The sequence below is a fragment of the Struthio camelus genome, chromosome 6 (assembly GCF_040807025.1).
Source record: "Struthio camelus isolate bStrCam1 chromosome 6, bStrCam1.hap1, whole genome shotgun sequence".
NCBI lineage: Eukaryota > Metazoa > Chordata > Aves > Struthioniformes > Struthionidae > Struthio > Struthio camelus.
The window spans coordinates 18,699,729-18,843,907 of NC_090947.1; the positions used below are offsets into that span (position 1 = coordinate 18,699,729).

The 144,179-nt window shown below is 37.8% G+C and overlaps 1 long non-coding RNA gene across 3 annotated transcripts; it reads right to left on the reverse strand.

Moving 5' to 3' along the window:
* Window positions 1-48,266: 48,266 nt before the first annotated feature.
* Window positions 48,267-88,737, reverse strand: LOC138067638 (uncharacterized). Of its 3 annotated transcripts, XR_011141888.1 has the most exons (4): window positions 88,415-88,737; window positions 69,372-69,462; window positions 68,389-68,541; window positions 48,267-53,571 (listed from the first exon to the last, which is right to left on the reverse strand). It is a non-coding gene; the product is annotated as an uncharacterized lncRNA (long non-coding RNA). The 3 variants fall into 3 exon arrangements; XR_011141886.1 differs by lacking the exon at window positions 69,372-69,462; XR_011141887.1 differs by lacking the exons at window positions 48,267-53,571; window positions 69,372-69,462 and adding an exon at window positions 59,918-65,603.
* Window positions 88,738-144,179: the final 55,442 nt, after the last annotated feature.

The window sequence follows — 144,179 nt, forward strand, 5'->3', positions numbered from 1 at the left end:
AGGACAGAAAACGTTGCGGCTGATCCCATATCTCCTCAATTATTTGTAACAATTTTCTCTTTCCGTGAGCACAATACAGTAGCATTAGATGGAAAAAGGACTAAAGGACACACAGGAAGATTTTTCATCTGCAAATAAATTATTAGCTAGAAGATAATACATACGTTACTCATAGAAGATATTTGTAATTAAATATGTTTAATTTCTTGCTTGCTGTAATAGTTGTCTTATTAAGTCAAATAACAGTTTTGTAACAATGAAACATTCATGAGAACAAACAGCATGAACATTTTTAGAAAGTTGTTTGGTTAAATATTTATTAAAATGGACACATTGGATAGCTGCTGTATTAAATTAAGTTACCACCATTTGTGATAAATAGAACATACATTATGTAATAACGTGATTTTAAATAGTTTACATAATCCAGATAAAGGTGAGACCCTGGAGTTTTCCCATTGACTTCAAAAGAGACTAGGCTGTTGCTGACAAAGCTTAATTTAGTATATCAGTATCCATGACACGAACGTGGAAAGGGATGTAATATTAAACTACTGCTGTTGTGAGAGTAATTTTACTGTGATATAAAGAAGAACTTAATGAAAAAAGGAATTCAGAAGACACATGGAAAAGCTAGAAAGAAAATTGTCCCAGTAGCAAGCAGAAATTACTGGATCTGGTCAGAAATTTTCCATCAGAATCCTTTTCTGCTGGAAAGTGCAGCTTTGTTTCAGTCAAACTGGTTGAAAATTCTGTTATTAATGATTATTTTCATTGGGGTAATCAAAATGAGAGATTTTACTCCTTTGACTTGTGAATCCTTGGGTCAGTTCACCTGCTGAGTGGTTGTAGGGCCAAGGCTCCCACTCTGCCCAGGATGCTCAGCCCTTGGGGAGCTCATCCTGTGTCTTCCATGCTTCCTGGAGAGCTGCACAAATGTGCCCATGGGCTTTGGCCGTGTAAGGGCTGCTGCCTTTCTGGGTTGGGAGCTGGTGGCCCTGCAGCACTGGGTGGCCTGCAAAGAAAGTCAGAGAGCTGGCCATTGACTTGTGCTAGGGAGCTTGGCTAAGCCCATGAACCCTGCTCCCCAGACCTTACTGGGACCTCCCTCGTCCTCAGGTCCCTGCTCTGTTTATTTCAGTGTATTCTTTTTAGTGACTGTGTCATGGGACTGTGCCTGCCTGAAAGCACTGCTCTGGTAAAATGAGGCCTGGACTGTATCTGCCCAGCTCTAACTCATTAGGTGATTCTGGTATGCACTGGAAAAACAAAGAAGCACAGATGATTGTCTGTTGTTGAGGAAGCCTACCTGAAAGCACTGACTGCCAAATGGGGCCTGGACATTTGCATTCATCTAATTGTTTAGATATGGGAAAAGAAAGAGAGAAGCACAGACGAGCTGTTAACAACTTCACATTCTTGTAAACCATTTGGGTGGGAGGCCCAAAGGGTGACAGTAACCCAGGTAAAGGGCACCAGTTGGCTTTTGATTTGTAGACAGTCAAAAATATCGTCCTGGGACTATGTGACCAACAAGGCCATTGGTGGCTTACACTGACCATCTAAGTTAGAAAGCAACAAATAAGGAAAAAAATAGCTCTTTTGGGGGAGCACATCCACAGAGGTCCAACGTTGTGCGGTAAGTTGAGCCAGAGGTGGAAGTTCAGCTGATGAAAGTCAGGACCTGGCTGCTTTGACTGATTGGAGTTTTATTGTACTCCCCCAAGTCTGTGGGGCTGGGGCCCCTGGAGGGGCAGGGGCCTTGGCTGTTGTGCGTGTGTGTCTGCACAGAGTGTGTGTGTGTGCCATAGAACAGATCTTGTAATAGAAATGACTGTCTACCTGCTATACCCACTTTACTTAGTAGGTAGGTATATTTGAGATTTTATGTCACTGAGTGATGTGGTTCTGTTCTTGCCACTGCTCCACCATAAACTCTCCTGTGATAGACTGAAATAAACTGATACTCCTAAGTCAGACTGAATGGACCATCAATTATCTTATTTTCCTGTTCAAAACTTCAAATGATTTCACTACAAAATATACTTTATTCAGTACTAGCAAGAATGACAGTTGTTGCTTATTTTAAAAAGAGAGTTAAACAATAGATTAGTATTAAAATATTACAAAAATGCAAAGAGGCAAGACAGACGGGAAGGGCCCCTCTTACATTACAGTTGTTTAAATTCTGAGACAGAATTTTGCAACTCTTCTACCAATCTCTAATCTTTGTTTTTTTCTGTAATATATGAGCAGAAACAGATGTTTTCCACTACCAACATCTGATCTGTGTGTGAAGAATTAAGGGCATTATATATTGTCAAAGCAATGAGTGAGATTTAACCATGCAGACTCCTCTTAACCCTAGATGGAACTGCAGTGATAAGTCTCTGCAAATTGTTCTCAAACTTTAGAATAACCTAATGTGACAGTAAAGTCTCTTTAAACAATATATATTTTTTAAGGAAACAACTTGGTTAATTTAAATAATTCCAAACAAGGGCAAGGTTGAATTTCCAGCACTGTAAGTCGAGCCATGGAATGTTTTTGGTTTGCATGATTCAACAACAATTTCAAGTATCAATCATATAACAGATAAGCTTGAAGCCTCTTCTTAAGTATTCCAGCATATTTTGCTTCTCTTGGTTCTGTAAGACAGCTCTAAGGTAGGCTTAACCGGCCACTGCTGCATAAGAGAATCATTATCTGATGCAGTATTATTTCAGTTGCTCCTACACGATTTCCCTTCCTGACCTGGAACCAACAAGCTGGAAAGTCAAGAAGTCAAAATTTCTGTTTAAATATCCTCAACCACCCAAGCTGGAATGCCTGGGGAAAAAAGGCATTTGGCAATGTTATTGCTGCCACAGTACTGATATTCTTGGCTATCAAGTTAGAATAAATTGTGCCATGGACAGGGCCTGGGTAAATCAGCCTTGGGGTCATGAGAAAGCAAAGCCATTTTACAGCTCTTATCCCTCCACAGGATGTTTTATGTGAAGCTTCCCTGGATATAGCGTATCTAATAAATATCAAATCTAATACTATTACTTACAATCATGAAGTGACAGTGGCTGCTTTTATATGGCCTTTGTGAAAGCTCATTTTACACATCCAAGAATTTGCTCCAAGTTCCCTATGGTACTTGTAGTCCAGATTAGTAGTAACCAGAGGAAATTCCCAAGAGTAGCCAAGTTCCTTGGGTTGAAGAGAACACTGGAAATGACTTTTCTAAACCTACAGCATTTTCCAAAGTCATCACCGTAAATCTGCCAATGACATTCCAGACTGGTGTTTTATTACAGCATATTCCCTTGTTATACCTAATGGGAAAGACTGTAATCCATGCCTTCCTTGCATTAACCAAAGAGCCGTACTGGAGGATGTTAATTTAGAAAAGAAGGACATGCTGTAACAATCCATAGTCATTTGCAGTTTGAATATACTCATGTAACAAAACAATAATAAAGGGCCAGCTGCATCAATGAGGCCGTTCTTGTTAGCAGATGCAACACTGTAAATAGGGATTTGTTATCAAAAGGTGCATACTAGTCATTACTAATTTGTAATATGCATTTATTAAAAAAAAATGTGTGCTTCTGCAAATATTGTAGCCTGCTTTTTTCAGAGAAGCTTATCTATTAAATTTAACAGAAGGGTAGAAAACTGAAATCCCTGTATCTTTCAGGAAAATGCGTGCCGAGGAAAGAGGAAAGTTTCTATGAACGTCTCTACTAAGTTACCTGGATGCTGCTCTCAGGACCTACCTGGGCAGTCATATCAGAGACCCAAATGGGACCCCTTTCCCCAGCCATATAGGTCTGAAAGTTGTCTAAGCTATAAATACTGGATCCATGCTTGCAAAATGGGACAGGTTTTATTTGTATCTTCATTTATCTTGTAAAAAAAAAAATTAGGCTGCATTCTGCTATTTGGAATAATAGCAGCAGAGTGAGAAAAGCAAAAAAGTGTAAGTAATTTTAAATGAGGATTAGGAAATGCAATATTGCGTCTCTTGCTTTTCCCAAGGTGAAATTAAGCAATCCTAACATGTTGAAATAAGGCTTTCTTCTGTGCCTCCACCATTAAGTTCAGCGGCACTGATCTCTCAAGAGTGAGAGACTCTTCCCACTCACTGGGTGCAAGCTGAACTCAGTACATCATCTCTGAAGAAGGAGAGCAGCTATGGACAAGCTAATGTAAATCAGTTTGAGCCTTGACTTGCTATAAAGAAAACATTATTACTTGCTTTGTCAGGACTTGTGGCAAAGCCATCAGCTAGGCAGTGCAGTGCAAAGAGATTTGGATAAATTTCTGTCATTGGAGCATATTGTTTAAAAAAGCAAAATGGAGATGAGAAATATGGAGCAGCATGAGGAGGTACTATTTCAGAAAGCTCTTACGTATTAGCTCCTAGACGAGCTCTTGCCAATGACAAGAGGCAGGTTGTAGCTACTCCCTGGCTGGTCCCCAGAGAGCAGTGGCTACCTCTTCTGCCTGTCTGTCTCCCATGCCCTCTGGGGAGAGTGCCTTGTACAAGGCTTCTTTAATACTGTCACAGAAGAGACATTAGGCTAATGCTTTGCATTGTTTTTCCTAGAAGGGAAATAAGTTACATTTTGAGGGTAAGTCTTCTCTCATCGAGGGACAATGCTGTGAAATCTCCTTCAGGGTAGAGCATTCATCATTATTCTTCCACTTCTGGAGTTATTTCAGTGCTTTTTCTGTAGAAGAGGACAAGTAGGGCTCTAACAGTCAGTCAGTTATAAATTCCTTTGCTTTGAGTAAATGTTTTTTCCTATATGCTAAAAAAATTAATGACATCATCTCCTAATCATAGTTAATCATTCACCCTATTATAGTTCAGCTGTGCTTGGACATTAAAGAAAAATCTGTCAGACATATTTTACCAATTGTTGGGTGCCAAAATTCTTTTCCACTGCTCATTTTGCTATGAAGTTAACTTCAGTCATTTTGAATTAATTTAGGAGGAATGGCTTCTCTCAGCCATCTACCCACACACAGATGCATGCAAAAAATAAAAAAGCTTAGTATATGATATACTAGGAGATTGTGAACAGCAGGCTACGTTCCTCCATGTGATGCAAGGGAACAATAGTTGGGGGTCCACAGTAACTAGGATATTAATGAGTATCTTCCCAAATTGCATGTGTAAATATGGTTTACAGACTATCACCAACTGTTTTTCACTCTTTCCTGATTTGGCTTTAGTGATAACCCAATGTCATATTTCTTAATTATCTCAAACACTTGGTATGGTCAGTGCAGTTTCCATAAGGCATTAAACTGTTCAAATACAGTTTAATGTCATGGCAATGTTTATCCATATACCATCCCTCTTCCCAAATCCACGGTCCAAATCTGCTGTTACAGCCAGCTCTCTAACACATCATATTTGCTGCAACCCTAGCATGGTTTCTTAAATGTATCATAACATTAATCCTAAACTCAAGAGAAACCTGTCCTAGACCCATCAATTGGCCTGTAGTTAAGTGGAGCCACACATAAATCCCCAAGCAACATGAAATCAGAGATCTCTCTTTTTTATGCACTTTATGCTTTCTTTAACATTTAATGCTCCAGTTAATTTTTCTCCATATTAATCTGCATGTGCTTTTTGATTCCCTTGGATTATATTTTCTGGATTTACCCCTTCCTGAATGATTTCTTTACTCCCTAAAGAATTGGATTCTTCTTAGCTCCACATAATTATGACTGTTCAAAGATATTTCATCCCCAAAAAGCTAAAGGAAAACATAATTTTTTTTTTGCCATTAAACCCCTGGAATGCTTAAAGTATTATTATTCTGCCCTCCTTTTAAAAATTTACTTTGCAGAGATTTATAAAAAGAAATATCAGCTGATATTTGAATACCTTTTAGCAGTATACAAATTGTTATGACTAGCATATGCTGTACTGTTGTTTTTCTTTTCATACTCTCCTTATGGAAAAAAATTGCATGCAGTACATGCATTTTTTACTTAAATCTTAGTGAATGTTAGATATATGATGACTTTTGTTTCCAGCTAGCACAAGGCCAAAGGCTAGCGTCCTGTTTGCAACATCGTATTCAGCTTACCCAGTGAGTTCCTGGGCTGTGATTGATTTAAACTAAACTGATACTATTTTAAAATATTTTACCTATTTTTTTTTTTTTACTTTAAAATAATGTACAGAAAGAAACATCATAATTTTTGGAAGCATGTAAGTGTTCGTGATGCAACAGAATTCATGGTCTCAAACAATTTTTCCAAACAGTCATGTGTGTATGTTTCAAGCAATTATAGGAACAAAGTTTACAATGAATTCAAAAGCCCTTACTTTTTTCATCAGTTTTAATGATGCAAGAATCTGTCTTGGCATATGTTTTACATTGCACATGCAATGCACAGAAAAAGCTTAAAGACATAAGAAAAGTATGAAATGGTTTATTTCTTAAGTGTGGTAGTGATTTTCATAGCTTTAAAGTCCATATTTTTTGTATTTTTCTACTAACAGAAGCAAATAGAGCAAAGTGTAGATCATCAGTCTTGCTTAATTCTACTTCTAATGTGTCCAGAAATAAAAATGTGATCAGAAGATATTAGTTTCCCTGTTATTTTTCAACTGTAATGAACCGATTTTAGAAAGAAAAACAAGTTTTTTTGAATAAAAATGAGATGAAAATTTCTTGTCACGTTTCCAGTCGGAAATCTGATCTTACAAAAAGAGTTTTATGGTAAAAATGAAACAGGCAAAAACCAAGTGGCATAAACTTGCATAGGTTCTAGTTAATAAGGCAAAGATTTGGGAGGGAGTATAAGAGGTATTGTACAGGAAACATCCCTGCTGATCATGTACAAAGCCTTTCCATTTTGCTGTAGTGTGTAATAAATGAAAAATCCACACACTTGACAAAACAAAGGTGAGCAGAAGGAAAATATGTCCTAGGAGAGAGAGAGCACGAGCCTAGACCCAGAGGCTATTCCAGATCTGTTAGCATAACTGCCTTCAGAACTCGCCACGCAGCCAGATGTTGCTGCTACAGCCTTCCCGAGGTTGGCATCTGGGGCCTGGCTTGCCCCAGGAGCAGCCTGGGGAGCTATCCCCTCATCTGAGTAGGTGCACAACAGAGAGGACGGGTGAATAGATTCTTGTCGCAGCTGAAAGATCTAATTTGCTGCAGACTGCCAATCCTTTTGACTGCAAATGTGAAATATTTGAGTAAAAGTGCCACAATGTAGCTATTTCTCACTAAATATACATTGGTATACATCTATTAAATATAATTTCCTCTCTTTGCATGATAGAGGCTCTTTCTTCCAGGATTTCAGGGTCTGTGTAGTAGCATGTTTTCTCAATTTCTAGTAATCGGTAGTGGCGAATTTATGAGGTGTAAAAATTGTGAAGTTTTCTGCCTGAATCTTACGAGGTGAGTGTGGCCTTTGCACTTGAGATAGCCTTCATTGCATCCTGTGTTCTGTCCTAGACAGATAGGATTTCATCGACAGAGTAGGGATAGTAGGCAGTAGCTATAAGCCAGCTCTTCAGCTGGCACAAACTGCAGTACGCTTAATCAACTTCAGTGTGAAGCTATGCCAGTTTATACCAGCTGAGCATCTAGCCCTTTGTCTGCCCCCGCAAATAAAACTGTGTTTATCTGCTTTTATTGAGGCCTTACATTTTCCATGTGAACATAAGTAACATTTTCAGTTTAGAGCCAAAACTGACTCTTTATTTCATTTCCCATTTCTGCTTCATCTCCATCCATCTTGAGAATTGAATGCTCAGAGAGAAGGGAAAGTAAACCGCTTAGGAACATCTGGGATATACAGAGTTTCAGTCTCCAGAGAGAGCAGCCCATTTGCACAGTACTTCTGATGAACATGTAGTTATTGCTGGAAGCAGCGGCTACTTCTTAGGCTTAATGGGATGTCTGTGTCTTGCTGTGCTCTCTTCCCTTTAATTCCAGTCTATCAATAGCTACTAACTGAGCTGAAAGAATAGGTACAGTGATGGGCAGATGCTACTATATAGGAGACAAAGGACCTGATCTCTGTGACAGAATCCTGTCACAGAATCCTGTGTTTCTGCAAGTTTCCATGTCTCACAACTTCAGCCTGTAAGAGGTTGCCACAAATACGAGTCTGCTTGTGCAAGCCTGAATATATGAGCAATCATGTATTCACCAGTCCTGTTGATTTCAACTTTGGTGTCTAAGTGCTCACCACATGAGTAAGGCTTGAACATAATAGCCTTCTGATAGTGTTCCAAGTTTGGGGGGATATATGAAGGTTAATTGAAGCTACAGACTTGGCAACTTGCCTCAAATGGCTGTGCGCCATGGTGTTTGGGGATTTTAGCTGTTATATGCGTAAGTAATTGCTCTTTACCAAATGCTTTAGGGAGAGAAAAAAATCACCAAATCTAACAATTTAACACACAAAATTTTCCACCCAAAAAAACAAAGCAACATCAAACATTTGATACATGGATTGTATGCCTCAGACCTGGTACCGATAACTAGCACCAAGCAGTGTTCTTACTTCTAAAATCATTTATCAGCAATTCATTGACTTCAGTAGATTTAATCTTGTTGAGCAGCAGTAGAAGACAGAGGTCCATTTTTCATACCTGGAGAACTGGCATACAAAAAGACAGAAGGCAAGCTGAACTCTTTTAAGATAAAGCTTCTCCCACCCACCTGCCTTTCCTGGTTGTCCCACACCAAACCAGGGGAACAGAAGACATGCTCATGCACCAGCCATTCTAGTACTTGGTATCCTAATACTCAGAAGATTTGATACACTGGATTAAGCAGTTAAAATTCAAACTAATATTGTGAATTCTGAACTGCAAGAGCTAAGGAGCTGGGAAACATTCACTTCTCCCACCCCTGCTATGCAGACCGTAACCTCCAGCAAAGGGATGAGCTGAACAGCCAGGCAATAATTTTTAAGTGACTGATAATAAATCCAACAGAGTACATCTGTCAGAGGTTTTAAAGAATACTACTAAAGAAGATAAATTTTTGTTTGGATGATAGACTTTACATGCGAGAAGCTAAGGCAGTAGAGTGACAGTCTTTTCTAATGCCTGGCGCAAGCCAATATCTTGAAGCAGAGGAGCAGAATGGACTTCTTTGCTAGGTTATTTTTGTGCACGTTTGAACAGTTGAAAAACTCTTAATCAAAATCTGATGATCTTGTTATGCAATAGTGCATAACAAGAATATGTTGAATAAAGGTGTCCGTGTTTATCGGAGATAAAAAGGAGAATTCTTCTACACTTCAGAGTAGATACTAATTCAGCAAATTCCCAGAGGCTAGGAACGTCCTTTGGACTCTGGCATCAAGAGAATGCTATAAAATCAACTTCTGTCTCTTTCCGAGGATGGCAGCATTAGCTCAGCTGTGCCACTCTGACTGCAGCAGTCAGCAGAAGCTGTGAATACACCCATATAACTACAACAGAGCCTGATCATCATCCTGATGAAATTACACTGATCTAATTTGCACGCTGTGAAGACATTTGGCACTGACTGGATCTGAGCCGTGACATCTTCATTGGAACTAAAAGTACACTAAGAAGTGACATTACATTTCATGCTCTTTGTGCCAGACTGTGGCATTTCTTCCTCTTTAAAGGCATTATTTCAAGAACATTTAATTTGGCTTTGATATGTCTGCCATTTTGCTATGCAGGAATGTACTGAGCCAGAAAAGCTCAGCTGTAATAAAGTTTGGCACCATCAACCCACCATATACCTGCACCATCCTGTGCAATTTAATTGGCATTCAGTGGGTTGATAAATGGATTGGCTTAATGAGACAATATACTTGACATATGCAGGACTCTCCTGAGGAATAAGATTCATTTTTGCACTTCACACATCAGCATGCTACAGATACCGACACAGTCACCTCCAGCAGCTGTACTATAACCAATGACATGCCTTCCACTGTGTTGACCAATAACGCTGCTATCTCTCAAACTAGCCTTACATCATTTTCCATATAAGCATTTCCCTATCTTCATCTTTTATTATATTTCCAATTATAAAAATAAACCAAGATAGCATAACTGTCTTTGAAAGTGTCTCTAAATTGTTTCTGCTGCTCTAAATCAACAGTTTATTTTCATTACTTCCGGAGGATTTGCCTCCATGTTCAGAAAAAAGTTCTAACGACGATTTGAAGAATAGTGAATGAATGTGATCTGTACACTGTGGAGTTAAGAACAGGAATAGCAAAGTATAAATAACAACTAACTATTCAGTACAATGCACATAAAAGCAAAGATCTGTGTTGTGTAGTTTTAAGTGGCTGTGAGTAAGTAGGAGACAAGCATGACCTATTCTCAAAGCTTTGTTTGCATGGATGAGTTAGGTTTTCTATTAGAGACTTCTCTAGTCTCTAACATAAGTGAAGATGAGGATCTCTAGGACATTGTAAAGTGGCAGGTAAAGGGAAATGTCTCAGCTATGTAGACAGTATAAATAATTACTGATTACAGTAAGAGTTTGTTCAGCCCTTTTCTAAACAAACCCACTTTGCCTTAGTCAGGACTGAACAAAAGATGATCAGTAACATCAAGGATCTGGTACAATATTTTAAAAAAATAGTAGTTTAATGGTAGATTTTTGGATTCTGCCTCTTGGATGTAATTCTGAATGAAATCAATGTCCTTTGATGTTTTTCAGAGGCCTGCCTGTGGGGGTTACAGGCCATTGAAGAGTTGTGGTTTAACAGCAATACAGAGGGATAATCTGTTTTGCATAGACAAGAGATGTATGCCTTCAGCTCTCTGGTGTCTTACACAGGCTTGGAAAGACAGAAAACGTCAACCCACTTACACAACGCTCACACACAACTGAGGATATTTTCTTATCTGACATTAAAAATGTACCTGTTTTTTCCTTATTTAAAAAAAAAAAAGTCAATATGAAAAAGTCCTCAGTCATCATTATTATCAGGATAATGAAGATAAAACCAAATAGTTTTACTGGTCATCCTGGCCTGGTACAGTTCTAAAGGCCCGATGTTATTCAATTGTTGTAAGTGAACAAACCATATATCAGGATATAGAATGGAATCATGACCAAATAAAGTTGGAGAAATGTGTGAAAATCATAGGGGCAATTTTCTGCATCCATGAGGAAAGCTGAAGAATAAACTGAGAACCAGAGCAGTGATTTCCTGTCTTTCCCCTGAGAAACTGTGCAAGGATTTTCAAAGGAACCTCGCGAAATGAGGAGCCAAACTCCCTCTGAAAATACATGCAGGTTAATGTGTCTAATTCCTTACATCTATTGGAAGTGAAAGCTAATCTGCATACACAAAAATGTACAGACTCACGCCACAGGATTGGCCACTGCTTCAACCTGGAAAAGAATATTAGGCAAAGGCAGGGAGGTAAGCAAGGCTGCAGCTGGCTGCTGCTGCGCTGTGCTCTGGGCCATCACAGGACCTGCCGCTGGCTTCTTGTCCATGAGGTGGAAGAAGCCCACGTGTCACTGCTTCAGATTTCAACTGGGTGCCAATTTGATGCTTGCCATTCTGCTCTAAGGAAAGCCTCATACATGCAAATAAGCCCAAGGAAACTAAAAAATGAAACGGTGTGTGACAGTTTCTAATTACTGCATAAAAACAACATATGGAAACTTCATTGTCCATTTCATCCCTCAACATGTTCTATCAAGTTAGATTTCTTTTGGTCAATCATTCTCTCTAGAGCATTTGGAGCAGTTTCACTTGTACTATATGAAGAAAAACAGCACTTGATACGAACAGTATGATGCTTTTACTTTCTCTATCCAAACTCATTAATCTCATGGAGGGTTTTTTAAAAAAAAATCTTACTGATTTGGCACAAATTTTAGCTTTCCAAAAAAGGAATCAGTTCAAAGTCCTTTTTCAGAAATATTTCCTCTATTGTCATGAATCATGTTTGAAAGACTATAAACATTGAAAAACAAAATAACTTTTTATTTAAACGTAGACTTTGTAAGCGCCAACAAGTAGAATATCACTTACCAAGCAATTTGTGTTGATGAGGAGATTCTTCTAAACTTTTGATTATTTCAATATTTGAAAGAGTTATTTAAATATTTATAATGGAGTCATAATGGAGTCATTAGACGAAATTTAAAGGATATGGTCAGGTCAAAGAAACGAAGCATACATCAAGGTCCCATTTTCTAGGAGCAGAAGTCTTGCAGCCTTCCCTATCAAGCCCTGTGGCCACAGAGGCAGAGTCAGTTAATGAATCAGAAAAAAGCTGGTTACCAGATGTCCTTACTTATTAACACATACATTGCATTCTGTAATGGCATTCACTAAACAATCTATATGGAGCAGACTCTGCTCTGTTTAAAGTCTCTCTCTAAAAAAAACCTCTGACTTTTCTTTCTCTGTGATTGGTTTCAGGATAGCTGTTGTTTAAGATTCTCTCAGGCGTTTTATCTAATTGAAATTTCACAATCATTCTGAAGATTTGTAAGGTACCAGGAAAGAACAACACTGTTTCTAGCATTTACCTCTTCTATCTCTCCTTCTAGAATGACAATGTGATAAAATGAAATAAATAAAAACTATAAACTTAAAAGCAAAGCAGGAGAGAAACCAATTCTCTTTGATTGGTTTCCACTGCTGCTAATTTTAATGCCACCCATTGTTCAGCTCTGCAGTCTAATTTTATGTTAATATCCTGAAAGTTGTCAAATCTTGGCAAAACCTATGCATAAATTACACAGAAAGTAGCTCACAGGAGGGGGAAAGTAATGACTGTCATGGTTAGCCAAACCCATTAATAGTCTGACAAGCAATAACCCAAGAGCTCTGGTCAACTGCTGCAGACATCTGTGAAACTTTTGCAATTAATTTTTTTTTTTTTTTTTTTGAGGAGGAGGAGGTATCAGCTGTGAAATAGCACATAAGTAACTGATTATTATCAGCTCTGCTGGTGAGGCCAGAACTGATCAACTCCATGCATTCATCCTCCTACTACAGCCTGATTGTTCTATGAATGTAAAAGTTTTATTTTCTCTTATTTCCTAAGGCAATCCAATCTCCAGAAAGGGAAAAGGGCTATCAGCTGTACATCAGTAATAACTTTACTGATACATATTGCTACACATCAGCAGATTTCAAAGAACTTTATGGAGGTCACTAGCATTAGTGCCTATAAAGTAGAAAAACTGAGGCAGATACTATATGGCTGTATGTGTTCACGCACATGACAGGGCAAGAGGGAGGCTGAGAAAGGGATAGAGGGACTTGTCCAAAGTCCCAGGTATCAAGCCAGTGATTTCTCTGCTATGCCAGGCAGTGCTCTAACAGACTGTACAGCCTCGGTTTAAAGGCTTGAGGGATCATAATGTACTGAGAACAATGTACCTATCTGATCTATTTTCTCATCTCTCCAAAGTCACCTTACCCCTGATTTCTCTTTTATAGGCAGAGGGGACAGCTGAGGTCTGTTCCATGATTCTTCATGAATCCCAAATTCTCAGTGGCCCTGAGTCCTTGGAGAAAATGCTGTATGATTGTGTTGACCTGATAGGGACCTACTTTACCAAAGTGCATACCTGTTAAAATTAAAAACACATACATTTTAGTTCCTGAGTTAGCACCTAGTAGTACTAAACTGCTCACAGGTAGCCCCTTGAAGAGAAAGAAGAGTGAGTTTGCCCTGTTGCATTATCATGCCTGTTTTTTTTCTCCTTTTGTATACCATCTAAAATCCTGGTAAATGTTTGTCACTGGTAAGCTATATTTTATGGAGAAAATCTTTGGAAGGATACCATTACCAGAAGCTTTGACTGAATTAAATACTATAATTGTTATGCTTTTCCTTAAAAGCTTTTTCTTAGGCAAGCAAATTCTATATCTTCCTCTAAGTATGTGATCTGAAATATTATCTCTGAATTTCTTCTTGTCACTACAGTACAGAATAACCTAGTAGATGCTAAAAACAAAAACAAACCTCTCAAAAATCCTCAGGCATTATGATTTATATGGAATACTAGACCTCTAAAGAAAATAATTGTTCTCACCAGTATTAATGAACAGATAATTAAAAAGATAAAATATATGGGGCATATAAATGCGCAGCAATATCTTATTTTTGACCACTATGTGCCACTATATGTGCCACTATAACAAAACCGTTACATTCCAGATCTTTTGTTTTCATACTTTATTTTTTGATTCTTGGTCTTGGACAGTGCTAACACTCTATGTACTGGCAGACAACATAGAATAAGCAGGCACTTTAGGGTGTATTCTGGAAAAAAGAAATGTTATTCAAAGGATATAATTTTTGAAACCAAACTTACCTTGGAAAACACAAGAAAAAGGGACATGCTAAATGTAGCACATAAACTGATGCCCATGCTCTGGAAAAGAAGTTTGCTGCTACCTTGGGACAAATAATTTTTGGAAATAATGGACCATTTGGCAGTTCTGCACGTTACCAAGCATGCTTGGAAACACCGTGGGCTTTGCTTTATTAATATACATGGTTTGAAATAAAGTCCCTCTGAAACGTTAAGAGGGATCCTCAAATCAACTAATTTGTGTCATCTTCCTCTCATATTTAAAATAGCCTTTATACTTGGACTGTACTGTACTCTTAAAAAAATAGATATTAACTAGTCTGCTGTTTTTCATATCCGAACTGTGGCAGAAATTAGTCATGTGGAATGGATGCCAGAGCATAGATGGGAAACTAGCAGTGGGTGTTTGTATGGGGTGCTGCCTCATTCCATCCAGTTAGAAGAAAAATAAACGTAGAATAAATTCTTGATCTTGATTCTGTGAAGCACTTCAAGCTGCATTTAGCAGAGCTTCCCATCTGCATGAATCTGCTTTTAATACTATAGTGCACTTTGTCTTTTCCAGAAGGATACTTGAAAAGAAGCGAGCCACAGCAGTTGTAGTGGAGACTTAAGGGATATTTTCCGTAGTTCCTTAGTCAATTTAGTCACTACGAGGTGTTCCCCTAAAGGTGAACGTAATCAGCAGAGGCTGTAATGAGTACATCTACAAGTACTTAGGAGCCAAAAAACTCTACTTTCCTCTTCCAGCCATTTCCACGGTGAGGTAAAGAGGGTCAGAGAGGGCATACCCATTCTCATACATAATTTCTGGAGGCTTTAGCCCTGCGAAGTCTTGTCGCTCCATGAATACAATAACCACCATTGTGCTTGACCCTCTGCAGAGACTGAATGCCTGAAGACACTGCCTTTCTGCCCTTGTATATCTCTGCAAAGACACAAACACAATTTAGTTCTTAGTCCCCCAGCTGGGCTGATCCTTGTTATTCAAAAGCATCTTTCCCTTTTGCCTTAGGTTATTCAGAGGAGAAGGATTTGAATAGGTCCATTTTTGCCCTTCACCACAGAAGCTCCAGTAGTATCATTGGGTTGGACAATGGCCTGCCCAGAATTAATGCAGCTAGGGTTTTTAATTGTGAAATTTAATAGTAGATTAAGGCCATACATTTTTTCTTTGTCATTTGATTGATGCGTTACAATAAAGTAGCAAGAACATAAAAATAAAGCAGTATGGACAAGGTCAGAAGGAACATCCATTTTTCCTAAAATTGAGGGAGTGAGGAAGGGGAAATTCCATTCAGAAAAATGTGATTTTGAAAATTATGCAATTGTTATTTTCCCCCTTCTTTAACTCCCTGAAGAGAAAGGCAAGATTTTTCTATACCACTAAATTAAGCTTACTCATGACTGTTCTCTGGCATATGGCACAGACTGGCCCACATCCATACTGTTTAACTCTCTTACTATCCAAAGAAGGGTGTCTGTATTCACACTACCTATTGGGAATGGTCCTTGTGAATTGTTTGGAATTGTGCTAGCTGGGAAAAGCCAGGAGCATGCCAGGACCGTTACAACAATTTAACAGTATAGATGATCAAATTCCATTGCCTGGGAGCATTTCCCTGGCACTCTTAAATCTTCTAGTCTAGACGTAACTACTGTGGTCAAAATCTGCTTGCCTTATTCATGTAAATAACTCCAGTGAAGTCAGCTGTGAGACTGGCTATAAAAGAAGAATTCTGTTTTGCAGATGATTTCAAGCCTTTAGCATTCATTCTGCATTGGGGAAGGAAAAACAATCCACAACCTTGAGCTTTCAATTTTTAAAAAGTAAACAGTGTAAGTGAGAACTATCCAAATAGCCAACCGGTCAATATGTTCATCTAGAATGCAAGAGATTCATGTTGAAATCTCTATCCTCCCTAAGTAGGAAAGGCCTATCTTATTCCTGATTAGTTTGGGAATCCTTGGTACCAGGAATCTTGGCTGTCTGGATTGTTTTCATTCTAACTTTGGCAAGAGAGCTTACCCTGAAGCTGAGAAAATTCCAGTTGTGACAAATTTTACTATGAAAAAAGTATTTTGTTTAAGATATCCTAACTGACTCCGGTAATTTACAGGATTTGTTCCCAGAAGTTCAAAAAGAAAAAAAAAATCCAAACAACCCAATCTGCACTAGAGTACAGTAGAGTAGTAGTTAAAATGTTTGTCAAAGTAGCGTCTCATGCCAGAGCTCACAGGAGTTCAGGTTGGTTGGGATTTTTCTCAGACAATTTTTTTTTCTTTTTTAAATAACTGAACTTGAACTGAACTTGAACATGAATTTGTCAAGGTCCAAGCACTGTGCAAAAGTATAGCAACTTTGCCAACGCTATTTTAGCAAAAATACTGTGAAGCATTTGATTGTAGAATTTGATTGTAGAAGCATTGTTGTAGAATTTAAGATGTTGACCCCCCTCATTTTGAAACTTTTTTTATTTGACTCTTATCTTGTAAAAAAATTAGAAGAAAATTATTTGGTTAATTTACATGAAAAATATACATTGAACAAAATATTTTTAACATTTTGGGTTTTGAGGCATTTCTAAATATTTTATTTTGATTCCTGCTTGAAAAAAACAGCACTTCCAAATTATACTTTTTATCTCAAAATGAAAAATACAGTCTATTCCAGCTTTAATAATAACATTTTTACTGGTAGCATAGAGCTTGGATATAAAGCTAGCTCTCTGGAAAAGGCATTAATGAGGGAAAGCTCATGGCTATTCTCAGAAAAATATTTTGAGTTGAATTCGACCTTTGCTAGGCATGCATTTTCATCATGGTTTTCAGTGTGTAATGACAGATTCATATTTATTTACTTATACGTCAGCTGTTTTCTGTAATGCCTCAGAGTATAAAAGAGAAGAAAATAAGCCATAACGGTAATATTTTGAAAAGAGACTTAATATTTTATTGAAGAAATACCTTTAAATGTAATGTTATTTGCTTAAAATGAGTTTAAATGGCATGAACTGGACTCAGCGGACCTTATGGTAACGTTAATTTGAACCACATTCACATAGAGACTGTTTACTTACATAGATTTGTGCGAAAGTCTCAAGTACAAAAAATGCATGCTTCATCAGCAGTCACCTGTTCAGCTCATATTTTATTTGCTCAGCCACATCTGACATATCTTTTTGTATCTTTTGGTGATACTGTAATGCAGATCCGTGTGCATCTTGGATCAAACTGGTCATACTGGTAAAGCAGTGAGAATAACACCTGTAAAATTCTAATGGTCTTAATGTGCTCGCCATGGTTGGGTTCAGCCACTATTGCTGGGAGGCTGTGCTGGAGAGGGGCTCAGCGCGTGGCCTGTCCCGTGGTGGGGAATGCCCTCCCCACAGTAACTGTAGGCAGTATGTCTTATTAAAATCACTAACTAGTCACAGGACTTAGAGCGTGAGAGAGAGGAAAAGCAAGATGAATCACCTGGGCAGAGAGGACAGAAAAGGGACTGCTGCGTTTCAGGCAATTTGCTTGCCTAATTCAGAGAAGAGGGAAAGGGGCCTTTGCAGTCAGCAAGGCTGCATGGCAGTCACTCCCCTGGGCACACTGCCGACTAACAGGAGCCCCTAAGTTGGGCACTCTGCCCTTCTCTCCCGTCTGTATCCAGGGCACTTGGTGCTATGCAGTTTCCTCAGGACCTGGGCACATCAACACCCCGTGCCTCAGGGGAAACTGAACGGCAATGGATGCAGAGGCTTTGCGAGTAGCCTGCCCGCAGCAGCACACCCCACTGCCTGCCTGGGTTGACTTGGCAAGGGGCTACTCCTGAGGCAGGGAGGGCATGGTGCAGCTGAGACAGCACATCGGAAATGGCCAGTTTCTGCCTGTAACTCCTTCTGTGACTTTTAGCACATGTAATTTTAGACTCACAAATGGATCTTTACATCCTTGCTATGTAATGTGACCGTTAACATTCTTGTTTGTATTTCACATCTTTCTAAGGGAAGATGTGACCAATTCAGAGGAACTGACCCCTGAAATGATTGGCACTGGCAACAGGGTAGAGAGAAAGACAGTTCATGAGTTCAGATTTTGTGCAACTCTAAAGATTTCAGTTAACAAAATACACAAAACAAACCAGTAATCTATTTAAATTGTAGTACAAGACTTTCAGAATAAAAATGCAGGTTGGATTGAAAAAAATGTCAATCATATTTGGAGATGGCTTAAAGGCTTATGCTTTCTTTATTGTTTTTCATGAAAATACTTAGAAATCCAAATACTACCATGAAATGGAAATGCTTTGGAAGGAAGTATTTGTCATTAAACACAAAATAGAAAACCTAAAATATTAAGGTTATGTTGCATACAGCACAGTCATAATGTATGCACAATGCCCTCACACAACAGCATTCTAACTTTTTGATTTTCTTCTTTTACAAACAAAGATCTATTATAACATCTGGAACTGATATTTTAATTCATTCATAGTCATCATCTGTAGGAATAATTATATACAAGTATAGTAAGTACAACTCTTTACTTTTTCAAAATACAGTTATCCACCTCCTCTTTCCAGGTATATTTTAATGTTTAAAATATATGAAGTCAGATAATGCTCTCTAGTACTCAGCCTCAGCCTACTGTAATTCAGTAGGGTTTGACTGAATTTACACCATGATTATGGAAAATTAAATTTGGATTATCTCACTATACAGTTTTTTACTTTGTTCTTCAAACTTATGAATGGTAAGCAAATCAAAATGAGGTTTATTTCAGCTTTATTACTAAATAGGAGCTCTCTTGATTACTTTTCATCTCTTATTCTAATTCTCATTTACTTCTTATATATCTTTCTTAATTCTTATTTATTTCATTAGATCAGATTGAAACATTTTTATCCTCAAGGTCACTGAAGGAAAATGTGGTGTTTATTTTTGGCTCAGAACAGTAGGTTTTTGGAATGTTTGAGAAGTACGGTGTCCCTAAGAAATTGTTGATGCATCATCAGTCATTTTCAGACTGATATATTTTTCATTAGTAAAATTGAAAAGGACCATTGTTTGAGACATCTTTTATAATATATGTATTTCCAAGTTGAATAGTCTGATATGGCCATGTGGGTCTCGAGAACTTCAATCTGAAGTTAATCTTTGTAAATCAGGCTAGAGTGGATTAAAAAGCAAGAAAGGCAAAACCTTACTACAGGTTAATGAAATGGACTGGATCTAATCCAAAAGAAACTAAGTGATTATAAATTGAAGATTACTACAGAATAAGTCCTCTGTAATCCTTCGATAGTTGACATTGGATGTGTAACTTTCTAAAGGCAGGTCTATTAGAGTTTAATTCATTCAGTGATTTTTTATTTTCTAGAGCATTGGACCGTCTTATATAACTAGTTCGCTACAGTTTTTATAGGATTTAAAAAATCCTTTTCCACTTCAAGTATAAATCACAGAGAAATCTGTACCTTGATTATTATTAACAAGTGGGTTTTGTTATGTTTATTTTTAAACATGAAGAAATGTCTTTGCCAGCATCTCCCCCTGGATTTCTTTTCCAAACCACATTAAAATAATAAGTTTTTAGAGTTAAATCTTTTCCATGTCTAGCTTTGATTTTCAATAGACGTTCCAAAGAAACCACCAGGGTTGCTATTTCATCTCATTAGCTAGGGGACTTTCAAAAAGATGCAATGTACTTGCAGTCTGTGCTCTGTGCATTTTTAGTTGGTTAACAAACGTTACCAACGTAACAACGTTACTACATAGTAAATGCAAACAAAAACTGCACCTGAAGGTTTCGTAACTTGTAGAAATCTGACTGTAGCTACTGGGATCTTCAACCTCAATTGCTCAACTGTCTGATACAGTATCCTTCTGGTGGATATCAGGTGGATATCAGACCTAGCAGGTGGATTTCAGCAGAGGCAAACAGGGATAAATCTAATCGGTTCAATATAGTCAATTGAATAAATTGTGTTATGCAGAGCATATGATGGAGGAGATCAAGGGTCTGACCACACCAAACAAAAAGCAAAAGCAACTCTTGGTCCTTTAAGCCAGCACCACTGTGTTAGTACTGAGCCCTACGAAGGAGTTTTCCCATCTGGTTCGGAAAACCTCCGAGGATGCAGAGTGCACAGTGTCTCTGGGCAACCTTTTCCAATGCCTGACTGTCCCCATGGGGAAAAAGTTTCTCCTTACCTCCAGTTGTATCCTCTGTTGTTTCAACTTATGCCCATTGTCTCCTGTCCTTTACCCATGCGCCACTGTGAAGAGCCTTGCTCTGTCTTCTTTGTGACCTCCTCGTAGGCCTGGGCAGGCTGCTGTGAGGTCCCCCCAAAGCCATCCCTTCTCCAGGCTGGACAAGCCCAGTCCTTCAGCCTCCTGCAGCAAGTGCTCCAGCCCCCTGACCATCATGGTGGCCCTCTGCTGAACCCGCTGCAGTTTGTCGGTGTCTTTCTTGTACATGTGGGCACCCAAAAGTGGATGCAGTATTTCAGATGTGGTCTAACAAGTGCTGAGTAGAGAGGGATGATCTCACTTCCGTCACTCTGCTGGCTGTGCTCTTGTTAATATAGCTCAGGATGCCGCTGGCCTTCTTTTCAGCCAGGGCACACTGCTGGCCTGCGTTCAGCCTGCAATCCACCAGGACCCCAGGGCCTTTTCTGCAAAGGAGCTCCTCAGCCTGCTGAAAAGAACTTTGAATGGCAGTCTGATTTATTCATATAAATCAATTTCACTTATATAGATTTCAGAGAAAATAGAGCATTGTTTTATTAATTGTATTCTCGTTGAATTTGACTGGATGAAGAAAAGCTTTTTATGTAAGGAGACAGGAAGAATGGAAATGAATTGGGCATTCATTAAGGAAGAGGATAAGAAAGTTTAAGTCTGTAGAACACTAGAACAGTAGGGGCCAGATCTCAGTCTTAATAGATAAGTATTTTTCCACTTATTGTGTTGAAGCTAAAATCAAAATGATTAGCAGTCAAAACACTCTTTCAACAGTAACTGCGTATTTTAAAAGCTTATATAAATTAATGTATAGTATTAACTTTATCAGCAAAATCAGCAACATAATTATTAAACCAAAATGCTTTTTTCGTAATGGTGGACATAAAAAGAATGGTACATTTTGAAAATAATAAATTTTCACATTAGAATTCTCATTCTAGTTAAGGTGAAGAAACAGAACAAAGACAGCACACAAGATTCAGGTTGAGATCTTGATTGTGTTCTTAGATTTTTAACCTTCTGTAATACTTTAGGCAAATTCCTTAACTGTTTTCTTCTCTAGTTTCTTCAGCTAAAATAATGATTACAGTGCTTTTTCTTTTTTCTTTTTTTTGCAGAGTGCTTTGCGATTAATCAGTACATATGAATATATAAAGTGCATCATGTTCTTCTCTGTTACTTCTAATTTCTTTTGCAATTTATGATAACTTTGCAAAAACAAATGGTTTTCCTATCGAACTTATATTTTAGTCCATGTAGGGAATTCTCTATGATCTGGACAGCATATATTTCTACATAGCATTGTTGGCAGTATGCATTTCTAGTAATACAACTTACCTCCATCAGTATATGGTAGCATAAACACTTATTTCCTCAACCTTTTGGGATATTGAAGAACATATCCTTCTAAGTGTCCAGAAACTTCACCTCATTTACTCCAGAAATTCCACGCTATTTTAACAGATGTAGAGGAGAAGAAATAAGATATTGACACTTACCCTTCACTTTTCCAAGAGCAGGTTTTCACAAAAAAAGGAAAATTAAATTACTTCTTTCTTTTGTCTAAGCAAAGATTTTATAAGCTAGGAAAGCAGAATGTAAGCTCATCTAGTAAGAAGTAATCATGGTGCCATTAATATTCATGACGCTCTGAAGAGAAAACGTTTCCTTGCATAGTCTAGTGAAATTTCTAAAGCTCATGGCTATTTCCAGACCACTTAATGCAAACCAGTCTTCCACAATGATCAAACAGGCTTTGTAGTATCATGAAGAAATGCTTCTTTCTGATGTTAAGGTGTTTGGACTAATGTGGAGGGCAAGGAGTAAGAATTTAATCTCACCATTATTCTCTGCATGGAATCTGTCTGTGCAAAGACATAAGTAACTTCTTGTACATCAGTAAGTTCAGTGACACAATACAGCAAAACCTATACAGTGTCATTTATTACCAGGGCAATGGTCATGGTGACAGATGACTCATACAAAACTGGTTAGCCCCTGATTAATTAGGTGAAGTAAGGTTTTAAATGATAGTGGCCATAGTCTTTTCCATGATGTGAGAAACTCTCACCTCACACCTGCAAGATCTTCTGCAGCGCGTGACTCAATGACCCCTAAATTCAAAGATTTCATGATTTCTCAAAGGTGGACTATATCATCCTGAAGTTTTGGAGTCCTCTGATCACTGGAATTCTGCACACTCCCCAGTAAATTTCATGACTTGGTCCTGGCCTGAAGCCGCAGTTCACCACGCTGAATGTCTGGAAAAATGTGTTCTGCAGAAATATTAGCTCTGGTTTGCTGTTCGTATGTCTTCTTATTAGAAGTATTGCTGTGGCATCAATGATCATCTGAAAACATAGAACTAATCTGCATGACCAAATGTGTATGGGTATTAATGTCCCATTTACATGGTTGTCATGCATTCTTCATTATATCTTACAATATTTAAAAAATGTCCCTGGCAAAATTAATGGATGCTAAGAAAGGAATCATGAAAGTTTGCTTATTTGATCCTCCTCTCCACCACTTACCCTGAATCTGAGAATCATCGTCGTTTCCAATAATTATTCTACAACGTATCATTAGAAGAATCACTTTGTCCAGACTTGAGTAGTAGAGCAGTGAGCTGTACAATGTCTCTCTAAATGCTGAATGAATACTATGATTTGTTGACAAATGCTTGCAAAGGAGTGGTACGTTGGAATTACAAAGTGTTGTGATGTTGCTTCATTTGATATAGATTGTTACACTCTGTTGTGTACTCCGTGCGCTCTTACTCGGCTTTACAGAGTATGAAAACAAACCTAATCACCCCAAGTTTATACCAACATAACCTAAGAGAAGGCCCATCCTCTTTTATTCATAGTTCCTGTTGCTTCTTAGAGATAAGCATTCCAAAACTAGGGGCACGAAAGGTGAGTCCCTGTGATAACATCAGATATCTGATCTCTATTTAGCCTATTACCTGTTGAAAGTACTTGGGATATAGTCCCTGAGACTGCCAGTTTAAAGAAGTCTTTGAAAAAGGTCAACATGTTGTGTATGTTTTAGTTTTATCACTCTACCTTAAATATCCTAGAGTAAATTCCATACAAAATTACCCTAATGTGATTTGAAGTCGGAATAAATGCAAATGGAAATGGCATATAAGAGCCTGGTTTGAATTACCGTAGTATATATTTTGGACAATTTTTTATTTAACTATTTGAGTAAAGGCAGAGCTGGGCCTTTTGTGCTATGATTGGAAAAGGAACTATATCCTTTTCTTTTTGTATATGAAATTTCCCTCAATACTTAACTTCTATTTTCAGTTCCAATGGTGTTCTTTTACAGACACACTCACACTCATATATGTAAATATATATATATATTTATGTTCTGCCACAATACTACCTAGGACTGAGCCAAATACTGAATAAGACAGCATCTAAAGGATAGGACTTTTCTTGAAAACGACGGGCAAAGTCAAGGTAAGCAAAAAAGCTGTTTTTTCTCCAGGACGTTTTAACACAGAGGGTTGTGAAATGGTTGGAATCTCTCTACCTAGTAAGGCTAATCTCCAAAGGGTGGCTGAAGCTCTGCTGTACTCCAAGCCAAATCAATTCTGAGGATATAGTCTTTTTTCTTATTTGCCTCCATAGCCCTTTTTTGCCCTATCAACAGTTTTTACTATTTCTCTTTACTGCTTAGTCTGAATAGCCTCCCATTATAGCAAACAGATGAATCTGAATGAAAATTTCCTGAAATCAATGAAAGCCATTTATTTCAATCAGCAAGGGTGATGCCCTTGCTATCAAACAAACATCTAAGTCCTATATTGGTCTAGTGGGTAAAATGCATTAGCATTTCCTTTCCCGATATTGCAGGCTCCTTTGCTGTAGGTTTGCAAAACTAGTATTTTGATGAACTTGAACCCAGCAGATTTTGGATTTTGCCCATATAGCAGAGGATAGCAGAAAAGGTAACCGGGTGAAAATCAGTGGCACAGAGAAATTCTTCTTGCATAATAAGTTTTGTTGGCTTTTTGTGCCTGTTTCTTCCATTTCTGGAAGATCATGATCAGAATGACACTCTCCCATGGAATAACGATAACTACTATTAATGAATCGGGAAATATGAGATTCTGGTCAGGAAAGAAAGGATAGATGTAGGGGAAACTAATCTTTCTCCATATATACTACTCTAGCAGGGGTAAATGGAAGTGAGTTCTCCTTTGAACGGTCATGCTACTGAACAGAGCAGCATACCTCTGAGGGATGAGACCGCCATGAGAGTTTCCCTGCAGAGATGCAGCCCTGCAGAGAGTGTGCTGCTAAGGTACAGCTGATCTTCTCCCGAGTTTGCTGCTTGCTTGACAAATAAGGCAGAGTTTTTTCATGTCTGGTGCTCAACTTCCACTCTAGTGTATGAAGTTATGTGGGTGACTGACAGGCCCAGTTTGCATCACTGACCCTTACTATCCGTCTTGGGGATATTTCCACAGACGGTGATTCTACCCACGCATCAGACAGTCACGCAGACACCTAGATCTTTACAGAAGAGGAGTAAAAAGCCTTGAACTGAATGTCCTGTGAGTTTTAGTTTGAAAAGAGTTAGGTGCTTCGATAAAATTGGATACCTACTGGTATTGTATTATATATTCTAACAATATCTGAATTTTCCAGTCACTCAGTCATTCATGGAGATGCTCAGGTATTCAGGCCATAAAGGGTCTTTCTTCCACTAAAGGCAGTGAAAAATAACTTACAGAAAGCAGAGAATCTGCCCCATGGTTTTGTATCTCCAAATTAAAGATCATACATAATCTAGGTTTTAAAATAGCAAAGAGTTAAGGGAGCTCAAGTTGTAGTGCTGAATTCTTGAGACCAATCTGACTTCATTTAGGCTGCATAGTTATGAATGTAAGAAAATTTTGACTTTCTTGAAATTTTAGGTTTCTCCATGATAAATGGAAATTGAAGTTATATGACAAGAAAGAAGAACACTGGTTCAAGGCATTATTTAAAACAAATCTGGACACCCAATGAGTTTTGAAGATAAATAACTCTTTACAAAAGCAAGCATAAATATACAGTCATTGGAAGTCCAAGCTTTTTTGTTACTAATACATCATGACTTCGCCCACACAAAATTTACATGCATTATCATTAATCATTAGTGCTATTAGAGATCCAACACAATACAATTAAATTAATCTCAATTTACTAAAACATTAACATACAAACTGCTACCGAGTTTGTTAAATCATAATGCTATGACAAAATGACTAAAACACTGGATCAGTATAACAGTGTGACTGAAGTCTAAACATGTTTTTCTGCATTTCTTTTTTGAAAAAAGAACAAGTTATTTACTTTAATATGGTGACATTTTATTTTGTGATTAATTTTAAAATAACATTGTAAAAACCATAAACTTATTTTAATTTGACAAGCATTTGGTAATTAATTTTCAGACAATGCTATGGGAATCTAAGAAGCACTCTTCATTTGACATGTATTTTATAATTTATTTTAAAACAGTGCTGCACAAATCTGCAAAGGCATTATTCATTTGAGAGTTCATTAATTATGCAAATGAGTTGCAATTAACAAATCTGTTCTGAGGATGGCATTTGCATAATAATGAACTTCATGTTTGTGACATTATTTAATAAGATACCTTTGTGCATTTTTAAACGAAACACTCTTGTGAATACTTTAGTTAAAAATGGACAACCAGTCAATAACATTAAAAAAAGATACCAACAGAACAATATTGATAAAATAAACAGAATTACTGGAAATTTAAATAATAAATATGGATATACCCTTAAAAGCTCATTCTTTCGTTAAACTGTGCTTTCCAAAATGTAGACTTTAATTTTAATTTATGAAAACAAACATACTTTTTAAGGACTGGCATTGGAAAAGAACTGGTATAAAACAAGACAGCTGGAAATAAATAAATATATGCAAACACCTATTTAGTATTGCTGCTGTGAGACATAGATTGAATCTGTGACTCTTAGATGATAGATCTTATTACAATCTTACTATGCAGCATGTGAGCCAAAAGACTAGTGATGATCTTTTGCTGGTCGTATGTTTAGCAAATGGTTGTAGCTTCAAAACCATACTCTGAATTTAACATTCTTGCTAAAGGAGAATGGCTAAGTAAAGGACTTTGTTTATATCACTGCAGCAGTTAATTGCAGCTTGCTGCAGGCAAGTGATGTGTTCCCATAGATCCTATTCAGTTAAGCAATAGCAAAGTTTTCAGGGAAATGGAGACCTGTATGGTAACTGAAGGCAAGTTTGCCATTGTGATGAAAGGGGACAGTCAAACTTGAACCTTTTGTGACATCTATTTTTGTGTTTAGCCCAAGACAGGGTTGCTTGGCGACGCTCTGGCAGAGTCTTGATCCTCTAATGGGAAACATGAGGCAATGAATCAGTGATGCAACTGATAAATTCACAGTGGCACCTTTTAGGTGTATCATCTGCAAGCTCAGAAGGCTTAAGCTGTTGAAAATTCTTAGACTGAGCTTAGGTCCTTCCCTGGTGCCAGTGACTCTCTTCTGGCATCTCTTACATTTATTATTCTGCCATCTGTCACTGGTGGGGAAGTATTGTTGATCATAGTTGTGTGTGTGTATTCTCCTGGACTCAGCAAAGTGCTTTGAAATGCATGTGACACCAGCTTCTGCTTGAGGAAGTTATGGATGAGTAAAAACTTAGGATGATAAAAAGATAAAAGAAAGTCCTGCAGAAAGTTACATCTCCACACTTTCCAGCATTTGGAGGCAAATAACTTATTTGGTTATTTCTGATAGAACTTTTTTCAGTAACAAGGAGCAGGAGGGGAAAAAAGAGACAGTATGAGAAACTTTTTTATTAAGTGAATTGATTAGTGTTACTTTCTCATTCACGTTTACAATCAGTGAAGTCCAAGATAATGAGCTTAATTTAGTATTTATGGTGGTACTAAGGGATTTCAGCAGAGAATGACACTGCTTTGTAACAGGTAAGATACAGGGACTTACCATCTGGGAGAACTTACATTTGAATAGGCAAGACAGAGATAGGACTTGAGCAGGAGAGGATGCAACAGACAAAAGAGTAACATTTTCAGATGTCAGGTTAATGCCACAACACTTCTATTTAAACCTTTATAAAGTTCAAAGTGATTGAACTTTGCTGGGAGAAAAGGAATACAGAGAGGGAAGGCCAGAGGAAGGAGAAGTGATCAGGAAAGTGAGGCAGAATTAAGCAAGGGTTTGGGAGAGTGTTGAGCAAACAGCTACTTTATAAGTAGGCAAAAGTCATTCTTCCTGGCAACATCTGGAGAAGGTACCTATTGCAGCTGGCCAGTCATTAGCTGATAGTAGTAGCACTTTTTTTTTTTCTTTTGCCCAGATGTCCAGTAGCTAGAGAGAAGCACATTGGTTCTGGCATATCCAAAGGACCTTTTCCCAATTTTCATTTCAGAGGCGCTGAGAGGTAGGATCTAGCTTCTCAGCTCCTTCTGTCAGGTTATTCATAGATAAGTGAACTATGTGCAAAATCCTGTTTGGTAGGTATTGTTTCTCACCCAGGCAGAACTTCTTGTTGCAGGTTAGCAGGATGTGAGGAGGTCCTGAGTAAGGACTGTGGATCTTCCCTACAAGCCATTGGCAATTCCTTCTGCAGAACTCACTGAAACATAGATGTCAGTGAACAGTGCTAGACATGTTCCCAGGCTTCAAGGTATCCCTGATGAGTATGGGAAGAGAGGGCATGTTGGCTCTGCTTTTGTGTGAGGAAGTGAAGAACAGGAGTTAGCTTTTCTTAGAAAGCTAGCAGGGGAAGAAATTTTAACAACCCATGTCAGTTATTTTACGTTACACATGCATAGACATGTAGAAAACAGAGAGAACACAAACAACTAGAGATAAGGCTGTTAGATCATAAAAGGATCACTCCTGAGCAGTGACCATGCTATTTTGTTGCTACCTTTTACTCTTCTTTTTATAACATTTTATAATTTCTATAATATTTGTGACTTTTAATTGCTAGCTCCGCTACTGAGCATCCCTTTCAGGGAGCCATACCATGCAATGGTATCCCAAAAATGTTTGGGATGCTGCTGCTGTTCTTATCTTCACTCAAAGCACGCAAAGGCATGCTATCTGCCCCAGGCCTGTCCCACTGTTTCAGCTGCAGTCTAGTTAAATTCAAAGATTTTAAATGATTTTGATAACCTTCCCCTTTGTGATCTCATTGCCAGGAACTAGCATCTCACTGGAATTAAACCATGGTGCTTTACACAGGCAGTTTAAACACGCTGGCTGATAGCTTCTTGGTCTTTGTGGCTTGCCCCATTTTTAATGTCTTGGCAGCTTTAACATAGCTTTTGGACACTCTTCTAGTTAGCTAGTCCACAGGCAGAAATGTACCTTTTTCCTTGTTCAGTATGTAAAGGGCCCGCTATGGTATTCAGAGTCTTTTTGACAATATTAATTGGAATTCTTCTTCAGATTGTCATAATCAAGTAAAATGTTGGAGCATTTAATGCAGATTTATCTCTGTTTTGAGATTCTGTTCAGTTAGGAGAACTAAGGATTTCCATCCATTACTTGGGCAATAAGGATCACAAATATATATATGGGTATTGTTATGTTAGTGCAACGTAAATGAACTATCTTTGGACATTTTAATACATTCACAAATGCCTTGGTTTGTAAAACAACTAGGAACTCTTTGATGTTAGATGTACTATGCAAATTTGAGATGCTTTTTCTGTTATTAAACAACAGCTAAGGGTTTACTTCCTTCTCTGTTTTGGAAATCGGGCTAACTGGGTAGTGGCTGTCAATCGCATATATTTTTAGAAAGGAACTGATATCATGCATAAAATGTTACCCTTACAAAATATTTATACTTTTTTCCCTTAGTTGCTGCTAGAAAATTAACTTGTGAAGTCAACTCAATCTACCTCAATGTAACTAGTAACTCAGTAGAGATATGCCTGATAGTAACACTTTAAACTTTGCTTTACCAAAGTAAGATTTAAATGCTTTGAAAGAGGAATAATCTACTCCAAATCCAATGTAAAATGCAGATATATTAGAAATCTACTGCAACATTGGATCAAGCATGAGATGTTTGTGTTTACTCAAGAACAGAGTAAAAATGGGCATGAATTTCAGTTTTATGTACTTATTGATAAAGGAGTGATTCTTCTTCCCACACAGAAAAAATACTTCTTAAAATTAATTTTTAGACAGAAAGAACTACCATGCAATTAGAGCATGTAAACAGTCATTAATTCATGCAAAATAATTAATAGCTCAGCAATTGCTGTAGGAAGATAACGTCTTAGCAATAGTCAGCTCTCGTTCAGTTTTCCTTTATGCTTCAAACACTGCATAAGTCCAGAAGCGCTTGGGATAGTTTTTATTTCCTAAATTATTTCCAAATTAAGTATGAAGGGTGTAGCCAATTGATAAAATATTGGAAATAACTGGGAAATAAGAAAAGAACTGCTATATTTTAAAATCCAAGAATAGTGATGTTAATCTTTTACCCTTATTTCATAGTATGTATTATGTTCAGCTTGCATGTCTGTAGTGAAACTTTACTGTTAGCTTTCAATGTCCCCAGGGGCTTGATTAACCTGCAGAGAACTGGTACTTCCTCAATAGCCACTGGTAGGAAAATCTGCAGCAAAAGACTGAAGGTGCACCCTGCTGTTGAGGTGCTTAGGTATGCAGATCTTCACTGAGAGTTTACTTCAAAAAGGCTTGCAGAACTGAGCTCACAGAAGTTTGCATTAAACATTTTAGCTAGAAGTTTATAATAGAGCTGCAGAGGCAAAGGAAGTATTGTACCTCTTGGGTTATTTTCAGAAGTATAAGGGAACACAGCCTTGCAGAGATTGCCACCCTGGTGGCAAAAGCAACTGAGTCTTCCTTAATTTTCTACACCTCCCAGTTAGTTCTTCTGCAGGTGTAGAGGGTGGAGTAATGAAGTAGGGCTAGGGCTAAAGGTCCAATCAGGTAGTTACAGGAAAGCTAGAGACCTCTATGAAGGCTACTTTTTGATTTTGTAGGTTATTCTCTTTCTGTTTTTTGTTTATATCTCTTTTACTGTAATTTCTGCTACCTTATCAAGAGTAAGGCTTCGAGAAGGGGAAAATTTCATATCAAAGAGCTTCTTTAATTATAGAAGAGTAAGGTGGAGCTCATAGGGCCTCCTGATATTTGTAGCAGGAGATACTAGGGATGTGCTCTACCACAAGTCTGTCTACTCTGAGAGTATTGGGAAAGATTACTGAATCCATCCGAGGTGCTATAATTAAAAAAAAAAAAAGTTTTTTATCAAAACTCCTTTGAATCTGTAGCAGTGATGGCCTTATGAGCTGGAAAAAGTGGAGTCTGTGCACGGATTTCACTGTAGCTTTAATGGGATAGTTTCATTTTTCAGAAAGAATCATTCTAAGCAATTGATTTCTAAGTAAAAGAACTTTTTTTGTGAGCATCATGTGGGTGAATTGTCATAACGTTCCATCCCCTAATGCCAAGAACTTTTATGAGTCCATTTTACAGAAAAGAAATTGTATGAGTCATTCGATGCCATGGAAGAAATCTGCATCCAAGTTGCAATCTGATGCAGACTAGAGTCTCTTATAAGGTCTATTAATTAAGTCTGTTTCCGTGCTCTGAAACTGAAACCTTTTTTTTCTAACTGCCTACGTAGAAGCTAAAATGTCAACTTAGCTCAGGAGAGATGGTTTGTGATGGCTTACTGCCATCAACAATATTGTAAGTGGTCTTAGTTCCTCTCGATTACTGACAGATTTCTGACTATCAAAAAAAAAAGAAAGAGTTCTATTATTTTGGATGTCAAAAGTCAGTTAGGTAAATTAGCCAAAAATAAGCTTAAATTGTTAGCGCTATGTGACAAACGGAGCATTGAAATAAATGATACTGAGGCTGGATATTCCCGTGTTACCTCATATCAGAGTTAGGATCCAAGTGGCCCCTTTTCTTGAATGGCAACTTGAAAAGTAACATTGAAGGTCAATGTCTAGCTTTCTCAAGACGGCTTATGCGCATATTAAGGTTATTCCTCCCCAAATGGCTCTTTAGAAAGCAGCAATTCACTTTCTGCAGTTTTTCCAGTCATCTACCAGACAGTCTGTCTATTTTACTTGGGTAGGAAGTTTGTGGGATATTCTAATGGTGTGTTCTTGCTCCATATGTTAAATGGTGATGGAATCAATATGGGAAATCTATGTAAATAGCTCCTCTTTTTACGGCACTGTCAGCTGTGGCCCTTGTGTCTAGGATAGTGTATCCCATGCTGTATGGGACAGCACTGGTCTGCTGCCTACACCGTTAGTCCTACCAGCCTTTTGAACACTAAAGCCTCTTCTGTAGTCCCAGAAAGAAATGAAACATTTTTTACTTCTCTTCCATCACAGTAAACTTCTTGGGCCTTCTCCAATTTTTCTTGCTTGAGTGTGGTGAAATCCAGGCTCTGCTTAGCTTTTTCTGGTCACTGTCCTCTTCTAAAGCTCATTTATTCCAGGAGCTCTTTGGGACACCAAAGCCTGAATCTACAGATATGCCCACTAACATTTTCTATTGAACCTAATGGACTTTGGACTTATTAAGCAGATACTAAGCAGATACTAAGAAAAGCCTAACTCAGGATTTTTTTGGATAGCGTTGTTTTCAGGTCCTGTTAGCATGAAATATGATTTCAGTCCCGAGCCTTGAGCCTTGGTCTGCTTCTTTGAATAATTTCTGCCAACAACAGCAAGGACTCTAGAGTATTTGATGGGTAGATATTTTGTATTTTAGGTCTCAGTACCACAGTAATATGGTTCTGTACACACCACTTTAAAGAGAGCTGACTAGAGTCTTGCAAACATGGCCTCAATTCTTGTAGTAGCTTTAGAGATGAGGATCTCTCTCCCTGCTTCCTCTGGTATTCTTCTGTGACTTGGAATCCTGTTAGTGTTCTTATCTTGTTCTTCATGTTGTTTAAGACTACTATTAGTTCAACAAGCACACAGACTCACATTTACCTATTTTATAGATAACAGTATAAAGAACATACAAAATTAGAATGTTTTAAAAATATTTGCTTAGCTCTTTTGTAACTTGCAGTTTTAAAAGTCTTCTGTTTCCTGGATTGTCTGTAGAATATGCTGATTGCTATCTGCTTTTAAACTTGCAAATGCTACAGGCCTCACAAGAAGAATTTCCAGTGTACAAAGCAAACTACATCATGCAGAAGGGATGATACAATGTGCTGATGAATCTTTCAATTTAAATAAGCAAAATCATGCTGGGCTGAAAAATCCTTTCCAGTTATTGCACTTAAGAAAATTATGGCTAAACAATACAACAGCAAATCATGATTTCAATGGCTGATGACTCTTTTAAGTAGAAAATTCTAACTTTAAAGTAGTTTAAAAAAAAACTTTGCTGCAAATTTCCTTACTTTTTATCTTCATTTTTGATATACTTACAGAATATGTTTCCTTCTGACATCAAGAATACTAATGACACTAGACTCTGAATAGGTTCTAGCAGTTGCAACAGTTGTCTCAAGCATGGGAAAAGACAAGCTTTATTCCGCATGCTACCTATTAGAATTCTATTTATAGATTTTAAAATTTATTAAAATATCCTAACTAACAAACATGTTTTGCTGTTCCTGCATCTTTTTTTCCACAAACATCCTTAGTACGCTATAAAGGAATTCTTTATTAAAAATGTGCTGCAAAGCAGATATGAAAAGCAGAAAATACAGCTTAAAATTGATGTGCATAAGCGTATATCGCATTCAAACGGTATTAAACAATTTTCCTGAATTTTACTAAAAAAAAGAGAGTTTTATGAAAAGAGCTGTCATACACTATCAAAAATAGAGGTACCTATAGTGCTGGAATTCTGAGATATGTATTCAGCTGCAGATGTGCACGACATTTATGATATTCCCTTATTGACTGCAGGTGAGACTATTGAGAACTATGGTAGCACTGAATATTGAGATAATGATTTAGTACAGATAGGCATAGTCTACACTACACAAAAATTGTCCCACTTTTGTAAAGTATGTAACATTATTATAAGTAGCTATATCTAGCTATATCCTCTCTACTGTGATAAAACCATGAGGGAAGAGAGGGGACACTCTGAGATTTCCAGGACGCTTCACTGGAAACAAGGCTTTTGGTAAGCTGCTGCAAAGAGGGAACAACAAGGGTTCGGCAGGGGCCCTGTAGCGAGTTGATCATTTGTCTGTTGCCTCTGGCATCCCTTTTCCTTTTGCTACCTGCTTTCTTGTCCAGTGCAGGCTTTTAACTACATAGGCTTGGCTGTGAGCATGTGAAAAGTCTATTCTTTGGCCTCCCCAGCTTATGTGTTCTTCCTGTCAGACAATTCCAAGACACGAAACTTGTCATCAGATTTGCGCGCTTACAGTGTGTGTTATCTACCCTTCAGTCTCGATCTTCATGTCTCCAGTGAGATCAGAACTACTGCTACAATCATCTTAAAATATTTACGCAATACTTTTCTTCCTTAAATACACTTCCTTTCCCCACTCTGCTCCGTCTCTTTCATCTTTCTTGCCCACTTTGACCATTTCCAGCCATGTTCTTCTTTCAGCTTAGCACCCTATTGCCTGGATGACCTTCAAGAGCTTGTTTGAAACCACTATCTCATCCAGTGGGACAGTGCTCTTAGAGGCTGTACAGACTTGTGTTTTGGTTGCAGTGAATCAAGATGACCTCTAAAAATATCTATTGCTGTTCTTTCTCTCCGTTGTTACACACTTGTTTATCTTCCCATAGTTTGCAAAGCTCTTGAAGACAGAAATACCTTTCTTAGGGCAGGGACTTATCCAGGGAAGAATAGGTGCTCCGAATATATATTTATATAATATGCAAATAGTTTGTTTGTTATTTTTCACAAAACATGGGAAAACATAGTGAGTAAGGCAAACCCTTTGTAATAAACGCGTATAGGGTGACTATATTTTTTGCCTTCAACTTGAATGCCAATTTTACTAGTGCTGAAGCACCAAATAAGAGATTGTTTAAGAGCTCTAACTAAGACTGTGAAATTAAAGTACCTTTCTGCGTTTTATAAATGCCACACATTGAAAGACCAGAAGGAGGAGGGCTTTTAATCTTGTTTCCATTCTTTATTAAGATGCTTTGTGTAATTAGTTGTGTTTCTGTTTGAATAAATGGTAATTTGGAATTCATCCAAATTGAAAACTGAAATGAAAAAGGAGCATTAGTGGTGGATTGCATGCTAAAAGAGGCAAACTTCTCTAGGGCAGATCTGTTCATGCAACTTGGCCCTGCTTAAATAAAATCTATAGAATCCACGTGGAATTTAAGATGGAAAGTAGTACATAGGAGGGATGGGAATGCAAAAGAAAACAGATTTTCAGCCAGAAGGGCAATTCATTTATAGTTTAATGAAAACCCCCTAAAACTAGACGGAATTATGTATGCTGTGTTGAAATTTTATTCTGGAATTAAAAATAAAGCCTATAAATAAATGCAAAAATATTACTGTGTGTTTTACATTATTGAATCCAGTGTATTTCAGGAGTGGCTGCTGTAAGGACTTTGTTGCCAAATGAAATTAGGCTGTATTCAGGTGACAGTATTATAAAAGTACTCTTGATGCTGCTGTAGGGTATAGTGTGTCACTGCTTCCAGTTATAATTCCAACTTTGCAGCTGGTTGTTTGGCCCTTTTAAAGGGTTCAAAATGCATAAAATTTTCAACTAGTTTATTCAGGCTCTTAACGAATTATGAATAATTTTTCCTACTGTCTTTTTTTTCCTTTTTCTTTTCTTTTTGAACTAAAGATTTGAGGACATTAATCTGTGATGCCCACTTACTGCTTTGGGGAGAAGTGACAAATGACTAACTTATTTTTGTTTGGAAAAGTTGTTACTGGTAATGCACATTACCTTTCTAGGGATAAATATTTCATAAGGAGCTTTAGTGCACAGATTTGTGTAAATGAGGAACAGCTACACAGAAGATGATGGACTGGAATGACTGAAAGAACTGTCACAGTCCATTGTGTCAATCTATGAGCTAGAGTGCACCTGAATAAACTTAAAAATTCTGTTTTTGCTCCAGTTACATTTTGATTGTAATATGAATAATTCAGTTAAGGAAAGCAGAGATTATATAGTCTTGATAATTGATCAGAAATGGCATACTGGTTGATGCTAATTTTCATAATATGTCACAAAAACGGTGAGCAGTTTGCCTGACTTTCAATGCCTAATAGTCTCCTTAAAGCCGTGAGAGAAATAGAAAGGAACTTGTCTTAGAACATGACCCATGGTGATTTATATGATAAATGCCAGAGGCCTCTAACTACATATAGATTTAATAGTTCATATGTTTATATTACATCTAAATAGACAAAAAGGTGAAATACTTATTGAAAGTCTCATAAATTCCTGTTTATAGTGAGCGATGGAGGAAAACGTCTTGTTGGAAACCTGAATTACTCTTATGGAAGTTTTAATCTTCTTTGTTTATTGTTTGATTGATATGCTTTTTCTTTGTTTGATGGTAATAGGAAAGAAAAAGATGTTTAGTGTTCCAGCTTCACAACTTTTCTTAACTTGATTGAGCTAATAGTTTTCCATTGTTGAAATGTCTGGGCAGATGATAGAACCGTGCTCTGCAGAGCCATGCACCAATTTGCAAAGTTTCCTTACTCCTAATCCATTCATGAAGGAAGTAGCCACAGTTTTCCTAGTAATTGAGTCCAATTATGAATTTACAGGATTTTCTATAAGACATTTAAATTGGAGGCTGTCAGTTCCAGTACCCCACTTAATTTCACTCCTTGAAAATAGGATATAAGCCCTACAATGCCGATGCTTAATGATCTATCCTGATATATGTATATTTTTTATTTCCAGAAATAAAATGGATACTAGTGCATTTTACTGGGCAGTTGTAAAATGTCTGATACAGAAAACAAAGCTACCTAGGTAGACAAGTACTAGGCAAGTGCTAACTAGGAGATGCTATGCTCACTGAAATTCGGAAATAAGTCTTTAGGTGTATTGCTATGTAGAGGCTCACTGCAACAGATCAGTCTGGTTATGATAAAGGAGTGAGACTATTTTGCTAAGAATTACATCCAAAGGAAAGTTTGCACTTTCTTATAACAGGAATTATAGTTAGCACGGGACTATGGATGTATTTCTGAATTCTTTCTTTATCATGTGGTCATCATTTCGTAACTGGAAACAATAAAATCAGCTGCAGTTTTGAAGACCCTTTGTCTATGAATCTTTGTAACAAAAGGATGGCATTCCTACTGTCTCCTAGTGTGCCATCAATATGTCACTTTCTCAAAACACTTCTAACTATAAAGGCATCACCTTAATTTCAAAGTCAGCTACAGTCATAGTGCTTTCATACAGGCTTCAATTTAGGCTAAACACAAGGGAAATTGAAGCCTGCTGTATTATCTGTGTCTATGATACATCAGGCTAAGTGTGACAGCTGACTATTAGCAATACAAATTAAAATGCCTCCTTTAATGTAGGTAAGGTCAGAAGTGAATGCTGGGAAGTTCATAGGAGAAAGCCTAGCAACAGATGAATACTTACCCAACTTTTACTTCTTAGAGAAAAATCAGGTGCTATTTCCTACACTTTTATCAGAGTTTGAAGCATCACAAAAATACAGTAGAGTAAGACACAGCAAAAAAAATCTGAAAGATTCACGAAGATCATTTTTTCTTAGCCAATTGCAAAAGAATACGCCTAGTTAGTTAGATCAGTATTCCCATCACTAAACCCGAATCTCTAATAAGGGGAGGCAGGAGATGTTTCATCAGATCCTTTATTCCTCCTAAACTAGAGGGTTAAAGAGAAGTGACAGTGACAAAATAAATAATGCAACTTCTGGTTATAAAATATTGTGGTTGTTTATGCATAAAGTATTCTGTGGAGAATTTGCGAGGCTTGATCTGTGGCCGGGATTGGTGGAGGTGCGCGAATTTAGTTTTGGTTGACACATAAATGGGTGTTTCCGACCTTTGCTGTGTATCCAAAGTACAAATGCACGCATACATAAGCATACAATTTTTAGCGCTTATGGCTGTGTTTGCAGCTGCCAAAATGATTTTACTGACAGTAAGTTTCTCCTACTGTGTTTCAGTAGTGGTCATTCCAGGAGTATCACAAAGTACACCTGTTTTATCCTGGTTCCCTTCTTTATTTTTCACATTTCTCCTCCATTCTCCTGTAAGTGGCCAGGTGGCTTACACCACCTGTAAGTGGCATGAAATTTGAGAGTTTTTCCATATCAGCAACACCATCACATTTTGAATATACCTAAAAGTTGTGTATTGTTACTGTCTTTTAATCAGTCTCTTCAATCTGTGACATACAGGAACTGGAAAACAAATATAAGACAATCATCTGTGGATTTTAATAGCTAGGCAACTAAAATCTTGAACCATTTTGAAAATTTCAGCTTTAAATGATCCTGTGCTCCACGTCTAAGCAATTGTTCTCATCTAGCATTTCTTTATTAACCTTTTTATCCTACTTTAGCTTCACTTTAGGCAAAAACATTTTTCATGTGTATAATTACCTCATACAATAATTTTATCATTGATATTTCAATAACAACTAACCTTTCTAATTGTTTCTTTTGCCAGTTTCATACTAGATGAATTTCTGTGTGGCTTATAAATTGAAGGTATTTAAACATGGAATGGTTTTGATTGCAAACATGTTTTACCTAGACATGATCTGAGACAGAACAGCTTCCTATCCTTCCTCTAAAAATGAGGTAGTGTAATGACTCTTTCTGGATCTGATCTGCCTTTGGAATCTGAAAATGTCAAAATTTTATTTTGTCAAAGACATTTGTAAAACAAAATCAGGTAAAATTGCATTTTGCATTATAACAGAGTGAAGCCGTGAATCACATGATAACACATTAGAGTGACTACTAACAAAGGACCCCGTAGGGAATTTAGGAAAGGTAGTTAAGCAATTAATGAAGATATTTAAAATCTTAATATGGCAGAGACAGCTTTGAAGGCAGCAAGGGATTAATATTTATTTAATAGATCATCAGATTCTGTGCCAAAAAAGAAATGTAACAGAAGCCATCCTACTTGGAATGCAATCATGCAAAATTTGAAGAGTATTTTGTGGCAGCAGTGACATCACTGCATCATACTTTATCACGCTAGATGGAAAAATGATCTTGCCTTAAAGAGAGAGTTACAGTTGCTGCTTATTACTGTTGTGGCTGAAAATTACTTCAGTGATCCAAGCTCTATCACAGCCTATTGAATGCTATCTTCAAACAGAAAGGAACATATTGCTGTTTGACAGAGGTGACATGGGTTAGTTATACCATTAAGTATAGACTACTGTGACTTCTCTGAAATTTTTAATGGGGTTTTTGTGACCATCACCTGCTTTTTTAAGAATTTACATGTAGCAGAGTGCCATATCAGAGTGCTATGATGGAGCAACTTCTTAGAATTTTATCATTTAACTCCTTGAGGTTCAGGTGATGGCACAGTCTTATTCCTGGTTGTGAAACGATTTTGGTGGTTTGTTTTTGGATGCTAAAGATGGCTTCATTCCAGATCTGCTTTGGGTATAGTCTCTGAATGCAGTATAAGAGAAGCTTATAAAAAATAAATGTAAATGTATTTGTAGCATACCAGTAGGCTTACCTTGAAACAGGTGATCCTCAAACCTCTGGACTGGAAAGGGCTACTCATGATTCAAGCTTTGAATCATCAGTACCTCTCAGCCCATCTCAGTGGGATTTTGGATGCACTCTGGGACAGAGTGGAGTATTTCTAATTGGAATTTTGACCATGGAAGTTGTGGATACTCCTGCTCAGATCCATAACTAATTGCATGAATATGATGCAAAAGCAGGAATGATGCTGTGCCATTTTTACTGAGAACCTGATACAGGTTTGCTATCAGAAGCGTTAGATGTGTTGAGTGCTTCTTAGCTATTTCTTAAGTAGATCCTTGCCTCTCCTGGTTAGTGAAGGCATTAGTCCATCACTGGTGAGTATTGTAAATATCCTTTTGCAGGAAATTTGCAGGCCTTTTAAGGACTAAAAGTAGTGACAAGCCAATTGCAGTACTTCTGAACTTTGCAGTTTCCTAAATTGCCATCAGGTTGGATCTGTACATGATAGGGATAAACTCAGTTTAGGCCATATTTTTCTTCTCAGCTGGACATAGGTTAAACTTCTATGTCAATTAGAATGATTTTCAGGAACTATTTATGGCTGACCGTGACTGGCATCATCTCTGTGATGCAGCCTGTCAGGGGTGCAAAATATTGCTTTTGAGTCCCATTCTTTCTTTTTGCAGGAGACCTAGAAATCATAAACAGCTCATTTTCCTTAGCAATATTTCTTTAGGTTGTTTAAACATTGATATATTGTCATTCTTCCCAGGTAGAGGGTTAATAAGGTTGCTAAGGAGTGTTGTGAACAAAAACTCTTAATTTATTTATTCCTTCAAACATAGCTGATGCAATTGCCTTCTATCCCCAGCTCCTGGGAAACGTCAAACTTTGGCTAAAAGTTGACTTGTTTTAAATCAGATCAAGCAGAAGAGAACTAACAGGTGTGAACTGTTTCCTCAGTGGAAGTCACTGTCTTTGGCATCAGTGGTTTGAAATCTCAGGGCTGCACGGAATCCAAGATGAGTTTTTAGCATTTCTAAAATCAACGACAGATTAAAATACATTTGGCCAAGTAAAAATTGGAAACATTTTCTTTAGTCTGTGGAACACAAAGGTTTTTTTTTCCTTGCCATTTGCAGCTGGAATTACTGTGATGATTTTAGCCTCAGAAAGTTGTATTTTCTGTGGGAGAATAATGGAGCTACCAGTTTTGTAGTAGAAGCAGGTTCTTCTGAATATAAAGTGTTTTAATGAGCTCTGAACTAGATTTATTTTTTGGTATAGGTGTTACATAGCTGAGAAGCCATGCAACGACTTACTAAAATGACTTTTCTGTGTATCCTTTCACTGAAAATTCATAAGGTCTTTCTGGTGAAGGATCTCCATCTCCTGAAGTGACTCTCCCTTAGGTCTGATGGTTCTGATCTTGGCACTGTTTATTCTGTGATGTTAAATGTGTCCAATTTAATCTATATTTCTATTAATTAGCAAAGGATTTAATATCAGCATTACCCCTCGTGAAGAACTGACAGTTTATGCCTCAAATATATTATTTTTAGAATCCACTGTTGATTTTATAGGTGTTTTAATTAAAGTTCTTTTTTTCCTTTAACGCTTATATAAATGTACTAATCAAATCAAAAAGTTTCATAGCCAAAACAAATAAACACTCAACTTAGCCGGATTTTCAGTAAAGTACCTACAGTACATTCAAGGAGTTTCATATGCAGAGGTACAAAGCTGGGAAAACCACAGACAGTATTTCCACTGTCTTATCAGATGCCCATGCGTGGAGAATCGTACAGGCCTCCTAATAGTGCATTCGTACAAAGATTGTTGGCATTATTTCCTTGATGACAGTTTTTGATCAGTTCAGTTCAAATTATAAAATCATGATAAAGAATGCATCTAAAAACATTAGATGAGTTATTCTTTACCGTTAATGTTGGTATCACAGCAGCCTGAACAAAAAATCAGTAGTGAGGCAGAATGGAAAGCAAACACTCAACAGTTCTCACTGCACCATAGATCTATGCAAGAGTGATGAGGCACTTTTTTTTTTTTAAACTTATGGTTAGTGATTCTATGGTCTATGATTCTGTGGTCTGTGATTCTGTGATTCTGTGATTCTGTTAGCATATAACAGATTTTTTACTTTTTGAATTTTAGACCTTGATTTTGTTATGCCCATTGTTTAAAGCTCAAGCAGCATTTTTTTTCAACATATTGATTTAAGCAGAATTCCTCAGTAAACAGTTGATGATGGTGTGTTTTAGAAACAGACATACTGTATGCATACCGCTTTGCATATGACATAATATTTTGAATGACTGTCTAAATTTATTAAGAAAGATAATGCATTTATAACATGGTAAATTTAGTAACTATCACTATGTATCCCTCATATGCTAATGAAAAAGATTCTTTAATAATTAGGCTTGAAGCCTACCGAATATAACACCTTCCAATTAGCACTCCTTGGCTTGAATACTACCACTAACATTAAACAACAAAGACAAACATGGGTATCAATTCACATAATAGAAAATAATTGATGAAGTTGGAGGGTGTGATTATTTGTCATTACTTTACAGTCGTGCACAGAAGATAGGAGAACTGCAGTTAGTAGTTAATCTCTTGCTACCTCTTTGAAGATAATGAAATTGGCTTCCTACTGATGATTATTCATTAACAATTAATTCTTTCTTGGTGATCTGCTTCATTTTCAGCTTCTCACCGCAAACATGCAATGGAATAATTACAAGTGGAAATGAAAAAGCAATTAGTGGCAGATAATGCCAACATCTGATTAAAAAACAGTAAAACAGATTAGCAGTTTGGTAACTGCAACTCTGCTGCCTTCAGCAGGGATATGTAAGTTACCCAGCAATATTACAATTCAAGCTGTGTTTCCCTTTTATTGCTTCCCCTACATCATGATCTGCCACATTAAATGCTTTCTTTTATTCTTGGGGACATTGACTTGTTGTAAATTATTTCTAAAGATTATTTGCGATAATTTGTCATTCTTCACGCTGAGACTATCTCTCAAAAAAGAAGGGAAGAACTACTAAAACCAAATAATTTATTGCGGTTACAAGCAAATACCATAGGGTTTTTCGGAGGTGAGGGTGGCTGGAGATGTGCTTAAGTGCAGTGTCTGGAGACAAAGATCTTAGAAGTTAAACTGCCCTGCCTTGAAACAGTTTTCTCTTAAGCTAGAGATAACAACAATCTTCCAGTCAAGCAAATGATAGTTATTTTTGTTGTCACAAGCGTAGCCTGTTTTATGAAACATATATTGTAATGCTGGAGAGTCTGCAAGTTGTTACCACAGAAATTCAATATGTACATTATAGTCTTTCTACATTACGGATTATATATATCAGCAGTACCTAGAATCCCATGAATACCAAACACTTGCTTAGCAAGAAATCCAGCTAAGCAAATAAATGCCTAGCAGAAAATCTGGGAAGTATGTGGATCTGAGACTTGAACCTAGAGCCCCTGATATATGCGTGAATCACAAGAACTGAAAGGAAAAATCTTACCTGTTTCAATAATCCCAGAATGCATTTTCATGTTGCTAATGCTTCAGTAGTGCAATTTCCCATCCCCTGGGAAGAGTTTACATGGCCGCGCTCTAGACTGAGTTTGTGCAATGGTTGTTTTCCAGCAGCTGGCTAAGCAGTGACTTGTTAAAACCTGATCGTTTTACAGTTCTGCTTTAGAAAAGAGTGTTCACAAGTAGGTGAATCAGCACAGCTGCTGAGGTGAGCATGCAGATATGTTAATGGCAGGAACCTCAATAACCACTTGGTTGGAAAATGACTAATAACACAGCATTAGAAGTTATTTTATCTTTCAGGTAAGAGTAAGCAAAATAGTCAATGGTATCATAGGCATATGGTCCTGTGGCTATTTTTCCAAACAAACTAAGACCAGAATTTTAGCAGTTAATGTTGTTTGGTTAGTTTTAGAGTCTGATCATTGTATTTTCAAAAAGGTTAACTGCACACAACTTGTATTTAGAGATTTTTTTAAAGGAAATGAAAATGACCTCTGAGCACATGGAAAACAGTGCTTTTCATGGTGTTTGTTTAAAGGTTTTATTTTTTAAGTTTGCTTAAAAAGATGCATGATATAAATGAACTATAATGTTTGTGATAAACTCATGGTTTGCAATCAGTAATCTTCTTCTCTATCCTAACTACAGTTAGGATATACTAAGAGGATAGTTTTTCGGTCACTGTTACTTTCACATCCTCTATCTTCTCTCTCGTTTTGTCTTTTCCTTATTTTCTTGCAGAAGCCTTGGCAAAATCTTTGGAAAGACCTACGCCTTTTCTCCTGACTTTCCTCTCGTTGTCTCTTATTTACCCCTCATACTCCCTGCAGAAACGTTACGTACTTTTACCTTATCATTAATTCTTGAAGCTTGTTCCAATTTTTCCAATTTCCTCACTTTCCTATCTCATTACAGCTCTTTCCTTCACATTTTCCTCTTGTATGTGAAAAAATAACTTTATTTCCCCTATTTTCCATTTATTTCGGAGCATGTCTGTCCCATCACTACTTTCTGCATCTCCAAAATCTCTATGTGAACTTTTCACGTGCATTCTCCTGGGAACCTTAGATCTGGATTATTACAAAATTGCTCAGAATTTTTGAAGGTACCTTTGTCAGTCAGAACTGAGACATTGTGTACTTGTCTTCCTTTTACATACCTAAATTCTTATCCTACATCTGTTACTATAGAAACCAGGCAACATCAGGCACAACTTTGTTTTTCCTTTTTACCTTTTCTTTTTACCTTTTAGCAGACCCAGCCTCATCATTTTCTCTGTAACCTAGACTTTCAGCTATCTGTATTACCCAGAAATGATTATGGTGTCATATATGTGAGCTAAGAGTTAAAAAGAAGCAACAACACATTTTCCTTCAAAACAGAACAGTATTTTTAGTCCAGAAAAAGCTTTCGTTTTGCCCTCTATTGGTGTACATAGCAAATACTGAAATAGAACCTGTAAAACTCACAATAAATAAACCTACAGATATCCAAACCACATATTTAATGGAGTATGAATTAGCCGGATCAGTCAGCCAAATTTTTCATGAAAATAATTAAGGGTATTGCTTGTGAAAAGAATTTTTCAAGTGTTATGTTTCTTCCACTTAGTAAACTTCTCATTTTGGAAAGACTTTCCTGATGCACCTGAAAGGGATTGCTAACTTCCATGTAAAATACTCACTGGAGTTCAAGTGGCATTGCACTGATGTGGAAACTCTTTGTTAGCGCAACCATCATTCAGTTATACAAGAATTCTTGTACTAGGAGTATAAATATAGATTTTTTTAAAAGAAAAATAATATATATGGAAATTTTTTGCATGTGCTTTTTTCACACTTGACTGACACATGCTAGTGTAATCAATGCTAGGAAATGCATCCGTTACATTCAGATATAAAAGAGGGAGAAATTCATAGAAATTACAAGGCTGTGCGCCGGGTAGTTTTGACTGGCTGTATCTGTGCCCTGTGTACTGGAACTGTGTTACTGACACTGGAAAAGCACTTTCAGGCCAAAAATTGTGCCCTTGAAAGTTTTAAATTGTTATTTAAGAGATTAAATCTGTCATTTCTGCCATGCAGTTATAGCATTAAGCTAAAAACACTCAGCAGTAACAAGATGGCCATTTAATTGGCAATTACCATTAAAATAATAGGGTCCTCAAATATTAGATTAAATTTGCTAGTGCGTTATTATATTCTGCATTGGTTTTCATCGTCCTTTCATTTTGTAATTAGTGGTTCAAATCTATATTAATGCAGCACACTTACTTAGCATTCCTGTAGTATTGAAAGTATTAGATGTTTTGAAAAATTCATTAAAACTAATCTTATCTGTAATAAAAGCCCATTCACACACCTTTCCAAGTTTCATGAACTGAGCATGTGTGATCCTGCACGGTCCCCTAGCAGCAGCAGTATCCGTACGGTGTTTACAGTACAGATCTGATGCTTCCCATCCACTGTGACTACTTATCAGACATAGATATAGCAAGTCAGTATCACATTTCCCTGTGGGAAGGCATACTTCCCATACTAACCTACTGCCATAATTCTTTTTTTTTTTTTTTGGTATTACCAAACGCATGTAGGAATGATCCTGCACATGACTACCCTCACACCAGTGCAACCCTTGTGTGATTGGACACCTTTTCCTCACTATTGAGTTTCATTGGTTGGGCTTCTGATAAGTTGAGAGATATCTAGCCTATTTTCGACATCAAAGCCAGCAGGCTTTTATCAGCTACCTTCCCAGAAGTATGGTTAGGCAAGAGGCAGGTGACTGACTCATTTCTGAGGTAGTAGAAATGCTCCCTGACCTTTCTTCTGCCTTGGGCAAGTCAAGATCTCCACCTAGCTACTAAATTTCTCTCTTTCCTAAAAGGGTTTAGAAGGGAAGAGCTATAGTTTTTCTACAGAATAAGAAGTGCTTCATGGAGCAGAGGGTAGAAGTTATATCGTGCAGAGTTATATGGTCATCCAAGTCTGTGGTTATTGTCAAGAACAGGTTTCAGGTCGCACAAATGAAACCAGAACTGCTACCAGACTGTAGCAAGCTGTTAAAAACAGCACCAGCAAATACATTGACGTATTCAGGAATTCTTTTATTGGCAAAGTTGTCTCCACTGCACCCTCTAAAACCACTTTCTCATTATCCATAGCCCAGCCACCAGAGATTCTGGTACCAGCTTTTTTTTGAAAAGAAGACAGGAGAAAAACAGGAAACAGTTTTAAAGTTCTAAATATTGATCTACTCAAAGCTTATATAACTCTCCTCACACTTACAGTAGAGCATGTCCCATTCCCCACTTAGCATTTATTTTAAAGATTTCTTGTTGCCTACAAAATACTCTTTGCTGGTGTTGAGACAGATTTATTTCTACAAGCCAATGTGAGATTTCACAGCTCTTTTATCACATTACAAAAGTCCCCCCATGCTGTGCATGATGATCATGCAGACACAAGGAAATGAAGCTTACCAGGTTACCCAAGCACAGCTGAAGGAACTGTACTAAAAATACATGTGTACACTCTACAGTTACATATGTGCACACAGATATTATGGTGTTTTGCAAGATGGAAAAGAAAGATCTTTTCACCAAATGAAAACACTGAAAATGAAATGACAACAGCAGCAGATGCTAAAGCAAATCATCTAATTAAGATGATTTCATCAACCATTTTAAAGGCCATTTAAAAAAGCAATATAATACTAAGTCACCAGAAGAAATGTTGATTATGTTTGCATATACAGGCATAATAAACCTCTAGCTGGAGCTGCCCTTTCAAGCATGAAAACAAATGCTGCTTTTAAAATTGTTTATTTTTTCAGTCAGTTGTGCTTCACGTACTGTTAAAGAATAGTATACACATAAAAAAATCCCTAAGAACTGTAACCCACAGCCAGGAAGGTCAAATTCAAATCAACAGAAGTTTTTGCCTAGGTCAGGACTGCAGTATTATTTTTGTACAGTGTGGAAAACAGCTTCATTTTGGCAGGGGAAGAATTTTCAAATCTTTTTGGAAATATGTGGAACCTCCTTTTCACCTTGTGTTCCCTTGCCCAAATGGCCTAATTCTATTCTCAACAAAATCTGAATCCAAAAGCCAAGATGAAGATTGAAAGTACAGTAAGAGCCTGTATTTTAAGTCTAATGTTGACTTAGAATTAAAATCAAAAGACAGAGCTTTGCCCTGATCTCTTAAAATAACCTTATTCTAAAGTATCTTCCTCTCCTCTCGTTTTCACTCTTCCTTTCATCAATACTGTAGAGTGCAGTATTGGGTTTTTACTGTTCACTGCTATTCTTACTGTCAAATATTTGACTTGGGACAGGTGCACAGCTGCCTCCTTACCACAGTGCTATGCACATTCTACTTCCCCTTTCGCTTAGATTTATAGCTGGGAGCACTCTTGCCTTGCTGTCAGTAGCTGAGTTTTTGCTCCCTGCTTTTGCCTGCTTTGTCTTAAAAGGGCTGCTGAATAAAATAGTAGGTATTCAGTAAAATATTCAAACGGTATATATCTCCACTCTCTTCTCTCTGTTCTCCATGATATCCAGTTCCCTCTGGAACTCATACAGAGCTGTTTCATTTCTCAAAGTCCTCTAATTCATTTTGTTTTCTTTGCTTGTTTTAATTGCTTCTGTAAGAATACCTCTTTACTGCTTCTAAAACAATCTACAAATGCTTTACAAGAAAAGGAAGACTTTTGTTTTTCCTGTGAATGTTACATTAAAGGGTAATAATTCTGAGTGATGTCTGTTTTCTTTTGACCCCTCTGCATAGCCTGTTTATCTTTTTCAGTTTTCCTTTTATTTGAATCCTCCTTCCTCAAATCAGGGCATTACAATTTTATCCCTTCAGAGGGAGATGACTAGACTCTTTCCAGCCCTAGTGTTGTCACGACTAAAGATTTCAGAAGGAGTTTTTTTCCCCCTCTCATCTTTGCCCCAGTGATTGAGTACAGGTACAAAGTACTTTTCTCTTTTTTTATTTTTATTTTTATTTTTGCACAGTAGTTTGTCACAGTTTGAGGGAATAAGCAGGCTCTTCCTAATGCCCCCTGGAGGTGGTATCTTGAGGAAGAAGAGTAGGGACAGAATTAACAGAACTAGATGGTGCAATTAAAGGAGTACAATAATGTGGGGGTCCAAGGAAGAGATTTGGCTTTCACAGATGGCATTCTCAGGCTGTAAAATTCCTCCATAAAAAGCTCCAGCTGAGCTTCTCAGTGGGTTTGCCACATCATCAGGGCTCACTTGCATGTTTTTGGAAGGTTGTTTTTCAGATGGAAATAAAATCGTCTTGAGAAAGTTTTCATTTATGCCTCATCCTTCCTGAATCAACTGGCAGCAAATGCATGAAGCAGTAACAAACCTTGAGTGAAAAGACACTAAAAATCATGTTACAACTGTGTATGCTACTTACAAAGTATTATTAAAATGTATTATTTTCAGAGGTTTCCTCAGCAACAATGTGGAACAAGCAAGCTGATGCTGAGAATGCTCTAATTAGAGCCCAAGCAGAATGTTTCATCTTTCTACTGACAGGTAGTCCCTTTGACACTCACAGGTCCACTGACACTAGAGTTGCTTTTTGGCGAGAGCCTGCTGGTACTGAACCTCACAGTAAGTGGGAAACCTAAAAATATGCTGTAAGTCAGAAAAGAGTGCAGAGGTAAGTTCTCAGAGCAATGCCACCGCTCTCTTGGTGAAGGAGATTAGATTTTGCCCAAGAAAGCAAACTCCAAAGCTGTTCTCATTTTCATCAGAAGGAAAGGGGTGCATCCAGGAAACCCTCTTGTGCTGAGAATGGCAAGTATATGTATTGAATACTTATACTTCAGTTCAAGGTTACTGTTGTTCTATTTGCTATTAAAAACACCATGAAAGGGTTATTTTTAACCCTTTGTCATAGGGGGGTTTTCAATGACTTTGTCGTTGAAAAACCACAGGTAGATGAAGGGCCAGTGCTGGAAGTATGCCATTTCCTTCAAAATACATCAGAGGAAAGGAACAACAAAGTTTTTAAGTAGCCTGAGTCAATTCAGTTGAAACATTGGCATAGGAAGTACTAAAATGTTTATACTTGATAGAGGGAAAGAAATTGTGACCAGGGGTTTGGACATGATAAAATCGTGGCAGACTGTCACAGCTGTAAGGCAAGGCTTCTTTTCTGACTAACCACTCCCTTGCGTTTTTCAGCTGATTAATGAAAGCCAGCCTACAGTCGAAAAATGCAAGTCAGTCACAGTGCCTGCTGTGGGAGTGGATATTTCTTGGTATATTGGTAGCAGCAATGGTAGATAGCTTCCTCACAGAGAGGCAGAGCTCTTGTCTAAACGTAACTCTTGGTGAATGTTGTGGTGGGAGTTTTCTGATTCAGGAGGAAAGGCAGAGTCTTCCTCTGAATCTTTCTCTGCTACCGTAAGAAAGTATAGTAGCAATAGCCCCTAACTGCAGTTAGTTTGTCTCAGTAAAGAAAAATTCAGATGAAACTACTGGAATTAAAAATTTGACAACATAATGGATTTTCAGATAAGCAATATTCTTCACAGTTCTCTTCACTTGTACATTTCAGTAAAGCCCTATCAATTACATTAAAACTCAGAATTTATATTTGAAAATCATGTGTTTGCATCAAAAAAAATCTATATAATTTCTTTAACAAAAGCCCATGCCTTTTTCAGAAGAAAAAGTTGTTTCCGTCCTATATCTTAATGGTAAATAGATTTCGTTCTGTTGTTAATTTTTGAGCTGGCGTCACTAAGCTGGAATTTCTGGATGATTGTGCTAGTCCTTATTTAAATAGATTATGAGATTGCTTCACAGAAATGAAACTGGCTAAAATGACTAATATATCCGAATTATTAGCATATTTCTCACACAAATAGGCCTGTAAAGCCTTCAAATTGTCTAGTCACCTGTTAATATAAACTACTTTTCAACAGAGTTAAATAACGAACGGAGCAGACCTGTCCCTGTGTAATCTTGAGTGCCAGTCTGGATGCTGGGAGGAACTGGTCCCCCGCCCTTGGGCTCACCCAGCGTTGCGGGCTGGCACGAGGACTGTGGGCAGGTTCTGCAGAGGATGCTATGGCAGAGACAGATTAGGGCAACATAGTAGCTTGGTTCTTCACAAGCATCTTCAAACAAAATAACATTTCACAGACCTTTGATTGTGTGCCAGCTGGGTCACAGACCAGGCCTGCTGATGTTGTAAACATTTACAACCAGAAATAGCAATCTCATCACTTAAAATGACTCCACAACTGAGCTGGACAGTAGCTGAGCAGTGTCTATAGTAGTTTCTGCAGCATTAGGAATAAATCATCTGTGTTTGTACTGTACTCTACATTGAAAACCTGAAGTTAGCATGAAATAAGGGTGATGATATTCTAGAGGAGGAAAAGCTAGTTTGGAAAGCGAGCAGATAACATGTTAAAAAGCTCTTTTTTCATTTAGGGAGGGAAGATTTAGTGGTGAGGTGTTTGTGGTCTGTGTTGTTGAAAACAACACAGCAATGAAAACATTCAGCTATGTTTTTTTTGTCTGTGAATATGTGACAGTCGAAGCCCTGTATGTTTGTTGCAGCAGAGGCAGAAAGGCACAAGCCCTACCATTTCCTCTGTTTCAGAGCTGGCATTTGTGTGTTTTTGTCTGCTGAGAAGTCACTTGCAGTATTACTGGAAATTTCAAAAAAAGAAGTCTGTTGGTTAGTTCACATATGAATATGGCTGGTTCCCATAAAGTAATGCTATGAAAGTTTTCTTCAACATCACTCATTCTTCCCCTGCCTATCCCTTTTGACTCAAGTAAATCCATAAGCTGTGGAGAGAAAACTGCACGTTGATAGCACTCTGTAGCTGCTGAGCTCTCTTTAGGTGAAAGGTAACTGAAGTATTAGCTGCAGGGAAGAGATGCTGACACTTTCTGCAGATTCTGGCTTTCACAGAGGTGACGGTACTTAGCAATGCAGACAAGCTCAGTATTACAGCCAGGTGAATAAAGAACAAAGGTTCAGAAAGTTGCTCAGACGTTAGGTGAATTAGCTACGTTCTTCTCCATGACGTTATGAGGCTTTCCATTTTGCTTGCACAAATGTCAGCTGAAAGCCAGCTTCAGATCAAATTTCACTGCCTGTGCTTGAGTGCTCCTCTAGTGAGACCAAAAGAATTACTGTGATTTCTCAAACCAGATATAATTAAGCACCTTCATTCACCATTTTTGTGGATCACAGCAACTGCACAATAGTCTTAAGCTGTAAGCATTTCAGAAACTTCCCATAAACTTTCTATTAAATTTAGACTCAGTCCCCCTCTTTGCGATTTGACATATTAAAAAGCAAACACCCTTCCTTCCCCCAAGATTCTCAGATGAAGATAATATCTGACAACTTTGCTTTCTATTGAAGAAGTACAACTTGACATAAAAATTTCTATGGAATTCATCTGGAAATAGAATGATCTCCCCCAGGAACAACCACCTTTATTTACTGCTTCAAGTGCACACTGAGTTTTTTAACGTCTCTAACATAAATAGATAGCAACAAAGCAAACCAACATATGCCTCCGTAATGCTTAAACAAAAACAAATTCGTCAGACATGCAGCCTAACAAAACAAGTGGCTTCATAGAATACACACCTCCCTCTAGTGAGAAGATGAGAGAAGAAAAAAAACCTAAGAGATGTTATTTACATCATTTAATGTTTTCCTGTAAGCGGCTGCCAAGGTGATCACTTAAGAATCTGCACAGAACATCACTTTGATATCCACAATGTGTTGCTTGAGAACATTTGTCTAATATGTTTAAGTAATGAGTAAGTTTGAGGAAACAATATGATGACAAGAGGCTAAAAAAATCTAAGTTGTTTAGTGAGAATGATTCATTTAGCAGCTTGCAAAAGCTGGTTACAATTAAGAGTCTTCTTAAATCTTCCCGGTCTATACATCTACATAGCAGTCTATGTAGCAAGTATAGCATGAAGGATGTATCTGCTTTAAGTTAAGATCTTTACAGTGTTACGCACAATTTAGGATGGGTTCAGGGAATTCAAACACATGGGAAAAATATTAATCCAGAACAGTTTTAATCAATGTTCAGACTCAAAAGCCAAACCTGCTTCATTAAAATACAGAAACTTCCTCAAATGCACACTGAGTCTTGTGTGTCACTTCTGAGTTTTGGTGAGGGTAACTTCACTTTACCACAACTGCCCTGACAAGGGGGCAATAAAGATTTCAGTCTTGTTCTTCATAGTGCAGTGGTAATGTAAAGTATTCCTACTGCAACACATTCGCATCACTGAGGAGAGCTGATTGGTAGCTGCAGGCCAATAAATCCATTGATTCATTTTTAGGAGATTTTGTGACCTCTTGGAGTGCCAGACTCCATAATGTAGTCTTTCCTTGCAAAAATGGAATAGTAGATCAAATATACCCTCAACAAGGGTTCAGTTCATGTGATTTCTTCAACACTTGTTTCCAAAACCAGAGGAAAAAAAAAAGTCAGTCAGTTATGGCCAGTGTTGAATTAATAGGTGCGGTCTTCACTTCAAAAGCCATTTCTTGATGCTGCTGTTCAGAGATCCTATTTCTTCCAAGGTATTCCCACTTCTCATTTTTCAAAGAAGTCCACATATACCCTTTTCCCCTCAGCACTGAGTTGCCTAATCTGTCTTTGCAATGCCAATATCAATCATCTTGACTCAAGGCACTTGAAATACTCTGTACCTATTCAGAAATGCAATTAAAAGCAAACATACACAGAAAAACCCTCAACTTGAGGCTAGAGATGAATTTTGTCACAAAGTATGCAAGTCACTTTACAGTTATTCTGAATGAAAAGCAGAAGGTACAATACTTGAAGTGAGACATTGGTAAGGAAAGAAACAGTTCAGTACTCAGCCTTTAATCTAAATTCCTATAAATAGTAGCTGCAATGGTGACAGCTTATTTTCAGACAGAAGAAAGAAGGGAGGAGAAAAAACAAATGTTACCATCTCCTGATGAGCATCCATTATTATTAGTCTCAACTATACAATCTGCAATTCTGACAAAAAGTATCATCAGTCTGATCAGGATACTGAGGACTGTTTGGATTCTTTCCCAGTGCTCTGTATCAACATCAAGAATCTGTGGGCCCTTAGGTACCTCTTCAGGCTCTATTTTTCCCCTTATGAAGCACTGCTGGCTGATATGAAATTATTTTCTGCTGAGGCTGTGAACCACATTAGAGACACGGCTACACCTATACTGTCACGTTAGGTCAACCTCAAATTTTCATTACACTTCTACTCATCCCCGCTGAGCTCTCATGTTGCTAGTAGTGAAGCTTGGGCTTGGAAAGTGGGAAGCTCCTTAAGAAAGCGTAAAAGTGACCAAGAGCCACCTGCTCAGGTAGGATTGTTCAGACTTCCAAAAGTATCCCTTAGACCTCCCATCTTAGACCTCCCTACGTCTTTCCTCATCACCAGGTTACTTTAAGTAGACTAACTTACCATCGGAGTTGAAAACTGCTGCTATGGAGACTTTTATTGGACCCGTATGACGTACATGGCAGGGAGGTTGCCACCAATACCATCTCAGGCATGGCACAGTGGAGTGTGAGAAGTAGCACTAGAGCTCTCCCCAGAGATCTCTCACCTTGTAATCCAAACCATAGGAGAGGCCATCCTGTCTTCTAGCCATCACCATAGGCCAGTCTGCAGGTGAAATTACAGAAACTTGTTTTCTTAGGCTATTGGGTCTCTGAGCAGAATATATTTACATGGGTAGCAATCTTATCAATGAGCGAGAAAACTGGGAAGTTCAAAACCAAGAGTACGCAACGCCACCTGGGAAATGTGTTTTGTTAGACTAATACTAGATTGTTTCTAGTCCTGACATCCAGGACGTAAGAACAAGGTGAACATTGGTCACTGCCACAAGGTAGAATCAGCTAAGTCTATTGTGCAAGGCAGGCACCAAATAACGAGACAGTAGCAGCACAACTTTAGGGAGAGAAGCAAAACCTTAGTCCTAAGCCACTGTGGGCGTATAGTGGTTATCTGAGTCCCAGGAAGACACCACATCTCGATGTGGCTGGGAAAAAACATTGTGTGAAGTCGCTGTTCTACGAGCATGAGCAGAGCAGCCCCACTGGCTCAGTTTTGTGATGTTAGTTCCAAGGAGTCATTTGGATTAACATGAAATTCTGGCTGCATTTTACACATGCATTTCAAATGTGTCCCAAGGCACAAACATATTAGACCGGCAGAAGTTGTCCACAATGTCTTGGCTCTATAAATCTTTCTTTTGCTATTTCCTCTGACCTGCAGCTCTGACATGATCCTCTTCACCATCTCATTGAGGGAATAGACAACCTGTAACTGTGACAACTGGGGAATGTACTCCATACCACACCACCAGCCCGAACCGGTAGCCTCAGTAGAATATGGGCTAAGGAACTGCTCCACAAACTTATTGCAATGTGCACGATTTTGGTGGATATAACACTGTGATCCTTGCAACAGCAGGCAGCATGATTGCTCAGCAAGTTTGATGTAGTTGCTGGGAAACTTAACAGTAACTTCCTTTACTGTTAGTTAAGGATGTTTGTCAGCCTGACTTTACTTTTGCTAAATACAGTGTGGACAAAGTTTGCACAAGCCAGAGCAGCACTAGTCTACAGTGTGGACACAACTGTCTTAGATCAGCAAATTCACACCTGGACTGGATCACTGAGTCCACAGGAAGTATATGTGACTGCTGCCTGATCTGATGACCTGCACGTTTCAGGATGTATAGTCCTTGTTAGCTCTACCCTGCACTCTCAGAAAAATGTTAGTTCCTTTGTGGAGGTTCTAGATCCTCTTACTTTCCCATACAAATCAGCAACAGTTTATCAAGTTGTGTGAAGAACTAGATTTAACATTTTGCATTACTCCTGATACTACTGTGAAAATTAGCTCATCTCTTAATACCTATATTAACAAGCTAAGAGGAGAATTTATCTCTAATACATCTAGGTATACCATCAGTATGAGCTTTGTGTGGTAGGAGCAAAACCAATTACTGAGAATGTGGTGATGAGGAAAAAAGTTTTTGCCACATACTTTGAATGGCAAAAAATTAAACTAATTGGTCTTTAACCACTCCAGGAGCTGTATGATTATTCACATATTGTCAAAACATAGAAAAGAGGCTTTTTTAAAGAGTTATGTATGTGTAAAAAAATTGATTTTCATTGCATGTTACATTTTGAAACCGACTTTGCTTAGCACATGTACTGATAGTACAGTTTGTTTTCAGCCAAGTACTAAGACAAGACAGGCAAAACACAACTCTTGTATCAAGACTTGTATTCAAGATTGCTTTGGCCTTCATGGTCTGCATTATTTTATACCTGGTTCTTCCTGCTGGCTTCTTAAAGCAACTTCTTAGGTGTATTTAATGTTTTATAATTAGATTTTTAAAAGAAACTAAATTGAAAAGTCTGAAAAGACTATACCCTTTCAGAAGTAGGGCAGTATTTCCTACAAGCAGTTGCACAGAAATCAGTGCAGTGAGATTACTGTTTTTTGCAATCAAAGTAAGACGTGTGGTGATCTGTATGTTGTTCAAGCCTGTAGTACTGGAGGCATGGGGTTATCAATTCTTATCTTGTTATGAGTACGAAAATATTTAAATCTGACCTTACATAAGACCTTAAAAAAATAGAAATAAAGAACAGTGTTCAATTTTTTTAAACGCATATTTTCTAAGCTGATTTTTTTAACTTGATTTATGATATTGTAATATTTAAGCTGGTAATTCTGAGGAAGATTCCACTCTCCTCTTATGGGAGATGGTTGGGAGGCTGGAAACAGTGAATTCACAAGTACATGTTCTTCCTCGTTAAAATCCAGAAGTCTGCCCGCTACAAAACACAGCACTTCACAGAAACAGATCACTGTAGGAGTTACCTCAGCTGGGATCACTACGGATTTTCAGAAGGAGACACTTGAATCTGGAGAGTGGTGCCTGACTTCAGATATATTTCAAGCCAGGAGCTGACCACTGTACTTGGAAGCATTGCTGAGTTACGCAGGTTGTTGAATCACCCTTAGGAAACAGGAGGGAAACCTCTTCAATGCACTGAGTGTTTAATAGGTTTTTTGACTAAACTAGAGCGTATTCAGCTGATTTATTTTCCATATTCTATGTCATTTTGAATACAAGCTTCACACTGATACTCAAGTGACCGGATAAGCCTTTAAGGGTATGTGAGGTACTGAAAAATGCACTTCAGTGTTACCTTCTGGGTCCCAGGCAGATCTCACGTATTAGACAGAGTTGCAGGTTTTCTCTAGATTTTGCAGAACTGCTACAGTCCTTCACGCACCTTACTTCTTCAGATTAGCAGAATGTAATCATCGAGATGATAGACGACACGTTATCCTGAGCCAACTTTCTAATGCTGCATATGTTAAGCTCTCTATAATTAATGGTTTACTATTATTGCAATATAGAAATTATTTCCAAACAAAGTTTCTCAGTTATTTATTTATTTGCTAGTACCTATTCTGTTGTACACAGTTAAACAAATCCCATGCCACAGTGCTCATGCAAATCATCTAAGTTGCAGGTTATCTTTCCATTTCCTAATTAACTGCGGTGATCAGTCCCTCCACGATAATCCTCTATTTGAGCCATGTTCCTAGAACCATAGCTTCAACACTATTTTCATTTATATTAAAGGCTGTTTCAGAGCAGATTAGAAATGAAAAGTTAAATAGAAATATGCAACCCCTCTTCCCTTCGACTGCAGCACCCAGAGCTTCCTGTGTTATGCCTTCATTACCAGGTACATAAACTCCCACAAAAAGCCACATTCTATTCTATTTTATTCACAGCACAGGTCTCTCGGCAGCACACACCTTCCTTTGGCAGCTCCTTTCCAGAGGCAGTCCAAAGGTGCCTCTAGGCTTTGTCTTTCTCTCAACCCTAACCCTAACCCTAAAGCATTTGCAGGCTAGACCCCCATTTCTGGCAGAGACAAGAAACTCCTCACAGCACAGGTCTCTTGGCAGCACACACCTTCCTTTGGCAGCCCTTTGCTTTCTCCTGGCTTCTGTTTGTGCTTTTCTAGCACTACTGAAATAGCACTACTGAAGACTTGGAGAATATTATGTCAATATCCCAGCAATGTAAGTAGTGATGGTGTAACCTAGAACTTCTTGTTCAGTGACATAAACACATGTTACGCAATATATGGCAAAGAGACAACTTAATCTACCCCAGAATTACCACTGCCTCCAGGGTAGAAGAGGGAAGCCATTTAAAGGGGCATAACACTATCCAGTATGTCAGGACAAAAATTAAAGATTATCTATCAAAATGAAACTGCACAGAAAATATGAGGTTTTTATCATATACTTCAGTCTGCTTCCACTGAAGTCAGTTTAACTGCTTCAGCACAAACACCATTAGCCCTGCTGTAATTTCTCCCTGGAATTTGATGAAAGTATGAAAGCTAGCTTTTACAAAGAACAGTATAGCTATTACAGGAACAGTAAAGATGACAAGCAGTCAAGATCATGGAGTGGAAAATTCTACTTATCAGCCCTTTCTGAGAGGCAGCCCTGGCAAACAAGTCATGTACGCTGGATCAACGTCTCTATAACATGCACTGTATCAGGTTTCTTGGGAGTTTGCCCATCTAAGTACTGATTAAGGCCGACCTTTCTTGACATCTGAAATCAATCAAGAATGCAATTAAACAGTGCTACAGTAAATGTAAGGGCAACTGTTTGAGACTGTAAATTTGTAGAAATCTGACATGTCTCAGGAAAAAGAGGAATTTATTGCCTGGCAGCTGGTCACTGAAAATCATAAGTTTTTAAATTGCTGTTTATTTTGTGCACTTACAGAATGTCCCATAAGCTCAAAATTACAGCTGAAAATTCTGTTGTGAAATGCTGACGAAAAAGATAACTTTTTCTCCAAAGATGTCAAGTCATTGAAACTAAAACGTCCGCTATACAGGGTCATTTTCAATGGATTAGAGTGAACACGCATTTATTCAAAACAATCCAAAAGCAAGCCTCCAAAGGAATCCAAAAGAGGTTTCAACTTGATGTTTTCCCACAAATATATATGGAATCACCAGCTGCTGGTTTGCTTGCATAAGTCTTATCCTGTTGCATTCAAATAAATATTCACCACTGAGTGGTGGAAAATCTTGGAGGCTCTGTCAACCAACACCCCTTTAAAAATTGTTCCTTAAAACCCTCCTTTGTTGCCAAGACTACCAAAAATTTGAAAGCAGGGAGTTAGCTGGTTTCCTGAGACCCTGGGCTGGAATCGTGACCAATCGTGACCATGCTGTTTTGCTGGTTCCCTGTAAGCCTATGTTTTTTTTGAATGCTATTGGATAAAAACTGAGATCTCAAGCTCCTTGGGGACTATGACAAATTTTTGCTAGGTATTTGTGTGTAGAAGGGTTCCCAGCCCATGCTATAATACAAATTATCAAGAGAACTGTATTTAAATGGGTGAGAGCTTCCATTTTAAGCAGTTGCACCTCCCCAAAGCAAATCAACGTTTGTTCTATCCACATTACAGGTTTTCAATGTTTCGTCTAAGCCACCACATGTAGTTGAGACACATCACTAGGACAGACTAGACCACAGTTTCTTTTCATTGCAATGGTGTTCTTTTATGCTGATCTTTTAAGGTAACCAAGGCCTGCAGGAGAGTTCTTAAATGTTGCATCCCAAAAGACATCCTCCTCAGGCAGGGATGGCAAATAAAATAGCAATTACCACTGGTTTAAGGAGAAATTCGTGGCTCCACTTCTTTCTCTTCTTGATTGAAGCAAGAATTTGCAAGAATCAAGTTTGCTGTATGTTTCTGGTAAGGGGAAAGAGAAATACTCTTGCTACAGTTGTCCTAACTGTGGATGAAGAGAGCACTTTCCTAAAGCTGCCTGTTAAAGATCTAAGCGTGCCACCTGAAAAAATCAATAGCTAGGAGAATAGTTCTGTGATATTGCCAACCTTGAAAAAAACTAGAAATCGGCTTTCATAAAATTTCCAGTCCAGTTCCCAGACCAAAAGCTGCAGAATGCATGTTGGCTTTTGGCTGCCTTTGTGAACCCATTAATAACCATTTATAGCTTGGAAAATCTGGTTCAGAGTTTCAGTAGTGTGCCTGAGTGCCTGCGAGTTAAAACTCTTATGTGTACATGGTTGTATAAACTCTTCAATCCCTTACTTGTACATATATTGCAAGAGGTATATGCTTGCTCTTTTTTCTTATGTTCTCTTCTAAAACTTCAGGCGATTAGATTTCAGACCTGGCTGAAACCAGGCTATAGCAGTACAGCTATAACACGTTGTACTATTTACAGAAATATTTTAATCTAATTAATGTAACTCTTTTCCAGTTTCACAACAACTTTTTTTGTTTTTAGTTGTTTAGTTATTTGGAGTGCCAAACACCCAGCCAGAACATATTTCTACTCATGTGGTATTCCAGACCTGTTAATTCCACTATCTCTTTGACTAATCACAATTCACAATATAAGACTAGTAACTGAAACCACATGGCATTGTTCCTACTCTTTGACTGGCGGATGGTGAGTGCCCTATTAGGGTCCGAATACCTTATTTGCAAATAAAATAATTTGCACTTAGTGAACAGCCAAACATTTGTGTGGGCAGATGTTCGTTAGCACAAATGTTCATAGATTAATCACCAAAAGGGGTGTGAACACTTTTGAACAGAAACAGGATTTAGAATTCATGCAAACATTTGTGAATAATTTCCCTAGCTTTTCTTTAGCTTAGAGATAGCCTAACATTTTAGTGTGGAATTCAGTGATTACTTCAGTGCAAAACAGAGTATTAGAGCTGAAATATGAATTCAAGATTTGCTGAGGCATGTACAAGTTATGTGCATCACTGTACTTGTAGGATGTACTTTGTACTGTAATGATGGTAAAAAGAAATCATTTTTACAAAGTATGTGCACTATAGAAGACTATGTTGCAGTTCAGTACAAAAACCAAGGACCATGCTAGTACTTTTTATACTGATCAAGCAATTTCTGTTTTCAGATTGCCATACTCTTTTAGATATTGTATATGTTAGTGGTATATTCCTATTACTTGTTAGCTGAAGATGGGTATATTCTCCACAGTGCTTTCTAGAGTGTTCTTCACAATTTTCAATTACTCTTAGCGTGCTTATTAAGCATGCGTTGCCTCAAGGATATTGTCTGTGTTTCATTAAATGCAGTTTTGCAACAGAAGTTGAGAGTCCTACCTGTGACTGATAGACTAAAGAAAATGTTTCTTAAACATGTGGCCTTGCAGAAACAGGGCTAGCCCATTTGCAATACATAACAACATTCTAAGGAGTCCTGTGAGATAAAACTGTTGTATTAACTATTTGTTGCTTAACATCCCAGGCAGTTCTCTCCCCACCTTAGTCAGAGTGAGTTAGAAAGATCAAGCTCATTGCACAGAATTAGTAAGAAAAGCAGACCAACAAGAACCATCTTGATTGTGAACATCAAAAAAGGAGATTTGAAAAAACTCAAGAGATTTGTGTGAAATTCTATGAATTGCTGAAAACTATGTACTTAACTACTAACGCTAATATTTTGAAAGGCAGTTTGTGAGTATTAAATGCTTGATCTTTGGAATGGCAAAGATTTACTTAGAACTTAAGGTATAGAGTTAGATCCCTAGCACTGGAGATGTGTTTATAAAGAAAAAAACATTTCAGTTACATTTTCATCATGTATCTTACTATAACAACATATCTACTAGTTATAAACACAAACTGTTGCTCAAGTACCTCTGCCTACAACGATAACATATGACCTGACCGTCATAACAATTCTATGCAATTTAATGAAGATCTAATGCTATGAGCATAAAACATAAATAAAAGGAAGCCCAAGATTCTATAAATATTAGGAATGTCCCTTTGTATCATATTTCTCCCTCTTTCTCCCCTTTTTCCATTTTACAGGATTTTAATAATTACAAAAAAGTGCGGAGGAATTTTTATCAAACTCTAAAGTCTTGTGTTTTTCTGTATGTCTTCTTCCTTTCCCATCCATGGGTATCATCATTGCAAACTTACTTACCTAAATTTTCCCAGCAATAAAGCACTATTATAACCTGTAGGTACGAATTGCTAGAATAAAGGTTCCAATTGTTGTCTATGGTTTTCTTTCTGAGAAGAAGTGACACTTGCTAAACCATAGCCAGAGAACCACCAGTGAGGAAAAACCCTCCGCATGACAAGTATTTCTCAGGAGGCTCTAGGTGGGCAACCTAGGCTATAATCAGATTCTAGGGACAACTGCCATGTGGAGGAAAGAGGGATTGCCTCTTGCTTGAAAAATCTTTGTCAGCTAGAAGACCTGCTGATTAAAATAAACAAAAAAGCCCCAAAGAAATGCAGTTCATGAGCAGAAACCAGTGGGAGAGAGTAAGAAACTCCCAGTGTTCCCAACGGAAGAGGAACATCGGCGTTGTCATGTGAGATGTGACCCTGACAGCTGGCCAAAAACACATTAAAAGAGAAAGCCAAGTTGGGGGATGTGACAGATATCCCCGTCTCCCACCCTCATGTCATTTTTGGCATAATGGCTGTTTCTAACTGGTGAAGCCCGTTCCTGATAAGATATGCCTTATAGCAGCTCTCATTTCCCCCACCCAAGTCCCTCTGTCAGCAGAGAAGTAACCTTGAGCTTCTTCACAGCAATCTGAACTTGTCCTGTGAAATCTTTATACCTGGTATGCAAAGGGCTAAAAGAGGCAAACTAATGCCCTTTCAGGAGAAAATACGATATACAACCATCTGGGACTGGATGAAATAACTTTCCGTGCTGCATGCAGGCACACAAATAGAAAACAGAAAAAAAAGTCATATTATCACATAGGATTATAATATTTTATTTGACCGCTGACCTGCATAGGACTGAGGGAAGGGAGAGAATGGAAGGTAAGGTATATATAGCAAGTATATATATAGCCTTTTAAAGTCTGATTGTACTGAAACGTGGCACCCATGAAGCACCCTGGTTTATCTGACTGAATAAAGTCAGACTCATTTTAGTAACCTAACAGAAGGTGGTAAAACTCTCTCTTCCTTTCCCTGTAACAGTATCTAGCTTATCTGATACTAATAAGATTTGTAAGTTACAGGCTTATTAATTGCTTGGTAAGAACAATGCAGCAGTGTTACGCTGCTGACAGCAAGTACTGGAGATATTTGTTACTCCTGAGAATCAGTATCGACGTGCCTTCCAGAGCTGAGCTGTGCAAATGAACAGCTGCATGTCATTTGGGGGTGCACCATACTTGCAACCAGTCAGCTCCTGTAGGCAAAGTGTACCTTTAAGGGTCTCTAGCAGGAGCCAGCTGGAACCAGTTGTTATGTTAAGATGGGAGCTTGAGCTTAGCAGTGCTGTTGGGTTAGGGCACAGGCGTTGAATGAAACACAATCTGACTCTGAATGATTACTGAACACACATGGTACTGGGAGTAAAATGAGCTAACAAAATATTCTGAGTGGAAAATCAGAGGAGATAAAAGCAGATAAAATGCCATAGTCGAAACTGTTGAGAAATGGTGAGGACAACTGGAGATGGTCTAAACCGTCCTGTGTGCTGTGTCTGCTCGCAATGAATAAGGTCTATGTAGCTTTATATCTGATAAAAAATGGTTCTGAGGTACTTCTTTTTTTGCAGTAGTTGTCAATCCACAAATGAGAAAGGGTACAAAGACTTCTCCAAATAAAAAATTGTCCTCATTTAGCTGCATGAACAAGCAGTATGAGAAAGTAACTTTGCAAAGTTAACTAGTGGACCTGGGATGCAAATCTTAACACATTTCCAGGATCCCAAGGGGTTAAAGAGGCTCCTGTCATTAGGCCCGATGAAAGTATAGAAAGACGTTGCTCACAAGCAGTTCAAAGGAAGGACTTATCTCTTACAATAGTGTGTTCAAAACTGGTGACTGGTAGCAGACTTCAGTCAGAAAAATTGAGGAGCAATGCTGTCAAGTAGGGAAGCAAGTTTTGGCCTGTAAAATGTCTTCTGTCTTTTCTGCAGGCCTGCATGAGTTTGACTTGAACCCATAAACTATTCGTTGCTGCAGCCAAGCAGTCTAACAAATCCCACCTTTCCAAGAATGCATTATTTTTCTTGTACAAATGAAAACTGAATACCAACTGAAGTCAGTTTTAGAGGTTGTAAATACATTTCGAGAGTATTTAAACCAAATAAAATGGGCACAGTCAGGAGCTGCCACGTCGGTAAGGGAACTCTGTCCTGTCTCGATGAAATGCTAAGTGTGTTTGTTAGAGCTACTGCTAGGAAGGAAATCCTCCAGAAGGAAGCTAAGACCCTATTACCGATCAAAGTGACCTCTGTAGTTTCTTTCCAGACTTGCTATCAATTAGTCTCAGTAATATTTAGACGTCATGTCGTTGCTGCACTGCTGGCAGCTTCATCCCTAGAGCTGTCAGAACTACAGAACGACTGAATTCACCAGCTAGGTATCTAACTACCTTTATAGAGCTGACTCTGTACAATTAGCCTCTCATCGTAGCACAGAAATCCTTGACTCAGCATCTCTTCAGTTGCATGAAAAGCTGTAGTGGTTTTCTTAAAGAGACACTATCCCTCTCAGACACTTAGAGTGCGTAGGGCAGGAAGCGTATTAAATATTTCATTCAGGGTGTGCTTTTCTGGAAGAAAAAAAAAGTGGTTCTCAGGATCTTTTGTACGCAAATATGGGGGTTAAGGTCACATTCCCACAGCTTGTATGAAAGTAGTGGGCGTAAATCATACAGTTGTTTTCTGGCCTACTGCCACAGTCAGACAGGTGGTTTTTTGCAGCTCTAAAAGACATGAGGAAATTGCCTTACAACGCTAAGTATAGGTCATAGCTTCACTAACACTCCTTTACAGAACTGCTAGCTAACAAGCAGCATTGAATTTTTATTTTTTAGTGTTTGACTTGCCCAATATTTAGAGTCTTTTGGCTCCATTATCCTTGTACCTGTACTTTCACTCAGCATTTATACTGTACAATATAATTACTGTATGTCCTCACTTTAGCATATGTTCTTTGTCTGACTGATTCAAGCCCTAATTCAAACTGATCAAACTGATTCAAGACCTAGATCGTGATATAGATGTAGATACACTTGGATATTTCAGTATTGTCCAAATCTATTCACCAGCTTTTTAGTACACTGAAGTGGGAAGTTTTGATTATTTAGTACCTTTTCTAAGTGGCTTCTGGCAAGGAGTTCATTGTCTGTTCTCAGCCCTAACATGCCTGGAGGATAGCAGCAAGAGTGACGCCAACCTAATTATTTGTAAAGTAAGTCTTGATAATTATTATGTGAAAAAATCCAGTAAGGTCTTTTCCCATTATTTGCAAAGGAGAATGTATTTATCTAACAGAAAGAGATGGGCAGAATTTACAAAGAATTAGATCTCCCCACTTCTCATCCAACTAGTCATTAAAAGCTATTCAAATAGTCATTAATTACACAGGAATCAGAAGTTTAATATTAATCCAGTGAACATCAGTCAATGGCACTAGCTCTGTGTTGCCTATCTGGAATGCCAGAACTGACACATGGAAACTATTTTCCATCATTAGAGGACAGGCCATATTCCATGTCTGTGCTTAACCACTCTTCAGAGACAGTCATTGTCAGGATAATTACACTGTGAGGAAAAATGTTCCTTCGCATTAAGCTTATGATGCCTACAGGTAAAACTCTGAGCTGTGAATAGTACCAAATAAGAATAATACCAAAAAAACCCCTGTAAAGTAACCTATACTAAATACAGATGTATCGTTAATGATAAACCAGGCCAGAGCTATTCCAAACCAATCTTTGTACAAAGTCTTATTTTCCCTAAGTGTGTAACTATTTTTTCATTTATATTTAATAATTATATTTTGTAATGTCTCAAGAAACTATGTTTATGTTGCTAGCAGTGTTCTATCAGTGTCACATGGAACAATGAGAAGCCCTGAAAGCAGCGTCCTGGTCTTGTTACACCAGTGGTGAAATTCCAAGGTGTTGTCCATAGCGTATGTCCCTGTATCTCCTGAGACTGAGGCAGAGCGCCCAGCTGAACTTAGGTCCTGGCTTAGGTCTTCTGAATCGCCTTCAGGAATTGCTTGTCTCCCTCTATTAACTATATAGTAACTCTGTGCTCCTGAAACTGTGACCTAGCCTATCCCTCTTCCCTTTCCAGCTGGCTTCAGTATGGTCTGGATTTCATCCAAGCTTTTTAGGGTAGGAAGTTCTCCTAGCAATGAAGTCTTATTGCGGTGTTCAAGTGTATGCCCCATTTTATGATAGCGGATAGTCCAGTGTTGGTGATGCTAATGTAGGTGCTGCAGTATGAGCTTTCCAAAGAGGAACTCCTTCAACTGTTAGAAATGTGCACAGCAAGGCTCGCTGTTCCCTGCTTGTCAAGTACTTGCAGAAAAAATGACCGATTAACAGAAGATCAGACATAAGCCATGATGTTCCTCTGGAGCAAGTTATTAAATGTCAGGTGAGAGGATCAGGTGGCCTTAGGAGAATGTTTCCTGCTTCTCCTATATTACAGGTGCTTCGGTGTCTTCTATCATTGTTCTTTTGAGCTAAGTCTCTACTGCAGTCTTCTACGTACATAGTAGATCAGCTGAAGCAATTATCTGTCAGTCCTGATATATGGCCTGCCAGGAAACAGCACAATAGACCATAGAATTTTGCTGTTCTAAAGGGTTAAATAATGGTTAAAATAACAGGAAAAGTATTTAGTGTGTTTGTTAATAAGAACTATGTGAAGAAAAACAATTAGTGAATCAGTCCTTTTATGTGTGAGGTTCCATAACAATATATGTGGTCAGTTAGAAGATTATATTCAGAGATATTGAGAAATTTTCAGGTTTATTAATACCCTGAGAAATTTTAGTACTTTTATTCTTGTCACTGTTGTCTGAATCAAGGCTGGTTTCTTGTCTACAATATTTCTGGCAGCTAAAATCTAGCAGGTTTTCACAGTTCCCTTTATGGTTGCAGAAATATCATGACTTGATCCAGACTCTTCCCATGATGTTAGTCAGAAGGGGACGTAGAGAAACTTCCTTCCAGCAAGAAGACTTTCACCCAAAATAAAAAACCAATCGTTTATTTTATTGTATCACCCACAAGATAGCCAAGGAAGAATATCTCTTTCTGCTAAGTACTAAACAAAGCTAGAACATAACAATAGTGTTGTTTCTAAAGAGCTTGAAACCTAAGTAAAAGATAAAATCATAGGACATTGGACCCAGAGCTGTGGAAAATCCAAGGAAATAATGGAACTAGTATTGGTTAGGGTGAGGATCAGAAGTCTCAGCGTCAGCCATTTCTAATTATTGCAAGATCTTAGTCTTAAATTAGGAACTCCCATCTGCAATGAGATCTGTCATACTCATTTTGAGCCTATGAGCTAAGCCTCAGGTATTTTTCAGCATCAGTTCTGTTAATGAACTCAGTCTGCATCCTTGGAAACTGTTCCTAATATAAAGAGGTCAATATTACACAAAGGAAAATGAAATGGCTAATTTTAACATTCTGAAATAGTCATTGTTTTTGCAGCAAAGGGGAGGGATTTAATATGTCTATCTTGTGCTTTTTAATAAATGAAATAACTAAATGTGTTAAATATTAGGTTGATTGTGTTAGCAAGTGCAAAACTTTTGATCAGTTAGGCCTCTCTCTCCTGTTTGGCAGTGGGGGTGCCCAAAGGATGTAAAACACTGAGTAAGATTTTCTCAGAGGGGTTTATTAAGATTTCTGTTCATTGTTTTACATTGAATCTGTCTATTGTAAAATGAGCAATCCTCAGAAGGCCTCAGTTGTATTTGGAATTTAGAAACTATACCCTTAACAATGAGGATATTGCTGTTTAAAAGGAACTGAGTAGGCATAGCAGTTGGACAGTGGTTTCCCAGAGTCTGCAAATACGGACTTGCAGTGGAGAACATATTTTGCTTAGTTTAAAAACATCTGGACAAATCAGTCCACTGTCTAGATCCCACAGCAAATTAGGGTCTCATTTTTAATTAAGTTTGGCATGCATCAGAGGGGTACATATGTTCATCATGTTTTTACCTTATACATCTTTTGCTCCATTACCTCCCTATTGTTCAAAATGAATTCTGCTGCTGAATACAAGCCATCCAAATAGCTTTGCTGAAAAAATCCCCAAAATGAAAAATAATTACAGTCTTTGGAACAATGATTTTTCTCAGAGAAGATCCATGGGTTGAGACAATATGACTAAACTTGTAAAATGATTATTATTAGTCACGTGCACACCACATGCGCTTTCTATATTTTAAAACCTCAAACTCAAGCTAAGTTCACCAAAAGGTTGTTAATTTCTGCCTAGTGTTTTTTTTCAGGATCCATGCAACTCTTCTCCAGTGAAACTGATATAATTTTATTGTTTTGAATAGTAAATCACACTTTCATGCTTGGGAGGAGTTCAGAATTTAAACTCTGGAGGTCATCAGCTTTAAGAATTGTGATTGTAGGTATAAATCATAGTGAGATGCTCTTCACGAGAATGTGTGGAAATGAGCTTTATGACCTTAAGTTGAAAAGGATGGGGTTACATGCCAAGTCTAAAATGAGGGAGAGAGAGTTCCTAGCCTGACTCCAGTTCCCAGGCATACCTGGAGCTGCAGGATGATACCTCCCACAGAACTCTGCTTGGGCCCGTTCACCAAGAGACTGGATAACATTTGCAGGACCACTGAATCTTGCATCCTTACAACAGTAAATACAGATTCATCTGTGACTATGTGAGTCCTGAAAGGCAGGACTTTATCAGATATATGAGCTGTTTGTGCCACTAATGGTAAGAAAGGAAGATTAAGACTCTGAAAATTAGTACCTGCTGCTGGCACCTGTCACTCCAACAATCTAGTCTTGCAATAGTCTCATTAAAGACAAGCTTTAAAAGCATTGAGAAAGAAAATAGAAAGTAATTTATCATCTCCTAAATCACTCAGGGCTCTCAGAATAATATTTCAAGACTGAAGGAAAAGCCAGTTTGTCATAGTTGCCATGGAGACTAGAATTAACCCCCAGACCAGTTCTATTTCTCACCTCCTCAGCTCTGCTGCTTGATACTCTGCAGCCTCAAGGATGGGAAAGTTGCCTAGCTCATGATGCTCAAAACAAGAAAAGAAAAACGCTGGGGATTTACTGTTTGGTGACCCCCCGTCCGCTACATGAAAAAGAATGCAGCAAACTGGAAGGGAGTTCTGCTTATGAGGAAAGAAAAAAGAAAAGAGATTTTGTGCAAAAGAGTATTCAGTTGACATAGGAAGTGCTGACCTGCCAAGCAACATCACAGAATGCAGAAGTGAGATACAGGAACAAGCCTGTGAGTAAACACAGAGGAACTCACACACATGCACATGCACGCACACACACGAAACAAAGGAGCTTTGCTGGAGAGCTTACCATTACAGTGTTGTTGCCCAGCTTTGTGGTCATAACCGCAAGCCTGGAATTGTTACGCAGCGATGCTTGGTAGTTGGAGGCTGTTCTTTTTACAGAAAGCCACCACATTTGTTTAGTTCTAGCCATTGGCCTTCCCCCTTGTCCGCTCACATCCTATGGAAAGTGAAAAAAGTGGGTTCAGTGGATTCCTGACCCCCGGTCACATCCCATAACCTGAAGTGATAACTTCTGTTTTCTAGTGGGAAGCTGCCATGCCGGAATCTCATAGCTATATGTTTTTGATTGGCACAACACAAACATAAAACTGGTGAGCACTCAAAGGCATACATCGCACATGCTTATACAGTTCCAAAGTTTGTATCTTGTAAGAATACACAAGGTTTAACAGGAATATTCCCAAGGCTAAAATTTGCATGGTTTTTCTCTGTTGCTGTGTTTTAGTATTTGATAGTTAGTAAATGTTACTTGTGACCAAACTTGAAAAATATGTGCATTCCATTAATTTACAAATATCTTAACAGTTAACATCTGTGGCCAGGGTGATTTGCCATAGTCTTCTGTGAAATTCTCTAAAGTTGTTCAGACTGCTCTGGAAGACTCCAAATTTGGCTTTTTCCCGTCAGTGAAGTATCCCCTTTGTTTTCACATAGGTTCAGTATACAGTAGGATGCTCCAAGGCAGATGTTCAAGATAGAGCAGCAAATTCATTTCTGTGTTATTTTCTTCCTATTTGGGTTAGGAATTTTCTGCTGTCCAGATATCCACTTAAAAAGTCTTTGTAATTCAGAATAGCAGAGAGCATGGTAAATCTCTTTGTATGACAGGGAAAAATCACAGCACTACATGTGCATGTATATATGGTACTACATGTACATATTCTCAGGAGGTTGGATGTCATGTATTACCTCAGAGAGGGTGTGGTAATGTCTAAAAGAAGCTGAACTTCTAAGAAAGCTCTCATTTAGGGTAAATATGTCCCTTACCTTCTGTATGTTTCATCCTGATCAGATTGGCATAGGCTGCAGGGGTTTAACAGGGCATTCAGATTCCACTCCAGTGACATCTAATGAACTTCTGGCAACATGATCCGAATGACATTGAGTTCAATAACAAATTTGTATTAAAAATGATTTGCAGAGATGCCCTATGGAAATCATGGCCCAGGTGTAGGAAGGAAGAGCGCAGGAGGTGAACAACAAATAGCCTGATCCAGGAGTGAGGCCAGAGGGAGGTAGAGATTTCCAGGTTTACACCTAAATAGATAAGTGAGGAAGCAGGGAGAGGAGTCACTTGCAGAACTCAGCACAGGCTTTGTGACATCTCGGAGAGGACAGATGACAAGAGGGATTAGATATTTCTGGAGACAGTTAACATTCGGTTGAGAAATTAGCTCTGCTACCAACTTAATCCTAGACACCTCCAACACAATCTGAGCTGATGCAGCTCTTCAGTGAATAACATCTCATGTTTGTAGCCTTACTTTACAGTAATTTGTAATATGAAAGCCATTTGCTTGAATAGTTCATGAACTGCTTCTGCAGGAACAGAATACCAAGTAAACATTCCGTTTGAATGTGTTTCCCAAGAATGTGACTTTTTCTTTTTAGCAAGAAAGAATTTTCAGTGCAAGAAAATAATCTTTCAGACATGCTAAATGAAACTATTTTCACTTCAAGGAAACAGTGATTTTCTTTTTGTGAATCCTGAAGAACTACAACAAGGTCCTCTATCTCTTCTGAAACAAATAAGGAGCAATACTTGTGTTAACTTTCCTCTTCTGACTTATAGGTAAAGTGCAGATCTGAGAAATGACTGCAAAGCAAAACTGACTCTGCTAAATAGTTTATCAGCCTATTCTTTCTCACTTGGAAGACTACAGAGCTGCTCATTTGAGAGACACTCTGAGACAAAGAGGGTCTGTAAACCACGAAGGCACACTGCATTTTGCCTGGCATGAATCAGCTAAGCCCCATCTCCTTTCAGTGGATCTATTCCGATTTACACACAATAGGGAGCAGGGAGACACTAGCAGTCGTACTTCTCTGTAATTGTCTATGCTTTGCTATAATTCATTCTCCACACTGCATGCTAATGAGAAAGATTTGAAGATACCATTTGTTTCTAAGTAACCTGCATTATGAGGTAGGGATGGAATTCATTAACATTTCCTCCTTTTCCCATTAGCAGTTTCTTTTTGCACAGAATGTAAAACTAGATATGAAAGATATTACAGGCAATATTTCATGAGTCCTTTAAGCTGCTTTGAGAAACACAACTGCTTTATAGTCTCTTAGGACCATTGCATTTATGCTCCCAGCACTCATCTGACAAATAGTTAATAGATGCTTTCAAAGAGTCTCTTGATACTATAGGAGCCTATAATAGGTAAAGCATACTTTATGTTCGTGGTAACTGGTAAAAGATTAAACCATTGTGTAATTGTTTCAAAATTCACGTATTTAATATTTTTTACAATGACAAAGACTCTTAAAATAATAGGGTTTACTTTACCTTATTTTTCATTCATGAGCTTACAATACATACATATTTACTTTTTAAAGAATGAAAGAATTACTGGGATAAAAGTTCCCAAGACACACCATATTTTCTCATGTACCAATGGACAGTAAACACTCATGTGGTAGGGGTGAGAAGGGTGGGGAGAGGATGCTTTTTTTTTCCACTTTGTAGATTGTGAGTCCTTAATGAACGCTGTAAAAATCCCTAACTGACAGGACTGTTGTGAGGATTAATTAGTGAATGTTTGCAAGATTCTTTGAAGATGAAAGGTGTGATGTAAATGCTAATTATTTATTATTACTATCTTCCTAATCTTGGACAAATTTGGTTGATGTGGAAGTGAATGATTGATCTTGCTAAACAGAGGTATACACAGTGGGAGAAGGGCCTTTGCAAGCTTCACATTAATAATTCTCCCTGTGAATCTCATCTCAGTTCTGAATGTCTGCTGCTGTCCTAACCCTCTGCCTCCGCATGGCTCTGACAGTGCCCTTCAGCCCTAAATTGCTACACTACTGCAGTCTCTGGGCCTGATCCAACAACCTGTGAAATCAAAGAAGTTTTTTCCATCACTTTTATTGAACTGGGAAAAAGGTTAAAAAAATAGGCTTTTATGCAGTGTTTTGGAGAACAGCTAAACATCAAAAACCTGTTCTCTGAAATCCGTATTTGCTCTCTGCATGATTAGCTTGATACAGGTCAGGTTTTGTCAGTTGTGTCAGATCATATTCATATCATATGCTGTTTCCTCTGCAGATGATAGTAATAAGATTCTTTGCAGTTCTGTTCAGCTGTGAATCTGTAGCTGTCTACTGCATTAAATTATGTGCAGCCTTAGCATCAGTGTACTGTATCCCATTGGGCAAGACATTGTGGTGCTCAGGGCATGAGATCAGTTTGGTTCCCACTCCTACAACACATGAAAAAGTAATCTTTCCTCTGAGAGGCAGGGGCTCCTAGCTCCCACTGCATACAGAACTCAGCAGAAGTTGGAAGCCAAGGGCAGCTACTTTTTATATATTTGTCTCTGTCAGTCATACTTTAGAAAAATTCCTACCCTGGAAGCTGCTCCCTTCAACTTTCTGATTAGGAAGGCACACCACAGGTAGTACTACAGGAGAAGTCTCCATAATGATAATGACATCAGAAATTTGCTTAGAATTGGGATCTCTGATTTTACAGACCATCCCAACATAGAAAAAATGTTAGCACCTTAAACCTGATTGAGGATAGGATTATTTTAAAAAAAGAATGAGTATATGAGATCATTTGTCAGAAACAACAGAATAGGAAAGTATTAAACAAGAGGCAATGCAGGAAACCTGCTTGCAAATACCAGCTCTTATCTGCGCGTGCTATCAGTGTGCTATAGGCAAATATCAAGTAGGAGGTAACAGATTCTAATAGCTGGAAGTTAAAACTAGAACAACTCAGACTAAAATAAAGCCTGCACTGTTGTCAGCAATGGCAGTTCTCCAAGGACTGTGATGTATTATGTCCTTCCCAATTTTAAAAGGCAGGTTAGATATTCTATGTTTTCAGCCAAATAAGAATGAGTCCTGGACATTCCTGTAGCTCATGTTAAAAGAGAAGCTAGGCTCCCTTTATAATATAATCATTCAGGAGTTCACTGTGCACATAATGAAACGTAATACATCAGGTATGTTCATTAGTAATGATGCATGTCCAAGAAGTTGCTTGAAAACTCTCATCTGTCTCAGCGAAGGTCTAAGTGCTGAAATGGGATTGGAAGGGGAATTTTAAGCACCTAGATACCTCCATGGCTCTGGGTCTTAATGTGTGACTACATCACGTAGTGAGGAGGATTAGCAGCCTCATGAACTGCCTTCACTACTCTACAGAAAGGTCCCTTCTGAGAACAAATACAATAAAATGACTCACCGGGTGTCAAAGTTCTCAGTGGCAGTAACCAGTGCCAGGTTATATACACCTGCCTGTGTATATTTAGTTTATCCATTATTTCCATAAGATAATTTATTCTTTATTCATTTGATCACAAGATTGCTGTCTGCCATTAATAGAAATGTCATTGACATTGTGAGGCAAGTTTGTCATCAAGTTATAAGCATTTTCTGGCACTGTTATATTTTTAGTTTAAAGATCTGACAACGTGGGGGAAGTGATACTGTAAGGACTGAAATATTTGTCTTCAATGCTCCTTAACCTAGTAATATATTATCCTAAGTGCTGAGGAGCCGTATGAATATCAAAGCTTGAGCTTCTATGTCCTCTCTGTCAGTCTGGAAAAGATTAATTATTTGAATTTAGAGAGGGACAGCTTTGCTGAAACTATCTGAGAGCATTACATAAAACCTTTTTCAGCAGTCGTAGGAGAGCCCAGACAGACCTTTTTCAGTCTGCTTGAATTCTAAATGAGCTTTCTGAGATTAAAGGCCAGTGCCAAGGAAGAGAAGATTGTAGTAAACCAAAACATTGACAAGACTGTGCAGCATCATCTCTAAAATAGCTACAATTCTGCAAAATTGTAATGAATAACAGAGGTCCTCATTAAGAAAAGGAGCAATGAGAGTTAAGTATAACAATAGAGTAGTGATCCTCCTCTGTAACTAAAATTATGGTAGGACAAGTCTAACCTGATAGACCAGACCAGCCCTTCAGACTGCAAAAATCGTGCCCCTTTAATCTAGTGAGTTTTCAGACAAATTAACAAGTGCTTTCTGATGACCTAGTGAGTACATTTGCTTAAATTGTTAAAAGGCCAAGGAAAGATACTACAAGATACTTTTAAGGAAAATAATCGTGCATCAGAAACAATATTGTGCCACAGATTAAAAACTACTTTCAGTCTAAACGCATGGCTGTGCTGTGCATGGGAGTAGTTCCACGTGGGAGCAGTATGGGGGAAGGAAAAAGCAAATAGTCAGGAAAACACATACAAAAAAAAAGACTATTTCTGTTTTTCTGTGCAAGCCTGCTACTAATTCACCTTAGAGGCTGGGTGTCTACAAAACAGCCTCTAAATCTTTTGCAGAACATCTGTGCTAGGGATGGGTGGACGTGGCCACTCTGAATCAGTTCTGCATTTGCTGATTTATTATCACCTGCAACAAGTTTATCACATATTACTTTCCCCAGAAAGTAAATTATAAGGGTAAAACATGCAGGACATGGCAACTGTATGTGAAGAAAAGTCATTATATTTTATTATATTGTTGGTAAAGCTCCTGGTGAACTCAATTTGTGTTTATTCAGGTTGTATATTGCACAAGCGTTTGGATGATGGAAAGATCCTCCCATAGGGTCCTATAGAAAACAGAAACAAAACACTCCACTGGGTGTGGATTTGAATTTTACAGGGATTACATAAATAGAAGGAAACAAAATGCAATTTTCTATCTTCTGATTGAATATTACAGAATGAACTCAACAAATATCTTTTTTACCCAATGCCTGACAAACATTACTTCACATACTGTAGGTAAGTACTACAAAACTGGATAGAGGAAGGTATACAGAGGCACAGGGCATGAGCTTACATCTTTAATATGCATAAATATACACTTGAAAGAAAATGTAAGAAAACAGTAGAAGTGTTAATAAAAATTGAAACAAAACTCAGAAGTCTGCAGCCCTTCAAATGGGACTATTAAATATAGCTATAATTTTTATGTATTTATTATAAGGCCACACTGCTCCGAAAGACTTTATCCAATTCAGCCTACTCTGGTACCTAAAGAAAACATATTTTCTGAATAAGCAGACAGACTTCCTAGAATAGTATTTATCACCATGTTTTCTTACTGTTTTCTGACTACCTCATAGTTGTTCTTACCTTTCATATTTGCTTCTAATCTAAATCAGTGTGACTGATCAATGATTATTATTTTCTGTATTTTTAAACTAAAGTTAGCTACACACTGCAGAGAATTTCTGTCATACAGACATATTAAAATGTGAAATAGAGGAAAGAGAAAATGACGTTTCAATCAAAGAGCGTTCCTTTATTCAATTCTTTCACTTTTCACCTATATTCAGAAAGGGGCTCAAAGTATCTAGTTGATTACAAAGAAAAGTTTATAATATAATTTTGTTATTGCCTTGAAGTAGGATCTTTTCAGAAACATTTGCAAGTTTTCTGTGGTCATCAGAGAAACGATAAATATTTCCTGGACAAGTTTCTGAATGATAAGCTATGTACAACATGGATATTGACAAAAGAAGTCACACTGGAGGTCAAAAGAAAAGGATGTTTAGTTGAATTTTATCTCCTTGGGATCTGTTTTTAGCAGGGAGCTACTTTTCAAATTTTCTTCATAAATATTTTTAGACTCGTTTCACCCCCCTAGAATAATTTTGGCATGGCTTAATATTTGACTTGTTTATATACTTTGACCAAAGGTCTGTTCCTGCTTCTACCGATGGAAACAATGAAAGCCTCATTCATATGAATGCAAATATGGTTATGTATTGATGTTAAACATATTCTTCTATTATTTTAAATAATACATTATGAATTCTATTAAAGATAAAATCAAACTTGTTAATGTAACTATTAACTCACTTCAATAACTGCTTGTGGACTTGTTTGACAGCAACATGTTAACTCTCCGTGTAACTGCCCAGGCTAAAATGTCCTTCTCTCCTTTGCCCTTTGAAAATATTTGCAAAACCAATAATTTATTGTTTGTTTTTATATGCAGGTGATTTTTTCACCAAAAGCCTAATGTAAAGACATTTTTTACTGAAATTGTGTGTACAACAGGGGCTTTTTAAAGGATATCATTAGCAAATATGTGTGCCTGCTGTTAGCGTTGCAACATATTTCAAGTGATACGAACCTAAAACTTATGACAAAACAGAGATTAAATTAGATTTGTGTGTCATGATGCCATTAAATGCTGAGCTGTAAAATGACCTACTAACATTAAGATGTTGGCAAACAGCCAAATTCCTAAAGAGACAGAGCAAGGAATGTAAGTGAGGCATCTTTTATTCAGGAAAATTCCCAGTGATCAGAACTCAGTCCCTTCCCTGGCTAAGCAAGAGCAGTGTACAAAGGGTACTAGGTGAAGTGTGCTAAGTGCCTTCAAGTGAACTACTGGAAAACTGCATCTGCAGATGCACTGGGAGAGGTAAATATTCTGACCAATAAATACTCCGCATCCTTTTCGCTGCTTATAAAATGATGCAAATAACATGGCATGATATTGTAATTCATACATAAAGTTTGAAACTGCAAGTCAAGTGTGAGTTTTTTAGTAGCCTATTTGTTCAAGTATTTTTATTTCTTTCTACCCTGATTTTAAACCTATCCAATTACCAAGGAGGTAAACTTTGGAGTAGTTTGGAGGCTTGAATTCATATAATAAACTTCCACTGAAGCCAACATGTTCTATTTGCCCTGATAACAAACCAGATTCAGGGCTTCAGGAAGGTTGTTTTAGGCTTTGGAACATTTCTTTTGTAACATTTCAGTTTGTAATCCAGTTAACAGCGGAAGTGTATTATACTTGACCTGAATCCTCTACAAATTCTGCTGGGTTTTTATTGTTACAGTCAGATCTTGTTGTGTTTTTAAATATCTTTGCTGCCTTTGCTGCTGTGGAAAAACATTTAAATAACAGAGGAAACACTTAACTGTAAAAGGAAAACAGCTGAAACTAACTAAAGACCAGTTTCTGTCAAATGTATAACCTAGGGAAAATAAGAAATTTCTCTCTAAATCTCCATGATATAATCTTACACTTGGGAAACTGAAAGGCAAAACAAAAAAAAAACAGAAACAAAATGCCTTAGTTGAATGTCTCCTTGAAGTTACTGAAACTCCCATGAAGTTACTCTATTAAAAATAAACCCTAACCAGCTGTTCACAGATTCACTAAAGAATAGTGCACATCCAAACTCAGTTCGTATGATCTAGTTCTTCTCTTGAGAAGGCAAGTGGTGATGCTGTGATCCAAGGACCTGCTATTATAATGCTGTGATCCAAGGACCTGATTAAAAGTTCAGTATACCTAAGGAAAAATATTTAAGAGAGTTCAGTTCAGGCATAGTAGTTCTTCACTTGGGTGAGAATGGTTGGCCTGCTCTTGGAGCCTACCTCACACTCAATAACATTTTACAGACTACAATCTCTTGGTTCACTTAGAAAAAGTGAATCAGTCCCTTTTTATCAGTCTTTGCCACAGAAGATGACAGTTTAAATTTGAACCATAAACTGATGAAGAACTGGATCATTTGATATGTGGTTGAAATAACTTTACAGTTGTCTATTCTTATCTTTCAAAATTTATCCCTGACCATAGAAACATATATTTACTTAAAAATCATTTTTATACAAATGTGACGTTAATATAAATCTTGCTAATTTAATTTTTCTTTTTTAACAAAGATATTGACTGTAAATACTGGTTGTAGTTTTCACATAAGATGTGCTTGATATATGAGAGTTTGTTGCTTTTTTTTTTTTTTTAGTATGAGGGAGAGAGGCTGAGAACATCCGGAGGGAGCAGTTTCTAGACATCAATGGTGAGCTCACATCTTTTTCTTGTACAAATATTTGACACCTCGTTTAGTGATCTGTCAGATGCAGTATCTAAATGGAAAAAATACACTGACACTTGAAATAATTCAATAACTTCACAATTATTTTAATTATATCACAAAGTTCCCTCAGAAATACTGCCTACAATGCGGTTCTACTAAGTAGAAGTATAATTTGATATGCATACTAAACAATACAGAATGATTTTTTTGCTATGCATATGCTATGCATATGCATTTTTTAATGTGACTTAGAAGAGAATAGTCTTTGAGATGGCAGTGAAGTTATGTTAATATAATTAAAATTGCATTCTTATTTCTCTGTATTCTAAGATCTAAAATAAGTTCTACATTCTCTTCTTCCTCTGCAAAACTTTTTTTTTTTAATGCTCACTCATCTCTTTATAATTTGAGAAAACTATTGTGGAACATAATTTTAGAAATTATTGTCTGTTCTGGAAGTTATACTTCCTGATCTCAGTTCTGTGAACAGCAAGAGTTGTTAATTAGAATGACGGGTAAAAACTGCTCAAGGTGACATTTTCTATTGACTTCAGCCACACCAAAAACAGTGTTTTACTTGAGTACTTTCTGTGTACTGATTGACAGCTGGATATTTTTGATGCTAATATGCGGGAGATATATAAAAGAGGAAGTCTACAGTGTGTTAGGGTATATTAAAATTATAAATAATACGAAGAGGAACTCTTATCATCAGTTTTCCTGGCTTCTTAAGAGGTAAGGTACTTAAGCGTACATAAATGTCTCTTAAAATGTAAGTTCCGGATGCTAAATATGAACCCAGTATGGCTACACCTAATAAGATGTGCAGTCTGTCTTTAATAACTAGTTCATTTTTTTTTTAAAGTGAATGCTTTATTATCATTCATTTTAGTTAAAGAAGTATAGCAATACCACACAAAGCATTTATTAAATGATACTATATTTCAAGAAGTTCCCAGATTTCTTGAACTGTTAATTAAATACAGAGAAGGCTTTGGTTACATATCCTTTTAAGAGTTCCCATTCCCCTGGGTTTGGAGATCACAGCAGGTCATCCTGTTCAATCACATTCTCTCATGTAACATTGAATAGTGTTGCTATCCTCAGTACATTCTTCCATCGCTCTGTAAGTTTATAGGAGATGAAATTGGCTTCTAAAATGACCATTCTATGTGTTAATGTATATAAAACAATAACTAAGAAGCAGTGCGTGCTTTCTAGAAATACCGTCTTCTGATGTTTATGTGCATTACTTTTAGATAGCTAGTGAAAGTAATTTAAAAAGCAAATTAAATTGAAAAAATAGTGAATGGTTTTTGTGAGAGCTTGCACCCCCCAAATATGTATTTCTTCTAGTTATTGCAGAGTGTCATCAATTTCCCCTGAAATTACTTCACCATCCAAGTCAACAGTAAGAGTTGATACTTCATTAAAACTACTTGTATCTACAGCAGTTCTGAAATGTATCTTAAGGGAGTCTTCCGTGAATTACAGATCTGTACGATATGATCCCTTAAACAGAAAAAGACGTGAGATCATCTCATGATTTCTACTTGCACAAGATGGCTCGTGATCTTTTGTTTGTGAAGGAGACATTCAGATTTTTCACAGGCAATGTATAGAACCACACACTATTCCTCTGGGATATAATCTTTTTATATAGTTTTTGGCTCTTCTGAACAAACTTGCATCTTTTCCCATGGGAAGTCCTGTATTTTCAAGGACAATGGTAGAATGCAGTATACAAAAATCTTACTGGGAAGGTCACAGCACAGGTGAGATTTCTGACACAACCGAATCAAAGACAAGTCATGAAAACCGAGGTTAACACAACTTCCGCCTTCTCACTGATCCAACTTGCTCTTACCACAGTTGCCTTCACCACGCTGTACCAAAATTTGCATTCTTATGACATTTGCATACAATTCTTTGTTAAAATACTCTGGACTATGATGTTCATTAGTGGTTTTGGTCTGTATGTGTTTGTCAGGTACTGCTTCACAGCAAAGATTCATTTTCTAGGTTTATTTAAATTCTTAATTGACAAGGAGGAGAGCAGTAAGTAGTCAAAGGAACATATACTAACCATCTGCAATAGCACAGGAATCCTTCTGTGTCCACAGCCTGTATCTACCTTTTTCTGTATGAAAAAAGATTGCATTCTAGTAAGAAAAGTATTGTATATTCCTCGTTCCTATCAGTGAGGTACAGTACATAAAGATATGCCCTCTTCTTTTGTGAAATCTCAGAACCATCTTGCTTCCTCTTCAGTGAAAGTACTCTACGTTCAAAGTAGCTAAAACATTTTAAACTCTGAGAAAACAAGATCTATCCATCACATATTAACAGTTCAATTATTTAAAAGTGTGCATGGCGTCTTAGGATAAAGGGGAGACACAAGAAGAGAACAGCAATACAGTGGAAGTAACCTGAAAGATGGACTGTAGATGTGCTCTTCATGCAAATAGTGCTTTTGCATGGCAAGAAGGGGATGAAGACGTTTTAAAATGAGGAAGATGAATAAGATTGCTCTAAGAAACTTATAAGCGATCCATAAGCAGATAAAAGAAAGTCCTTTATGAAGCAAGTAGTGAATATCTGGATGTTACCACTGAATTTGTTGCCGCCACAAAGAGGTGGAAATGCAGAAACTGTTAGCAGATTGAAAAAAGGATGAGATAAATTCATGGACGACAAGTCCATGCCTGAATAATAGAAGTTCTAAGGGGGGATGTACCTTCTAATATCCTTAACACAACAGTTAGGAGGAGGAGTATATGCTGAGGGCATATGGGTCGAGTACACTGCCTAGACAGACCAGAGTGCTATCTTTAAATAAGTAATTAATTAAATCCTAAAGTCCCATCTCCCAGTGCCTCTGTTAGACTACTAGGCCAGATGGACCAGCAGATGTTAATCAGGAGTCCCTTGTACATGTTGTGAGGAATGGAAACATCCAGTAACTTTTTAGGTGAGGGTTGCTGTTGTAACTCATGGTGTTGAGATCCTTCTTTCAGTTTCAAAAATCTAGTCAAAGATCATATAAGTCCAGATATGGGTATAAGTCCAGATCACCTACCAATTATTGCAGTGACTTTTCCTCTTGTGAATTTTCTGTCTTGCTGCTTTTGTTTTCTTTTTTAATCTCCCAACAGCTTGTGGGACAAAGCCTCTCATCTTGAAATTCCATAGTTCAGTTGGCTTCATATAAACCTTTTATGAGAGTTACTGACATGAGAGCGTGTGTAAGTCAGCTTAAAGAGAGGCTGCTGACTACTTAGGCTTTAAATTTGGTCTGCCTTAAAACTGTTCATCCCAAGCTCTTTGTTAGAATGCAGAGAAGGTTAGGGGATGATTTCCAGCATGTGAGTGCCTGTTGCTAACTACTACATCAATTTTATATATTGGAGCAGACTTAATGTTTCTTGCGTTGTGTAAGAAGTCTGGAAAAGAAAAGAACTGCTATGTTCTTCTGCGTTTTCCCACATGTAGCAATAGTTACTCTTCAAAAAATTTCATGATTTGTTTTTTGGACAGAAGCTAGAAAATGTTTTCTTTCTAGAGTAAGATGGATTTCATACAAAGGGACCTAGATGCTAACGCAAAGGAGACCAAATAGGGTTGAATTAGGGAAGGGACACGGACACCTATAGACACAAGACATCATCCCTGGCCTTTCTTTAATTTGGTGGCAGATTTTTAATATGGTTTTCTTAGGAGCCCTGCTAGGACTTCCCTCATATAATTTCTTTGTTGTGAAACAGAGAAACCTTCAATAAATGCAAAATAAACTCGATATGTAACAGGTATTCATGTCAATACTGTATCCTATCAAGAAAAGAATACATTGTTGTGAAGTCCCATGTGCATCTCTGTTAAAAACAGGAGCAATAGAGGACCACAAAATACTGTTTTCACCTACATTGCTCTGAAAAAGCACTTTTATTTTTTTTTTTTTTTTAATCTCAAAGTCTCACATTTACTGGTCTACATCATATTCCTGCCTCCTCTTCCTGTTCAGTTAAACCGCTCTGAGCCAATTCGTTCCTTTGTAGCTTCTATAATGTTCTTGGAGTTTTATATGTGGAGGGATAGGCAGTTTTTTATTCTTATCATAGTAGCCTGGCTGACTACTCTGAAGTACTCTTCTCTTTTTCTCTCAGTAGTAAATGTGTGACAGGGACCATGGTTGCTCAGCTTTGAAATAATATGCAAGGAATGGTGTGTTTCAGAATGCTAAAATATACTTCCCTCCTGCCCCTTTTACAGTTTTTATTAGGAGTAGGAACATAATGGGAGTTTAGTGGTTTAGTGGTGCAGTGATGAAGGGTGACAGCAAATCTCTTATCACTGCCTTTATATAAATCAGCATAAGCAAAACAGAGGTTAAATCAGATTATTCCTCCTAGATGTGGAGACGCTGTCTATTTATTCTCACAGATATAGTGCTATCCTTCACCTGTGTGCTTCAGAGTTGACCTAGGGAGAGTATCTCTAAGGAGAAGGTAGCTATGGTAAGTTAGTGGGGTGCCAACTGGTAAAATTGTCTTTTAAAAAGTAATTGATTATGACGTTGGACAGCAGCTAACCCCTTCACAATTCTGGATATCAAATAGGTAGGTAAGCAGGGGGGTTATTCTGCAACAGGGAATTTGTTGTTCAGCTAAGCCAAAATAACTCCAGTGAGACAACAGAATCACAGTGAGGATGCATTTTCTGTATTAAATTGTTAGATACTCAAGAGTTTAGCTATGGGAGTTGCTCCCACGTAGTTCTTCCATAACACCCACTTATGCATGGTGATGATGTGATAGAAATTAAATATAAATGAAAAAGCAACTTCTGCAATAAAACGAGAGAAACTCAGCCCCTGCACATTTATCATAACATGGCTCTGATATTCCACTATTGTACATTGGAACTTAGACAGCAGTTCCCTAAGACTCAGATTTAAATCTAAGAAGAGCGCTGTAGTGTTTTCTTTTTGTGGAAATTGCAAGGCTAATAAGCATGGTGCTATGGGAAGACTCCTCAGAGAACCCCTCAGCAGAATAAATTTTATCCAGTGCTAGGTGGGCTACTGTGAACATAGAGAGGCAATTCCCTTTCTTTCAGGGATGAGAATTGGCTGCTAGAGAAAACCATTCTTTTAAACTCCCTGGATGGACTTTTTCTTGTCTCTCTTTCCACGTCCTCAAATTTTATATGTGTGCGGTACAGAGGTATGCATGCTTCTGATCTGAATGTGAGCTTGAGTTGTCCTTGTTTGCTGGGCTGAAATACCATTAACCCAAGCATTGTGCTTTAATCCTCCAGCCTTAACAGCTTTAAAACTAAACTGAGATGCTCTGAAATGACTTTGTAATCTCTGGGAGCATAACTTTAAAAGCATCCTAAGAGCTGGCAGAGATGCAAGCACGCTAACTCTGTTTAGAACATTAATAGTGCGTCTCAAGCACGGTTGTGTCTGTCTCTCCTAAGTTTTGCTTTTCACAGCTAAAGGTCAGTAACTGAAATTAGGCCAAAATAAGATCACCTGCACACAGCAAAACATAACAGTTATCATATACATTTTTCTCAAAACCAAGTCAAGTGTTTTAAGTACTTTGAAGTCCTGATTAACGCCTAATGTAAATGCATCATGTTTCCTTTTCTAAGCTGAAACATGTGTTGCTTTGTTGCTGTAACCAAAGAAAAGAAAATGGATGCCGTCTCATCACTCACATGATTTTAAAACAATGTGGATGTCCTTCTGGGGTTTATATTCCTTACTGCTACTATTAGGTGACAGACTGCCTTTCCTCAAGAAGTCCTGGGCGTGTAAGAAATATATGTTTTAGGGGCAAACTGGACATTTCCCCTGAAAGTGTTTTAGTTGCAGTTTATCAACTGTATATTCTACAGCCCTGTTCCATTGGCACATGCCGTTTTCAACATCTGCAGCTGGAGAAGTCTACCTTCACAGCAAAATAATGCTTTGATAGTTTTTTTAAAAATGATTACTTGATTGTTGGTAATTCCAAAGCCCAAGATAAACAATGAGGAGTCTGACACTGATCCCACACTGCTGTTCATCGTGCCTTATTCTGCTAATATTAGAAGAGGCATAGCACTAACTTAAGCAGAGAGCAAAATTTTCTTCCAAAAGTGAAAACAGCATACAATATTTTCATTGTTAACGATGTAATGATAACCAGTTTTTCAGAATTCTATTCAAATTTGCAATGAAAATAGATTATTTTTGACACGATCGTAGGTTTTTGTTTTCTGATGAGCTCTGATTACGGGGGGTCCTCTAGATAAAGAATATCCTAGAAGGAGTCCTTTACTAGTGACACTGAATTTTAAATATTATTCGAGGTAGCCATCCTGGTAACCTCTGCAGATGTTCCCAAAAATCTCACTTGGTTACATAATTAAGTTGAACTAGCATCACTAGGGCTGAATCCTTACTACAGGTGTGGTTGAGACCTGACCTAAAACTGTATTGCCTGTCCCTGAAAAGCACTTAAGCATGAGTAGCTCTAAGGAAATGTGTTGTTTCTCATGCTGTGAAGTGTTTCTTCTCATATAAACTCATTCATTTGCTTAAGTGTTTCAGGAGTAGGATCTGAATGCCCATGACAACGCTGCAAAGAATTTTACTTCTTGCAATAATTCAATTACTTGCATCTAATCAACGTATTAATTGATTTCTTTCATTTTAATGTATTAATTAAAGAACACTGGCCTTGTGTTAACTAACATATGTTATTGGCTGCTGGTAGTTGGCACAACAGGTGGGTATGCTGTTTTATATTGTTCTTCTATATTAACAGCATTGAAAGTCACCATTAATATTGGAAAATGCACAGACTTAAAACAATTGCAGTTTCAACCCTAGAGGAGATTCCGTTAATATCCTACATCTAACAGTCAGCAGACACTAATAAAATCAGTATATCAGCTAATGGCTATAAATAACTGGGAATGGAAGGCCATGAATTAGCGTTGATCTAGATTCACTCTATTAAATACAGTGATCTTATGAGGATGCGAAACTGCTGACAGTGCATAATCATGCTCTTAGCTTGCAAATCAAACTATTGATACTGTACATGTTATTTAAAGTGCCTGTAAAATAAATAAATATAAAAATATATTCTAAAGCATCCAAATTGCTACTTTTCATGCAGTTCATCAGAGATTTTTAGCTTGCTTTTCCCCTCCTTTCTTTTTTGTTTACCAAACTGTTGCGAAACATATGCGCTATTTTCGAGGAAAAAGTAACACAAGCCAAGCAGAAGGATCTATTCATGATCAGAACGCAATGGCCTTCATTATATTCCAGTTTGCTTATAAGTGATTGATCAAGAGTTAGCAGATGGTGTTTTCTTTCACCCCCTCGCCTTCCTCTTATTTGATTACTCCAAGTTAGTTTATGCGCTGGCTCCATAATGCCTAATAAGCATGTATATTTGTAAGATAGTCACTTCTATGATCTGCCAATTCAGCAGTCTAGCCACACTCAACCATCTTAGACCAAGTATTTAAACTACATGCCTACAACCAGCTAGAGCTGTTACACATTATATTGCTCTTGCACGTGTTTCTGTTAAGTGAACAAAAAAGCACCCACTCAGGAAAGTGTAACACCTCTGGAGAATCTGAACTGGTAGCAATGCATTAAACTTAAGGGTCTTTCCTAGCAGCAACAGCTGCCATTAGTACCAGCACGAAGGCTGCCTAGTTGAGCTGGGGAAGGGTCTCCTTCTTGTGAGATGGCAATTTGCTAAGAGCCAATATGTGGCCAGCCAGGCAGAGGGTATGCAGATACAATACTATAGACCTGTACAGAGAAAACTGCCTCCATTCACTGCGGCTGCATTTAACATGGTAATTAAAATGCTCACTATTTTTCATAAATGGCGCCCATCCCATCGCCACTGGTGTAAGAGTCCTCTCCTCCTCCTCAGTCTCTAATTTTATCCCATCTTCAAACATTCAAAACATACCCAGACAAGATTTGTGGTTTTCCCTGACTCTCATCCGATAATGCTTCTTTCCCTCCAAAGCTAGCTGAGTGTTCCAAGCCCAAATATTTCTCACAGATATACCTCACCGGCAACCCTTTTTACCAGGAACTCCAGGTCTGGTCTCAGTGAATTTACAGCAAGTAAATCCCTCCGTGGGGCTAGATCCTGATGGAGCACAGCTCAAGGCACATCCCAGAACAGAGGGCCCCCTGTAGCAGCAAGCCATAACGCAATTCACTCATGACTGAGGTGGTTCAGACCAGGAAAATATGAACGATGTGGGATGAGTAGAGTCCCTTGCCATCTGCCTTGTCCTCAGCAGAAACTCAGGAATGGAAGATTCTTCAGGCAGGAACAGAAACAACTCCTAAGCCGTGTCTCGGCTAGAGACACACGTCGCATCTCCCTTCTTCTCATTCTACTCCCTCCAGTGAACTGTGGCAGATCTGTGCATGCAGCAGAATTAGACGAAAAGCTTTTGCCTCCCCAGATTCTACTCTACTGCAGTATCCTTTTAATAGAAGTTCTGCAGTATCAGATGTTGAAATACCAGGTTTGTTTTAAAGTATCTGGCAAATATGGTACTGATATATAATTAGTTTTTTCCATTATAAGGGAGAATTCAGAACTAACACACCCACAGCGCTTAAGTTCTGAAGAAATGGCAACATTACTTGCTATGTGACCTAACAGTGGACATCACAAAGACAAGATATACAATTAAACTTTGAGATTTTGAATTGAATCGACATTAATAGCTTGTTTTATTTGCAGCACTGATCTAAGTAGTCCAAATAAATTTAGTGATCCAGAAACGGTAGAAAGATTTAATTGGCTGCAACTAATACAAGCACCTGAAACTAAGTGGCATACGTTAATTATAGCCACTACAAACATACACCAGATAAGTTCTGCCCGTTTCCATTTAAGGTCGAGATTCCTGAATCTAGCCGAGCTCCTTCAGCAGCAAGCTTTAATCTGTTCCAGGACATCTGAAATTCTGGAGCATCTTGAAATTTATTCTTCCAACTTACAACTTTGAAAGCTGAGCATGACATTAGTTTATTTTTCTTTTGAGGGGGCTTTAGGCATCTGATTATTACTAGATGAAAAGCCTAGACTTTTTTCCTTTCTGCTGACTTCACGCTACTCTTGAGCTGAAGAAAATAAAGATTGCACTTTAGAAATACCTAGTACATGAGCTAACTCCCATCCCTGTGAAATCCCCAGATGCTCTGTTGAGCTAGATTTCTGGGTTATTTCCACCACAACGGGAAGTGTCAATGTCCCAAAATAGCATCCAGTGTCTGGTTCATAGTGATTAAAAATGAAGCTTTAGGTTTCTTGGACAGTTTATTCATGATACAATCATTATGAGCCCTTTAAGTAACCACTTCACACAGTGGGTGTGAGGTTCAGCTCCAAGGACAGTGTTATACTGCGTTAATCCAATGACTTTAATACCTTTACTTCTATCTTGCAGCAATGTAGCTGAGAGTGAATCAGGCTGAAGATGTTGAATATAGGTGATTCCATTATTTTTTATGAGGCCCTGCAGGCTCTAATTCTTTGCACCATGTGGGAGCCTTCCATGAATACAGAGTGCCATCTGTGCTTGGGTCTCATTCCTTAAAGAAACATTTAGCTTTCTATTCATCCTTTCTGCATTCCTGGGGCTGAACAGTGTGTGAGTGCGTTACCCCTTCCTCCCTTGTGTCACCAGAGTTTATTGATCAGCCTCAGGACTAAAAACACAGCAGAGAGCCCTGCTGTTTCCAGTAGCTGTTGCCTATCTTTTGAAGCAGAGATGAATGTTAGAGCCATAATGTATTCTTTCAACACAAGAGCACTAACCTTTTGTGAAAAATAAATGCAAGAGATTTCTCAAACTGGGAGGAGAAAAGGCAATGGAGCATCGGAAAACTTGCATACCAAGGCTTTTGCTTCAGCTCTTACAGCCTGAGCCTCTTGAATCTCTGACTAATTCTCTCTCTCTGTTCACTACAGGAATACTAATTGCCATATGAAGCTCTTTGTTCAGCTAATGCTCTAATTGTTTAGCAGAGGAATTGTCTCTTGCAATCATTTACTTGTAAGGAAACTTGAAACCTTAGTTCTGTGGCTGAGTCCAGAGAGGGTACACTTATAAAGCTACTGAAATTAGCAGATCAAGGTCACTGGGTCAAAAAAACCCGACTCCTTCTGAAATGAATTGTTCAGATCTCTGTACCTAACGTTTTGCCTTACATCACAGGTGAGCTGCACCAGGGTAAGTGCCTTGCCTCACTTACTGAGACACAAAAAACCACAAGATATCTGGAGTTTCAGTATGAATGAGAATGCAGAAGTTAAAACATGTATCGCAGTCGTTTGACTTATCAGCACCAAACCTCTGCAGTCTGTAAAAGCTACCTGAAAGCAAGAAACATTAAAACAGAAAGTACAATCTTAATAGAGGTAAGCTTTTGAACAGAAGAGGACTTTATGTTGCCTGAATTCAGATGTAGATAACAAGTAAATGCAGCCCATCCAGCCTGTATTTACTTGAGTCTAAAAGTTTGTAAGAACTCTTTCAGGTACATGGATGTATTCCTATTCTGCAGCACACTGAGGTCAAGGGCATCTATTGGGTCATAAGTTTAGCTTTTTCAGTGGTTAGTGTTTGTGACACTCTGCCTGACTGTAACCAAAGAACGTACGGTACCTGACTGTAGCCAAAGAACGTACAGCACAAGCATGCACACAAACGTATGCCAACCTAGAATTTAAAAAGTCCTAATTTCTCCTAAGAGGAAACACAAACATATGAGAGAGAGTAGAATAAAGTGTAAGAAGGATCAATAAAACGGTGCCCCATGATATGTAAGGCGATAGCCAGTTCAGGAAAAAGTCACATAAGTAATTAAGAATTCAGAGACTTTTCAGTTCATTGCCTGAAGGCTCTTTCTGTGTATCTTTCATACCTTATGGGAGACTCCTTAGTGCATGCCTTGCTGACTGAGGTCCTAGGCGTGGTAGCTCCCAGAAGTCATCCTTTCATTAGGGCTGAAGTGGTCTAATGAAAAGTAAGTTATCTGAAGATCACTGATAGTATAAAATAAAAAAAGAGAAAAATACATATAAATATCTACACTGAAACCATGCTATACCACGTTGGGCAGTGCATTTTAGATCTAGTTAGAGGAAATAATAAAAAATCTGCTTATTTCTTGAAATGTTTCTTCTGCTCTGACCTACCAAACCTTCCAGCATTAGATTGATCTGGTTTCCTTTTTCTTGACTTTTCAAAGCTTGATGACACCCTTCAAGTTTTTTTTTTTTTTTTTTTTTTGAACGTGGTCAGGTTTCTTACGAAATCACTAGCTCCTATGATATCACCCTAGCTTTGTTCAGACTGTATCAGTTCCTGGCTGTCTATATCTCCTTTACCTCTTAATATGTTAGTGTGAATGTTGACTCCTGCAACCACTCATTTCCAAACCTAAATTTGCATGGTTTCACTGTACTGTGGGAATGAAGGACTGCTGCAGAAGAAGCCCTTTAAGGACAGTAATCATTATGCTTGTAAATGCTTACTGTCCCTTACTGAGAATGTTAGCTTCGAGAATTCATTACTCTTAACAGGAATTCTGTTAAGTATGAATTACTGATTAATGAACACTAGTCTGTTCCAGCTACATCCTACACCCCATATGGCTTATAAAACACCCTTTTTAAAATAAAGTTATAAAAGAGATCTGCTAAATCTTAGGGGTTTTTATCTACCATGGCTTACTATGTTGTCCACGATAGTTTTAAAAGTACTGAAAAACAAGGATTCAGGTACTTCTTTGCAACGTTGCCACATTCCCCAAAAGTGGCATTATCAAGATTTCCCAGATGTTCAGGGCAATTATTTCTTCCTTGAGAGTAGATATTAGTATTGAGTCTAGTAAAAAGAAAAACAGATAAAACAGGCTACACACACCCCCAAAAAATGCATTACACAAGCTGAAAATTACATGTGCTGGAAATATTTTTTAATGATTTAGAGTATAGGAGAAGGTTGTTCTCTTAATATGCATCAGTGATGGTAGGAGCATATTACAATACACTTCCTTTTAGTAATACAGCTATGTCTCTGTTAGCTTACAGAACAATCTTCCAGTTAATGTCTTCTTTTTCAGTAACTATGACACATAGCAGGGAGAATGTAATAAGTGTGACCATGTAACTCAGAACACAAGTGCCTAAGCTTTGCAAACAATATAATGAGTTTCGAACTTCCACAACTCCGTCCTGCAACAATATTGATTCTCTGTTATTTAATTCAAAGTGTGGAAAATCTAGGAACTTTTGTCATCCTAGTGTGTCATAACTCTTGACTGTATTATCTTTGTAAGTTTTTTTTCTTGTGTATATATGTCACGTTCAATTGAGATCTGCCATGACAATTGAATAATTATTGATTACAGAACTGAATAATAGTTGCAAACAGAAAATGATATTAAAAGATCATTGGCATTACATGTTAGCCAAGATACATGTCTATATTTTGAGAGATGTCTACAGCATATACTGTACTAAGAGAAGACTCTATATAAACAGTGATCTGCTGAAACATGTTCTTCTGCCTAGGAACAAACATTCTGGGGGGACTGCCTACTCTCTCTCCTGCAGCATCTGTTTTTCTGTTTTAGTCCACAGCTTGCTTTCTCCAGGAGCATCAGCCAGTTCTCCTTGTACTAACATCCCAGTCTGGAGCGGTGTGCTTAGTCACATTGTTAAGTGATGAAAATGTTCCAGGAGTGCATAGTCCTCTATCAGTTTATTTTTTTTAAAGCCAGAGGAGTCTATTGTTGTATTCTTATTAAGAGAAAAAAAAGATTTTGCATAATTTTCATATCAATTGCATTATCTATTATTGTATTATAGCAGCACCTAGAGCAATGCTATAGGAATTCATGGCTTATGACAAAAAAACAGCTTATAGCAAGAACTTTCCTACATGAGATATGCAAGAAGGAGGAGAACAAAGCACCCAGAGGTGACTGGAGTTGTTTAGAGCCATAGAGCAGGTTACTGGACAAGTCCAGAATGAAACATAGATCTCCTAGCTCTGTGTAGATGCACACCAAGGCATGCCAACCATCCTGTTCTTCCGATTGCCCAGCCTGGGAACCTGGCAGCTGCGTGCCACTGTTCTCCTCTCTCCTGCTTTCCAGGTTCTTTCCCTCCACAGCGGGAGGTGGGAAGTGGATTCACTGTTACAAATTCTGTCTCCAGTCACTAGGGGGTCCAAACAAAGCCGTTACCTGGATGTAGGAACTCAGAGGCACTCCTGGATTTGCTGTTTCAGATGCAGCTTCTATGAGCGCACTGTGCTTGTGTCCTGAAGCTTTTAGGTGGGTTAAAGCACTCAGACAAATACTTTTTGCTTTAAGCAGTACAAAAAGCCAGAGGTTCATGCAGTAAGTCAGGCCCAATACTAGTTATACTCAGGAGACTGCCTACCTGTGTATATGATCTTCCGGAGGGCCAGGTGAAAGCATTCAGCTGAGGAGCCTAGGACAAGGCAATGCTAGAGCACCTCTTTTCAGTGAATGGTAGCAGCTGTGGCTATGAGCAAACTTTTAAAGTTGGTTTTGCATAAGACATATGTCTAAAGCAGATTAGATCAGCATATAATCATGTATAAGGTATATATATATATACCTTGTGTGTGTTTACACATGCCAAACTCCAGATCCAGAAACCTGAAAAGTTAGTGGAAGTTCGTATCCAGAAGACTAATGGGTACTATAGCCTGAATAGTAAGGGTTTCTTAGGTACTGTTCCCTTAATTATATGTTAGGACTTATATTGTGATTCATGGTCTGTGGTTCATGGTTTTTGTTTTGATTCTTTCAAGGAATATGCATTCATTACACAAGTGTTTCCCTATCACCCACAAATAGTTATGTATCATTTGCTTTCTCTTCAGGATTCATTTGTTTCCAAAAAGTATATATTAAGTTTTTTTATATACATACATATATGAATATGTGTGTGTGTATATACACATACACGAATATTTGTGTGAATATGTATATATACATACACATATACCAGACATGTTACTTCTTCTATAATATTTGAAAGACCTTCAGGTGATATATAGACCATGAATGACTTATCCTGGATGGGGACATAAGGTACTTATCAAAATTCAGCCCTATTGTTGCCTCTCCTTTTATTTCTGTCCACTATAGCGAAAAGCTTTGTGTGCCCTTCCAGTAAAGGAGGCAAGGCTGGCTAGCAGTCAGTGTGACAGAAGGAAAGCAGTGCAGCAGAAAATTGGATAACAGGATAAAAAGCACAAGGACCACAGGAAGCCCATCAAAACTGCCTTCTCTTGTCAGAAACCAGACAAGTGACAAGTACAAATACAAGGTATTATCCACAATTCAGTATTTCTAATGATATTACAATTACAGTTATGCTTCCTATAGGCACCCTCTTAACTTTTTAGCCTTGACCTTACATTAGCAAATCAAATATCATGTGATAAAATAAATATGGGGAAGATTTGTTTACAGTCAGACATCCAACTGTACAGTACCAAACTTTTTTTTGTTAATTTCCCTTAGAAAAAGTACTTAAATAGAATTGCTTAGTCGCTGATCTAAAAATTGTGTTGACTTAAGACAGTATACATATTTAGTGATTCCGGATCATGCATCAGAAAGAAGCAGGCCATTTAAATTGTCTGCCAACAGTTCAAGACTGTGGCTAATTCATTACTCACACATCTCTAGTTGGAGTACTAATTTAAAGTCATGTGTATCATATTAATTGTAATCTTGTTTCAAAGTGACAAGATAAATATCTCAAGGTACATAATATATTATGGACATAGGTCAAACCAAATGAATGTCTAAAACAGATTAAAACTAAATACATGCAGTATGTCATGTTTGCAAATTAAGAAAGGATAAATTGTGTTAACATTTAGCAGATTGTTGATTATACTTCATCTATGCTTAGGTTTAAATACACCAACAGATACTTTTCCTGTGTATAATGTCTCCGAAAATGACTCATGCAGAATATTTAGAAATGAATACTTGAGATGCAGAAGCAATAATTCCCAGCTGCTATAAAGAACAGTACCCAGTAGTACAGGATAAACAAACCTGGTAACCTGTAGTAGTTTCCTTGATTTATTCTTACTAATAATAGGAATATAAAAGAAAAATTCAAACATATTGCCCACTTTTCTCCTTCTTTCCTATTACAAGACTAGTTAAACATGTTGAAGTAGAGTAGTTTAATTTAAAAGCAGTCTTGGGGCTCTTCCTAATAAGGAGAAGCTTTGGGCCACTTCATCAGTTTGATCACCTGAGCTGTACATCGTCCTTATTTCACTTACGCAGCTCCATGACCTGCTTCAACAGTGGCCAGTGCCATGGAGGGCCCGCTGTCCCCCAGCACATGCACTGGTACCAATTTCCTCTAATCCTGCAAATCCTTTTCTGGCTTCATTATCTCATAGGCCTGACTTTAAGAGTGCTCTTAGGTAAAACTTAGTGAAATATATAAGAAATAAGTACAACTGTTCCAATGACTGTGGCACTTGAGCTATCAAAGAAAGTATATCTATTTGTATTTCTGCCATCACAAGTGAGCATTAAAAAGAAAGAAGGTATCACCACATTTACTAGCATTCAGAAATGGGACCTTCTGTAAAAATTTGTGTTGTTTCTGACTAACATTTGCAAATAAAAAGACATGGATTCATCCTGTTTGCCACCTGCTTAAGAAACATATTTTACATGCAGAACTTTGGCTGTTATCTGGTTTCCTAGCTTGATGTTAACACTTAAATAAACTGTAAAATAATTTTCTTTTTATCATGAACTGTTCTCTGAAACAGTTGCAAAGTGAGTTTCAAAGCAACCTGGGTTGGGAACCCAGCTTCTATAGAATTTATCATACAAAAAAGGAAAGAAGAATACTTATTATTTCATAGTAGAGAAGTATTTCCTATCATTATAACTGCCTATGCACTAAAATTTGCAACTGTGTTAACTTTATGTTAGTTGTATTTCTCACCAAAACCTGTGTATACCTGTGTTCTGTTTACCAGAAACAATAATGTCTTCAGGATGAAATCACTGATAGTGCTAATTTTGTCAGATAAACTAATTTTTTCTCTCCTCTTGTACAAATTGAGGAAATTAATAATAATAAAGGATTGACTTAAATCCAAATGACATTTTCATTCTTTCTGTTTTACTGACACTGATGATAAAACTGTAGCACTATTAAGAGATAAAATCTGATGAGAATTAGGTACTGAACAGAGGCTTTTCCATGGATGCTATCCATATATGTCTATACTGGATATGTCTATCCATCTATTTCTACAGAAGACTGCTGTAGACTCATACTCTTTAATTACTGCCATTTGCAAATAATAATATAAATTCAATTTCTTTTGCCATATAAATGTCATTCCTTTTATAAATAAGGCTAGCCTTTTAGATTTATTTGCTTTGATATGAAATTAGCACGACTAAGTATTGTTTTAAACCTTTACGTTTATATTTCATGTCTCAAGGCATCTTGATGCTTCTGATCTTGCTTTACTATCCGCCTTGACGTTTGTCAGAAGGATAGCAGCAATGTGAACACGATTCATGTATCACTCACCAGTTGTTTTTATCTCTTGCTATTTCCAAAACCCCTTTTTCTGCCCTACTGATTTTCTTGGAAACGTACCAATTCTAATGGGAACAAGCAACAGCTTTAGATGTGGGATAGATGAAGAAAGTTTCCTTCTTTCATAGAAATAGATGGGAAAAATCTTGGACAGACTTCATTGCTTAATAATGCACATGTCAGTACCTGTATGTGAAGGACTTTCCCTACTTGAATACCTTGCATTCTGCTCACTGTTAAAAGCAGAAACAAAAATAAGTCTTCACTGCTCTATTCTAAACATGAACCACCAGTATTCGATAAAATGGATTCTTACCTCAATGTTAATGGGGCCAGTGGCGTAGCGTGTCAGCCCTTATGTCTGAAACTCCTGGGTAACATGGGTGTGGGGATTATTCCAATCAGAAATTCTTGTGCTTCATTTTTGAGCATAAGTACTCTTTCACAGACATATTAATAACTAGGTCACATGAAATCTCATCTAGCTCCCACAGAGAAAAGATCCTCTGGTTCCCTTGAAAGGTCACTATGGAACTATAAGATACAATAAGAGATTTGTTGCGTCTCTTGCCACACCCACACATAAATGTTTACTCTGCAGGTATCCTCCTACTCTTAAACTTATCCTTTAAATGCTTTCTAAAAGTTGGTATGGAGTTAAGCGCAAAGTTCATACAGACAAACATTGGAGTTTGGCCAGAATCAGCAAAACAGGGAGAAAAGACAGCCCAAACTATAGAGTTATTTGTTACTCAGTGTATTCTTTTGTGCATCTTTTGACTGGAATGAAATATTGTGGCATTAACTTTTGTCATTTCTAGAGGACAGTATTAAATAAACTAACTAAAATTTACAGATAAACTCAGTTTAACAGAACATGCTAAAATGTGTATGGAAAAATAAGTGGATTTGTGTAGTGCTCAGCAGAAGTACTCATGTGCCAGGCAGACATATTTCTGTTATGTCATGAGGTTATGACCGTTCAGATAAAATCCTTTTATGAGTGTAGGATGTGAATTGATTAATGAGGTGTAATTGTTGAACGACCTCCAAAGATCCCTTACAACTTGAGTTATTTCATGAATTCTGAAATCAAATTACTTTTGTGGGGTGTCCTAGATCATTGGAACTGCAGAAGGAGCAAACTTGAGGTCAAAAATGTGACCCCAAAAGTACACTCCAGGGATTATCAGTAGAAATGACAGGAAATGTAAATGTTTCTAGGTGCTAGGCAGAAGCAAAAGCATTGCTTTGCGTATCTGGGGAACTAGAACTCAGTGGAACAGGGTATTGCCAATGAGCTCTGAGAGAAAGATGGCCAGCAGAAGTCTTTCAGGAAAAAGTCCTTCCCATGTTCTCCTGTTGAAGATAGCGAGATATGTAGAAAGCAAACCTGGGCAGATTGATTTATTACTTCAAATATGTTTTCCATTAAAAATTTTGTGTTGTAAGTGATCTTTTATCATGAGGACATACCTGCTCCTTCATTATTGCTGTCATTGATCCAAAGAAAACATAGTGAAAGGTCAGCACTTTTAGTCTAGGGCTAGGTGAACTTGTGCACGCCTGGATTTTTTTTTGATGAAAATATGTGTGTTTGGAAACATTAGATTTTGAGTCAAGCACCTTTCTTAGACCTGCTGAAATAAATAGCGATTGCATAGTGTATTTAAAGAGGCAGAGAGACTAGGGCTTAGAGACAGATTTTTGTAGCAGTAAAGGCAACACGTGCAACTTCTTCGTCACCCCAGGAAATTCTTAGATCTTGGCATTTTGAAAGCAGTGAAGCCATTTCACTTATTTGTTGTTTTTAGGAGGATTTTGAACTACACTGAGCAGATGCTAAAACAGATGGACACTGTCTTTTGGAAAAGTAGGAAAAATCTGATTAGAAAATGTCATGCTATTGTTTCTTCTTTTTCCAGCTGAATAAGCTATGAAAGGACTTTTCCTTATGTCATAATTTAAGAAAAATACTAAATGCTGAGACTACTTCAGTCAATGCTTTACATAAGCAGGTAGATTCTGGTCCTGTTTCATGTGTACTTTAAAGATTTTTTTAAGGAGCTGTCTCATACTGGGTAACCCCAGTCTTTGTTTTCCCCAGAGTAGAGCATTTCAGGGTGGCAGGAATCACAGTGGATCGTAGCTGGAGTCTGAGCAATCTCAGGCAGGAGGCCTTAAAGAGGCTGTGGACCCTGCTCTGGTTTGGGGCAGCGGCAACAGACTTGAAAGGGTGAGGTGCTTGCTATACTGCATTCTTCACCACTTGTAGATTAAATGTACTGGAAGAAGCTTAGCAAGACTAGGAGAAGAAGGAGAGATGCTATTAGGCACCTATTGATGGTATTGTGCCTTACTGAAAATCAGTAGTCCTGTTTTCCTGAGGAGTTGCAGGTGCCGTTGCTTTTTGTAAGAGCCTCCCTGAAGATCCTGCATGTCCTTCCTCCTGGGCTTGCACCAGCCAGGCTGTTTGTCATTCCAAATCAGTGCGTGCAGACATCTTTGGTACTTGCACAAAGCTGTTTCATCTCCAAATTAAAGCTGCTTGAAATCTAATTTATGTCAGTGACTAGTCTAACTTTTACCATAGCCAAAAGAGTTTCTGTTTGCCCTAATGTTGGAGCTATATGATATAGGAGATCTGCCCATGGAGGGATTACTCAGGGAACAGAGTACAAGGAAAAAAATGATAAGGTTTTGGTAACTGATCTGAGATCTAATCCTATCTCTTCTGTAGACTGCTCATTTCTCAATGTTTCATCTCTAAGCTGGGAATAAAGTACTGCTCAATAAACCAAATGTTGTTGAATAAGACCAACATTTTTTCTTAGATTCTGCAATAACATTCTCTGATGTATCAGCTGACAAAAGAATTCTCTGATCTGCTTCCTCCATTGTAGCAACCTGCCTTTTCCTTTTAATAACCATTCATTTTGTCTTGTTCTGTTCTGTTGTGCTTTCATTGCTATCCCTCACTTCCAAACAAGATGAGAAAGAGCTGCAAATGGTTAGAAGCAGAGCCCTAGGAATAACTGAGTATATAGCTATTTGAGTGAGTTGGAAAAACCTCATTTTAAGACAAGCTGGAATAAAAATCAGAAAATTTGATTTTATATACAGTGAAATATTTTACTCATGTCTAAATTAAATACTTTCTTTCATATTTTTAGGTGTCTAAAAGTTAACAGCATAGATCTATTTTTACATAGAAAGTCAAATTCCTACACAAAAAGCTGTTTTGATGGTGCAAAGGTTTTTGGTGTTAAATTTTGCAACAAGATGTTTCAACATTGGATGGCTTTGGAGTGCTACGTTGTTTTTTTTACCCCCTTGAAATTTTAATGAAAATGAATTCAGGAAATACTTTGTCCAACTGAATTAAGTAATTCTGAGTGAAAAACATTCATTTCAGACGAGAATATTCACACATCTCCTACTAGAAACCAGCTTCTTTGTGGTGATAATGTAAAGTAAATGTGGAAAAAGTGCTTTTGGCCCAGGTTGTCATTTAGCCTGAGACTCATCTGCAGTATGCCTTCTGGCAGCCTTTATAACTTGTGTGAAGTGCCTGAACTTCTATAAATGTGAAATCTTGGTTTAGCTAAAATTGCATCAGTTATAATACAGACTAGATTTTTAAACGAGTCATAAAGCCTGTGCATGAGCTATTTAACAGCTTAATCGGAAAAAGGGACAGCTTTTTATGCTGTACAATCAGTTTGTTAAATCCATTTAAAACAGTGGTGAACTGGCAATAAATAGCCCACGCACATGAGAAGACTGATGCAAGTAAATTATTTTCTTAGACAATATGGCCAAGTTATGTAATAATAGTGTCAGCTGAAGCTTGAGAAGAAATTCTAGCCTTTTTATAGCAGTGACTTTTTTATGCCAGTTTGGGATTAGGTCAAAGAAATTAACTAACATGTTAAGTATATAACAATTCGCTATGGAACAGGTTTCTGCCTTAGGATTTGTACCTTTCTCTTCTATAGCTCTATATACAAGATATGATTTTTAATATACTCATACATTTAATTCTGTACAGAAATACGAATTAACTACTTATTCTCTTTCATTGCAATATGTATCTGTGAGTCTTTAATATTGTTCTTTTAGGATAAGTCATATAGTTTATGCTCTTGCTCTCACATAAACATTTTATGGGAAAATCACTGTGTACCTCCTATAGTATATTTTTATGATGCAATAACCAAGTTCAAATTTCAACACTATTGTTAAGTTGAAAATATTCATAATATCCTTAACCTTATTCTTCTCACCTTGGCTTCAGTATGCTCCTAGTCCCATTTTTTGGATGATATACACCAGATATATCCCTCATGTGATTTAAGAATTGTACTAGTGGCCCTCATTCCGCTCTTTTTATACTCCATGTAAATTAAGAGAAGGTGTCAAACAGTTGTTCTTTCTCTGAAGTGACCCAGATACGGAGACAAATAACTATTGGATTTCGTACAGTTATCTTTTTCCTGGAATGTTTGCATCATTTTGAAACAATGCACCTCCCTTCTTTCTTTCCATGGGAAGAGTCTCTTTCATGTGAGTAACAGAAAAAATAAGCACTCAAGAACTGAGAGGGAACCTGGAATGGGCTGCTGGCAGCTAAGAGGCTGCACCAGCTCACTTACCCCAAAGAAACCATAGGAACCACAGGGAGAGGCATTGCAGTGCCTTCATCACGCCTGCCGGCAGCTCCCACAGGCATTGCTCTTCAGACAGCTGTAGGTTCTTAGAAATGAGCTTTAACTGAACCAAAGAGCTGTCTTTCGGGTCATTTCTTATCACAATACTGTTAACTAAAACCTGCTGTCGCTGGAGAAGTACTTATTACAAAGGAATGATAGTTCACTGATGGTGGGTGACATAAGCTACTGAGAGTTCTATCTCTTATCTGTGTCCTATTGAAAAATTAATTGTGTATCTCAGTCTTGTAATGATCACTTGAGACTAATAAGAGCCTTTTCACACAATTATTGTGTTTATTTATGGAATCATTTAAAATATAATTACAGTAAGGCAGATAAAATGTGTTAATCTCTTAAAATTTTAAGCCTTCCATGAATAATTAAAAATATTCCGTATTTCCAAAAATAATAGAATTGAAGCTTGAACAAATCTGCAATAATCCTGTTAAGTCACCACATAGAGCTACATGAAATGATTGAGCAATAAATGTCTGAAAAGCTTGTAAGCATCCTTGAAAAACTTTTTTTGCCAGATCCCTAATGTTCTGCATTCAGCAGTGTAGTAGGTGTTAGGTCAAAAGTCAGAGAATTTAAAAATTTTACACATGGTCAATGTGAGGGCTGCAGAACTGCAAAAAGTGAAAATATGACCCCTTAATTTTGTACTCTTGTGAATGTTTATTAGCAAAGCACGTTCTTTTTGGTCAGTGCAGTAAGATGCATTAAAGAAGCCTTTTGGAATTAGGCATTGGTAATCACATCTGCACCGAGACAACAAAGAAGGAAATAAAATAAAAGTAGGGTGGAAAAAAAACCTGCTTGCCACAGAAAACATGCAATGCCAATTGTTTAAAAAAAAAAAACCAACAAAAGCTCCCAAGCCCTTCCCAAACCTCATCATTCTACTTTATTATTAAGAAGCATTATAGAAAAAAAGGGTCCATTTTCGTTCCAATATTTAAATCGGTTCCAATGCTACTGTGAAAAGCACAAAATTATATCACATTTTGCTAGCTTGTGGTATTAAATCATTAGAAAGTATATAAATATTTATACGTGTTAGTCATTAGTAAACAATAGATACATTCAGTTATATATATCCCAGCTGAGACACAAACAGCGTCAGGTATTAATGTTCAAAAACTTTTGTTTTGCATTAAAACTCAAAGACATAAATATGTTAGATCTGTCCTGGAATAAAACACAGTTGTTTTCTCAAGGCCCAGCATTAACCCAATTAATCAAGGGAGCCTATCTGGAGCCATACTTGCAAAAATACTAAAATGTGTATGAGTGGCATATAGTAGACCACATTTTCTGTACATTTTTAATGAATGGCAAGAGAGCCAGCTGCAAAATAAAAGGCTGTCAGGGAAGGAAATAAAAGAGGTAAATATGCATCCTTATTAGGAAGAAGAGTGGTTTCAGTCCTCTTTTACTGTAAGACCTCATCAGAGCAGCTACTATTACTGTATATCTGTTTATAAAAGAAACTAAAGGTCTCCGTGTGTTTTAAAAGCTGGGATTCTAGCCCTGAGCAATACCAGAGTGTGACAGGCTGCACCCTACAGATAGATCTCAGGCCTATGTTATGTAGGCACCAAAAAAATCTTTTATTAAAACTCTAATCTTTCAGGAGACCACCACACTGTGTTTTTATATGCCAGTCTTTGCATTCCTAGAGGAGGCTTAAGAGCCTATTAGGTAATCTAGACAGAAACCCAAAAGTTCATGAATTGATGTGAGGCATTTAAAAGAAAATTAAATCGACTAAATTATGTAAAGAGGATCTTGGCCCCATTGGCATTCTGGAAAACCTGCATTTAAAATCAGTGCGTCACTGTAAAGACTGGACTGCAACAAATGAGTTAGTGTACTTCTAGAGTTCCAATGACACAGCAAAGGCAGATAATAAGTCTCCAAGAAAAAGTACAGTGGGATAGTAAGAAATTTCTCCAGAACATAGTTAAATTTGTTAAAGGCTAAAGTGGATATTTTGCAATCCTATAAATACCCCCTTGCCATTATTGTTAATATTTAGATTTTTGTCTCACTGAAAGTGGTTCACTTTCACAATTTTTTTAACTCACTGCAAAAAATCAGAGTAGTCGAGTTTGAGGGGCATAAAAAAGAGCCTTTAAAAAATCATCTGTCAGAGCATGTCAAATGTCATAAGTGGAAGAGGGGTTTAACTTTTGTCTGGGACAAATTTTGCAAAGCAGGAGTAGCTGGCTTTAGCACTTCTTTTGTGCCCAGTGCAGTTAGTGTCTGATCCAATTTGAATGGAAAGTATCTGACTCCAAATGTTCAGCAGATGGAAGGGTGGTGAGTACTCACAAGAAACAGGTTATTTCTATTACAATAAATTGCTTGGAAATCCAGGTATTCCTGCATTGCCATTGACAGATATCATTATAGCACCGAGTGTCAGTAAATCAGGTGGATTACTGTCAAACTAAATGTAAGCTCTCTCGCTGTGGATAATGCCACTTTGTAAAAATGTTGCTTTCCAAACTGCTCTGTTTATTGCTCACATTAAGGGCTGCAATTGCATTCTAAGAACTTTGTTTGGCAGGTTCTGCTACCCCTTTGGATGAGTGTAAAGCTCACTGATGAGAACGGAAGGTTTTGCTGCTATAAGGACTACAGGTTCAGGCCCCTGTATGTTGTGCTATTACCTTGGAATTTTCTTGTATGAAGAAGGTATTTCATGCTAATGTTGCTGCTGCTTTTACTATTAAAAATAAAACCTAACAACAGAAGAGGAAGAGATTCAGTTTCTCCTTCTTTTTCGTAAAACCACTTGTAATTCTCTTGGCATGAGAGCTGCCAGACACTTTGACTCATGCCGTCAGAGCTAATATACCAGCGTAAAAGTAAGATGTACTGAGACAGCAGGAAGTGTTCCAGAAAAGCAATCTGATCTTCACACAGCTTCTTTTCTCCTTTCCTCTACTTGGCATGCTGTATTTTGCAGCTATTAGTTTTCATATGCTCACTTTACTCTCTGATTCTCATGATAAATACCTCTGGTAAAGAGGAGCACAGCTCAAAGAATCTGCCTCCCATTTTAGGTAGGCTGAAGAAACCACTTCTGACCCCATCATCCTCAACCCAGTTGCAGTCATATCACTGAGGTCCTCATATCGTATTTCATTTGCTACTGTTTATTTAAAAAGTAGAGATATGATGGCAAGAATATGTAATCAGTTAAAGCAGGTTGGTGTGAGACTATTTCTTGGTTGTAGGCCATATCCTTAACATTGCTTTATACATGCAGTGACAGGCGTAGCAAAGGCTTTAAGGCTGGGGTATTGGTTTGACCCTCAACTTCTTCGACGTCTGTAGTGCTCAGTTGCATAGATCTTCCTTTGGCCAAATATATGCAGAGGAAGTTCTCAGCTCCAAAGTTCACCTTGCTTCAGGAACAATAGATCTAAGTTTCTGATAGGTTCTCAGCTGAATATATTTTTTTGCATTTTTGTTTTTTATAATAATTAAATCCTTTCTTTATGTGTAATTTGAAAGGAGCCATATATTACTCCTGTATGATTCTAGCATGGTGGTCTCTGTGGCAGCAGAAGGATTTGCACCCTAGAATATGTCGGGCATCTAAAGCTTTCCAATACTGAAAGCACTGTTGCCTCTGTGATTCCACCCACATAAAAGCATGGTTGCTATAGCTTGGACTGCAGCAAGGTATCATGCATTTATTACAAAGATTTCTCACTGCTTCTATTTCCACAAAAATCATCACTGGATGACAAAAATGTGCTGCAGGCTTAGATTGTAGCAAGAACATATTTTGAAATGCAAAATTGTGCACTGTGGCCATTGCTCTGTCCTCTGACTGTCTGACTGACAGTTCCTCATCTCATCAGTTCTGCTTATATATACTTCGGGTCTTGATGAGGAGTTACTCTGTGTTTATATGTGAAGCTACAGTAGTGTCTGGTTTTATATTTCCATGGATTTGGAGAGCAGCTGCAGCAGAACAAGCCTCGTTGTTCCAAGATTTATAATCTGATCTCAAGAAGGGCACAAAAGATTTTGACCATCTTCTCTGAGGTACCTTCTTTTCTCTTAAATGTTCCTCTTAATATGTTGTCAGAAATATATCCATTATTTAAAGCAGTTCTTTAAATACCATGGGAACTGGATTGAGACCAGTTCCCACAGATACCATAGAAATGGAAAATTAGGAACTGGGATGAAATCCAATGTATATGAATTATCCTCCTTTGCTTCAGCCTGGTTTCCATTTCCAATGAGCTAGAACTGATGTTGCCGCTCTTTGAGGGTTTTTTCCGTTAATGTTGAAGAGTCCAGCACTTCAGTGAAGCCACCTTATCTCTATAAAATATTATTGCTAGTTGCTACAAAAATCTACAATAGTAATAGTAATGCCACATGAGTAATTAAAATTAATATAAATAATTTCAATGTTATTGTAATATTTGCTTTAGGCAATATAGAGTAAAACTTGTAGTCCTGGAATTAGCTGTCCAGAAACACTTCCCCATTGCTGTTGTTTACCAGTTCTTCTTCTGAAGTACAAGCATGAGAATTTGTTTTCCTGCCAAAATTCTTGAATATTTTGATTCTTTTTTTTTTTCTTTTTTTACAATTCTGGGTACCCCACAAAAACAGCTAATTCTGAGTCTTGTCCATCTCTTCATCTTCCTGATGTCTTACAAGGTCCATTGACCATACTTTGCGTGAGAAAGTTTCTCAAGCATTAAATAGTTTACAGTCTATCAGAGAACTGCGTCTGTTGTAGACACAGCCTCAGAGGGAGCTTCCAAGGCCAGGCTGAGCAGCTGCTAGCTGGAACGGACACAGCCTTTGAACAGGTACCGCAGCCCACAGCTTGCCCAGGTCTAAGTCCTGGCATCTCGCGTATGCACACAACACTGTGTTTCTCCTCAGAGCAGGCTGCAAAAGACATTATCCTCTCAAAGCTCCTGAGAAAATCAGTCAAATGTACAAAATCCTTCTGAAACTCCTTCTTCTCTGATAATAAAATATGAACTTAATCTTTTAATAGGTTGAGCTGAAGCTACAGTTTGCCAGATTTGAATCTGAAATGTAACACATGTAAATGTATTACAACTGCTTTTACCCAGGAACCTGATGTCTAGTTTCAAAGATCCAACAGCAATCAGAAATCTATTTTTGTCTTAATCTTTATTATGAACAATGTTCTGACATCAGTCACCTTTTAAATAGACGATATACTGTAAGACTCGATGAAAGAAAACATACGTGTTGTCTCTCTGACCAAAACTTCTGAACCTTTATGTTAACCATCTTTTAATAACTCTTATGATTCTCCAGATGTTAATATTTACGCTTAAAAGGCTACCAGCAGCTGTGACACTTTTATGATATCCCAAGGCTCATACCTGGGTGTGAAAGTTAATATGTTGTTGGGAATAACAGAGGAAGATTTCTGCATGACTTTTTAGCACGAAATTTGACTTTATTTAAGTTCCCTGTGATATGGCTCATTTTAATCTGAATTTAGAATTAAAAAAAAAATCTTTCATATGTTTTCTTAGGAACATAGCTTTTTCTTTTACAAAAACAAAAAGTTTTCATCAATTTCTTCATTTTTATGAGCCTTTTTTACTTCTTATTCCTATGTTTTGTTAAGGAAAACCTCAGAACAATGATGGAATCCCTAGTCTCAAATATCTTTATGTAAACTGAATGACTGATGTAAATCTGGTGCACCTCTAGATCCTATGAAAAGTAATTCTTAGATGATCTGGTGCTGAAATAGGTTCTGTGGGATCTATACTCTGAGGAAAACCCTGTGCGTGAAGTACGCGAGTATGACTACTGACAGCACCTCTGACAGACTGCCGGATGCGGGAATTCCACAGGGGGCCTTTATTTTTAGCTGTTTATTTACACTGACTAAATTAAAAGACTCTTATCAAACTCACTAGGCATTGTACATTTTTTTAATAACAGAAAACAATAAGCCCACATTTAACAGTGTCTTTGTTTAAAATCCCTAGTGAACCAGTATTTTGAATGATACCAATTTCTGGCATAAATAGAATCATATCAGAACATCATTGGTCAACTTTTTAATTTGCCTGGAAGCACTGTGAACGGCTTCACAAATAAGGGAACGTAGTCCTAACATTTCCTACGCTGGTTATTAACAAGTAAACGTGGCGGAGTCCAGGAATTTATGCTTATGCTTGCAGAAGTGTAATATAGGCTCTCTAGCTGAGAAGATGATACGTAGCTCCCAGCACAGATCAAGGTAATTGGCACTGCATGGTTTTCCAACAGTAACCAAAGGTTCAGCAGGAACCTGTGTAACAGCGTAGAATCAAACTGGTACTCCTGCTCCCCTGTTGATCAGTGTGTTTCTGGCTGGAGCAGGGTCAGCTATCTAAGCGCAAAGGTGCCACTCAGCACCTCAGCACAAAGGTGGCATCCAAAAAAAGGGAGAGCGATAGACATTCTGTTCTGCCACTGAAATTACTGGACCTGGCTAGAATATTAATTGTATTTCTAACAAGCAAATCAGATTTTTGGCAACTTTTAATTATTGTTTTGCTTAGAAGGAAGGTTCAAGTTAGGTATGAAGTATGTGGCTAAACTAGCCTACTTGGTTCCTGTATTTCAATTTTACTTACTTTTTTTTTTGGCTGTCAAGACTAGGAAATGTTCTATTAGAATAACTTCAGGTATTCCATGTGACAAAAAGAATATTATTAGAATCCACTTTCTTTGAATTCCAATTTCTATGAACTCTAGAAAGAAAAAATGGGATGCCCTATAGGAAGGAAGAGAAGCCTGTCAGGAGACCTTGGACACAGAAGGAAATTTGATCAGAAAAAAAAGAGAGACCAATTTAATTTGAAAAGACACAACTGCAGGCAGGCAACAGCAACACCAAATAACTGTAGAAAGAGTCTGTAAAAGCTTTTATGGTAACCTTTGGAAAGTGTCTGTAACATCAGGCCCCAAGATGGTCTTTTAAACCTTTTGAAGTTTTTCCATCTCAAAGTCATAAGAGTTTAATGTTTTCTCAGTATTTACCTTATAAAATTCTTCTCTAAAATTACAGGAAAGGATTGGTCAGGATATGTGAAACCAAGATGTGGAAATCCCTGTGAATTTAACCATGCAAACAGCAGATTAAGGACTCTCATATTGTGAATGGAAACCTTGCTGCTCAGGCAAAAAGATATGCTAATTGAAACTGCAAACATTGCTCAAATAAGGAGTATAAACATGTTTGAAACAAATCTCTTCACATAAATTAAAACTTCTGCTCACGTCTCTGCCAATGCATTCTTTTCCAGGAATATGAAATTGAGATCTTCCAAATTTGGCTCTACATGTTTTTAGCAGCTTTTTACAACTGGATCTGACATCCAAACTGATTCCACAGCTCTGTTTCTCTTCCCTGGGTTACTGCAGATTGATGACAGATTGAAAAGCAGCTTTATATGGAAAGAGTTTCCAAAAAGCATCCCAAACTGTTAGCAATATATTTATTTTTTCTTCTTACTATGGAAATGTTCTGACTTTGTATTCTGAGGTATCTTCTGTATTACCTCACTCAGCCAGGTGTCTGGCAATTTGCATCTACAGGGCAACTCTGGAAACAGAAGCTGTATAGACAGAAAATGCACAAATGTAACTTCCTGATGAAACCTTTTGAAACTGGAAGTAGTCATAAATCAACTGTCTCCACACACATGCTTCCCGCTATATGACTTTTCAATTAGCCAGAGAATCACTTCTTGGTATGTCAGCTAAGCCATTTGAGAAATGGCTTGCCAGGTCTTTTTGGTTGACTTGTCTGACATGCCTCATTTCCCTGCAAACTGTCCTCCTTCCCGGGTCCTCTTTGGATCTGGGATGCATCCCTGCATACAGGGTTCTCTGTATCTGACACCCAAAACTTTGGCACTGACATTCACAAAAGTGGCTGTGACACATGGTGAAAACTTAAAGAAGTAAAAGGTTCAGAAGACAAGGAAATAACTGTTGGAGAGGAAACTTGATCCTGCAGGGCAGGAGTGAAGATTGTTACGTACATTTAGACAGGGCAAAAGTAATGAACAAAATAAGAAGGCATGGACTAACTTACGCTTCCATGATTGTGCCTGCAGAACTCTTGATGAGGCATGGCCGTAATTATTTGTGGCAGATGGAAGAACATATAGTCAGGTAAGCATTCATTTGCACAAAGAGGGTCATGGCTCAACTCATGTCTCCCTAAATATGCTCATTCAGTGCCCGTGCCTTGAACTTCCTTTAACCCGCAGGCTGGCAAACAGATGGGTAGAGCGAGGATTCGCTTCTGCTTAGGACACAGGGCTCTACTTCATCCCCATGCAACTGATGTGCAAAATCTTGTACCCTGGGACACATCATGCACGAAGCTGCATGGCCAGGGAAGACTGGAGGCGTGATCAGCCGCGTTGTAGCATGCAGGATCTTCATAGAACACTGGCTGCACAGCAGATTTGCAAGTAAACATAACCAGTGTAACTCTGATCTTTGGATGAATTGTACTTAAGCACATGCCCATATTTTTTAATTATTGCAGAATGATTCCAGATAAACAGATTTAATTTCTAGCTCTTTTACAATACAACATGCAATTTTTAGGTTTTTTTACTGCATAATTCCAATTACAATCATGCATGATTTTGGAAATTTATTTTCATGTACTGGTTCCCACGAAAGGTAGAATAGTCTAAAAATTTTTAAACTACACTGCTCCTTTCAGCAACTTTCCAGCTGTCTAGTTACTCAATAGCACAGAACACTTCAGTTAAAAGGTAGACATGTGAAAGGAAAAAAACACTTTCTTGCTGAAATACTGCTTTCATTGATGTAAAAACTTGGAAATTAGGCAGAGTGCCAGAAGGTAGGGATAGATTCTAAAGATAAATACTTGCCAGTGCTTTCACATATGAATATCTTTTAGATGAAAGCACAAGACAAGAAAAAGGAAAGCCCATATGTTTTCAATGCTGTCCATGTGAAAACAATGCCACGCTTAAAAATAGTTAAGTGATGATCTTTCTGAACTAGGTCAGAAAACTTCTTGCCACTAAGACGATGAAGAACATGTAGAGTATAGTACCTGCCATGCAGTGCATGTCACAGAAAAAAATCCCTGGATGAAGCATTTTAAATTCAGTAACTTATTTTACTGGTTCTAACAGCTATTTTTATAGGCATTTATGTGTTTTATTCGTTGTTTGGGAAGAGGCAAAAGTGAGATAAAAGACCTGCAGAAATAGACATTTAAGCTTTTGAAAACTGATTTCCCACAAGCTGTGTAAGCTTTTTATCCTTAAAACAGATAGACATTTTAAATATTAGGTTTTTTATTTTAAACATTTTAAATAGTAGTTTTTCAGCAGAGCATTTTTACAAGGTTAACTGTATACTTTTGGCTCTTGTGATCTCTTAACAAAGAGCTCACAAATCTCTGCTGCTTATCTCTGAATTTGACATGTTAAAAAACACTGATTGATCTCACATTCCTTGACTAATGCAGATATTCCCAAATGGAAATGTTAACTTGATTAAAGACAGGAAAGCACTGGACAAGATTTCAGAGGCAGCCAGGCAAGACTGCACTAGATCAGGATTTTTCAAACTTCTAGAAAGTGCAGCTTCTTTTGGATCATCAGTGTGACATCTCTGGATCTGCTGAGCTCCTTTAGGAGGAGGGAAACAAACCTGCTCCTGATTTTCCCTGTTTACGCTCAGCCCCCTGCCCTGCAGGAGCAGCTCAGCTTCCCGCAGTTGCACAGAGTTAGCTTGTCTGGGGGTGGCGCAGTCACTTGCAACCAGCAGTTACAGCCTGTTTTCACTTTTCTACCTTGGAAGAACTCACCTGCTGCCAATCACTCTGGTATAAAATACTATGTGACCCTCTGTGGGTCACCTTGGGATTATGATTTGGGTGATTTATCATCACCTTGGGATTCATGATCCACAGTCTGAGAAACTCTGCCCTTGTCAAACATATTTATGTGGTCTTCCTGTTTTTTAACTGTGTTATATTACAGGGTTGTGTCAAAAGTTTGGAGCTTGATTTTCCAACCACAGCCCAGTGTGTTGGCTGACCACATGAAATCACGTGCAGCTTTCTGATACATAACACGGGGCAGTGTAAGGGCTCAGGCGTATTCTGCTGTATGACTGTGCAGTTGGACAGAGATCCTTCTGCTTCTGCTCCTTCAGTATTCTCAGCTCGTTTATCCTCCATTGTAATTCACATCATTTTGTCCTGTAGTGCTGAAAGGCAAGTAAAGCTGCCACCACCAAACCTAAGCACTGAGTTTTTGCTTTGAGCAGCAGGAGATTCTCCACCAAATGTTCCGGCAGCCTTAAGTCAATGGAAGGAGAATAGGGACTTCTCCGTATTTGAAGTTCAGAGAGATTCCACAACACTTTTGTGGTAGGGAAAAAAAGAAAAAAAATCCAACCAAGCAAAGTTTTAAAAAAACCACACAAAAGGCCCAGAGGCATCAGCATTGTGTTTGGGTCAGATTTCTGGGCCAGATTTCTCCTTGGGAAATTAGATTTATGTGTTATCTAAATACATGCTGTGTACAGTGTCAGTTGTTTACAGCACCTCCATTATTATAGCGGTGTGTGCAGCCTTGTGCACTGCTGAGTGGATGGAAGTAGAGGAGTTGCAAATGCAATATAATTGTGTTTGGACTAAATTGTAAGGCTGGGAATTGGGGGTAGGGGGGGCTGTAAAAATTGTTATTGTTATTTCCATATGTAACTCACTGTTTACCTTATGCAGATATGGCTGTTGTTACTTTTCACTCATTATTGATTAGTCAGTCATCTCCCAAAGGATGGTAAACCACAGCAAAATCAACTCAGTACTACGAACTGCAGTACATTCCTTATGAGCTGAATGTTTACCTTGGTGTTTCGTTATACAAGTCGTTCTGTTGTAACAGGAAGTTCCATAAAAAAAAGGAAAATGTTAGCTGAAAGAGCTCAAGCTACTCTGTTTTGAGAAACAGCTTGATATCCTTGCAGAGCAGCAAAAGGAAGTGGCTTCAATTTCTTCCCATATCTGAATGTGGGAACGAAAAACAGAGAGTAAGCTAAAGCACTTAAAGGTGTGCAAGAGTAGTACACTATGAGGAAATGAAAAGGAGCTTTACATCTTGACATGCTCATTCTTACCTAGGGGAGCTACCTTGCTCTTTAAGCAAAGATCTGATGCAAGGAAAAAGCTGAATTGTTCTCATGATTCCCATAGCACATATTTCTTTTTCTCTGAGGTGTTTTTACTTAATCTCTGAACTCATTACTTTAAAATTGCTTTATGGAAAGCTAATAGAAACTTTTCATCAAGAGCCTGAGATTTTCAACTCTTACAGTCTCTACAGGTCTTTTATGCTGGATTTACTTAACAGGAAAATATCCTGTGATCAAAACACAGCTACAGGAAGAATGACACAATCCCAGACAACCCATGGGAGGTCAAAACATAAACCACATTCCCAGCCTCTGTTGCTTCCTTAAACATGGCAACTCAGTTAGGCGAACTCAGTCGGTGCAGCAGTGATGTGAAAATTGAAGCGGAGGACTCTTTTAGGAAGTGATGTTTAATTTGGACTCAGGAAAGCAATTTCCACGTCCTCTATGTATGCAGCATGAAAGTAATACTGCAGGGATTTCTGGGGTTTGCCTGTATTTTGTTCTGAAAGTAGCTCTTTTTCTACCCTATTTTGAAGCCCTGACCATTTCTTAATGTTGAATTATCGTAGTTCTGCTTTTTCCATCCCTTTTATATATAAAAACAAAATATTATACTCCAGCCATCTAAACCCAAAGCCTTTAATAAAGTTCCTGAAGACTTAAATCATGGTAAAGGTTTTGTTTTGTTTTAGTTTTCTCTGGCTCTCTGAAGTGCAAACTTCTTCCACCATGCTGATTCTCTTTGAATTTCTAAAGGACCCATGGCAAAGAGAATATCTGAGTCAAAGAAGAGTAGCCTCTTTTTACAGGTCGTTATTTGAATGAGAATACTTTGAAAGATGATCACTGGAGAAGTCTGCCTGCAAACTCTTCAGGAAATGGGTTGACATCCGTGGCATATATTTAAAAGATGGTGCAAATGCTGCCATTAAGAATGTTAATCCTTCCTAACAGCTGAATATATATAGGGAAACAACCTCTGCGGTAGCTAGATCTCTTACAGAGCTTACTGTTTAGGTGAAGAATGCTGACATGGAGATTTTTCTGCACGGCAGTAATTGCACTGGAAGACGCCTGTGTGATTTAAAAGGCTTTCCACTGTATTCTCTGTAAGTTGGAGTTCCTCATCTATTTTTCTGGAGTATCTGGATTTTGAGGTGAAGAAAGATAGGTTCATTCTAGCTAGTTCTTAATCCAAGAAGATAAGATTTGTTGGTGACTCAAAGAGAAGCAAAGAAAATTTTGTCACCTGAAACAGCGAGCATTCAAGCTGAAATGAATCTAACTTAGAAGCTACCTAGGTTTTCAGCAGTTTTAACACTTCTCTAATGTCAGCTCAGTTGGATTTTGATACATACATTTTTCTAACTCCTTTAAAAACCCAACCTAGAACTCACAGAGTGATCAACAATGTAAAAATATGTAAAAGAGATTACACAGAGTGGAGATGAATCCAACAAACTGAAACACTGGAAGTATGAATCAGCCTCACTTTTGGAGTAAAGTTGTTTGTGCAGTTCACTCCCATTTAACCAGCATTTCTTTTCGATACATATTTGATCACTTTTTTTGCTATTTATGTGCAACAAACAATACTTGAATAGGGACTGCATTAAATTAAGATATTGAATAAATGGGAGAAGATACTGATCAGTTTTCAATTTTATCTTCACTCTAATGGAGCAGAGGAAAATCTATGCTATCATAATAACAACTGTTTCCATAGTGGGTTTACTTAATGGAATCATAAACATTAAGAGAGAAAGTCCTGCTGCCTTAGCACAGCAAGAAATCATTCCCATGGTTTGAAAAAGGATCTGAGAGAACAAGACTGCTAAATATGGCAATTTACTCATGTAAAAGTTCCCAGAAAAATCTATGTATTATCAGCTGAAAGCAGTGAAAGCGCGATTACCAATTAAGAATATACATATTCAGACACTTATAAGCTAACTTCAAGGAGAGAACTTGTAATATGACACAAAAATGAAACCTGTATTCTTTTTCTCCTCATCAGGTCTTGGCTACTTAGCAGTACGTACAGTTCTGTATTATTTAGATGGAGCAAACAGCTAAAAATAGTTGTATATATATTTAGTAGGTAGTAGTTGTAAATATAACTACACAAATATAAACTTGTAAATACTGCAGTTGTAATTACATGTACTCTCATAAGAAATCCAGTGCTGTCGATATTTCTGATTTTATTGTTGTTGTCATGTTGAAGCAAATTAGATTTGGCATCGTTCTTTACTTTTGCACTGAATCTGCATGGAAAACAATAGAAGTAACTTGATGAGATTTTTGGTTGCTCAGTTCCCTGTCCCCCTGGTGTCCCCTGTTCACAGTGCACAGTGTGATACTTTGTAAAGTTTGTGATTCTCTGATATAAAGGATTTGTAATGCACACATATGTCAGATCGCAGGATCATTTTTGAGTGTGGGGTTCCCTGCCTTCTTTCAGCTTCCTGCTGAAGTGAAACTCCAAGGGCTGAAAGGTCACAGAAATCAACAGCATGTCTCTGATTCTTGTGCTCTTTCACTGAAAACTAATCACTCTAGATATTAGGGTGTCTTTTACTTTATCACTGAAAGGATCATGCTGCAGAAGAAATAAACTGCAAATCAAAATATTGACATTGTTCATGCAACTCACGGGAATACACTAGCACTTCTAGGACAAATGATGCTAATTTTGAGGCCTGTGTGTTCAAACTGGGGAGATCTGAGTGCGAAGGAGCGTCTTGTGTCTAGGTGTCCGTGGTGAGGTCCACAGCTCAAGCATACACCCATGAGCACAGATCATTTAACTCACCAACGGCATGCGGGAACTGAGTTGTTGTCTCCCTTTGTAGTACTGTAGCAATTATTCAGCCAAACCATCTTGACTGGTCCTGTTACAGAGAAGCACAAAGATGAAAACAGTCATCACTCAGTAAAATAAGAACTCCTCAGGAACTGCAAAGAAGTTGAAATTTTATATAAAAATTAATATAAATGTCAAACTATCTCTCTGAACCCAATAATTTCATTTTACTGTTTGTCAGCAAACCCAAGCCTTCCTAATGCTTTCTCTTCAGTCATCACAGTGAACACAGGTATAACTAATATGTTCATACAAGCAGAAAGCATTGTGCAGTGTATCAGGAAAGCATCCCATAGAAACAGATTAGCAGCTGTTCTAGAAAACTAAACAAGTTTCTAAATCAAATGCAGCTTTACTCTGATGCTGATGAATAAGTGTTCTCAGTGCCCTTGAGATGTTTTTCTCTAAACAAAGGTTCCCATTGTGACATTCCAACGTAGAGCAGTAACAACATGGTTTTACTTTCTGTTTGATAAAGTGGCATGCTTTAAGTCTTCCAACATTCATGATACCTTGCTGCCTATTAGCACATTGAACAAAGCTCTTTCTTGACTTTACTTTATTAATTTCGGAATGAAATTGCAAGTAATCAAATGCTATTTTAGAAGATACTTTCAAACACTGAGTTTTAGGATCCAAATTTGAGATTTTATAAGGGTTAGTAGTATAGTTAAACATTATTTGTACAGTGCCACTATTGTGGAGTCAGGTAGGATGCGGGCTGGATAAGATCTAAGTGAAAATTATGTTAGGACTGCAAGATTTAGTTCATTACTTGCTCTTTCCTTCCATTTGTTGACACATAAAGACCAAGAATCCAGCAATTTTATGTAACTAACATTAGCTGACATGCAGGAGAACGAAAGACTAACTGACAGTGAATATAGCTGGTCAACTCATGGAATAATCATATTCTTAGTAGCCCATTCAAAACTTCCTCAAAAAAGACTTCTACTGGATTGGCACATCTCAGTACAGTCCAGATCCATTAACTAAAACAACAATGGTTAGTCAACCTTATGGGACGTCAGTGTTGCCCTCTGATTTTGCCTGTATCATGTACTGGACTGAATGATAACTGCTGAATTCTCCATAAATGTTGTCTATTAGATGCTGTCAAACATTTCAATTTCTGTTATATACTCTTTTAGAGAAAGTGCTGAAAACATAGAAAGCTGATCATTTTAAATTTCAGCATGTCTTGTGGTCTCTAAAATCACTTGCCTTGTTAAATTAGTGGCCTACTGGTGGTGGCTAAATGACGCCTCCATTATATTATCTATCACCTCTTCAGACAGCTTCAAAAAATCACAAGACCCCATCCTTCTCCTGAAATTTGCTGTGTATATTTTTATGTTGGCACTTTTTCTATTATCTGTTGAGTAAAGTTCCAGATATGTTTGCTTAGACTTCGAAACTCATAAGTAGAAAATGTTTTACTCCTAATAATGTTTACAGGATCAGATACATTTTTAATTAAAATTAGCAGAAGACATTAGATCATATAAATGGCTTAACCACCTAATTGACTGATTCGCTGGAAAGATTTTCCAAGAGCATTTTACTCCAGTAATGGTTATAGCACCAGTGTCCTGTTTAACATATGTTTTCAAAGATATTTAGCCCACAAATATTTCAGAGCTATCTCAAGTATAACTTCAAGTTATATTATGAATGAGCTGCACAGAAATAGTCAGGTTTGAATTACAAATACATCTTTTTCCCCTCTGAATCTAGGTTGGGAAAGTTAAAAAAAAAAAAGTATTCATTTTATTAAATGTTAAACACAAATGCAAAGGGTAGATGCATAGATTGAACTAATTAAATAATTTTGAAACAATAGTGTTGTAAATAAACATAATATACAAAACAACAACTTTACAAAAGAGATGACAACTGATTTAAAGTTAGCTGCAGCTCCCATGTCACCAGAATTTTTTAAGGACCATCTTATAAAGACATATTTGAAGCTAAAAGTTATCAAATTCCGAGAAGAAAATTCTTCAGTAAATATGAAGAACAAAAGCTACTTCCCCACTGATTTTCATATTAGTCCTCTGCATGTAGTTTATTCAGGCAAGTTATTTCAGTTGCAGAACATATTATGCAGAATCAAGTTTCTGTCATGATCAAAAGACTCAGTAATGTATGAACAAATGCATTGCTTGGGTGGGTGAGTTTTATTCGTAAAGGCTTTGTCTTTGTGAAATAGTTCCTGCTAAATAAAGGAATAGATACTTTAACCTCATGAACAGGAAAGCCTTCAGGAATTGCAAGCAGATTGCCTCCAGGTGCCACATAACTTTATTAGGTTTATCTAAGTTTATTTAAGCTGCCCCACACATTTTCATCTCTTTCTGAACGCTGACATTAAAGTAGAAAACAGTATTTTACACTGATTTTGAATCACAAACATCTGAAACTTGCAATTAAATTCTGGGGTGTTTTATCACATTTCTCAGCAGGTCCTATAAAGCAATGGTGGCCTTAATGCCAAATGATTCCATAACTGGCAGGAGTGTTGTACAGTCGGTGAATGAAATCACATGGGCATTGTTCATGCTTGTATTACCAGGGCCGTTATCTTTTTGCAAGCATGCATTACCGCAGTGATTCAAAAATAAAACCAACTTCATAGCCTTCTTTTAATTTAAAAGAGATTAAATAACTATCTTTATGAGAAACATATCCTAGCTCGATAGCTATTTGTGCATACAAAACCAATTTAAAAGCAATAGAGCAAGCTGGCCATGATACTGTGTAATAGCTCCTCATTTTATAATACTACCCAAAAGTCTAGCTCAAGCAAAGTTAATATTCTTCAGTCTTTATCAAATATGTGAGTTTTCCTGAACTATGTGAAATCTTGATTCAATATCTGAAGTAGAGACTTTGGAAAGGATAGAAAAGTTTGCAGTGCATGAGAGCTCTATCCTGAGCCAATTTTTTAAACATTTCTATAGTTCCAGTGTGAACCTGGCAAATTAATACTCAAAGTAGGTTGTATCTTTGAAGATAAATGTGCAGTTATTCCAGTCAAATGTAAAATGTTTCCATAACATGAAGTGCCTGTGAGGCAGCAATTCATTACTGGACTACAAGATAGAAGGTTTAGCATCAGTTTTGCAAATAGCATTTTAATCTTTTCCCATCCGGAACAAGATATTTGCAGGGTTTCCTGGAAAAGGTAATACAACATCCTCACATGCTTCCCTTTTTTAAAACTAGACAGTCTGATTCTCCATGATTAGGAATCATCTAATGACAATTTCCCCAGCATTTTTCAAGAGAACAAATCTCTTTTTGTTTTAGGGGGCATGTATGAGAAAATAAAAGGTATAGCGTGTGTAGGAACAGGACTGCCTGGGAATGATACGTGAAACCAATACAGCTGGACTCCTGAACATGGAATGCAGATGATTCTGTTCTGCGTGCGGTGTTAAGTACTGAATTTACAAGGTTACAGACAGCAACAACAAAAAGGCCCGACAAATGCAGATATCTCTCAAGAAATAGAACAGTTCCCAAAAGAAAGCAAACAATTAAGGTTAAGATTTTGTAGCAAGAATTGTTTGCACATCTGTGAGGCAGATCACCTGTTATTTTTATAACTCTACGTATTTGTACACACACTGCATATAATTATGTGTATGCACCTATGTATATACAGTAAATCATGAGCAGACAGATAACCCATACGTCCATTAGAATCACACACACACTATAATAAGTAGTTCTAACCCAAGAACTCTGTCATTCTTTTTGGTAAAGAACAGTCTGAAATTTTTCCCTCAAGGGAAAGAGAGAGGGACAGGCTCTGCCATGGGAGGTTAGTTTAATCCATAAAGAGCCAGTACTATCTTATTCTCCATCACTCTTCTGATAACAGAATGTCTAACTAAACAGGTGTTTCTGATCATTTTGGGTTCACTAAATTTAAGCATTCAGTAAATCTGAATTTTGTGTACTATTGTGCATGTTCTAAGACTCTTTCACCCACAGATCCTCTATACCTCTATTTCTTTGCAAAATGTGAAATAAAATTCTGATCCATTGAAATCAGAAGCAAATTCTCAATAAAAGCAGAATTTTACCAATAGTGCTAAAACCAGTGTGAAAGATATTGTAGGAAAGAACAGTACTCAGATATAAGGAATAAATAAGAATGAAGCAAGAGCTGTTTGTTCTGTTTCCTACTGTCAATAGCTGTGCAGTTTTGCAGATAAGTTTCAGATTAAAGACTTGAAATCACTGAGAGCCTTGCATACAGGTTCTCATATGCCTGTGGACTGTGAGCAACACTAACAGCTGTTTTATTTATTGACTAGCTGTTTTAAGTTTGAAAGGAAAGGCAGCCCGTGAGATTCAGTTCTTCATTCACAAACTGCACATGCGGCCACTACTCAGCGGCCATGGATTTTTTGTCCCGCAGAGCAGTCGTTAGCAGTGCCTGAACACTCCATGTGAGATTCCCAACTGATTACATCAGACCCCTTCTCCAGGATCCCTGTTGAGGAATTGGGGAGGATAGGGAAACATCCCCATCAGCAACCATGTTCGACAGTAATGCCAGATGTGAAGCTCCCGTTAACACTGAGTGGGTTCCTGGCCCTGAGGAAATCGGTGACCCCAAACAGTTATATTATGCCCCTGAGACTTGGTTATAACCCAGCTATGCCACTAACCATGTTAACATTAACGTGCATCTAGGGAATAGAAAGTCTATACTTACCAAGACAGTATAGACCTAATATAGACAGTATAGCATATCAAGACAGTAAGGTACGTCTTAAAACATATTTGAATCAAACATCAGTTCAAATTAATACAATTCAGTCTGAATTCTGTTGTCAGTTATAGTAAGGCACTGGCCTGAAAAAGGTTGTTTAGATATAATAAATCGGAGTAGTTCCACATTTCTGCTTTAAATAGTGATCAGTTCTATAGATGAATCTATGGGAAATCTGTCCTTTTGCATTGATTTAGAACTATTTTTGGAGTTACATTTTCTCCTTCATTTTTATGGAAGCAGAAGAAAGTAATACTGAAGCAGATGGTCATGGTAGAACACTGATTTCAAATAGGAGAGTGTGAGTGAGTCAGCTTGTATTAAACTGAAGACAGGATAGATTAGGAAGGAACAGTAACCCCATGATCAGGAAGTCAAAACTAATGTGAAAGGGTAGCCTTTGGATGAATGGGCATACTTCAGATAAAGTGGGAAAGAGTGAGGTCACTCCTGGGGGCCCAAGGGGACAGCATTACCTGAAGGGAAGAAAACAATGAATGCTGCTTGTGCTGGAGCGATGTTGCAGCATTTCTTAACACATGAGAAGGAGAGAGAAAGTCACAAATGGAAGTGACACACTCTGGAAATTACAGACTTGGACAATAGGAGAGGAACAATTAAAACAACACTTAAGCTGGTAAGCAGTGAAGTTCATATAAACAGTGAACAAAGTCTTTCTGTAGTTCAGTGTGACCTAAAATTGCTGTACTACCTGCAATTTGTGATCATCGCCGTTGTGTTACTTGTTAGCATCTTTTTCTACAGATAAAATGTACATGATAGTATGGAAGACTGGAGTACTTCTTGAAAAAGTAGACCTCTGTTCAACTTCCATATATTTATAGCGTTTAAAGCAGAAAGGACCGTCAGATATTGCTGCCTTGTTACCTGTTAAATACCTATTAACCCAATGTTTTGGGTTTTACTAATATATAACTTTAATTTAATTAAAGCCTGTCTTAACAAAAAGCATCCATTCTTTATTGAAGGAAATGTGTGACTATAAGTACATGACTTCCAAAAGCAATTGATTCTAGCAGTTCATCTACAACAGCTAATGTTCATCTAAGGTTCATCTAACATGCCTCATTTAAATTTGTCTGGCTTCAGCTTCCAGGCACTGGTTCTTGTTATGACTTTTTCCATTAGGTTAAAGAATTCGTGGTATGTATTTCTGCTTTTTATGAGGCGGCTATTTGTGTATGGTAGTCAAATCACCTCTTTTCAGTGAACAGACTGGATTCTGTGCCTCTGTCACTGCAAAGCATTTTTTCTAGCATCCACTTGTGTGGCTCTTTCTGCACTTTCAATATCCTTTTAAAATGTGGCTACTGGTATGGAATTAACTACTTTAGTATCAACCTTCTCAATGCCAGATACAGAGTTAAAATTTTTTTGCTCTCATTTTCCCCCCATATTGTATATATTCAGTGACAAAATAAGGGTTTGTTTAGTCAAACCATTGCTCCAGAAGCTTTTTCAGTTGTCCGCCTTGACCCTCATTTTTCTTGGAAGTCACTGCTTGCCAAGATATAGTCCCTTAACCTGTGCATGTGCTTTGTGTTCATTGTTCCTAGATATATTTTTCATTTAGCTGTATTTGAATACATTTTGCTTCAACTCTGCCCATCTTTGGATCATCTGTAAGTTTTATTCACCATGATTTTACGTGTACTTTCCAGATTGTTGATGTGAATATTCAGTACTGATAGGAATGGTTCAAATCTCCTGGCAAGTCCTGCAGAGAAAACCTCCTACTTAACTCTCAACTGAAAAAGTAATGCTATACTCTTATTAGTAATGCTTGTATTAGATTGTTTATAAGACAAATCTAAACAAATAGCTGTCTAGGAACAGTATGCCAAATCACCAGTCTCACCAAAGTTTATTATATTTATGTAGCTACTTTTACCAACCAAATTTTTAAGTTCATCAGAAACTAAAATTGGGCTATTTTTTTAGGTCATAAAGCCATACTTATGGGCATTAGTTATAGTTTTTACATTTTTATTTTTTGTTAATTAGCTGCTGAATCAGTCTGAAAAATTTTTCATTGCCTGTTATCATCTTACATGACCTTTTTGGGACAATATAGGAATTTTCCAGAAGGCTGAAGCAGGCTCCTCGGTTGCTTTAAACCCCAGTGCTATGCGTGTGATAACACGTCTGCTCCTTGGCTATGTGATTCTAACATTTCACTCTTAAAGTTGTTATGCAATTAGTGGGCTACGTAGCTGAAAAGGTTCTCCATGTAAATGATGACAAAAAAAACCATCTGCAAAGGTTATCTATCAGAGTAGAGGGGAGAACAAGTGCAGCACTCGGCATCCTTCAGTGAGAGACAAAACGACTGACTTACGTGTTTGCTAACGCTTACTGGGTTTAATCACTGTCAGTAAATCTCTGTTTGAGTGGATTTAAGAAGTGAGCTTTAGTTAAATATAAGGAGCAAAAAAGAAAAGAATGGGAATGTGGCCTCTGCAGTCACAGGGAGCAACCCATGCTCTGCTGACAAGTCCTTTCACAGAGGCGAGACAGCCTCACACAGCACGCTCGGATAAAACCTCTTCACCAGAGGTTGTTTGGACCAGCTGGTTTCTAAATGTTTGTCTAACATTTCCCTTTTGCTCTTAGCTGTAAAAGGGGTGTATCTACTTATTTTCTAATGGCAGATCAGAACTATCTTATTTGTTAATCTCTTCCTCCTGTCCTAGATCATTGTTAATGGTTTTCCCTGCCTACTTTGAGTAACATTACTAGAAGATTTTTAAGATTATTCTTGGTCCTGTTACTTTTTACATTTTCCAGCTTACTAGTTTTCTAGCTTCTCTTATTATGCTTTCATACTGCATAAGTCCTCATTTTTCATATATTCTTTTATTTTCTCCCCTAAAACAAATACTCCCTTTTTTGGCATAAATCTTTCTCCTTTTCCTCAGATATAAGGCAGTTTGTGTGTATGTATGCATATATAATACAGATATAGCAAGTGTGTTTCAGTGAGCATGTAGGCATACAGTTATATTACTGATTGCCCAGGTAAAATGTAATCAGTATAATATAATTGGCAAACAACTCCAGGTCCAGTGGTTCGTTCATCATAATCCATCACAGTGATGTTCTAAGTAGAATTAATTTATGCAGAATGTAATATATTTTTTGGTTTTGGAATCTCTAAGAATGTTTTACGACTAGTTGTTTGAGGCTTGCAGGATAAGCGACCGTGCAAACTGAAGTTTTTTGCAGCTACATGTTAGAGTAGCATGCTTAAGACCTAGCTCATCCTGTCCTTTGGCTTGATGGTGACAGTCTTCGGAGAGCTGTTAGGTCAATCTACGTAAGTCAGCACATCTGCAAGCAATACAAAGATAAATATATGATAGTGTATCTGCCTTGGTCTTTATTTTTCAGGATTTTCTTCATCTCCACCTTTTTATTTCACTGGGATTAGTGAAGTCAAACTCCTACAGACCTTTTCCTCATTTTTCTTATGAGCTGAACAAATAGAATTCATAACTGCCTTCTGCTGATATAGCTTCATACAAAAAAAAAAAAAAAGTTCAGATCAGCAGGCTTTTGAGAAGAAACATGATGGAAATCCTAGTTCTATGCTGTTAACAAATAAACTTGAAAGTTACAGGTGTCTGATTGCAGGGGTTTAGGATCAAATCCACGGCAATTCCTTAACTTGTGATGTGATAAAGTGTTCTAAAATTTCACAGAAGACAGGCTTTTTTGCAAGATCTTAATATACCTTGGCTCAGGATGTGCAGGAAGTACAGTACGGTCATCTATTCACACATTCTACTGAAAATTTCATTTCTAGCCACAAATGGGAAAGGACTGACAGTAAAATATCTTCAAAAATAAATAATCCAACCTCACAAACATTCACCTTAGAATGAAGATCTAACACATGTATAGGCTGATCAAATAATAAGTAATAAATACTCTCTATAAAAGGCTTTAATCATATATACAAATCACATATTATCACCTGTCATATAATCCACAATAGCTAAATCAGTCAATGTGGGATTTTTACTTTTTATTAAACTACATTTGCAGTGAAAAAAATAAGGTGAAGCCACATAGCTCTCTACCTAGTTAATTGTTATTACTCTCTTTAACCAAAATTTACTAAGGCTATTTTCAATTGTATTAAAAGTTCCAACCTTCAGACTTTCAATATAGCAAATAGATGAAGGGGCATTAACTGCGAGATTAAACAGCGAATGTTTTATTAACTAGACAAAATCTGTGCCTCATAATTTGGAGGGTTTAATTGTGTGATTTAGTAGGCTTTTGTTGGAGTTTTATTTTGGATTAGGCTTTTATTGCTTTTAATTTGCAGTATTTCTTATTGTGAAAATTATTAGTATCACGCGGGTGGAGAACAGGACTCTATTTTTCCAGTTCCCACAGACAAAGCAGAAAAATCACAGGGATTAAAAGATATCCGTGCAGGGAAACCAGTGTCCTAACTCCTAGGGTTCTTTTAAATTGACACCCACTTAAATCAGCTTTAGGCTGCCAGAGAACAAATAAACGTTAAAACCTCTGTTTTGTTCTCTTCTTCCCTGTAAATAAAGAAGAGTCCATAGATATTTGGGTGGAAACACTGACTATTCATTCCATAATAGCTCTTTTATAGCCCACTGTGGATAGTAATGATGTAATTACAGTCCTTTTAAGGCTACATTGTCTACATGATAAAGTAGCAATTACCTGATTAGAAAAATTTTGGAGACCAGTATTCGGTATACAATAGACCACAAGTGCATAGAGCACCACAGGCAATTATATAACCCCAAATCATGCTGTTCCTAATCAGAATTTATCTAAAAGCAGTGCTTTGTGCATGGGCAAAACATACGTTTAAAACCTGACTATCTCAATTTCCTTTAATATTATTAAACAGCAACAGATGTTAGTTTCTGTTGAGAACCATTTTCTTATTTTGCCCCTTTATTTTCGTGTTTGTTCTGGTTTTACACCAATGTAAATCTGCTTTATCATTTGATGCCACTGTGAAATGACAATTGCATTCAGTAGCACTTTTAACTCAATTTGTTTGCAAGGAGGAAAATGAATCTAGACTTTGTAGATGACTTATTTTGTGAAGTCAAAGAATTCTTCCCAGAAGTTGATTCTTCAGCTAAGTTTGTTCTTCACAACACCAGAGTGTTATTAACATGTTGATCCTTTTCTATGTTATACAATGTAAAGTTAAAAAATATCAGTTTCACTAGCAAGCCCATTCCCTGTTAGAGAGACATTGTTGAACTGTTGATAATGCTGAAACTGGTGAGGATGACAGATGTGGTGAATAATTAAGGAGACACACAAGAGCAGGAAACTTCATATGTTCAACTGAAAAATATCCGGTAGGTGGGACGTATTTTGAGCAATTCTCCCCTGCCTTTCCCATGAGTAGGAGCAGTAGACAGGTGAAGGGAGACTGTTGAGGCTGTGGAGAACTGGATAGACCCTAGTTCACTGCCTTGACCACATGAACCTTCTCCACCCTCTACAAACTTTTTGGGTTGGAGTAACTTGAGATAACTTCTGCAAGAATGAAGATACTCCAAACCACGTAGGGCAAATTTGAAGAAAGGATTACAGTCAGAGAAAAGTCAGGAAGTTTCACTCAGCTCTGCCAAGAAACTGAACTCACAGGATAAGTACAAAGAGACTTTGAATTCTCCTTTGGTCCAGTAGGAGCTTGACTATGTCCATATATTTCATTCTTTCTTCAGCCAAGGGGATTCTTGGATGTGCAGTCAGTAGCATCATGTGATTGTAACCTGCAGCAACACTTGCAGGGAAGAGGAAGCTGGAAAAAGAATCAGACCCTCTTAGTGCGGGGAAAGATTTAGGTAAAGCAATAGATGTATCAGGTTGCGGGAACATAATCAATTGAGCTGTAATAATAGAGAAACTGAAGTAAAAATGGCCCGAGACTGGAACCAAGACAAATGTGTTAAAGGGAAAGGAAAACAAGGCAATACCTGCAGCAAGTGAAAAGGATGACTTCACTGTAGGATGCTCTGCTTCAGGGTCTGATATCTGTGGTGTGAAACCTCTGGGGAGTCTGGCAGGAGAATAACTGTATGCCCTGGAGACTGGTGTGGCCTAGAGATGGTGCAGGGTCCCATGAAATCCCCACACTGACGAAAGCAGGGTGGCTGTGTCTGTTCAGACTGTGCACCTGAGGTCGCTCAGCGATTAGAGAATTTAGACTATCTAAGACTAGGGGCGTTGGAAAGTGCCAGGAAACAGATGTCTAGAGAAATTGGCTGCAGAGGCCTGAACATCAGAGCTGCTGTCCAAGTCAGTGTCCGACCTAGCCCTGGTTTGCTCTCTTGGATTCACAGCTGAAAAAGTTTCTGTGCAAACGCACTTCACTAGAACTGCGTATTGCATACAAATGTCCATAGTTTCCAAAAGGCAGTACATATGAAGATTTGGAAGGGAAGTCACTGACTTACTGAACCATAATAATAATAATTGGATAATCTAACTGATTTTTAAAAAAATCCTGTTCCAGACTTCTTGTTGATCTGTGTAAGAGAAACTGGCGTTTACATATACATTTTTGTAAACTAAAATTATATCAGCTTCAGTGTCAATGAAAATATATGATCCTGCGTCTTGAGATTTGCTGCATCTTGGGAAGCGTCCCTAGACCAGTTCTACAGTAAACAGTTGTGGCATGGTTCTCAAGCTGTATTGGACAGCACCACTTCCTGCTTGTGACAGAAACAGGCTACTCTCCTACAGTTCACATTTGTGAGTTCATGAACTATCAGAGGAAGTTTTCATATTGTTAACATCTGTTTTTTTCCAATTCGGCTGCACAACTACAGCTGGGAAAGACATGAACTGAGCTGTTAGTCATTTCTGAAATAAAAATAGATATAGTCTATGGCTTTAGACTTTGGCTATAAGCCTGAGACCATCATTTAAGGCTTGTTATTCCATTCCGTTTGTTATTCCATTGTATTAGCATATCTATTTACAGGCATTTTCCTTTAAAAAGCATTTAAAAAGAACAGAAGAAAAAGCAAAAATTTTTCTTATAAATTGAAATGCTTTTTTAATGAAGTTTCTTCCAAAGACTTTTTTTTTTTTTGTAATACTGTTCTTTAATTATTGACTAGCCAAGAGATCACAGGCAACATGCATGGATCCAAACAGCTGAAAAACTGACATGCTGGTTAATCTTGTTCCTAGGAGTACTTATTTCTGGCAGCCATTTCATGTAATGATGTAGCAGTTCAGATGTGGCCTTTGCTCTCTCCTGTAGATTTGGCACTAGGCAATACAATAACTTATGACAAAAATATCTGGGTATTACTTATATCACAAGTAATCTTTTTACCAGCTAATTTCAACATGGCTAATAGAAGAGCTTCATGCATTCTTATGAGGAAATAATATATTAGGCAATATATTTATCCAGTGGAGATACATATAGAAAGGGTGCTTTCCAACCCATTGAGCTCTTCTGCATTACTGACTCTTTTTTGTGAGATATGCAGATCTCATACATGAAGAGGGTATGAGCCAGGAGTGTGATCATGGAGAATGAAATTATTTTTGCCATGAAGGCAGCAGAAAATTTTCAGCAAGGTTAAAACATGCTAGAATTTGTTAACTTTCCTGTAAAAACTTTCAGACATATTGTCAGAATCTCATTCTAGCTAGTCTGACTGTGGCAGCCTGACTGTAAATGATCATAGAGGCTTCTGCACCCCATGTTGTAGATCTCCCTAGTTTGCAGGTGAAACCTCCCCTGTTCTGCTGTGAAAATCTTCTCACCCAGTAAAATCACGTGAGGAGAAAGGCCGTGCCAACGATACGAAGGAATCCTCAGAACTCTCCGACTTCCTCGTTATCCCCTGAGAGCCTTACAACCTAACTAGATCAGGCAGCGCAATAAGCAGGAACTCTCTAGGACACCACTGCAAAAATACAATTTTTGCAAAATAACTAGAGGAGAGTAATACTCATCTCGCTTGAAAGACAGCAACTGTCAACACTACAGAATATTTCAGTGCCAACTCAGAGTAAAGGGTCAATATGCAAAAATGTTACCATCTGAATTAACTAAGTAACATTGCTTTTCATTAACTTGATTTCCAAACTGTTGACTTAGTTAATCCTAAGATTAGAGGGAAAACCAAAACTATGTTTTCATAAACATGACTGCCTTTGATTTAATAGTATTCAAGTTTCTAATATACTTTGTAGCTAATAGTTTTCCCAGGCTATATTGTGTATTTACATTTTACTTCTGCCCTCCATTTTGTCCTGAATAATCCTCTAAAAAATCTAGTCAATAAGGAAACCAATTTTAGGTTGTTGTAGGTGATTTAGGTGTTGCTTTGTTCAGCATACTGCCATTAGAGTACATGAATATTTTTACAAAGTTTCACAGTGATCAGTGTCCTCTTCAGTCCAAAGTGACTTCTCCAAGTAGCCTCTAAGAAAGCTTGTGAGATGACAAGACAGCAAGCACTGACAGTATTCCTTTAAACACACACAAAAAGATATCACATACTCATATAACAGCAATCCCAGTCAGTCTCAGTGCTTGTACAAGATCAGATGATGAGCAAAAAATGGCTGATTGAAAACGAACCTCTGAAAGAGAAAGGTGCCGCTGATCTGTGAAGGTACTTCGAGAATTTGCAGACATGGTGCAGTCTCCATCTTTTAAAAGTACACAGATATGACTAAGTGGTTAAATTCATCATTGTACAAGTCATTGAAGAAAAACTTTCTACAGTCTCTGGCTTGTGAGGAGAATGTGTCCCACTCTGGCAGGTGGCTGCCTCATCTTGGATATGTGTCTTCATCTCTGACTGTGGGGAAAGTAGCAACACAAAATATCTAGGGAAGAAACTTCAGTCTTTAGGAAATTCTGATAAGGAAGACTGGAGTGTGGTCCCCTAACCACTCATCTCCCAGAGAACGTGTCCCCCTCTTTCTGCCTTGCTCCCTGTAAAACTCAGAGAATAGGTTTGAGGCTGACAACAGAAATCCTCACCACGGGGCAAAAGTTCACCTATGCAAAAGACAGAGCTTCTCTGGAGTAATCCCAGATTAGAGCACAAATCCCAGAGCGCAGAGCAGCCACTGCAGACATCCTCTCGGATGAACAGGGCAGTTCTGTGACCTGTCTCCTGCAATACAGACACAGCAGGAAAGACACATTTTATTAAAAAAAGAAAGAAAGAAAGAAAGAAAAAACTCCCAAGCACTCTTTTTTTTTTTTTCCTCCATTAGAGAGAGGATGAAAAAATGAACAGCTTGTGGTAGAAATTAGTCATGTTACTTAGTACGCTACTTAACTCTGCCTTTTTCAGATACTGTGGTGGCAGGCATGGTGTTAAAACTTGCATGATCTTTTTTGAAAATTCACCTCAAAAAAGAAAAGGAGGCCATTTTTTCTTTAACATTTTCCCACCAGTGAGTTAAACACTGTTGCTATTTACAAAATTTGTGACTGAAACAAAGAGTGTGTGAGAAGTCATCACAGGAGTGAAATGGGAACTTGGACAAAGATGAGAGTGTGGCAATCATTTCTACCCACGGGCAAGGATGATGTGTTCACCCTTCTAATCTTCCTACTTCTGCTCTTCCTACCCCACTTCCTACTCTCCTACTGTTCTCTTGTTGTGAGTTCTTCCATATGCTTCTTATTTTTATAATTCTTCCTTGTCCTGGGAACCAGAATTAACCTAGTTCATCATCTTCACATTTCTTCTCCTGAAATACACTTTTTCTGAGGTGTTTTCAAGTGATAAATCATGGAAAGTTGCATCTGCATAGGATATGTCTGGCAATAAATAATTTTCATGAATTGTCAGTTACTGCAAATAAGAGAAGAAGAATTAATTGAGTCTAGCTCCAACAGGGAATTTTATTTTGCTGGTTGTTTAATTCTCCCTTACTTGCTCACAGGAAGATAATAATATACCATCCTGTGTTAAAGTAATTAATAGTGTTTCATACGCTCATTTCCAGACCAACACACACCATTATTTTGAGGTTCTTGATGTTAATACCTCACCCTAGACCTGTGAGACAAATGTCATCTATATAAATCAAAGTAGATTTTTGTTTTTTTGAGCAAGAATAAGCTTCTTTTGTCCTGCTTGCTATGGCAATACAAAGCAAAACCCCCCAGAACTATTTCTTTAGCTGTGGTTATGAATGCAGGGCAGAAGGCTGTCAGAACTGCTAGTGTACAATTCACAGGAAAAAAGACTCATTAGCAAAATTCACTTTTTGGAATACTGTGGATGTATGTCAGGCTGTATTAGTGTACAGCATTGCCAGCAAATGGAAGGGAGGAGCTGGCTGATGCACTACAGGAAACGGTGGTGAAAGAGGAGGGTGATGCAAAGAGAGGAAATTAGGTGCTACTGCAGCTGTGATTAGTGAGAAGAAAATATGCAAAGCCATGTATTGATATTTCCTTTGATCTCTTTGCCTCTGTGACTCCCAAGACTGGCGCATCTGCACAAACTCTCCTGCTTTTACTACCAAGGTTATGATAGCTGCTGTGAGAATGTCTTTTTTTTTTCCTCCAGTACAAAAAATTAATCTTCATTTAGTCCAGTTATTTCTACCATTACACGAGATTTGAATGCCTGAATAGATTAAACAGCTAGCATTTCTCTGAATATGCAGAGTGCAGCAGAGTGCACAATGGTATAATGAATACGTTGAGGTTCTTTTTAAACAGCTGCCCTAGTGTTGCAACTTGAGGCATGACAAAAAACTCAAAACAAAAATTTTCTGAGGTTTAGAAAAAGTTCAGCTGTCTTTTATCAAGCTGAACTGCTCCTTTTCTTAATCTTTATTGCAATCCTGGTGAAGACTGAGATCCCAGAATTACGGAGGTAGCACTAGTTACTACTTGTGAGCCACAAGTAAAAGATGAAAACTTTCTACATGTAGCAATAATTTTACTGGTCCTGATCTGATCCTGATCCTACTTTTTGTTTTTTTCCCTCAAAGTATGACAAAATAGGCTGCACACAGGAATCTGTCATATTTCTAAGAGAATATTGCAGTTTTTCCCCAAAGCACACTAACCCAGTTTTCAAACTGCACACCACAGTTTGGACCAGGTATGTCATACACCCGGTGTGAAACACTGTATAACTGTAACATGAACATTGCTTAACTTTCACTGTTAAGCTTAACTTCTATATGCCAAACGTGGCTGAACCTACGTGAGGTTCGGCCTCAGTGGGTCCACTCCTGAAAGCCTTTTAAGGAGAACTGCACTACAGCTTTTAGACGTTTTGTTGTTAAAAAGTATGCATCTTGAAAGAAAATGGAGCCACATCCTATTTTCCAAAGTGTTTAAATTCTTCAGTAGTGATGATACGCTAAAGGAGATTGTGACCAGGAGGCTAAAGAAGCCCAGATAACCATCTGCAGCTTAATCACACAACAGACCCAAGGGCACCTCCAGAGCCACCAACAGAGTTGCCTCAGGAATCTGTGGAGAAACCAGATGCTCCTATATACAGGAGAAGTCTTTGCCGTTTACACCCCTGAGGCTTCTCTGTGTTTGGAGAGAAAGCTGTATTGGGGCCAATACACCTGCAGTACCCCCCCTTTAAAAAATACATATTATTAAAAGACATCTCAAGTTGAAGGGCAGAAAATAAATGAATTAGTTGATCAATTATTGAAAGAAGAAATTATATCTTTGGAGTTACAGCCCTCATTTTCTCAAAGACTAGTTAAATAGAAAGACAATGGGAATGTTAGGCTTCTTTCAAACAACAAAGTAGCATATGAAGCAGGGAAAGGTTCCAAGAAACGTTTGGACATGCTCTGATTGCTTCTAAAAGAGCACAGATTGGCGAGAAGGTCATTCTTTGGTTAGTGAAGAATTTTATCACCATTTAGTTTCTGTGTATGAATTACATCCAGATAATTATTAGGTTTCATGCTGATTTCTTTATGGCTGCTAATGTCTTACTGTGTGAAGATTATTCTTATATTCTTGAAAAGAGCTCTGGTGAGAATAAGAGCTGAAGTTTGCTCCAGATTTCAATGCTGAAAAACACCTATGCTTTATAACTGTCTAAGCCTAATTCCTATCTTTGAGTTTGCTTTCAAAGGTTCAAAATCCAAATTCATCCTTTTATATCATCTGCCGGCCATTAGACTTCTCCAGCTGTCTGATAGGAAACTATCAACGCAACAATCGTTCCTTTCCGTTTGTTTAAATGTTCTCCTCACTTAATTTCTCACACAACTATCGAAAGGTCTCAGATTGTGATCATGGCACATATCCTTGGATTGTTTGATCTCTGTCTCATCTTTCTGATTCCGATTGCACACCCTTCCAAAGCTGCTTCTGGAACATTTTTGTATTTTTCTGTTAACAGCTGTTACACTGTCCAGCAAAATACAAATCTCTTTTCCTAAAATGTGGTCCCAAGAAGTATAGCTCAGACTTATTAACAAATCTGAAATTAACCCAGAACATCTTTTTAAAAGAAGAGAATGACCTTTTCATATTACAAACTGCACTGCACCTCTGTTTATGTTAACAGGTTGTTCATGAGCAACTTGTTCCCTCGCATTTTTGGAAGATTGTTCAAAATAATTTGCCAATTCATATTTGATCTATAAATCACATATAGTGAGTGAATTGTTTTATTCAGAATTTGAGAGGCACTGATTTCTTTTAGAGACTCATGAATATCATCTTTCCTTAAGACTGTAATGTCAGTATTTGTGTTTCATCGTTCAAGATACAGTTTTCTACAAAAATACTCTAAAATTATTGAAGCTGATAAATTTTCTGCCTGAAGTCCAAAGGTCAAAATACTTTTGAAAACAGATTTCATAAAACTTCACTCATGTGCTTTGAAATGTTTCCTTGAGTACCAAAGACTGTAATCCAAAAAGAAGTTGGAACACTAAATTAAATTGAAATGCATTAGGAGCAAAGGAAAACATTTCAATTGTTAGATAAAAATTCCCTTGAAGTGTCCCATCTAACGTTTGGCCATGTTGTATCTGATATCCTGGACTGCTGCAGGATCAGAGGCCAAGGAATTATCTCAGGACATATGGAAATTAAAATGTCTTCACATACCTATGGGAAACATCTCTGAGAACAAAGCAGAGATGTATAGCCTAATGTTGCTTCATGTGTAAAAACACAGTCTTCCCTACAGGAATTATCCCTGTCCTGGGTCTATTGGCTTTGATTTACTAAAATTTCAGTGCAAAACATGCTCTTAGTGACATGTGAACTCAGAATAAAAATTCAGAAAAGTTGGACGTGAATGTTTCTGTTGCTGTTCGCAAACACAAGTGAAAGGATGTTTGCAAAAGAAAGCTTGCTGAATCCACCATAATTAAGATGGATCTTTAGCTGTCAACTAACTGGTGATCATCAACTTCCAAGTTAAATGTTTTGAAATTATATAATGAATAAATAATCACTTAAACATTAAATTCAAAACATTTGTTTCAAAGGTTGATAGCATGTGCTTCATGACCTTATTGAGCTCTCCAATCCATCGTTCTTAAATCTCTCTCTCCCCCACTCATTGTCTAGATAGCATGCTGCACTAACTTTCATTGGCACTATGTCATATTAACTAATAACTCATCAGTTAAATTGTGTTAACTCACAACTCAAATCTAGTCCCTGTAGAAGTCAAGGAGAATATGCTCTGGCTTCAACTCAGTTAAGGTTGGAAGCTTTATTTTCAGCTAAAGCTGAAGGCTTAAAAACATATATTTTCTCTCAATTTTTTGTGGAAGATAGTGCTGTGTAATAAAACTGTCCTTGGAAATAATTAATTCTCTATTGCAAGATTTAATCTACTTCACATTTGGATGGATTCGCATTCGGTGTTTCACCTAAGTGGAATCTATATTTCCTGAGATGAATAAAATGAGGGCCAAGAAAGATGTGAGGGAATTTATCAACAGCACAGTTTTGCCACTGCCTGATAAACAGGAACAAGAAGAGTTTAAGTTTGTCTCTTGAGAGTTCTGCAGAGGACAGAAGGGAGCACAGCGCTGAAACCGGGACAGTTCTCCTGCAATGTTCTGCTTAGTGCAGCTGTCTGACTAGGAGCAAAAATTGCCAATTTTACTTGCTGATAAATTCAAATTTGTATTTCATATTCAGATGGGGAAAGGAGAGTGGAGTAAGTCACCTGGCTGCCAGTCTTGCTATTAGTTGTGCTATCTGTCTTCAAGCTGAAGAAAAACTTAATCCCCTCCCTCCCCTCACAGTACTGGTGTCTTCAGTAAGAAGTAAATGTAGTAATTTCACCCTTTACAGTATGATTTTGTTTATATCACCAGCACTTCTTCAAGGTGGTACCAAGTTGCAAACACTTACAAAGTTGATTTTTGTCTTGCTTTTTCTATTCAGGAGAATAATGTTGCAATGCACCCATCTGGCAGTTCTCACCTCTGACTCTCAGCTTTAAGTAATGATTGGTACCTGAAGAAGAAAAATGCAGAGGTTTTTGCATCTTAACACACTCCTGTTGATTTTGCTACATGTCATGAAGCGATACAGGGTGCTAAGACAATGCATATTTTGCTCAGGGCAGCACAGACCAGAGAATAAGTAAACTGTGCCTGCCCCATGCTTAGCTCCCCTTCTTCCCGGCCACCCCTGACTCAGGGTGGAGGTACCCACGCGCCGTGCTGCGTGCAGCAGGGCCAGAGGCACGGGCGCACAGCGCACCCCAGCCCCACGGGCTCTACGCACCAGCTGCAGGCTGAGCCAGCGCTGCTGTACCTGCCTGTCCATATTGCAGCCGGGGCTGTCTGCAGAGTGCAGCTTCGCATCAGGGGTAGGCATCCCCCGGGACCTGCACATCATGTCTGTGGCAGAGCTGAGAGCGCAGCTAAGAAACGCTTGTCCAGTGCAGCCTCAGGCTAATGCAATGCGTACAGCTACGCGGCACCAAGTTAAACACACACTACAGGGCTTCCAGGGTGGGAGAGTTCAAGACTCATGGTAGCACTTCAGAAGTTATTGCTATAAAAACACAGCGGTCATACAGTTCTAGGATCCCTTCAGCTACTGTATTCCCTTAGCAGGAATGGGGGCATATATGAGGAAAAGCCTCAACCACCTGTGGATATTTACAAGTCTACTTAGAAGAAGAAAAATTAAACGTCTCTGCCTTGCTTTATTTCTTGTGACATGTGCATCGTGTTACATCTGGATGTGTCAAGATGTATTATGTCACGTGATGCTCTGTAACCTGGTGGCACTGAAAGTGTATGTCAGGCTGCAGAAGTAGCTTACTCAAGTCAGACTTTAAAGGAACAAAAGAAAAAAATTAAGTACCAGCTACCAAGTCAGGGAACTCAGTAGGATTTGCTGTATTGTTTATGAAAGCAAGTCAGCTGGGACATCTCTGCTCACAGAAATGCATTCCTAGCAAGACAACTGACTATTTTGCCTAGCTCGTATCTGATCTCTATGAAGTGAGGAGATGAAGTTTATTAAGCAGGTGAGAGAAAAGAAAAGTTAAAATTTTAAGATTATATATTTAATTGCATCTGTTTAACATTGCTATAGTAGAGGTAAAGTATGAGAGAACAACTACATTTACAGACATATATATTCTTTATGTGCAGTGTAGCCATCTTTTGCATTAAAAAGGATTAATTTTGTTTGACTATATTTCATTTCATTTTCTTTACATACTTTGGATTGTTAAATTTGAATATTACACGTAGTCTGATGGTTTGGTTTTTTTCCATCTTGAACAGAAAAAGAAGCTGTGGAGCCTAAAAATACATAAATAAAGGTCTCAGTAAAACACTGAAGCTCATATCTCACCGAAATATAACTGGATACAGAACTACCCAGAACTGTTGCAAAAGGCTGCATTAAATGACAAGTATATAGTAACATATTGTGACTGGGTTATATTTGTAACTGAAAATGATAAACACGAATCCTGCTTATAAAAGAAAGCCTGTCTTTGAGCTTGTATCTTCAGGCTTCATGAATGCTCTAGAAATGGGAAGGAACTCTTAAAATACATGCTGTGTATTTTTTTTTCCTCTTTTTAAAGCATTATTTTGCTACGCTGGAAGCTTAACAGGCTCCTGCATATGGTTACCTCAGCTGCAGCCCAGGGCTTCCTGTTCTGAAAAAGGACATTGTAATGCCACAGGAATGACTTTATGGCACTGTAATAAAACTCCTGTAGTAGTAATGATGTTACAGCCATGAGAGTCTAATATTACAGGAGAAGCAGAGTTTGCAGGCAGTGTCAGTATCTTTTATTAGACCAACCAAAAATAGCAAGGAACACTGGACAGACGTTGAAGCACACAAACATGGGGACCCAACCTGAAGAAGGGCTCATGTCTGAAATTTTGTCTATTTTTATATGGTTTAATTCTATCAGTTGCACTAATAAGATGTTAAACTTTCACCAAAAAAAGAAAAAGGCAAAGAAGCACTCTTCAATGATTTAAAAAACACCAAAAAAATCTGTTGATAAGTTTCCTTTTCAGCCAGCATCCCTTCAGCTTCACCAGTAAGCACGTTACAGAGAGAATCCCTGTTTTTTCAAGGTACGGGTGAAACAGCCCTTTTTAACTAAGTGTAACGAAAGAAACTCTTTCTGTGGAATACGAATGAAAAAAATAATGTTCTTTTCAACTCAAAATAAATGTCTCCTTTCACTGGACACTAAAGATCAAGAGTTTTACCCCGAAACTTGCATGGTTTGTCTCCATGCAAGCGAAACTAGTGTGATATCACGTAACTGAACGTGTTACATCGGACTGCTTGTCCCTAAATTAGTGCAGATTAGAACAGATGAGTTCTTACTTGAATTCATGTATTCTCATCAGTATTGATTTAATTTTGATAATCCAAACCAGAACATATGAAGGTATAGAAACAAAGACTCACAAACTCATAAATTTCTTTTAGCATATTTACAAAATAGACTTTAAAGAAAATATAGAAGAAAATTTGGTTCTGCTTCTCTTTTTCTACCTTTAGCACCAAAAAGTTGCAGTATTGTAATGACAGTTTTGTGTGTGCTTGTGATAAACAACCAGTGACAAGTTTTGGTAAGGAAGTGGTTTTCTGTTTCACCTAACAGCAAATACAAGTAGTGCTGTCAAACAGGGCTCAGAATGTCTGTAATACTAAGAATGAGAAGTCAAAGCAAGTTCAGAAGCAAGAAACTGGAGTTTCATTTATCTGACCCTAGCCAAGTGAAGGAAGACACAGCCCTTATTTACTTACAGCTGTTCGCACTAAAGGCTGCTTAGTTCCTAAATTTAATTATCCTTAGATTGCTACTGTGTTCCCCATCCTAATAATTACCAAGTTTCTAGGCTGTGCAAATGCAGAACTTAACTCTACCAGGAAAATTCACACCTACCTTTCCCACCATTTAGCCCCCATTCATTAAAGAAGAAGAAGAAGAAGAAGAAGAAATATATGTATATATGTATGTATGTATATGTACCTTTCAACAAGATTCAGTCCCAATATTTTACTACTCTAAGACTGTCCCAGTTTGGCTATGTTGTGCTTATTTGTACCTCTAACAGGTCACAGTAAAACCATAATTTCCACCTTTTGAGAGAGGAAATTCAGAGGCAAAATGAGAAAGGTGTTACTGTTCAAAAGCTGTCAAAATAGAAACTTAATCAGGGAAATCTATATAAAAGGGAACATGGGACACTATGTGATGGCAGCCTCTTGTTACAGTGCCTGTGCACAGCATGGGGCTTCTGGATCGCACTTCTGATGCAGCTGAGACATGCTCGCTGCTTCCAGGTGTCTGAACTAGGTAAAGCAATCTCTTCATCATCCTGCTTCCTCAGTAATATGATCAAATCCATCCTTCCCTTTGCTCTTTCCTTTTTTGTTTGCTTTACCCTGCAGTAATTTGCTAACTGCAAAGGAGGCAAGTGCTTTAAAAACATACAAGCCTACTGCAAGTCATACTTATCAGATGTGCTGGTAGTGAATCATGCTGACAGATTGGAACTGTTTACCTCAAACAAACTGTCAGAAATGTTCAGCACTGAACCAAAGCGTGGAAGAGGCTTTCAAATACACATGCAGCTCAGATCATCACCCAGCACATCGTTTGCATCATTGCATATTTCATGAAGGTATTGCATGTATGTTTGTATGTAACAGCCTGAACATGCTGTTTACAAAGATATTTGGTATCTCAACAAGAGAAAGCAACTAGGAATCATGTAGATAATAGGGCAGGAGCTGATCCTCTTGTTCGCTCCACCGGGTGAGCCTGGCTGCAGGAGCTGCCAAGCTGCAAACGCTGTTAACGTTTCGTTCAGCACTCTGTCCCTCTGCCTCAGACAGCGCTCCAAATAGTTTTATGCCGCCTTGTGCTGCACAGGTACTCCAGATGGACCGTGGGACCAAGTGGCAGCTAGGATTACAGGAACATGGCATGATCTGGTCGTATGGTCATAGCACCCATTTGCCACAAGCAAAGAGTAGTGTTAAACTGTGCTGCTTTACATTGCCTAGGCATTTCCACCTGTATATGGAAGCTGCATAAAAGGATCTTGCTTTTCTTTCTCTGCTTCAGCCTGTCCATTGTGGTGTTTTCTTAGCAATTTTAGAAATGTTTTTAGACCGAGTTTATGGAAGAGATACATTCCCTCAACATGTTAGTTTCTATAATCATGAACGTGCATTCATACAGCTAGGAATTCTGATTGCAACCTTGTTTGCCTGCCATAGAGGGCACGCTGTGCAGGGCTGTATATTGGGAACTCAACATGAAGTTTCAAGAAGACTTACTTTGACCAGCTTACATTGGTCTGGTTCTGTTTTCGGTGCTCCTAAAATAAAGCTCCTTGTTTGTTTTTAAGAGCTTTTAAAATAGCTAATAACTATACTAAATAACTAACTATAACTAAATAACTCCCTGCGCAACATTCAGAATTAGTAATAAAATGACAAAAACATTGGTTGAAATTTATAATTGCAGGTTTTAAACTGTAAAATCAGGGACAACTAACCAGTTCATATCAAACAACTGAACTGCAGCCTTGCCAAATGTTTAAACGGAAATCAAATGGACAATCTGGGGCTATAGCAGAGGGAGCAGTAAAGGGTTGTTTTGTTTTTCACTTCTCTGCTTTTGTTTTTTGCTTTTTTTTCTACCTGCAAGAGTGTTAGAAAGACACCCCCCCACCCCCCTGTATTAATTGCTTGTAAACACACTCTTAAGAGTCCTGAGAAATGATTTCTGAGGGACAGTTTATCTCCTTGGTCCTATATGGCTTTCCACCAACCCAAATCTTTTCATACATGGCTACATTCATCTTTGTAAGGCTTCTGTGTTGCTGGTATATATTCTGCCAACACACCTCCCTCCTTCACAAAAAAAATGGGACAAGCGAGTTGAGATGAATTTACACTGATTGGTGTGCTGTAAAAACTTGGATGAATTGACTTATAATTGTGTGCTTGAACCATTAGAAACCTTCTTTCTCATGACTAACTAATGCTTATTTTGTGTTTATGATGCAGGCCAGTACTATAAACTGGCAGAGGCCATTCTGGACAATAATTAAGTAAAAATTAATTCCCTCGATCTATTATACTAATTGTTTATTAAAAAAAACGAGGGGACAGGGAACTGTTCAATTTCTAGGAAATCTAATAATGGTACTTTTCTGCTGTGGTGGACAAAGTTTGTGACAGTATTTCTAAATGACTCCCTATACAATGTCTTGTTTTACAGCCACATCATCATGTTTGTAAAAGAGAGGTAGACTTTGAGATGACCACAGATCTACTACTTTTTGCACTTGACTTCCTTGTGTTACTTTTTTTTCAGCATTATTTTCTTATCTCCAGCCATCACCACTTTAAGTACTAGGAATGACTTTCTTCGGATAGGTATTTTTAAATGACAAGCTACAAGGAAAAGGTTTCTGATGCCCTTCACATACTTCTGGGAAGCAGAGCCTCATCAGGCTTCAGCTTTGGGCTCAGTACTGAAGTGACTGAATCTGTCGATCACAAAAGGGCTGTGGGCTCTTTCTTGTCTGGTTTGTTGACAGCAGTTGCCTGGGTCTGCAGTGTGCTGATATGCCACCTACACAAACAGGTGCACACAACACATTTGAAATACTAAGAGTCTTTGAACTGTGTTTTGGAAATAAAATAAACAAAGCTTTTTCTTACTGCATGAGACTAAAATTGTCCAGGAATATTATTAATGATGTTACAAGTGTATTTATTTAATGGTTCCTTCTTTTTTTTTCTTGCTGATACCATATGTGGCAGCTTTTTTATTCAGTTCTAGGACACCAAAATAGGCCATCTTCTTCATCACCAGAGGAGTGCAATGAGAAGAAAAGGCTTCAAAACAAAAGGGTCTGGTGATACATATGCTAATATCTGCCACCTTAGCTCTATCTCTTTATAATATTTAAAATCTAGCAGTTTTGATGGAACGTTTCAGATCCTGACAGTGTTGTGGGATGACACAAGCTACTCATAAAAAAGAAAGATATGGTGAGTCATCAGTCTCTTTTTCCAAGAACCATAAGCCAAGGACCTGTCTGACCCCTGGTTTATCAGGTCATCTAAAACACAGAAGATGAAAATATTCTGATTTATTTAGATATAAGACCTTATCTAGATCCTTGGAATTGCTTCTGTTTCAGACAAAAACAGACTTTCGTGCAACTAGGTGAAGACACCACATGTCAAATTTCTGTTCACATACTCCTAGAATTGTCATTTCTTGCATGTTCTGTAAACCCTTAAATCTCCCTCCCTCATTTCCCCACCACCTTTATAAAGTAGTGTTCTGCTTTCCTGTGTTGCTATGACGACATTGACACTTGCCTTTTGAAGGCAAAATATGTGTCTTCCTTCCATATCTTTGTCAGAGTGTTCTCTTGGAGGGACACAGAGGAGAATGAAGGCAATCACAGACACAGCTTTAAGCAGCAGGCTTCAACTGTCTTTCTTAACATAAAGGGCATTTAAGTGGGTCTCCGACATGCATTCACCTGTGATATAAGCTTTGTTTCCTCCTTGTATCCCTCAGACAGCTTCATTTAATTTAGTCTTCTGAATCTTCCTCCTTAATGCAAGAGAAAATTGAAGAAGGAACAGGGAAAACTTCAGACCTGCCTCTCTCTCCCACCTTCTCTTGTTGGGCAAAAAAGACCACTAGCAAAATCCACAGTGCCCTTCACTTCCAGGACTTGGCAACTAATTCCAGAGAGGGAGAGCACCTCAGCAGGAACCAAAGATTAAAAAAGAACGCACGTTACCTTTCCAAATAATTAGGAGGCAGAGCAAAGAGAAGAAAAAGCCTTCCATCACCCCCTAGCTGATCAACGGAAGGCTTCTGTGAGACATATTCCACTGCAAAATATAGGAACTAATGCTTGCACCTGATAAAAGTGACGGTTGGTTATTTGGGCAGAGAGGGGTGGGGTACTCGGAGCAGGATCCTCGGCATTCACGCCTTCACCTTGCTATTAATTCCTCAGTGACTTTCTGCGTTACGAATAGTCCAGCCGACCTGTGCTGCTTCAGACATCTGGAAGCTGTTGGGTAGCAGATGATCTACAGTAGAGGTTAAAAAATTATCCTCTAACAGCAAAGCCTCTACAAGAGGTTTTGAAACAATAGGATCCTTATTAGAAGTGCCAGGAGCTAAAAAATACCTCCTTGCACCAAGTGCCTGGCTCTCCTGTTGAAGCCACAGGACCTGACTCAGATGTCTTTCGGGCTGCAGCACTCTCTGTTTGGAACGTAAAAGCAGATAGAGAAATTACATTTCTTCAAAGCAGTAGAGATAGTCTCGCTTAGCTGATGCTTATTTCAGACCTTTTTACAAATCGTGCAGTAAAATACATTTGGCAGATATTTCTCTGTGGTTATAGCAGTTGTTAGGTGATCTGAACTGTCTTTCCTTATCCATGCTAGGTAAGCATTGCCCTTGTTTTAACCAGCTCTGTCAGTGTTCCCCTGCAACATATTAGATAAAGTTAATGCTTTCTGAGGGTGGGGAAACACTGTACTCTGAACGCTTCTGACAAGACGCTAAAAACCGTCAACAGACTTCGAAACAAGCGCATTTGCAAAAAAAAACCATATTGCACTTAAATAGTTGGGGTTGTTAATACAGTTTTCAAAGTTTTGATTTTTTTTTAAATATGGTGTCAAATGAGTGGGTGTAGAAAACTCTCTGTAGTAAGAACTAAGTCCTATAAAAACTAGGAAACTCCAATATTTATCTAGCTTAGATGAGTATGCCATGAATTCAAAGGGAACTCCGTAGCACCACAAGTGCCTCAGCACTGATCCCTGTATTTTCAAGTACTTCCCTATCACCACCACTTTCAAAAATACCCTGAATTAAATGAGTTCTACGCAGAGTTTAGAAAGAAGATAAATACACTGAAAATTATGAACACAGAACAAGCATAATTTATCATACTCAGATGAGGTCAAATCAAGTTTGCAAAATGCTGGTGACAGTCATACTTTTGACAGAGAGCTTGGGTACCTGTGTTGTCTGTTCAGTATCCACTCTAAGGATGGAGAAACAGCAGAGCGAAACACAGATCAGAAGCTTGCTATGGCTGTCTTAGAGGGAATCTGATAATTTCCATCCCAAAACACTGAAGGTCTCAATCCTAGGTTTGTAAGTTCCGTTTTGATTGTCCTGTGCTATTCTGTTAGTAACAGCTATTACTCACTGGATTCACTTTTGTGGTATCCAGAGTGTACCAGTGTCAGTGTCCTGATGTTCTATATTTTTTTCAACTGAAGATGTACATTAGAACTAAATCAATAACTAAGCCACAGCAATGGAGGACAAAGAAACTTCTTTGAAACTTCACTAACTCAGCCTCAGAATAAATTTACAGGGCTTAAATCTATTTTCCTGTTGATATCAATGCTACCAAAAACCTAGGAGTTACACAGACATTACTAAAGTAGGAAAGTTTTGGCACATACCATTGACATATATTGCATAAATGATAGGGAGAGTTATTCCTAAGTAACATGAGAACTCAAGGGAAAAGGCAAGCAGAGCAAGAGCCTTTTGAGTTTTCAGACCTTCGATCTTTCAGAAAGCTATTCCCTCACATAGTCGTTTTTGCACTCCCTGCTGAGCAGAAAGCAGCTCTGGACTGGGCATGTTTCTGAGCAATCCAAAATGTGTCGATGGCAGAAGTTGTTTTATGCCCATGCAGCAGCAGCAGCAGAGAGGCACAGCATAATTCCACCATGCCTCAGTCCTGCTCCCTCTTTTCCAGCATGCTTTTATGTCTCGGTACAGATTGACTGTGACACATTTATCTCCAGCAGTGTTCCTCTGCAGCAGGCGATTCTTTGTTGTGAATTTATGGCTGGATGATGCCCCCCTTCAAGCTACCTAGTAGGATGAAGCAGCTGTAACACATGGTTCCTCACAGCACTCGCGCGCTGGAAGCAGGGAGTGAGTGATGGGCAGTAATCTAACCCAGACTTCCTTATGTTTTGTCACAACAAACCCCTCTAACGTGGTAAGAAAATTTAGGCAACACCCTTTCCCCTTCCCCAGTTTTAAAGCTCCTATTTCAGCCTAGCATTGCAAGAAAAATAGGAAATGAAATGTTATCTTCTGAAAGCATATTTTCAAAATTCGAGCTGTATGCACAGTTTTAGTTTTGTGTTGCATCATTCCTGTTTAAAACTTAGTTAACAGAAATCCACAAAGTAAATATTCAACAGCCAATTCTCTTTTTTTTACAACTCCTCAGTGATGTTACTGTGTGTATGCAAATAAGGGTATATTTACTTGTCCATGGTGCTCGCTCTCAGCTCATTTTTCTGTCCTAAGAGATCAGCCTCAGAACTTTAAGAAAAAGCATCCTAAATCAAATAAATCAAATAAATACTTTGAGCTAGATACAGTGAGGATTACTAGCTTATTCTGAGTTCCCAGATCAGAAATGCTAGCTACTAGACTGTCATCATGATCGCAGAACTCCTAGTCCAGACTAAATGAACTGTACCTGTAGTTCTTATCAAGCATACATAATAAGATACTGCTTCTTTTGAGATCTGCACCGAATGTCAACCTAGAGTCACACATGTGGCTATAGAGATTACAGTCAGAAAATACCTAATGCATTTAGGGTGTTCTGTTTGCTATTTTGTTTTTACTAATAATTTGGCTGCTCTGTTTTGGTTTTTAAGATCCAAATAATGAAACTTTACTCATCAGCCATGGAAAATAGTTTAAAGCCTGACATTTTCTGTGACGAGCTCTTTTGATTTTCAGTCTACGTTTCCTTTCTTTTTTTGATTTTTACTTCTTAATTGGAGTACTGTATGACATGCTAACTGATTTCACTCCACCATTAGGCCGTAGTCCTGCACATATTTATGCACATGACTAACTTTGTTATCACGAGGAAACTGAAATGAGTGTGGGGAAGCAGAGTGTGTTGGGGATCTGGACTTCAGTGTTCACGCTCCTCAAACATCTGTTGACTCAGGCAGTTATAATCTCTTTAAACGTTGCATTATCATCCTACGCATTTTGCCATTTCTAGTTTGCCAAACTAGAAATGCTCCTGTGGGTAAATAGCCTGTGTTCAGTTCTGTGACACTGGCATGGACATACATTGCTCAATATTTTCCTGTACTTTCTTCATAATACAAGAAATACAATAAACAAGGAAAGAGTACGGTGGTTTGGCAGAGCAGAGCATATTTGATCAACAGGAACCTGTCTAAAGTAGCAGTGCTCTAAACTGGAATTCATAGTTTAATGTAATTCAAAGCCTTTGTCTTAAATAAGAGCACTAGAAGATTCAGAATTTCGTGGTATTTTCCTTATGCAAAAAAGGATAAGCAATACATAAATAGGAAGGGTAAGAATATTAAATTGACAGCAGGATAATTACTCTTTGAGCATAGGAAAATTTAAATACTCAAATAAATACTGATTTAACTGTCATTCTCACACATTCCTAGTGTCTTTATCAAATACAGATGACCTGACATTAGTGTCCAACAAAACCCAAGCTCTCTGCAAACCAAGGCACAAAATTCACAGCCTGCCCTAATATTCAGCTGAAGTCCTCATCAGTAGAGAGCACAAAAGAAAGTTGCATCAGCTTTTACAACCCCTGAAAACCGTTAACAAGTGGGAAGTATGAGCGCAAATACACAATACTGTCTTTTTTCATGAGTCTTTTGCGCTTTGTACTACATTTAAGTGCTGTGCTAGCTCTTTAAGAGGGCCTCATCTTGATAATCAATGTAGCCAGTCTAGTGAAGTGCCACTTCCCTGCTGCGAGAAAGCACAATTCTCCTTACTGCCACAGCCCCCTGCTGACGTGTTTTATAACATTTAAGCAGGAAACTGTTAAACCTTACTTCTCTTTTTCCCTCTATGCAGACAGAAATGTTCTTTCCTCCTGCTTTCGCACTTGCACTAAGAACCGTTAAGGTGTGCCCTAGCTTTTACCCTGAGCCTTGCCCTAATTTTAACCCTGTGCAACGGTTATCTTAATTTTACTCAGATTTTAAAAACTGACTCTTTCAGAAAGGCAAAGTGTGAAAGTGTCTGGTAAAAGAATAGATTTCCAATAAGCACAGTAAAAATGTTGCTTATGCCAAGTTTTCTTCAGACGCAGGAGACCGGCAGTTTCAGTTCATTCATTTAAAAACCGAAATGAATAAATTCTGGGTGTTCTAGCTTGTTCCCATAAGAACACTAGAAATAGAAAGGTCGAATTTTGAAATCCTTGCCTGTAATGTTAGGCTCATGTTTTCTTGCCCTGAACTCCACCCCATCAGATGCACTTTTAAAGAAGGAAAGGAAAAATGAAGTTACATGAGGGGCAGGCAGCTCAGTGAAGCTGAATAAGCATCTTTAACGGACATTAAAGTTCACAGCTAGGAAGCTGATATGAATGTGAGTTTTATGACTTTTAAACTTTACTTTGACATAAGGAGTAAAGTTAAAGCCGGAGGCTTTTATGCCATTATCAGAGGCTCTGTCAGTGAGCACAGTAATGTAATTAGTTTTGATGCAGCAAATCAGCAAAGCCACTACCGGTTATGACCTCTGCCAAGAGCACTCGAGATCCAGACAAATGAGGCTGAAGATGTTATTAGTTGTTCTGTTGCAAAGTTCCAGATAAAATATGACAAGATGTTGTTGCTTGACTTCGGCATCGGTTCTCCAGATGGCACTCAGCATTGGCTTGTAGCAAGGCTCATAGGGATGCTGGCACATTTTCTCTGTCAAAATGAAAGTTTTCCAATTACAAAGAGATAATGTGAAGAGATGCAAACTTAATCTCCTGAAGGGAAGGTTGCAAGCTGTGTAATAGCAGTTGAGGGAAGAGACTTCACATAGTTCACT